Here is a 141,655-nt window from a genome sequence, read left to right as displayed (position 1 = left end):
GACTTTTGATCCTGGAAGCTCCTCCGCTGCAGAGAAGTCCAAAGTCACCTGTGGAAGGATGCGAACAAAACAGGAATGGCCAGTTAGGAAACCTGCGGCGACGAGAGTGGATAACAGGCAGCACCAGGGCAAGAATGTCATGGAGGATGGTGGAGAAAGAGCGAGTATTGTGAACAGCAAAAAGGATCTGAAGATTTGCAGGATGCAAGGCCTCACCCTGCCCCACTTGCTTCCTTACCCACCTTATGTTTGAAGCACTTCTGTATCTCAAACTGATCCACGTCAGCCACCACCTCGCCATCCAGAAACACAGTGTACAGAAGAAGCCTGACTGTGGGTGCCAGGTCAGAGCTCGTAGACAAGGCGAGGGAGAAGGTGCCTTTCAGAGCTGGATCAGGGGAAAGGGAGAATGGAGGGGAAGGAGAGAGAGAGAGAGAGAGAGAGAGAGAGCGCATTCATGGCTTACAACATGAGAAAAAAACATCCCTGTGCATCTCACTTCTGCTAGATGGTGGTAAAGCAAAGAAAATCAAGAAGACCCACCCCAAACGCAGCCAGCCCCCCTGTGCACTGCAGAAGTATTCTAACCCTCGTGTCTTGAACTTAATAACTGATTTATTGCTAATAACAAATTCCATTCTGCACTACACAGCAAGTTCTTTTTTTTAAAAAAAAAAATCCTATTTCCATCTATCAGTCCGCTATGGTAATTCGCCTTACTTGGAAGACACTGATTGTGAATCGTATGCCAACAAGCACTTTAGAATGAGATTCTTTGCCAAGTGAAAAAAACTCAGGAGTCATTCATAAGATTTAAATCTGTTCAGCGTCAGAAAGTTGTGCCCAGGATATGTGTGTGTGAGAGAGAGACACACACATCAGATGTGCATTGACTCCTGACAAATTCTGGATGTTGGGGCTGCCAAAAGCAGGGGAGGAGGGTAGCCAAGCAATCATCTGTTGAATCTGGGCTTTAAACCCTGAGGGTTGTATTCAATTCACTTTTACTCAGAGTACACCCACTGCAATCAAGGGCTATGACTAACTTAGGTCCATTCATTTCAGTGGGTAAAAATTAGTTGCATGCAACCTTCATGAACCACGCGGTTGGCAGGGGAAGCAGATGGTGCACGTGAGAGTCTCCCACTTGTGGTAACTGCATGTTTAATTATGGTTTCACATCTGAATCAAACTTGGAGTCGTGGAAGTTCAGACTGGGCCCGATCTGAGGTGTTGAACCAGATGGGGAGACAGACAGCTGCGTAATGTAAGCTGAGTGGTTAATACATTTGAAAAGTTTCCTCTTTTGAAGTCAAACGTGACTGTGCTAGGATTGCTTGGTGATGGTCCACCAGGCACAGTGGTGTCTCCAATTGGTTCAACACTCTCATCCCATGTCCTGGGTGCTACTAAAGTTCGTGGCCATCTCCTCATTCTTGAAAGACACACCAGACTACACAGATTAGGCCCACCAAACATTATCAGCTTGGCCAAGTGTGGTGCTTCTCCAATGGATCTCTCACTTACTCTCATCCTGGCCAACAGGAACAGTTTTCTGTCCGCTGGAGTCAATCTTCCCTTTGGACACAATCTGCAGGGAGATGGTTTGTTAGGCCAGGGGCAAAAGGAAAAGCCTCCCCACCCTCTTTGGCAGTAGAAATACAGGAAAGGGAGAGAGAAATGTGGGACAGGAAGCACCCTGCAGAGACTGTGCGATGGGTTTTGCTAGGGGAGGCTCATAGATTGATAGAAACCACACTTGCTATTTCAGAACGTGAAATTGGGGGCAATAACCAGGAAAGCCTGCAGCTCCCTGTCTTCTGCGCACTGGGCACAACAGCAACTGTTGTGTGTGAAGCCCTTCACTTTTATCTGAGATCTCAGCAAAGCTTTCCACGCAACAAGCCACGGGTGGAATGAACTACTGAGGCTGATCTATCTCAGCTCAGTTTCTGCTATATCTCTGCTGATGGCTGGACAACCCATACAGGAGCCACAAAAGGCCACTGGAAGGTCCCTGCTGTTTGGATCCAAACAGATTCACAATGAGCAAGAGAAACAGAAATACCGGTACACACTGCAACACAAATACTATTCTCAATTCTGCCCTTTTCCATCTTCTTGTTATTTTATTCCATTTTCATTTCTCCATTTCAACCGTTTCTGTTGTGTTGCCTTCACTAATCATTTAATTTTATTCCCATTTTTTTCTCTCTCTTTTTTCCTTTTGCACTCCCCTTTCCTTTTGCATGTACCCATTATTCCTCCATATATGCCATTCATTCTTTTCTCTCTCACACAGTTCTCCACTGTCCACAAAGAATTAGAAGGGGGTGGCCCAGCTACAGCCCAATCCGTAACCTCAGTCTAATTTCAGCAAGGAGAGGGGCTGGAGAGAAACAGAGAGAAAGAAGGAGAGGTATACCTCACCATCGGCAGAGCATATGCCCATGGTGCTTGAGACATGCAGGCATGGAGGGCACCCTCCCGTGCGCCACAGTCCAGGGGAGGAAAAGAGCAGAGAAGCTGCTGCCCACTCTCCTCTTGCCCTCCGCCGCTAGGCAAGGCCTGACCCGATGGTGGAGCTGCTGCAGCTGGGTGCACCTCGCCATGACCAAGGAGAGCTGATGTAATCCACTGGGAGCAGTCAAGTACAACATTCCTTGTAATGCTAGAGCAGACATGCGAGGGAAGGTTTGGTCCAGCCACTCGAAACTTCCTGTTCCTCCTGGCTGGAACATCCTTCCTTTTGCATTTGACAGAAGGTGGGCGTGACCTAACCTGCCCAGGTAACAAAAGGACGAGTCACGCAGCACCTCTCTCTCTCTTTTCCATCTTCCTTTCATCGTGTGAACTGCCGGACTTCTAGCTTGCAGTCACTGGGATTATTCCCCCATATGGGGTAGATCCACATGTACATATTTGTAACTAAGTCTGCCTTCATGGATCCAACTGTGAACCGGTGTAAGTAAACTTCTTTTATTGACTTTAAATAAGATTGTGGCGTCTTTATTCTTTTAAGAAGGATTCAAGGGAACTTACCAGGAACATACAGTTCAGTCTGAGACAGACTGAACTGTATAATCGTCAGAGACTCACACGAGCCTGCAACCAGCTATCGGCTGTGCTTTGTAAAGGGGAAGGCACTCTGCTAAGTAAAGGAACTTGCTAACACAAGTTAGGAAGGATATAAATAAACAATATATCCTCTCCTGTCACCATTAACATTCCCACACACACACACCCTGGGTCAAGCGTGACCTGGGGACAGAGCTACTGCCAAGCATGAGCGCTGCAGCCTAAGTGCAGTGTCTTCTTACTTGGAGCCAGACTCCAATGAAGGAGCCTGCTGTGGATAGGTGCCTGTTTGCGCCCCCTCACAAAATTGTGCCCAGGGCCACGGCCCCCCTCCACTATGCCCCTGTACCTCACTCACAGACTCCCATGGGAGGTTGTGGACTCTCCGTCCTTGGAGGTTTTTAAGCAGAGGTTGGATGGCCTTCTGTCATGGATGCTTTAGCTGAGATTCCTGCATTCCAGGGGGTTGGATTAGACCCTCGGGTCCCTTCCAGCTCCACAATTCTATGATTCAATTCTGGCTCTGGCCCCCAAATAATATAGTCCTCGACTTTCCCTAGACCAGATGCTCACCAAATAATAGAAATCGACATGGTCAGCATCAGGGCCCAGTTCTTTCCGGTCTATGATGTAATCCACCAGGACTTCCTGGTCTTTTCCACAGGGCAGCTCTTCCTCCACATGCTGGATCTCCAGGAAACTATTGCTCTCTGAGTAGAAGGGCTTCAGCCACATGAAACTTTCAGATTCCGACATCATAAGATTCTCAAAGCCAGTCACATTCTCAAGGGTATATCTACCCTATGGAGCAAAAAGAGAACAGCAAGGATCATAATTAATTTAGGGTGTTTGGGGTGACAATCAACAAGAGACGACTGGGTAGCAATACAAAGCATGTGTACTGGAAGGACAGATTGTGAAGCTGAGGCTCCAGTACTTTGGCCACCTCATGAGAAGCGAAGAGTCCCTGGAGAAGACCCTGATGTTGGGAAAGATGGAGGGCACAAGGAGAAGGGGATGGCAGAGGACGAGATGGTTGGATAGTGTTTTCGAGGTTACCAGCATGAGTTTGACCAAACTGCGGGAGGCAGTGGAGGACAGAGGTGCCTGGCGTTCTCTGGTCCATGGGGTCACGAAGAGTCGGACACGACTAAACGACTAAACAACAACAAAATATACTACACATGTAAACCAGTCTTCACATCTTTGTAACTGTTGTGGCTCCCAGCTAAGAATCATAGAAGAAAGTAACCATCTCTTCAAGGACTTCCTTTTCATTGTAGTGATTTGTGCTTGCAATGGCATTGAGGCAGTTCTGCACGATCCTGCTTCCGATATTGTCTGAGCCTGCCCAGTGTTTTGGGGCAGACATGCTGCTTTGTTTGCAACTACTATATGCTCCTAAGCTTCCTACGGAAATCCTGCAACTATGTAAAAGGTAAAGGTAAAGGAACCCTGGATGGTCAAAGGCGACTATGGGGTTTCAGGCTTTCATCTGGCTTTCAGGCCGAGGGAGCAGGTGTTTGTCCACAGACAGCCTTCCAGATCACGTGGCCAGCATGACTAAACCACTTCTGGCACAACAGGACACCGTGACGGAAACCAGAGTGCATGGAAACGCTGTTTACCTTCCTGCCACAGCAGTACCTATTTATCTACTTGAACTGGCATGCTTTTGAACTGCCAGATTGGCAGGAGCTGGGACAGAGCAACGGGAGCTCACTCCATTGCGGGGATTCGAACTGCCGACCTTCCGTGCTGCAAGCCCAAGAGGCTCAGTGGTTTAAATCACAGCGCCACCCATGTCCCAGTAACTATATATACCACTAATGCTCCCATGCCCAAGAAATTGGCCAATTCCCTACCCTCAATGGTGTTGTACTCTGCCCGAGGGAGCAGATTCACTGTGGTGCTTCTGGATCCAGCTTTGTCACTGAAAGTTCAGGTACCGTGACTAGAACACAGGTGCCCCAAGGCATTTCAGCACCAACTTCAAGATTCTACTTTTGGTAAATGAAACCGTTAAAAGCTTGGATCCAGTTTCCCTGTGAGATCGTCCTGTTTCACATATGTCCACTCAACTGCTGTGATTTGTGGAACTGGCACAGTTACTTATGCCACACGCTAAGAAGACCAGGAGAAAAGAACTGGATAAAATAGTGGTCAATTGCAAAGGTGATTCGGACATTTAAGCTGGCACATTCTATCTGAGAACAACCTGCTATTCTATCGTATGCAACAAATGATTTCTAGGAGACGTGACCGTGGTCTACAACAACAACAACAACAACAACCACCTATAGGAAAAGCAACCCTAAGGAAGGTGGGGGGGGTGCACAGGAAAATGCATCTCTTCGCCCCACCTCTTCCTTAACACATGTCCAAATATTTAACTCACCCTTAAGGAAACCATGTCGTGCCACTTAGTTGTGTCCAGGGAGAAGGAAACTTCTCCATTCTCATCTGTGACATAGGAAGTGGTTGTCTCCACATCATCAACGTCAACTGTGAGATAGACAGTCCTGTTCTTGACAGGCACTTCATTGACTGAAACCATCATCTGCGTGAATAAAAGGGAAATAAGCCAACCGCCTAACTTCTTAACAGCCAACTGTTCTCGCACGCAAAAATATATATATATATGCTGAGGCATTTGTTTACTCCTGTGGGCAAGAGCACAACAACACTATTCAGAAATTGCCCCTCAAGGTCTAATGATAAGGAGAGGGGCTGAGCTATCTTGGGATATGAATGCTCTCCTCCAGGTAGTCAGTCAGTCTGTCTGTCTGTCTGTCTGTCTGTCTGTCTGTCTGTCTGTCATGGACTGTAAGATTTCTGACTGGCATTTCTGCTGCTAGAAGAGGCAGTTCTAGGGCAGTGCAACCAGTGTGGCTGCCGGGGGCACCCCACTAATGCTATAGGGCAGGGGGTGCTGAATTTTAGTGTGGCACAGAGCACCACTGAAATCTGAGAGCCCAAATTCTGCCACTGCTGCTAGCCCTCTTCCCTATTCTGCTTCCCTACCACAACATACAATATGAAGGAAGAAGCATCATGTGTGGCTGATTCACACATTTATTTTGGAAGTTGTAAAGCCTGAGTGTTGTAAAGGCTGACATTACTACCTTGTTTTCATGCAGAGCACTGTTTATATCAAATAGTTCCTCCCCGTGAAGAATTAAAAGCTTACAGTTAGGGCCGAATTTAGGTTTGATGAGGCCCTAAGCTACTGAAGGTAATGGGGCCCTTTATATGTCCAGCTGTCCTTTGTCAACAACAAATTGTCGCTGTTTTTTTGTGTTGAATATAAGCTATATGGTAATTTATGGACCTAACAAGTATCTAAAGCCATTTGCATATAACAAAATATGTATTTTATCAAAGTACATCCAGGTATTTTCCTTTAAAGTTTTTTGGGGGCCCCAAGAGAGTGGTGCCCTAAGCTATAACTTGTTTAGCTTATATGTAAATTTAGCACTGCTTACAGTGGTGAAATAACTCAGTGCGTCTGGCTGTTAACCAAAAGGTTGCTGGCTCGAGTCCACCCCCGGATTCCCACATTGCAGGGGACTGGTTTAGAAAACCCTCAGGGTCCCTTCCCGGGCTTTTTTCAAGCCAGGACTCACCAGAACTCAGTTCTGGCACCTCTCAAGCAGTGGCGAAACTTCATGCTTCAGCACAGGGGGGTGGAGAGCAGGTGGGGGCATGATGTGCATCCTGGGGGCGTGGCATGCCGCCTGTGGGGACATGGCACCCAGCGCGGGCAGGAGGGCAGCTGTGATGGCACCCCACCAGGATCACTCTGCGGGGTCAGTGCGCTCCCCCTGCACTCCTCTTCCTCCGCCAGTGCTCTCAAGTGGGTGCCATTGCCATTAAAGTTGTACCTTGGATCCCAAACACCTTGCGACTCGAACGTTTTGGCTCCCGAAGGCCGCAAACCCAGAAGTGAGTGTTCCGATGAGCAAACTTTTTTTGGAACCCCAACATCTGCCGTGGCATCTGCAGAGTGCAGGAAGCTACCTCAGCCAATCGGAAGCCGCGCCTTGGTGTTCGAACGTTTTGAGAAGTCGAATGGACTTCCAGAATGGATTCTGTTTGAGAACCAAGGTACGACTGTACAAGAAAACAAGGGAAGAATTCATAGTGAGTTCCAGCACCTCTTTTTCTTGAAAAATAGCACTGGTCCCTTCCAACTCTACAGCTCTATGATTCTAAGATACTTCACCAGAGAAAGGCCGCTTTTCAATGTATTTTTTGGGAAGGTAAACTTTCATAGAAGGGCTATGTCACAAAAAGGTATCGTTTCAGTGCCTACTTCAAAAAGTAAGAGCAAATCTATCCTAAAGACTGCTTTATTAAACAGAAAGGATAGGATGTTACCTCTCCTGTGTATGGGAAACCTTGTTTGTAGAATGGATTGAGCTTGCTAAACTCCACCTTGACTTCCTTTGCGGCAATAGGCAAGACACCGTATCCTGTCTGAGTCACTCCTGCATAGAGAACAGACGGGTTGGTTTAGCACAGCAACTGGAATGCTACAAAAAGGACAGCGGTAGGTTTGACATTTCTGCAAAAGTCCTAGACACATTGTTAACTAGACCTTACACAAAACTGCAAGGACGTCACTCTCATGAGCATGTCTACATGGAGGCTTCCAGCACTTCCAGTTCTCTTAAACAAAAAACTGGTGTCACAGCTTACTGAGTCAGATATAACGACTTGTGAGAAATGCCATTTCTCTTGTGGAAACTGTACCACCAGGACAAAATTTGTTGTGTGAGCTGCAGAGGATCCCTAGGTATCTGCAAGGCAGGTCATGTGTGCCTTGAAAAATCAGATGAAATGCAGGAATGAACCCCAGCCCTGTAAATAGCCTGATACAAAAGCAACTTTCAATAGCCTAAGGGTTTGAAAACAGTTGACTGGAAAAAATCAGAAAGGCAAGGCTATCAAGGGGGTGGTGGTGGACTGATTTGCCAAAAATGAAAATTGTATGTTCCCATTTCTTGTTATTTCCTTTGTACCTGTTCCTTTCTCTTCCAGTTCTGCCACAAAGTTGACATACTCATTATAGCCACTTTGAGAAAGATTTAAATCAGACCCATTGATGGTAAAATAAGCAAAGCCGGTCTCATCTGTCTGGAGAGACAAAGAAAAGAAAGTACATTAGAGACTTCCTATTTGTCTGCCATGGCAAACGGCTGCGTCCATTTCATGCAGAGTTCAAGGATAATATGGGAGTAATTATCCTCCCCAACCCCCCCCCCCCGGCTGGGGCGGCAGCTCCACCCACTGATCATCCAACACCTGCTGCCCATCTGGAAGGAAGAAGGGGCAGGGGGCGCTGGGTGCAATGTACCGTACGTTAGTGGCAACTCTCCATAGTGAGGGTCGCCGAAGAGAAATGTTGGATCACAACAAGAAGATAAAGAAAATAAAGAAGAAAAACTAATTTCACACAGAACTACATAGGACTAATCTGCTCCCAAAATGAATTCAGAGGCTGTTAAAAATAAATGAAGGATCAACATCAGGAATGTTTTATTGGGACGACCTGGGTTATTTAAGGAACGCAGCGCAATGTGAGATCATCACTCCCTGAATTCAGAGCATGGGAAGTCACCCAAAGATACAAAAATCGGCATAAAACTTGGTCTTTTTGATTGTATTATAACTGGGAATATTTTTAATGTGGTTTTTATTGGATTGCTAAAATGGAAAATTTAATAAATATTGTTTAAAAAGGAAGTACATTAGCAAAGCTATACATGTAGATTCTGAGATACTGAGCTGCCGCACCAGCTGTCAATCATGTCATCCTATACACTATCTGGATGGGATGGAGCAGAGGAATTGCAAATAAAAGGTGATCTGAAGGCAGAGGAGGCCATTCCCTGGCTGAAGCTGAGCAGGTCTGAGTCTGGTGGTGGGATATAAACGCAACACAAGAAAATAAATAAAGTAGCCCTCCCTGGTTGTCTGCAGCCAGGGTCACATTCCATAAGGCATCATGCGGTAAAACTTGGTTGGTTGGTTGGTTTCCAGATCTGGAGTGCCTTAGCCTTGCACATTATTTTTTCAGAATTGTACTAGCCATGCAAAACAAGAAGCACGAGTCAGGCTCTGTTGTGGCAAATGCTCATTTGCCCCGAAAGCAACAGCTGTGCATCTTGTTCTCCCTCCTCTTGCTGTGACATTAACGTGTTATCGCCACATCCACCTAAGTTATTATTGCTATTATTATTATTACTTATTAAATTAAATTAAATTTCTATACTGCCCTTCATCCGAGGATCACAGGGCAGTTTACAATTTACAATATGTATTAAAGCAGAGACATCACCTTGCCGACAAAGGTCCGTATAATTAAAGCTATGGTTTTCCCAGTAGTGATGTATGGAAGTGAGAGCTGGACCATAAAGAAGGCTGATCGCCGAAGAATTGATGCTTTTGAATTATGGTGCTGGAGGAGACTCTCGAGAGTCCCATGGATTGCAAGAAGATCAAACCTCTCCATTCTGAAGGAAATCAGCCCTGAGTGCTCACTGGAAGGACAGATCCTGAAGCTGAGGCTCCAATACTTTGGCCACCTCATGAGAAGAGAAGACTCCCTGGAAAAGACCCTGATGTTGGGAAAGATTGAGGGCACAAGGAGAAAGGGACGACAGAGGACGAGATGGTTGGACAGTGTTCTCAAAGCTACCAGCATGAGTTTGACCAAACTGCGGGAGACAGTGGAAGGCAGGAGAGCCTGGCGTGCTCTGGTCCATGGGGTCACAAAGAGTCGGACACGACTAAACAACAATATGCAAGGTGCAATAATCATGGTCCTCACCTTTAGAAATAGCATCTTGCATCTGTTACAGAATCACATGATTAGGGGTGTGAACCACACCTAACAAAATAGGGACCGTTTTTGTATGAGGAGCACTGAATGCTCACTACCAAATGGACAAAATAAGATACTGAGGCATTTTCCCTACAGATCAATCTGGCACAAGGCAAATGTTTCTGATCCTCTCCATCCACCTTCTTCGTGGACATAGAGAAATGGAAGGCGAGCGCAACAGGATGAGGCCTCCAGTCTCTGAACCAAAGGGTAGGGGCAGATAACTCATCCCAGCCTCCATTCTGTCCAAAGTCAGCCCCCTCCCATTTATCTCACCTGAGCTGTGTACTCGTGTTCAATGTTCGATAATGTTTCGTTTGTATTACGCATAAGGAAATAATATGATAATCCTCTAGTGAGGTGGAGCTGCACATTTCCTTGAACACGCTTCCCATATGTGTACCTAAGGCACAGGCGACAGAGGAGAGAGGAAGTGGAGGGAGATGGAGAGAGAGAGAGAGAGAACACCGATGAAAGAAATATGTTTTAGTCTAAAGCAATTTGTCTTCAGGAGCTCACTAGAGGTCATTCAATAAGATTATCACCAGTGGCATAGCAGGGGGGGGCAGTTGCCCGGGGCACAAAATTGTTAGGGGAACAAAACATCAACACCCGGTGCTGCCTCAGTACAGCTACACACTTCCGTTGCTGGGCTTCGTTGAAAACAGCTTCTCCATGCAAAGCAGGAAGTGACTTTTCCAGGCAATGGAAGACGCTTCTTTTCTTATCTCTGCGACTGTGATCTCCTGGGTGATGCAGATGCTGTTAGACAGTTGCATGCACATGCATACTCCATCCATTTCCCTCCCACACAGCCCCTCCACGTAGCCCTGGGCGTGAGCAACCCATGCTATGCTACTGATTATCACTACTGGCAGAGAGGTTGTTCTCCATTGTTGATTCCCTTTTTATATGTCCTCACCACAGGAGAGAGCTAGGTATGATCTCAGAGCACTCAGCTCATGTGGAATGATAGCAAGTACATAGAGCACCCAGTATGAATTCAAAGTGGCCGCCCCAGAAAACTTCCCAAGAATTTTCTGCGGCACACAGAAATCCATTTTCAATGTGCAAGGAAGGTTTCCCTGACAGACAATTTGATGTGCGGAAGGGTTCTCTGAATGTAAAAAGCTAGCGGGGGGGGGAGCACAAATGCAAATGAACAGCTGCTTCCATAAACAGAATGAAATGAGCCAAAACAACCGTTTTAATACAGAGGGGGAAATCTTGGAAGTTTGGGCGCCATAGCACATTATTTTATTTTCATTTTTAGAAGTACAAAAATGGGGGTGAGAGGGGACAAGAGCAAACAATATTCTGGTGCTACCTTACAAATTTATATTGATTTGACAGTCATAGTTTTACCCTCTCTTCCAAAAAAAAGTGTCTGAAAATCGTAATTTGGCTCAGGTGCTAAGCATTCTCTAGCAGATTGCTTCTTTCTTGTGGTTCCCTACAGGGAAGGAATAGCAGTTAAACAAGCATGTCCCTGCATTATAAATATGCATTGAGACAGAGAAGGAGAAAAACAAATAGACCCAAAGGTATGAAGAAACACATGTCAACACAGTAAAACTGGGTCTGGAAAGGTCCCATTATAGGAACATTGTTTACCATGAAATTTTACTTACTTGCCACACACTTTGACCTGGAATTCTTCATCTGCTGTGGTGACCAGTTTCGGAAACTCAATCTCAACTTCAAATTTAGGCAGCACTGCAATTAGTCAGGAAGAGAGACGGAGAAAGTGGGTGGATATAAAGTTCCACATGCAGCAGCTGCATCACCAAAACTGAACTCTGCTCCTTCTGCACTTTTAATTATTTTTATTTTTATTATTTTATTTATATACCACTTCTCTGATAAATTGGCTTCTAAGTGATTTGAAAGTAACAAAACATCTTTTTAAAAAATCATACATAAATAAAATGTACAATAAACCAATTCCATCAAAATAGTAAAGCATGCATAGTTAAAACATACAATAAAGCAAGCCCATTAAGAATCATAGCAATTAAAACAGTTAAGAGAGCAATTAAAACAGGCATGTCCAAAGTCTGTTTCGGGGGCCTAATCTGTGGCACTTTATTTCCTGGGATGAAATCCTAAAAAAAAAAGCTCAACAATTTCAATCTGGGGTGGGCATGTTCACTTCTTCAAATCTGGCCCTCTTTGAAAAAAGTTTGGACACCCCTTAATTAAAACAATTAGATGAGAAAGTTCAAATTGAGAGGAATGCTTGTCTATACAGGTGTGTCTCTAAGAACTGGCAGAATACCAATACTGATGTGGTTTCTCGTATTTCAGCAGGGAAGGCAGTCCACAACAGTGGCATCACCAGTGAAAAAGCCCATTCCCATGCTACCGCAAGCCAAAAATATCCAGGCCACGGCAAAGCTATCTGGGTTCTATTTCCCAATCTTAAATGCCCACACTGGGCAGTGGAGGATAAGGGAGTTTTTCTAGTATCCCAATCCAGAGTTGTTTAGGGCTTTATATGTAAACAGTAGGATCTTAAAACTGGTTCAGTAGCTAATAGGCAGCAAGTGCAAATCCCTTAGCACTGGCGTGATATGTGCTAATAATTCACATTTCTGAATTCAAAGTCAGGAATCATTCCTAAACTTTTGAAGCAGCATTTAAACAAACCTCCTTCACCTGTGTCTGATGCTTACTCAACATTGCTCAGGACAAGTAAGTATAGGGCTCTGCATTGGGGTGCTTTCACGTGGTTCATACTAGGGGTTTACTCTGAAATTACTTTTTGTTCACTCACTTTTTTATGCGGCATTTACATGACCTGGTCACCAAATTATTTCACCCTTCGTTTTCCCTATGGCCCTTATGACTCTTTTGAGACTTCACAGAATCTGACTGTTGTTGGAAAGAAAGGAACAGCTATGTAAATTGTGTTTGCACTATTCTTTCATCTGTTGGAAGGGGTGTGGTTTTGCCATGTGTGGTGCCGTGGCACCCTGGGGTGCCTTGAATGATGGTCAGGGGTGCTGTGGGCAACACTGGCCTCTGTCCCTCTTTCCTTCCCTCCCTCTCCTCTGATGCCTTCTTGCGTCTCTGCCTCCCAAAGGCTTGTGCGACTGTTGTGCAGCCCTGGCTACAAGCTCCGCAGGCAAATGGTGCCTCTGGGGCTGGTCAGGGAGTGCTGGTTACTAGGAGCTGAGGAGGCCTCCGAGTGAGTGAGTAAGCAAGCAAGCATGTGAGGAAGCCCAGTCAGGCAGTCCACCTGCCCTTGCTTTTGAGAATGGGCAGACAATTCCCGGGCACCTGTGGGTCAGTGTGAGGAGGCATGTCTCTTTGAGGCGGGTGGGGGGCAGCTCAGAGACCAGGGGCGGCAGCACCAGAGGACTCCCAAGGAGAGGGGAGCGGAAAGGAGGCCGAGGGAACACTCCCCAAGGGAGGGTGTTCAAAAACGGGTGAGAGGCTGCCAGCTCTGCAGGCAAGGGGCGACATAACTGGGCTCCTGAGCCCCACAGGGTGCTGCGGGAAGAATGTGGTTGGTCAAGGGAGCCGTGGACTCAAAAAGGTTGAAAACCTCTGCCCTGGGGCAATTCCTTTGGCAGAATTTCCCAGAGCTTTGGAGAACATCACTAAGGTCAACTGAAGTCTGTCGCAAGTGGTGTGGGAATGGGGGAAAGTCTGCATCTCTGCATCAATAGCTCACATCCTGGGTTCAGATTATAAACAGATGTTGGTGAAGGGAGCTTCTCCCTTCATCTCTCTGCCCACGTGGCAATGAGAGGAGAAACGGCAAGCAATGGCACTGAGTGATTTCAGTTTTACACCGCCATCTTTTGTGTGCCAACTCACATATAAGAATAACAGTTTTTAAGATGGGAGTCTAATTAAGGAGCTTGCCTTTCTTTCACTTTTTATTTAATTTTTTTTAATAATATTTATTAGAAATTTCCAATTACAAAAAAAATAAAAAGAACAAAACATCCCAATTTAAAATCTTATTTTCAATAGCATCTTTCCAGGACTTCCCCTCCCCTCCCCCTCTTGTATTCCAATTCTTACAAATGAATTCAGCAAATTCTTATCCCAGATTTTGAACTTATTATCATTAGCCCAGTTTTAAAAATATTTTCCCATCCCCTAAAATCGACCTGTTCCCTTCCGCACGTTCCCTCCTTTAATATACAATACAGATTAAAATAATCAAATATAATTAATTAAAATAAAATTGTAAAAATATAATTAAGATAATCAAATATAATTTTACACCCTTTGGATTCCAAATTTCCCTCCCCCCTTTCCCGGTTGCGTTCCCAATGTTCATCAACGTCTGATGTCTTCCTGGAGCTCCCACATCTATCTAGGCCATAGTCCTTTACCAGTCATCTTTAATTTCGAATGTCCAATCTTGGAAGGAGTCTATCTCAAAAAGCCCCATTTCTTCCATCCAGATTTTTATATTTAGGAGTAAAAACTCCAATTTTATTTCTTAGACTTTTCAAATCTGGATGTCCCAAATGTTCCCACTTCCAACTTTATCCAATTCTTGTTGTTCTTGTTGTTCTTGTTAATCCCTCTCCTCCTTTTTTTTTTTCCTGCTCTCCTGCACAAATGTTCTAATTCCAAAAGCTGCTAATTCCTCTGCAGAGGCTCTGTTATTCAGGAACAAAACATTATGCCAAGTCCCTTCCATTCTTCAATAGATAAATCTATTGTCTCCTTTAGTGTGTTGACCTCTGTAGACAAAATAGTGTTCCATTCCTGCAGTTTCCCAGGAGATAAAAAGTTCTATTCAAGTTCCAAGCCAACAATACTTGTAATATCCCTCAGCTCCTCTAGGTGGATTGCAATAACCCAGTTCCCTTCCAGATCACGCCCACCAGTCAAAATAACTTGTTATTCCTTGTTTTAAGCAATTTGTATCCAATTTATAACAAATGTAACCGGCAAAGTCCTCATAACAAAGTTCTCATTTTTGTTCTTCCGCTTTGACAGCTCTTTGACAGCTGTCAAAACCTCTCTTTCTCTTCTCCCGGCGCTCTCACAAATCGCTCCCAGGATTCCAGGGGGGGGGGGTTACTTTTTAATTCAATTCCACTTTTCTCCTCCAGCTCAGTCTTATAATTTTCCATCGCGAAGTTAGTAACCTTGTCAAAATAGGGTTGCGCTCGATCTTAGTTGTCAAATCCTTTACTTTAACTCCTCTACGACAGGGGGGGGCTGACTTCCTTTTTGCGCCTCCCCCGCTCGCTCCGAATTTTTTGAAAAATTTATCCCCCTTTTTAGTCCAGGTTCCAATTACTCACGGGTTATTCTTTTAAGTCCAAATTTTCAATAGAAGAAGTCAGCGCTCTCCGTCGAATGGCATGCGGCTTCGCTCGGCAGGGGAAGCGGAGGACTCAAAGCACCACCACCCCCTGTCACCCGTTCCGCAGCCTTTAAAAAGGCTCCTTCGCGGGTCGGGGGGGCGCAAAAGGTGCCAGCCGAGTCACCATGTCCATGGGTTTCAGCGCCCATGGTTTTTGAGGGTCCCCGCGTCGCCGGCGCGGTAGGACCCAGCCCCTGCCGAGCAGGCTCCCTCCGGAGCTCGGAAGGAGTCCGCCATTCGGGGATGGCGCCAACCCGGAAGTCCACTTTTTATTTAATAAAATAAAATTTAAAAATCCAAACATCTAAGGCAACTAGGATTCCTAGCCAGGACAGGTATGCTATAAATTCAATCAATAACAAAAATACTGTATCCCTATCGCTACATATTATACCAAACAGAGTAAAAGGAAGGAATAATAATAATGTAATAGCCTCCATTCCTTTTATTGTTAGCACATGCGTGAGCGCACACACACACAAACTGCAACCAAAGTGGTCTCCCTTTGAAATCTCACCATATTCTGCCACAAAGATCTCTCTTGTTGAATCCTCACGTGCAAAAAGTAAACTTCCAACTGCTATGATGTACCGTCCTTCGACTGCTTCAGAGGCCAGAGGAAAAGACAGGTCCACAAAGCCATTTTGAGGCTTCACATCCACCCACTGGCCTATTCGGTTATCATTAGGATCCTGGGCACAGGGATAAGACCAAAAAGACTGTGATGTTTGTGTGGTTTGTAACATCACAAAAGCAGTCAAATACATTTCCTGTTTGCCCAGAGCGGAAACACAGGGGAATGTTGCTCCAGCCAGGAGGACTTCCTGTCACACCTGGTCTGGAGCATCCTCTCCCTGTATGTGACCAGGTAGATGTGTGTGACCTTCTGAGACCCCATAAAAGGGCTGGTCACACAGCCCTCTTTCCCTTGATGCTCTTCCTCTTGTACTATCTTAATACTTTTTGCTGTGTGCTGGCTCTCGGCCAACAGCACATGGGCTCTTTCCTCACAAGAGGATGAACCCACACTTTTCTCTGTATCTGTAACTACAAGCTATAAAGTCTGCCTTCAGGATCACACTGTGGACTAAATGTGAGTAAACCTTATCATTACTTTAAAAGAAGATAGTAATCGTCGTCGTTGTCGTTTTAAGAGGGAACAAAAGGGGATTTACCAGGAACAAATCCAATCCAGACTAGCCAGACTGGATTGCTTAATTCAAGTGATTCTCACAAATCCAATCCATTAGCTTCCTGCTATATACATGGTAATGCTACAAGCTCACTAGCGTGAGAGAGCAAGGATAATATTAATCAATATATCCTCTTCTATTGTCCTCAACATTCCCACAGTTCATTCACTTGGCTGCAGTCATCAGCAATACTGCCCCAACAGAGCACTGTGCAACTGACCCACAAAAGTCGACATACCGTATTTATCCATGTATAAGACGCCCCCTACTTTGGGGTACCGCAAATTTAGAAAATTGGCATATGCACTATCCGTGTATAAGACGCCCCCACGTTTTAACCTTATTTTAAAGTAAAAAAAACCCTAGTCTTATACACAGAAAAGTACGGTACTTCTTTTTTTTCAGTCAGCATCTTTCTTGATATTCTGCCGCTTGCCGTCTACGCCGGCGGATGGGGCTTGGGGGAAAAATATCCTAGCCGTGGGTTTGCTACCTTGCTTGTTTTTGCATCCGCAATCATTTTCCTTCCATTCCACTACTCTGTTGCTGCGATCTTTATCAGCTCCATTCCTTTACCCACCAGATCCCAATATCCGTAGCTATATGCCGGACTGATAATTATTATTATCTGCTATCGCACCCACTTCTGAGTGTACCCACAACACTCCCTCCTCTGCGAAGGGGCAGAAAGCAAAACTCATGCAAAGGGGTTTTATCTCCTGGGATCTGTGAAGGAGTGAGAAGAGAGCTGTCACAGAGGGAAGATGCTATTTAATATTGTTGCATAATACACTCTGCAAAAAAAAAATATGGAAGGGACAGTATTGCATACCGTATTTCACCGCATAATGGTCACATTTTTTGTGCTGATTTTTCCTTTGCAAACAAAGGGGGGGTGCAACCATTACATGAGGAAAAACCTGGTGACCATGTAGGTTTGCCATATGTCTGGAATTTCCTGGACATAGCCTGGATTTGGCCGTTGAAAACAGTGCTGATGGAATACAAGTTAGGTCCCAATCAAAGAAGAATTTAATCAACTTAAATGAGAGCCAGTGTGGTGTAGTGGTTAAGAGTGGTAGTCTCGTAATCTGGGGAACCGGGTTCGCGTCTCCGCTCCTCCACATGCAGCTGCTGGGTGACCTTGGGCCAGTCACACTTCTTTGAAGTCTCTCAGCCCCACTCACCTCACAGAGTGTTTGTTGTGGGGGAGGAAGGGAAAGGAGAATGTTAGCTGCTTTAAGACTACTGAAGGGGAGTGAAAGGCGGGATATCAAATCCAAACTCTTCTTCTTCTTCTTCTAAATTGATGGAATATGTGCAGCTTGCAGATTTAACATACAGAATAAGAGAAGAAGAAGAATATACGTTTAAAGAAGACTGGAAAGTGTTTACTGATTATTTGGGTGAAAGTTAAGTACATTTAAAAACACTGGTAGCCTTAAGATAAATTCAGCAGTGTAAATATGTTTTGATGGTGTTACAATGGATTACTGAATGGTTTAGTTCATGTTAAAATATGCAGGGATGTATGGTGTGCAAAATGAACCATGGAAAGAGAAGAAGGGAAGTCATTAATTTAAGGTTGTCCAAATGATTATCTTGATATGGAAATTAGAAAAACTTAAGAAAAACTATTTTTTTAAAAAAAAAGGAAACTGTGCTGAAATATCTGGGAAACATATGACAGCCCATGTCAGTAGTGTAGATTTTGGCAAATTTCCTTCAACAACAAAAAGCTTTGCCAAAACCAACTTTTGTGTCTGGATTTTCACCTTTTGAAATATGGCAACCCTACATGATGTGGTGAGGAAACAAGTTGATCCATGCCCAGGGCTGGATTTCGGTTTGATGAGGCCCTAAGCTATTGAAGGTAGTGGGGCCCTTTATATGTCCAGCTGTCCTTTGTGAACAACAAACTGTTGCGGGTTGAATATATGCTATATGGTAATTTATGGACCTAATAGGTATCTAAAGCCATTTGCACATAATAAAATACGTATTTTATCAAAGTACCTCCAGGGGTTTTCTTCCTTCAAATTTTTTTGGAGCCCCCAAGAGAGTGGAGCCCTAAGCTATGGCTTGTTTAGCTTATATGTAAATCCAGCACTGTCCGTGCCTTAATGTATCCACCGTACAGTTTAGATCTCGTGGGAAGAAGCAAGTCTTGTGAGTCTCTTGTGCCTCACTTTCCCTTCTTGCTTGCCTGTTTGCCTGTCTGCCTGCCCACCTCCACCTGTTGCCTTCGGCCAGTAAGAGCATGCGCGGTGAAAGTAGCCCTGCAACTATTATGTGGGGACTATTCTGGGACCATTTTGGGGGTCAGAAAAAGGAGGGAGCGACTATTACGGGGTGGCGACTTGGATGTGATTAAATACTGCACTTCAGCACGGTTTGTTACTATAACAAATAATTCTCAGTTACAGATAGGTAGCAGTGTTGGTCTGCCATAGATCTACAACCTCTCCTGGACAATGACAGTTCTCTTTCTCAAGCTCTGGGAGGAAGACCTTTCATTGCCTACAGACAGCCACCCAGTCTTAAACAACTCCTAACCCACAATAATACTACAACCAGACCTAACACGGACACTGGCACCAGAGCCTGCAATAAACCCAGATGCCAACTTTGCTGCCACATACACCCGGACAACACCATTACTGGCCCCAACAACATCACACATACCATCTCGGGACTATTTAATTGCTCATCGTCTAACATTGTGTATGCCATAAAATGCCAACAGTGTCCTTCAGCTCTCTATATTGGACAAACAGGCCAGACCTTACGCCAAAGAATAAACGGACATAAATTGGACATCAGGAATCACAAGACAGAGAAACCAGTAGGAGAACATTTCAATCTCCCAGGACATTCTATACAAGATCTCAAAGTAGCTGTTTTACTACAGAGGAATTTCAGAAATAGACTGGAAAGAGAAGCTGCTGAATTACAACTTATCACCAAACTCAAAACCATGGAGAAACCTGGTCTGAACAAAGACCTTGGATTCTTATCTCATTATACATGACAAAGCCATTTTTCACCTTTTCACCCCTTGCTTTTTCCTGTAAGACCTATTGCAGTCGTTAAGAGTCGTCAACAGGCTCATCACAGCTATCTGCCAATCACCCATTCCCACCACCCTTCTGAGTAATACCCCTCCCCACCTTCTCACTATATAGAAGGGTCTGGAAACTTCTGTTTCAGTGTATCTGAAGAAGTGTGCATGCACACGAAAGCTCATACCAAGAACTGACTTAGTTGGTCTTTAAGGTGCTACTGGAAGGAAATAATTCTCAGTCTCTCATATAGCTACAATTATTGGGATCTGTGTATAAATTTTGTAATTTATGATTCAACTGCTCTCCCCTCCCCCCCCCCGCCATCTTACATTTTATTGTGTAGACATGCAAAGAGGTCTCAAAAGGCATGGCGGTTGCGTTCTGGGTCAGTGTGCACGTGCGTGAAAGTGAAACGCCCCTTTCCACCCCCACCCCACCCTTTTCGTGACATCTTTTATGACATTTTCAAGTCACTTCTGGATTTGGCACTGTGCGCGTGTGCACGATTGTGCACCAATCGGTCACGCCTAAAACGGCAATTGCCTGTACTTACAGTCAACTGTATCAAAGGGATCTGCAAAGAATGAAGGAGAGAGACAAGAGTCAGAAAGAGCACAAAATCAGCCTCATGAGGAAAATAATAGCCTCCAGTTCCCGCAAAATTCTGCAAAGCCAGCAAAATAATTTAGATCAAGTGAACCTGCCTTGCGTAAACCAGTCGTCTCTGACCTGCTGCCCTCCATACATTTTGGACTACAATTCCCATCATCCCTAGCAAGGCCAGCCTACCCATGAGGCGAGGTGACTGCCTCGGGTGACAGAATCCACCAGGACAGCAGATCCCAATGTGGATCTTTCTTTCCCCCCATTGTTCCTGTTGTAGATCTCCCCTCACGCTTTCTTCCTTGGTAAGGAAGGAGACACCATTTTGGCCTCAGGTGCCATAATGTCTTGGACCAGAGAGGACATGATAAGACCCTTCTGGTATGAATGTTTCTGCACAGACCTTGAATGGAAAGCCTTCGCTCCTTGTGATACCGGGAGTAATACTCACCGTTTCATCAATGACCTTAAATTCTTCATCAAGCCTCACAATGCGAAACCTGACTAAAAAAAGCAAATGCATGCATGTTATTTGCTATTGAAAAGAATTTTTTTAAGAGTGGATGTCCTTCTGTCTTAGGCTTTGTCTTATTTGAGTTTCATTCTTTACTTCATGTTGCTGTATATATTTTTTAAAAAAATAAAAGAAAACAGAAGTAGGTGCTAATCTTTAGTTTCCCCTTCACTTCTGTTTTTCCTGCTATGTTATTTGCAACATAGATTTTGCTTATGCTAATTTAGCTTGTGTGAGCTTATGTTCACCTGCCGATGATTAGGGTCTACTGTGGCTTAGCAGCTTAGCTTTTACAATGCTTATTGTAATAGTTTCACATCACCCCACCCCAAAAGATGAAACAGCTGCTTCAGTCACCTTCCAGGTTCTTCTGGCCACTCATGCAGACCCTCCAAGTGTCCCTCTTTTCCAGGGAAAGTCCCAGATTTACAGAAGCTACCTCCATTTCTGATTTGATCCCAGAATGTTCTACTTTTCCTTAAGGTAAAGGTAAAGGGACCCCTGACCATTAGGACCAGTCGTGACCGACTCTGGGGTTGCGGTGCTCATCTCGCTTTATTGGCCGAGGGAGCTGGTGTACAGCTTCTGGGTCATGTGGCCAGCATGACTAAGCCGCTTCTGGTGAACCAGAGCAGCGCACGGAAACGCCGTTTACCTTCCCGCCAGAGTGGTACCTATTTATCTACTTGCACTTTGAAGTGCTTTTGAACTGCTAGGGTGGCAGGAGCAGGGACCGAGCAACGGGAGCTCATCCCGTCGCGGTGATTCGAACTGCCGACCTTCAGATCGGCAAGTCCTAGGCTCTGTGGTTTAACCCACAGTGCCACCCGTGTCCCTTATTTTTCCTTATGACAGCCTTATTTTCATCAGAGAAATGTTGGAGGGTATGGATTTATGTGACCCCCCGAGCTAAGGAGATAAGTAACTACACAATTTTTAGAAGATATCTGAAGGCAGCCCTGTATAGGGAAGTTTTTTAATGTTTAATGTTTTATTATGTTTTTATATGTGTTGGTAGCTGCCCAGAGTACCTGGGGCAACACCATCAGATGGGTGGGGTATAAATAATAAAATTATTAGTAATATTATTATGGAATAAAGAAAAAGGTAAAGGGACCCCTGACAGTTAAGTCCAGTTGCGAATGACTCTGGGGTTGCGGCACTCATCTCACTTTACAGGCTAAAGGAGCTGGCGTTTGTCCGCTCTGCAGACAATTTTTCCGGGTCATGTGGCCAGGTCATGTGGCGCAACGGGATACCGACACTGCACTTTTTGGCATGCTTTCGAACTGCTAGGTTGACAGGAGCTGGGATCAAGCAACGGGAGCTCACCCCATCACGGGGATTCGAACCGCTGACTTTTTGATCGGCGAGCCCTAGGCTCAGTGGTTTAGACCACAGCGCCACCCGCGTCCCTTTATGATGGAATAGGACACCCCTATTTTCATCAGAGAAATGTTGGGGGGTATAGTCATGCCTACCTGTCTCTCCAGGCTTGTAATAGGGCTTGTCTGGCTTTATAATATGCCTGACATAAGCGTCCTGAACCAGCACCTTCTTCCTTTCGATAAAGATGGTGTCACCCGCTCGTATTAGGACACGCACACTGGCCAATTCTTCCTTAGCAACATAAAGGGGGGGGGGAAACTGTTTCAACAGCAGGAGGACTGAGAAGAGAAGCATATTTTGCAGCTGGAGAAGATACCAGAGCATCCATCCAAAATTGTGACCCTCTTTTCCCCAGGAAATAGGGAAACAAGATCAAAAATTCTTCCCTTTATGATCCACACACAAAAACCTCCTTTGCTTCCCTCTCTGCCCAGACACACTGTGGTTTGCTCCTCCATCCTTGTCTCTGCCACCCCATTTCCTCCCTCCCCCCCGCCTCACTTTCCCCTCTTCCTCCCGAGTTGTTCATACAGTCTCTCCCTCTTCTTTTACGCGAATCCTTCCAGTGATCAGAATGAAGGAATAGTTGGAAGCAGCAGCAAATACTTACGGGTGGTTGTTGTTGTTGTTCCACTGGCCTCTTCTTGGGAACAAAGGCTGGGACCTAAAGAGAAAGAAACTGATTGGTGGACGAAAAAGAAGGGAGAAAAGTAAAATTCACACAGAACTTCACCTGTGCCATAGAATCATAGAATTGTAGAGTTAGCAGAGACCCCGAGGGTCATCTAGTCCAGTTCCCTGCAATGCAGGAATCACAACTATTGAACCTTAATCATATTACCGCAATCTAATTCAAAAATGCACCAAAATAAAATTCTAATACAGTGGTACCTCGGGTTACATATGCTTCAGGTTACAGACTGCGCTAACCCAGAAATAGTGCTTCAGGTTAAGAACTTTGCTTCAGGATAAGAACAGAAATCGTGCTCCGGCAGTGCAGTGGCAGCAGGAGGCCCCATTAGCTAAAATGGTGCTTCAGGTTAAGAACAGTTTCAGGTTAAGTACGGACCTCCGGAACGAATTAAGTACTTAACCCGAGGTACCACTGTACATTACTTGGCAGCGTTGGTTTTATTTTTAAAGGTACGCACAGCTATTTTTGACCTCAGAACACGTTCAGATTGGTCCACAATAAATACATCCACATGAAACAGGCTTGTAAACAGGAACTTGCCTATTTGCCTGGAAGTGGTTCTGAGGATGTGTAACAATTACCATTTACTCTGGCTCCAACGTGCTCTCGCCCCTAGTGTTTGAAACCGAGTAGACATGGCGTGAGCAGCAATCCATCTGAACCCTGTAATTCCTGAGAAATACTGCTGGTTGGTTTGCTTTCCCTCAAACCCACTTCCATCCAATTTAAAAAAACATAAGCAACAGCTAAGCTGAGGGGTGTAGATTTTCAACATCCATTCTGAATGCAGAAATAGATGATGGCTTCACTACACAGGAATTCACAGGTGGCTAGTCAGAGCTTTTTCTGTCCTTTTTCTCTTGGGCTATGGGTGTTTCCCCCAAACAACTTACACTGATATTTCATTTATTGAATTTATATCCGATCCTTCCTCCTGAAACAGCAAACACGTCCACATTTTTTAAAGCATCCTAAAACAGTTGGAACATTCTAACAGCCGTTGCAGTTAAAGATATGTAAAACATATGTGAGGGCAGATGAGCTTATAACAATTGTCATGGGTTCAAAGCATTTGCGAACTTACTTGCAATAATAGCATAATATTCATAATATTCCCAGTACGTTTCTGAGCCCAATTCAAAGTGTTGGTGCCGACCTTTAAAGCCCTAAACAGCCTTGGCCCAGTATACCTGAAGGAGCGTCTCCACCTCCATCGTCCTGCCTGGACACTGAGGTCCAGCTCCAAGGGCCTTCTGGCGGTTCCCTCACTGCGAGAAGTGAGGTTACAGGGAACCAGACAGAGGGCCTTCTCAGTAGTGGCGCCTGCCCTGTGGAACGCCCTCCCATCAGATGTCAAGGAAATAAACAACTATCTGACTTTTAGAAGATACCTGAAAGCAACCCTGTATCGGGAAAATTTTAATGTCTAATGTTTTACAATTTTTTATGTGTTGTAAGCCGCCCAGAGTGGCTGGGGAAACCCCGCCGGATGGACAGGGTATACATAATAAAATTATGATTATTATATTGCTGGACCCTCGACCGGACACTGATATGACTATTTCCACAGATAAACTGTTGCCCCTGCAATATTATCTCTCACCTACCCTGCCCCCACTTCTTGCCATAGGTTTACATGGGTTGGACTGGGGCAACTCGCCATACGATCATGGCACCAACTCACGTGGTGTGTTGTACTAAGCCTTAGGAGGGGTTCACTGCAGGGATGGCAATCTCTACCACAGCTAGTGTGCTGCCTTGTTCCGTCCTTCACTGTGACCCGCTGCCCTTATCTAGCTAAGAAGCGAGAGCATCTTCTACTGAGTGGCTTGCAATGGATGAAACTTGCCTGGAAGCTGATGCATTCGTGGGTCCCTGGCTTCTCCACATCCTTCTCCAGCAGGGTGTGGTTCTTCAGCGTCATCTCTAATGTCACCGCCACGTGGGCCGTCTCTGGCAAGGACATCAGTTGCACACAAAACTTTTCTGTATTGGGATGGCGGATGATAGCTGGGAAGGCCACCAGATAGCGGCTGCGAGAGAAAAGAGAGGGGGGCATCCTATGATCTGTAAGGCCTTTCCTGACAGTTTTGGAGAAATTGTACTTTAGCAGTTGTTGCAAAGATGCTCTGTGGGATCCAGACAATTTTAATTAAGTTATTTTATTTTTTAAAAAAAATATTAGTTTTACATTAATTTATACATAACATGGGTGGCACAGTGGGTAAAACCACAGAGCCTAGGACTTGCCGATCAGAAGATTGGCGGTTCAAATCCCCCCGACAGGGTGAGCTCCCGTTGCTCGGTCCCTGCTCCTGTCAACCTAGCGGTTCGAAAGCACGTCAAAGTGCAAGTAGATAAATAGGTATCGCTGCGGCGGGAAGGTAAATGGCATTTCCGTGCGCTGCTCTGGTTTGGCAGAAGCGGCTTAGTCCTGCTGGCCATATGACCCAGAAGCTGTACACCGGCTCCCTCGGCCAGTAAAGCGAGATGAGCGCCGCAACCCCAGAGTCGGCCACGACTGGACCTAATGGTCAGGGGTCTCTTTACCTTTATACATAATAACTTTAACAATTTCAAATCATAAAAAGAAAAGGTTCTTTCGAACCTTCAGACCTCCTCCCTTCCCTCCATGGGTTCCATTTCCCCCCCAAAAATATTCTTTTTCTTTTACCGTTATCCATCTGTTATATAATCGTGGATACCAAAGTTCATTTCACATTACAAGTGTCATTGTATAACTGGCAAGATTTTAATTAAGTTATAGTCCCTTATCGGGGGGAGGGGGGACATTTCTCAGTAATTGCTAAGGCCTGTTGGCCGAACAATAAACTGAAGCAAACAAACAAAACAACCTAAAATAAAAAACTTTTTTTGTCATTGTGTGAGGGATGCAATTCTCCTGGGCAGCTGCAGGGTGTGGCAGATAAATTAGAATTATAGAATTGGAATTAGAGTTGGAAGAATTAAGAGTTCGAAGGGACCCTGATGATCATCTAGACCAGGAGTAGTCAACCTTTTTATACCTACTGCCTACTAATGCATCTTTCCTGATGGTAAAATTTCCTTACTGCCCACCAGCCTCAATGGAAGGAGGATTCAGCTTGTGCCGTAGAGAACCACCTACCGCCCACCTAGAATCCTGAAACACCCACTAGTGGGCAGTAGGGACCGGGTGGACAACCCCTGATCTAGACTAGCTCCCCTTTATTTCTTGGAGTTAAGAATAAGACTGGGATAAACTGTGTTTGCTGAGCCTGTATTTTATACAGTCTGTATATGATGCTTGTTAGTTAATGTGTGGTGTGTTATGCCTAATAAAGGATTTTGAATTGAATTGACTAGCTCCCCAAAATGCAGGAATACGCAGCTGTCCCATACAGGGATCAAACCTGCAACCCTGGTGTTATCAGCATCATGCCCTAACCACCTGAGCTATCCAGGCTCAGCTTAAAGGTTAGGCATGAGGGAAAGTCACAAAATTGGGGCAGGAGATTAGTTTAGATTATGTATGGTGTGGGGAAAGTTTTCTCCTAGAACCCAACGGAGCTGAATGTTGCAAGAAATAACTCCCCACAGCATACAGTTAAGCTACAGAATTAGCTCCAGCAACAAGCAGACTTCTATGTCATTCAGTGGAAATTGTTTCTGCATAAAACAGAGCTGCGTGCCTGGGAGCAGAATACCTGGAGGTTCTCCATTCAAAGCAATTCAACAAGTCAATTTAAACCCGGTGCCTGAAAGTGCTCTAAAATCTGCCTCCGTGCAGAAGATAACCTGAGCCAATGCGACCCACATATGCAAAGGGAGCTCAGAATTGTCACTCTCTGCCCCATGCGCCCATCTGCATTCTTTTTTAAAAGTTTTTTTTATACTTTCCAAATTTATACATCTCATTAACTTTACAATCCATTTCACATTTCAAAATTTGACTTCCCTCCCCCCCCCTTTCTGCGGTTCCTTAAATTTATTTTTTCATATCTTCTGCATATCCAAATTCATTTAAGTTACTCATTTAATTATCTACTATAAATAGATACTCTCATGAAACTGCAGGTTATTACAATAACCCTGCTAATGTTTTTATCTGTTTACAATTTATCTGCAAATATTCAATAAACCATTTCCATTCATTTATAAAGAGTTAGTTATCTTGATTTCTTATTCTTCAGGTATGTTTTGCCATTTCCTCATATTCCTTAAGTTTTTGTGCCTGTCTGCACTCCTATTCCACTATGAAACTGGCTGAGCAAAGAGAAATGGAAAATTAAAATCTTACGGGTCCGATATGACTGGAGCTGTGAGTGAGAGTACAGTCAAGGCACAGAGGAGTGGGGCTGCCCCCATGGCTGAGCTGTGATGGGCAGAACAGGCTGGTTCTCCAGACACCCAGCACTGGAGATGCAGAGATCTAAATACCCTCCTAGTGATCCCTTCGTGGGTCCACCCCTGTATTTACTGTATTTACTTTGCTAAGTAATCAACGTCCTCTCCAATATCTCCTGCCCCCGCTGTGACTACGTGACGACAGGGCAGCATAATGCAGCTAATACAGCCGATAATTTCTTGTCAATAGGGCATTGCGAAAAATTCGGTGCACTTTGACCTTGAGATGCATCTGAATTGAGCCATGCAAAGGGCAGCATGCAGAGAGACTCATGGAATATCTGTGACACGGATACGCCATTTACCTTCCTGCTGCAGCAGTACCTATTTATCTACTCGCACTAGCGTGCTTTCGAACTGCTAGGTTGGCAGGAGCTGGGACAGAGCAACGGGAGCTCACCCCGTAGCGGGGATTTGAAACGCTGACCTTCCAACTGGCAAGCCCAAGAGGCTCAGTGGTTTAGACCACAGCGCCACCCACTTGCTAGAATACGGCAAAAATAGTGTTGGAGCAGAACAAACAATGTACAGTATTTGACGAGAAGAGAAGAAGAGTTTGGACTTGATATCCCGCTCTATCACTACCCGAAGGAGTATCAAAGTGGCTAACATTCTCCTTTCCCTTCCTCCCCCACAACAAACACTCTGTGAGATGAGTGGGGCTGAGAGACTTCAGAGATGTGTGACCAGCCCAAGATCACCCAGCAGCTGCATGTGGAGGAGCGGAGACACGAACTCAGTTCACCAGATTAGGAGACTGCCACTCTTAACCACCACACCACCCTGGCAAGGAGCAGCCCCTCCACCACCAAGCCCTTACTTAGAACCAAGAGAGAGGGTGTCTGTACAGTTAAACTGGGCTGTTGTAGTTCAAGGGACATAGAGATTTGTTTTTCCCTGTGTTACATGCTTTCCTGAGAACTACCAGTCTCAGAGTTCCTTATGCAAAGGAGGAGGGAGGGGGAAAGAGTCACGAATGCAGATCCCAGGGACAATGGAAGCCAGTGCTGCTGGAAGGACTTACAGGATAGATGGATAGATGGATAGATGGATAGATAGATGATAGATAGATAGATAGATAGATAGATAGATAGATAGATAGATAGATAGATGATAGATAGATAGATGATAGATAGATAGATGATAGATAGATAGATAGATAGATAGATAGATAGATAGATAGATAGATAGATAGATAGATAGATAGATAGATGATAGAGATAGAGAGACTCTATTTTCAGTTATGTGTACATAAGGATGTGCTGTTTTGAGGAACAACAGAAAAGCCACCAGTAGTTATTTCAGATATAGCATATTTACTTGAGTCTAATGCACACCTTTTTTGCCAAATTAGGCTGCGAAAAATTGGGTGAACATTAGATTTGATGGTGCATTAGACTTGAGTAAATATAGGACTTGCATCTGAATAAACATGACTGGGATTGCGCATTGCTGTCCTTCTGGAAATATGGTATGTCCTTTCAACTCCAGAATGTAAGGGAACATCTGCCTGAAAACTACCTACCGGACTTTTCCGTGTATAAGACTAGGTTTTTTCCAGTAAAGATCATGCTAAAAAGTGGGGGTCATCTTATACATGGGTAGTGCATAGCATAGACGTTTGATTGGTTGCTGCCATGGCTGTCAATGGCTTTTGTGCATGTTATTGGTTGCTGTGTGGGTGGTGCTGACTGGGCGACGCTGTGGCAATTTGCAGTCTCTGCTGGCCTGGGGACAGATAAGAGACGGATTTAGCGGTGCATGCTGGTGAGCGATTGTCAGCATAAAAAGCTCAACAACTCTGGGCAATTCTCTGCAAAAAAGATCCACAAGTTTGTGCCATCTCACCCCATTTTCTAAATTTGAGTCCCCCAAAACAGGGGGCGTCTTATACATGGGGCGTATTATACATGGAAAAGTATGGTACATTTCAGGTTTGGGAATCAAAATGAAAGGATAAAAATGTTGGGGTGAGGGAAATCCAGCACTTGACATAACTTCCTGAGCTGTGCATTTCATCCCACAAAAATCAGCAGTAACATCAGGCACGTTTACTCTCAGCCTGCTGTTTATGGAAGTTTGAGTAAGAATCCTGGACCTATGTGACTGTATGTCTTGGAACAGATTTAGAAATGTGAACTTTATACTTTCTGAGAAGTTTAGTTAAACATAGTTGGTAAGTACAATGGGTCAGTGACCCCCAGTCACTATATCAAGATTGGCATCAAGGTGAGCCCTTCAGGTTCAATCCCCCATAGATGTTTCAAAAAGCTTTGATAAAGTCCCTCACAGCAGGCTCCTATAGAAACATTAGCATTTATAGACTGAGGGCCAGTCTTCTGACAGACAGGAAGCTGGTTGGGGATCCAGAAACAGATGGTCAGAAGAGTTAAAATGGAACAAACAGCAGTGTTCCAAGTAGGGGTACCAACTTGAATAAAATATTCAGTGGAGCCAGGAAAGCTTTGCCCTGCATAATCAATCACAGGTGCACACCACTTGAATGGCAATGCCCATCAACTTGGGGGGGGGGCAGCCCCTTCAAATATTTTATTGGGTGGGAGCAAAGGGACCTTGGCCCCCTAGGAGTCAGCTCCTATGGTTCCAAGGAAATAAAGATAGTTGGAAGGCAGAACAGGGAATAGGGATTGAGCCTGGGCTGGATGGGTCACACTGCAGACACAGGTTTGCAGTTTAGGTGTGCTCCTAGATGCCCAGGTCTCTGTGGTGGCCAGGAGGGCATTTGCACAGTTATAAAGCTAGTGTGGCAACTGTGCCCCTTCCTTGAGATGTCTGATTTGGCTGCAGTAAAACACACTTTAATTGCATCCCATTTGGTGTACAGCAGTACCTCAGTTTTCAAATGTCTCAGAAGCCGAGAGCTTTGGTTTCTGAATGCCGAAACCTGGAAGTACATGCTTCGGTTTTCAAACATTTTGGAAGTCGAACAGTCTTTTGGAATGGATTACAGTGGTACCTTGGTTTACAACCATAATAAGTTCCGGAGGTCCGGTTGTAAACCCAAACAGGTTATAACCCAAGGCGCACTTTCGCTAGTGGGGCCTCCAAAAAAAAAAAAATTGGTTGTAATCCAAAAAAAGGGACACACACTTCCGGGTTTGACGTGGTTGTAATCCACAACAGTTGTAATCCAAAACGGTTGCAAACCAAGATACCACTGTGCGAGATTCCAGGTGCATACCCGGGATTCTTGTTTCCTTTTGAAAATGAGGCACAACAGAGACTGTGGTGTCTTTATGGCATATGGTTTATTTACACATATAGACAACCTGAGCCTATGAAGGAGGGGCTCCAAGAGGGTCTTTTTTCTCTCATAGTTGCAGCCTTGGATTCAAACAGGAATCAAATATTGTGCTCCACTTCTCTGGCTTTCCAGCTTGCAGGGTTTTTTGTTGTCGCATCCAGCTGCTAGCTCACATAATCCATAACCCTCTAAGCCCTAGTTCTTCACATTGCTCCCTGACTCTCTCTGTGTGTGTGTGGTCACATCAGTGATTCCCTAAACTCTGGCTTTATCTGTTGATCCCTTGACCCTTTGTTCTCTTAATGGCTCCATCTCCCAGGTGATTACCATAACATAGGAAGGTTGTTGTTTATTGTTGTTGTTTAGTCCTGTCCAACTCTTCATGACCCCATGGACCAGAGCACACCAGGCACTTCTATCTTCCACTGCCTCCCGCAGTTTGGTCAAACTCAGATTAGTAGCTTCAGGAACACTGTCCAACCATCTCGTCCTCTGTCATCCCCTTCTCCTTGTGCCCTCCATCTTTCCCAACATCAGGGTCTTTTCCAGGGAGTCTTCTCTTCTCATGAGGTGGCCAAAGTATTGGAGCCTCAGCTTCAGGATTTCTCCTTCCAAATAGGAAGGTAGCCTGGCTTACATAGCTTTGTTTAGATTTTAGCACCTGCTGGATCCAGGGATCCACAAACTCATAACATTCTGGTAGGGTGAAACAAGCCACAATCTTGAGTTCAGACTAAGGCTGTGTACACATGTCTGTTTACTCCAGCTAGCCCTGGTGTCTGAAGCCGATGTCAGCTACAATCCATCGCTATCCTGCAGTTCCTTGAGAACTACCGTTGTCTGATGTGTTTCCCTCAAACCAGCTTCCATCTGATTTGAAAACATAAGCCACATGCATTTCAGAAAAGCTGAGGTGTGTTCATTGGAGACTGCCGTTGCATAGGAGCTGGTGGGTTTGGAAGTATGGGGAAAACAAAAAAGTAAGGTAAATTGGATGAAGACATCTGTACATGCAAATTTGACTTGAAGGTGAGGGAAAACGATCTCACTGTGTTCTAAGCTGGTAATGTGTACAGAGCCTTGGGTTGGCCCTTCATGGTTTGTTTACCACAGGTCATCTACCTTTCTGGGTAAATTTGCAAACCAGAGAAACTGTCTTGGGCCCCACACAACACTGCAGCCAACAACACACCACAAACTGTTATTCTGGCCACAACAAAATGCTTCTTTCAAGCCTTGTTTCAGTGAGGGGAATTGTGTGAGGGGAAATGCAGCCATGCACCTGCAGAAATTCCCTCTTCTACACAACTGTCAAAGGTGCAGGGGGAGGGGCCTGTCCTGTTCTGCACCTGAGCACCCTACTTTTGATCCCCAAATTGATTAATTTTTATACCCTGCCTTTTCCCCTGACAGGGACTCTGGGCAGCTTACAGATAAAAATAAGAACTGCTTTAAAAACCGTTTAAGCATAATTGAAACTATCTATCTATATGTAAAACCTATGAAAAAACCATACAATAGTTACAATAAAAACAGCATGGTACCAGCCCTTTCATTAAAAGCAATCAGTTCCCCAAAACCTGCTGGAGAAAGGAAGTCTTCATCTGTCAGTGGAAGGACCTCAAGGAAGGAGCCAGTCTAGTTTCTCTAGGGAGGGAGTTTCTCAGCCTGGGAGCAGCCACTGAGGAGGCCCTCTCTCACATCCCCACCAAGTGTACCTGTGAGGGTGGCAGGACTGAGAGAAAGGCCTCCCCTGAGGATCCCCTGGGCAGGTTTGTGTGAGGGAATACGGCCTGAGAGCTTGGATGGCTACATAGGTCATAACCTTTGAATTGAGCCTGAAAACAAACCTGTAGCCAGTGGAGCTATTGTAACAAGAGAGCTGTCTGCTCCCTACAACTAGCCATGGTCAAAACTTTGGCTGCAGCTCTTTTCAAACTTTTCAAAATTCAGCCCCACACAGAGTGCAATTCAGTACAGTGGTACTTCGGTTTTCGAACGTACATTGGTACCTTGGTTTGCAACCGTTTTGGATTACAACTGTTTTGGAGTACAACCACGTCAAACCCGGAAGTGCATGTCCCTTTTTTTTTATTACAACCCATTTTTTTTAATTACAACCCATTTTGGGGGGGAGGGTTATGGTTGTAAACCAAGGTACCACTGTAATCCATTCCGAAAGACCGTTCAGCTTCCAAAAATGTTTGAAAACCGAAGCATTTACTTCTGGAAACATTTACTTCCGGAAAACTCAATACGGAAGCTGCATGGCACGTTTGACTTCCGCAAAGTGTTTGAAAACCGAAGCAGGTACTTCCACAAACCAAAACTACTTCCACAAACCGGAGCTCTCAGCTTCCGAGACGTTTGAAAACCGAGGTACCCCTGTACTCCAAATGGGATGCCATGAAAGTGTGTTTTACTGCGGCCAAATCAGACATCTCAAGGAAGGGGCGCAGTTGCCACACTAGCTTTATAACTGTGCAAATGCCCTCCTGGCCACCACAGAGACCTGGGCATCTAGGAGCACACCTAAACTGCAAACCTGTGTCTGCAGTGTGACCCCCCCATCCAGCCCAGGCTCAATCCCTATTCCCTGTTCTGCCTTCTGACTATCTTTATTTCCTTGGAACCATAGGAGCTGACTCTAGGGAGCCAAGGTCCCTTTGCTCCCACCCAATAAAATATTTGAAGGGGCTGCCCCCCCCAAAGTTGATGGGCATTGCCATTCAAGTGGTGTGCACCTGTGATTGATTATGCAGAGCAGGGCTTTCCTGGCTCCACTGAATATTTTATTCAAGTTGGTACCCTTGCTACCGTTTGTTCCATTTTAACTCTTCCGACTATCTGTTTCTGGATCCCCAACCAGCTTCCTGTCTGTCAGAAGACTGGCCCTCAGTCTATAAATGCTAATGGTTCTATAGGAGCCTGCTGTGAGGGACTTTATCAAAGCTTTTTGAAACATCTATGGGGGATTGAACCTGAAGGTCTCACCTTGATGCCAATCTTGATATAGTGACTGGGGGTCACTGACCCATTGTACTTACCAACTATGTTTAACTAAACTTCTCAGAAAGTATAAAGTTCACATTTCTAAATCTGTTCCAAGACACAGTTACATAGGTCCAGGATCCTTACTCAAACTTCCATAAACAGCAGGCTGAGAGTAAACGTGCCTGATGTTACTGCTGATTTTTGTGGGATGAAATGCACAGCTATGTCAAGTGCTGGATTTTCCTGCACCTCAACATTTTTATCCCTTGATTTTGACGAACACACTTCCTGCCATGTTTATCTCCTACCCCTCTTTCCTGTCTTCAGCTGGATAGCAAAGTTCAAAACTCAATTACATTCAGTAATCCTTCATTGAGATCCTTCTATGTCTGTTTTCATGCCAAGCGTCTGCATGTGTGAAGTCATGCTAGTTGGACTTCTCCACACTTACCTTTGCCAAGGGTGGTGGTGGTGGGTTCTGCCAGGGCGATTGCCCTGGGTGCATCGGGGTAGGGGAGAGCGCTACTCACACTGCCATCCCTGAGCCATCCCTGCACTGCGTTGTGATGCTGCGATCTGAATGGATCCCAGCCTCGCAACACAGCTTGGGGAGGGCGGCGTGAGAAGGATTTCAGCAGCCGTACACCCTTCGATCCCAGCTGTCAGGCATGGTGAGTCCTCCCCTCCCTTTGATAACTTCACAGATCAGAACTAACGAGCAGTTGATAGATTTATAGTCCTTTTATTACAGCGTCATGTTGCCAGCACAAATACACAGCTCTCCGCAAGGAGAACGGTTGCCTAGTCTAATCACCCTTCTGGCTTCCACGGCATTTTGGGCACCAATGAGAAGTTCCTCCCTCCCTGTGACTCCTTTGATCTCTGATACGTTCAGACCTCCAAGTCCATGGGGAGGGGAGCCCTCCACCCTCTCAAGAGATGTCTCAGCTAGCTGCCCCCTCCTTTCTGGTTCTGTCGTCATTATCTCGTAACTGGGTAACTCCCCCCCCCCCAAGCTGTTCAGCTCCTGTCTCTCTCTCTCTCTCTGAACATGCTGTGGGCAAGAGGGCGAGCGCACAATTCTTCCCCCTCCAGCTCTCCATCAGAGAGAAGCTGGTCTGCCATGGAATGCATTCCCCAGTCCTCATCTTCAGACCATTCCCTGACACCAGCCCCTTGAGGGCGAGGCTGGGGTGGAAGGGTGCATTGTATCCTTCTCACACTGCCCTCCCTGAGTGGGATTCCACAACAGGGATGAGGAACTTGTGGACACAGAATCATAGAATTGTAAAGTTGGAAAGGACCCCGAGTGTCATCTAAACCAACCCTCTGCAATGCCGGAATCTCTTGGCCAACGTGAGGCTCAAAGCCATGACCCTGGGATTAGAAGTCTCATGTTATCCTTCAGCTATCCTTCAGGTCCTCCAGATGCCATGGGACTCCAACTCCCATGTGCTCTCGCCAGCACGGCCAATTGTCAGGGATGATGGGAGTTGTAGTTCAGAAACTTTTGGAGGACCCTGACGTCCTGCTGATGGGGGTGGGAGAGAGGTTTGCTCTGGGGCTCGATCTCTGTCTCATGAATTGTTCTCTCTCATACACAGAAGACAGTGCAGAGGTTGAATATAACGCTCCCTGCAGCACAGGTAAGGATGGAACGAGGCTTGGGCACATGTCAGAAAGGAGTCACAGCAGCTCATAATGGCCGCTGGTGAGCTTTAGGTGGAATCGTGCAGGCATCCACTGTGCAAGGAGAACTCCCCTCCCTCCACATCAAGATGGGTGGCTGGCCTGGACCCACAATGCTTAATATATTATGCCTTATATTCTTCGTATTTCTTCCCACAGAGAGCACAAAGAAAGACCACCACTAGCTCTGCATCCGAGACGTGAAGCAAACCCAGATGAACAGCACAATTGCTGCAGGAGATCTCCCATCTTAGGTCATTGTTTTGAGTCTGCTTTGTTAGGTCATGTACAGATGATGTCTTGGCTCCAAAGATCACTGTGTGCAAGCACAAAAGCACTGTTTCTTCTTTTTCTATTTTTTTATTATTTTATTCACATAATATACATTCTTTACATCAGACAACTCCAAAATAAAATCATATATAGCAAAACCATAAGTCTCATGTTTTCATTTACGCTGATCTCCTTTCCAATACCTTTACTTGATATTTCTTGCTGCTTTCTGCTTTCCTTATAGAATCTTTATGGAAATTTAAATCTCTTAAATCCTATACCAATCTTTAACAATTTCAATTAATCCCTTCACCTCCCTCCCCCACAACCCAGTACTTCACCCGTGTGTGATCTTCTTTGCCTACTATTATTTTTGTTATTGTTGCGTTACTAATTTTATTTGTTATTCCATCCTTAATATAATATTATCCTATCTCCTTGCGCCTTTTAAACTTTTAAAGAATAGTGCTTCTGTTAAGTTATGGGTGACCATATCAGACAACACAGCGATTCTTCAAACAGCTCTTGTTTATTCACAGGCCAGAACAGAACTGAACTGAAGGGTTCAGCCAGCCTGCTTATATAGAGCTCCACTACAAAGCAACAGTAACCACTTTCTGTAACTATCCAAGCACTGAACATCACTTTCAATCCCTTATTTGCATATGTGGACCTGAGTGAAAACTATCTACAGTATTTTTTTTTTTTTGGGTGAGTACAAGCCGCTGCAGTTAAGGGAGGAAACAGGCAGCTTTCCACACATGTACAGAGGTGCTATTGCCATAATTGACTACAGTATACAAGTTCTTTTTTTTTCTTTTTTCTTTTTCTTTTTTTGGACCCCAGATTGTTCTCTGATCAGACAAGTTTTGCAGAAAGTCCCAGGGCAGGTTACAAAAGCACCACAATTAAGGAGAAATACAAATTACATTCACACCATAAACAGTGGAAAACAACAGCAATTCCTAATAATTCTCACATTTTTTGCAATGCATTCCCCCCCCCAATAAATATTGCATCTGTGTACGTTGTTTTTGCAGATATCTGCATTTTTGTGTGAAATATTTGTATTCCCCAAATATACCCATTGTGGGGTTGGATTGCTGCACTTCAAAAACCATATGTTTCAAAGGACAAGCTGTGTTTTGGTCACCCAAGGGAGAACTAAATAGATTTGCATTAAGATAGGAACTGAATTCTCCCTGCCATGCAATAATCCCTTTCCAACTCCTCAACCCTTTACTGTCTCTACTAAAGGGGCCAGGGCAGGATCCACACAGGAGAAATCATAGCTCTTCTCATACGTGACCAAAGGAGTTTATCTGCGTGACTTGCCAAAAAGCACATAGGCCGTTCTTGCCACAAGCCTTTGGACAAATAATTTATTCCACTCTCCTCTATAACCTCCCACAGGTGACTGTTGCTTCCTCTTTCCCTCCCCTGTCCACCTAGTGAACTTTGTGAAAACAGAAAACTAAACTGAATTTCCTACTAAAGTTGGGATAGGCCTGATCTCTGTTCTATACTATTCCAGCGCATGCAGAGGTTGTGGAGGGAGAAATGCCAGCCAGGCCTGCAACATCCTCATCAGCTCAAACGCCAGCTTTTTCTGCACTGAGCACAAAGGTCTGGAGGAATCAGTACGTTTCCGAGCACAATTCAAAGTGTTGGTGCTGACCTTTAAAGCCCTAAACGGCCTCGGTCCAGTATACCTGAAGGAGTGTCTCCACCCCCATCATTCAGCCCGGACACTGAGGTCCAGCTCCGAGGGCCTTCTGGTGGTTCCCTCGCTGCGAGAAGTGAGGTTACAGGGAACCATGCAGGGGGCCTTCTCGGTAGTGGCGCCTGCCCTGTGGAACGTCCTCCCAGCAGATGTCAAGGCAATAAACAACTATTTTACTTTTAAAAGACAACTCAAGGCGGCCCTATTTAGGGAAGTTTTTAATGTCTGACGCTGTATTGTTTTTAATAGTCAGTTGGAAGCTGCCCAGAGTGGCTGGGGAAACCCAGCCAGATGGGCAGAGTATAAATAAATTATTATTATTATTATTATTATTATTATTATTATTATTATTATGCGGGCAGCCTATGTGCAGCAAAACAGAGACCTGACGAGGTTCCCTCCAAGCAGTCTGTTGCACCAGGAGGGGGATGCACTTGGTGGCAAGGGCTCAGAAGAGGAAGGGTGAGGTGAGACTCTGCAACAGAGCCTTCTTAGTGTGCCCCCACCTTACCACCGCTAGGGGCTGCCCCTTCCCCACTTGTGGAGGGTGAGAAGGGCTCAGGAAATTACAGATAGAGAGAGAGGGGAAATTACAGATAGGTAGCCATGTTGGTCTGCCATAGTCAAGACAAAATAAAAAAAATCCTTCCAGTAGCACCTTAAAGACCAACTAAGAGAGGGGAAGTTTAGAGAGTTGTGTGATTCCAGTGCTGTTTCCCAGGAGAGGAAGAAAAAAAAAAGAGGCGATTCAGGCCCCCAGGTGGAGCATAAGCCTGCTGGAATTTCTGCAGAGACAAGGATTCTCAAGAGTTGCTGAGTGTCCTCTGCTTCTGAGCTTGGCAGGCAGATGGTGAAACACAACGGAATAACTTTGCAGGCCCCAAGCCGTCTTGGAACTCTGGCCATGAATTTTAGACTCCTGAAGCTTCGTCCTTGTTCTCAAACCCGACTTCCTTACACCTTTGCCTTGCAAGAACAAGTGGACTAGATCAGTGTTTCCCAACCGGTGTTCCGCGGCACACTAGTGTGCCGCGAGACGTTGCCTGGTGTGCCGTGGGAGTCACTAAGGCTTGTGCGGGCAGACGCGTCTCTGGCCGCGGGCGTGTTTTGTGTGTGCGCTCGTGGGGACGCCGGAGCCGCCTTGCTTGTGGGTCGGGAGCTCCGTCGGAAGAGCGCACTCCTCGGTGTCTCTCTCTCTCTCTCTGCCTCCGCCCCGCGGAAAGCCTCTGACTAACTTGGGTCTCCTCGCTGGCGCTGGCCACACACACTCACTCCGAAGTAGGACACGGCGCCATCTCCCCCCCCCCCCCCGTCGAACTGCAAAGGAGAGAAGAGGCTGGGCTGGGAAGCGGAGGAGCCCTCTGGCTCCGTGCGAGGAGGAGGAGGAGGAGAACGCAATCTGCACGGACGCCTAGAAAACAAAACAAAAAAATATGGGGGGGGACATGCTCGTTCTTAAGCTGGGCGGGGGAGTGTCTGTGGATCGCGGCGCCCGCCCGCAGGAATCTCTGCGCGCGGTGCATAATTCCTTCCCGGGCGGCGGGAGCAGCAGAGCGAGCGAGAGAGAGAGAGAGAGAAGTAGGGAAGCGCCTCCACCCACCCCGCGCCCTCCTTCCCCCCCGTGCGCACGCTTGGGCTCCGATCACGGGAACGGACGGGGTGGGGGGGTGGACGGTGGCGCTTAGCCGCCTCGGAGCCAAAGGGGGCAGCCGCCCGCCCGCCTGCCTCCCTCCGCCATGCGTGCGTGCGAGCGAGCCGAACATGACTGCCAGCTTCCAGGGGCTGCCTTTTTGTCACTGGTGTCACTGACGCGGGAGGGGGAGAGGCGCGCCGTTTAGACGGGCAAAACGGCCAGGAAAAGGAGGTTTGCACAAGCATTACGGAAGTTGCACCCAAGGTGATTGCGGGGCGGGGTGTAGTTTGAAGGACGATCTTGCTTTCGGGGGCCCAGGAATTTCCCATCTGCTTGCTGTTGGTGGGAAGGGGGGGGGGGCTTTTTGGAATCAGCCAGTCATTTTAAAGTGCTTCCCAACAGAGACAATATTTGGGTCGGGAGGAAGGGGGGGCTGTGGCCCAGGTTGCGCACTGAATAAAGTATTTTATAATTTTTCATATTTCTGTTTACTTACTATTTCATAATAAAGTAATTATAAAATACTTTCTTTGTGTTTATTTGATTCCTATTAAAGAGAGTTACTTTATATATAGTCAATATAGGCACAGAGTTAATTTTTTAAACATTTTCTAATGGTGGTGTGCCTCGAGATTTTTTTCATGAAACAAGTGTGCCTTTGCCCAAAAAAGGTTGGGAAACACTGGACTAGATTCTGCTCTTCCCTAGCTGCTGAGTTGGTACCATTATTATTATTTTTTATTATTTTCCCCCCATTCTTTATAATCACTGTTTCATCCAGGGATGTCAAATAACTTACAAAAAATAATTAAGTTGAAAATCTAACAATAACATGCATCAAAAATCATCCTCCTATTAGTTATACATAACAGTATATACTTTTGTCCCTACTCATTTATCCTAATTTTCCCCCTTCCTCCCTCCCCTTTAACCCCTCCCCCCAAAAACTTGTTCTCTCTTCAGATCTTTAACCATGTGCGCAGATTATTTATTCAAATTTGGATGCTTGGGTTGGCTTCCCCCCATGCTATCCAATTCCTATAACTTGTCCATTTATTCAAAATCTTTTGACATTTGTTTTCCCATGTATCTTCCGTCATTACCTGTTCAAATATATCAGATTGTATGTATTCAAAAACATAGTCATTCCATTTTTCCATTGTCCATTTATCCTTTTCTTTCCATCCTAATGCAATAACAAGCATACCAGCTAAGATCATAATTTTATACCATTAGACCAACTATAGTAAAAGTTCCGTGCTTTACTTGCAAGTAAGCGCATCCATTGTTGGTCATGGACAGGAGATAGGGCACTATCACACAAAACACCCCTCAAATTGTAGCAAAGATTACCCACTCAAATCTCCCCTGGGTTCCGGATTATGTGAGAAGCCTCCTCAAATTCACAAAGGAAAGGAGACCAGGGTTACTCAATCCTATGGCTGTTTCCTTGGATGTTAATCCTGCTGGATTCAATGGGGCTCATTTCAAAGTTAATTGTGCTTGAAATTGAGTCCTAAGAGAGAGATCCAAACCCCATTCTGATGCTCTGGACTGGGGGAAGTATGGATAAGGCAAGAACCCTCTGGCAGTGGACAACTTATAGAAATTTAATAAACAAGAGGGTTAAATGGCAGCAAATGTCAATCTGATTAAATTGCCCTTCCAACCACGAATCCAGGGCTCAACTGCACGCAGAAGTGAATTGTGCTCCTTTTACTGGCATTCGGGTGCATTGCACATTTTTCCCTTTTTTTGCAGATACAAAGGTAAAGGTAAAGGGACCCCTGACCATTAGGTCCAGTCGTGACCAACTCTGGGGTTGCGGCACTCATCTCACTTTATTGGCCGAGGGAGCCAGCGTACAGCTTCCAGGTCATGTGGCCAGCATGACTAAGCTGCTTCTGGCGAAACAGAGCAGCGCACGGAAACGCCGTTTACCTTTCCACCGGAGTGGTACCTATTTATCTACTTGCACTTTGATGTGCTTTCAAACTGCTGGGTTGGCAGGAGCAGGGACCGAGCAACGGGAGCTCACCCCATCGCAGGGATTTGAACCGCCAACCTTCCGATCGGCAAGTCCTAGGCTCTGTGGTTTAACCCACGGCGCCACCCACGTCCCATAAGCAAGAGGGAGGAGAGTATAAATTAAAAGAATTTAAGGAATTATGTGGAAATTAACAACATGCTTACAATATCATCATTTAAATGAAGTATTTAAGAAAGATAGGGCACTAGGGTTTAGGGAACAAATATCACAACTGGAGAGAGACCTGTTGTAATGTAATGTAAAAGTGTTGTCTAAAATGTATAAACTATTATTGGAAAGGGGGACAAAGGATGAGCAAGTAAAATCTTCAATGATACACTGGGCAATAGATATTGGTCATAATATAGATGTGGAAGCATGGGAACGTTTGTGGAATATGGATATAAAATTTTCAGCATGTTGTGTTTTAAGAGAAAATTAAATGACAGTGATATATCATTGGTATCTAACACAGAGTAAACTGGCAAAAATGTATAAACATAAATCAAACAAGTGTTGGAAATTTGAAGAGCAAGAAGGTTTTTTATCATATGTGGTGGTCTTGTAGTAAGGTTAAAGCTTACTTGGAAATGATATTTAACGAATTGAAAAGGATGTTCAAAACAACTTTTGTAAAAAAAAAAAAGCAACAAAATACAGAAGCTTTACTTTTGGGAATTATAGGGACAGAGCTACCTAACTTGTACAGAAATTTTGAAAAATAGCAAGAATGCTACTTGCCCCAAAGTGGAAAGGAACAGAAGTCCCCTCAAAGGAAGAATGGATACAAGAACTTAGGGAATATGCAGAAATGGCAAAACTTACCGGAAGAATAAGAAATAATTTTTTGTAATAAAAGAATGGAAATGGTTTATTGAATATTTACAGATAAATTGGAAACAGATAAAAACATTGGCAGGATAATTGTAACAACCTGCAGTTTCATGAGTATATATTTATAGATAATTAAATGAGCAAATTAAATGAATTTGAATATGCAGAAAATATTTAAAAATGAATTGAAGGAACCACAGAAAGAGGGGGAAAGAGGTCAGACTCTGAAATGTTAAATTGATTGTAAAACTAATGAAATGTATAAATTTGAAAAATATAAATTAAAACTTTTTTTTAAAAAAAGAACCCTCTGGCAGAGAGGACCTGGCAGGTGCTCCTTAAGAGCAAGAACTCATCCTCCTGCCCATGGACAGGCCAGCAGGCAGCTGAGGCATCCTCCAGCAATTGGGCCAGGGAAAGGCCACAAAAAAGGGCATCCCAAGGACATGGAAGTGCCATGGCAAGGGGTGGGTGCAGTTCTGCCACATCCAAACCCCTGTCAGATGCTGGCCACTCCCTTGCAACCTGGCAGATCCTCTGCTATTGTCAGAGCTGGCCGAAGGAGAATAGACCTTGCGAGAAGGCCCAGCAAGGTGTGTGAGGGCTCCTCTTTGCTGGCGCTGTCTGCTTCTGGGTCTGTTTGGGCTGCGGTAAGCATTTCCGCGATTCCAACCAAGGCCATTTTGCCATCTTAAATGGCAGCAAATGTCAATCTGATTAAATTGCCCTTCCAACCACGAATCCAGGGCTCAACTGCACGCAGAAGTGAATTGTGCTCCTTTTACTGGCATTCGGGTGCATTGCACATTTTTCCCTTTTTTTGCAGATACAAAGGTAAAGGTAAAGGACCTCTGACAGTTAAGTCCAGTCGTGAACCACTCTGGGGTTGCGGCACTCATCTCACTTTACTGGCCAAGGGAGCTGGCGTTAGTCCGCAGACAGTTTTTCTGGGTCATGACTAAGCCGCTCCTGGCGAACCAGAGCAGCACATGGAAATGCTGTTTACCTTCCCGCCAGAGTGGTACCTATTTATCTACTTGCACTTTGACGTGCTTTTGATCTGCTAGGTTGGCAGGAGCAGGGACCGAGCAACGGGAGCTCATTCCATCACGAGGATTAGAACCGCCGACCTTCCGATCGGCAAACCCAAGGCTCAGTGGTTTAAACCACAGCGCCACCCGCAGATAGCAGTTGTCAAAAGTGAAACGGAGCCATGTCCCACCTATGGGTTCCTCAGAGGCAGATACAGGTTTTTGATACAGGTTTTGTTTCCCCCCATTATTTCCTTCAAGGAAACTGCTTGGAGCACTGGCTAAGCAAAGTAACTTCAGACACAAACAACTCACAGGGCCAAGTCATGGATGCTTTAGCCAAGTTTCCTACATTGCAGGGGGTTGGACTAGATGATTTGGGGTCCCTTCCAACTCTACAGTTCTATGATTTCCACTACCAGAGAATTTTATATATTATTATTTATTGACCATTCATTTCTGGCCACAGAGGGCAGCAGTTCATTGGCTTGGTGGGATTGATTGATTGATTGATTGATTGATTGATTGATTTTTACATACCCGGCCCATCTGGCTAGGTTTCCCCAGCCACTCTGGGTGGCTTCCAACAAAATATTAAAAATACAATAAAACATCAGACATTAAAAACTTCCCTAAACAGGGCTGCCTTCAGGTGTCTTCTGAAAGTCAGATTGTGGTTAATTTCCTTGACATCTGATGGGAGGATTATTTTCAAATTTCCTACCTTCCTTCAACTAGTTTAACTTTGGACACTTGCAATTGCTATACAAGTCTTATAGCATGCACACGAAAGCTCATACCTAGAACTAACTCAGTTGGTCTTTAAGGTGCTACTGGAAGGAATTTTTTTATTTTGTTTTGACCATGGCAGACCAACACGGCTACCTATCTGTAGCTGCTTTAGGGAAGAATGGCTGTCAGACTACTTAAAGAAATATTATACTACGATGAACTCATGAGCAGGATTTGAGCTATGAGCAACAGAAGTAATGAGATTATTGTATTGTGGTTATGATTTAACAGATAGGAGATAAGGTGCAGCAGAAACTACAACTCCATGGAAAACGGGGTGGGAAGTCCACAAAAATAAGAGAAAAAAACATAATTGTGCATTGGATTGTATATGTCAAAAATGGTGCAACTTAATAAAATATATTCATTTTTTTAAAGTGTTATTACTATTGTTATTATTTCTACTACAATCAAAACATAACGCAAGGAAAACAGATGACACCTTAAGGAACAGTGTAACAAAATATACAAGTTACAATAAAAAAAAATGTCTACACTATGAACACAAAGGAGCAGCAGCAGCAGCAGCCCATAAACATGCAGAAAATAAGCATGAGGAAAACTGCTCTCCAGATGAACTTCTACCTGCCTTGCAGCTGTTAAAGAAACATACAGTAAGCAAGGTCAATACAAAAACAAAACAAAACAAAAACACACAACAGAAAGCCAAGGAGCAGCCTTCTCTCCGTGGCTTCCCCTCCCTTTATCCTTTTATCTCCTCCAACAAAAGCAGGTAAACTGCCTTCTTCCTTCAGTCCCAGACATTCCCCCACCACTTCCATTCCACAGCGGAGAACTTTTCCAAACCTCCATTCAAATGGAGAGGAGCTATTTGGCCAAGGAGCCTGAGGCTCAAGTACTTGCTAATCGGCTATGAATGATGCTTGGGTCAGAAGAACCCAGGCTGGGATGTGGGGTTCCACCAAACACAGGGGGGCTGCATAATACTGGGAATCTTTATTTTATTATCTGCTTGAGTAAGAAGCCCAAAGGCACCTGGTGAAAGGGACAGCAGGTTGAAGTCTGAATCCTTGTTTATTTGTAGCCACTGAATTTGTTGGAGAAAAGGAATGCAGCATGAAGGCACCATCCTATGCACATTTACTCAAAAGTAAGCCCTCTTTATTTCAAAGGGACTTATCAAGTAAGTGTGCAGAGGCATGCAGCCTGATCTCTTTCAAACACGTTGCAACGTATTGAATAATAATAATAATAATAAAATAATAATAATAATATAATATTTGTTCCCCAGCCACTCTGGGCGGCTTTCCAACAAAGTTTAAAAATACATTAAAATGTCACACATTAAAAACTTCCCTAAACAGGGCTGCCTTCAGATGTCTTCTAAATCAAAATTAGAGGCAAAATAAAGCAAGTAATCATATTTTAACTTAAACGTAGGGAAAGTGCTATATAAATGCTATGCTTTATAAGATAAATACTAAGCTTTATAGTAACTATTGTCAAAATAAAGCACATCTGAGGGATGCAAAGCAAAAGACCAATTCACTGCCAAGCAGTGCTCTAAAATTAATAATGTAACATAATAGTTCATAATTTCTTTAAAAATCATCTCAGTAGGGTTTGTATTATACAATCTACTGCTATGCACCATTGGGAAGTTAGGTGCTAATTTATAAAAACAATTTGCAGTGCAGCCCCCTATATATACTTACCAATGGGTACATTCCATTGAACATTGCAAGATGTAAACTTATCACAGAATTACACTGTTTTAAAAAAAAAAAACCAAAAGGTTTAAGTGGTTTTTAAACAAATACAAATACAATAACCATTCTGGGATGTAGAAACTACATTGTTAGAAGCTAAATTAACCCTACTGTCACATCATACAATTCAACCACTTTGCCCATTTCAGATGCTTGGAAACATGGTAAAAACATATAACAGATTCCTATTTCTTCCTCATTATGATTTCTTAACATTTTCAGTTTAAGTTAAAATATTGTACTTGGTTACTTTAATTTTGATTTAATTTCATATGCTACAGTGAATTTGAAAGAGATCCTCCACACACTTACTTTGATAAGTCCCTTTGAAATCAGCAGGACTTATCTTTGAGGAAATGTTCTCGAAACAGGAGTGAGCAAGGAGGCAGCAATACTTGATTACAAATCCTTCAAGGGGGTAGGCACTTTGTCAAAAGCTTTTTGAAACTCTAAGTTTCTACAATATTCATAGGATCACCTCTATATATTTACTGACAATCTCAAGTAAAGATTAGTGAGACAGAATTTAGCCTTGTAGAAGCCGTATCTGAACTTTGTGAAATGTTCTCCGATTCCATTACAGAAACTGTACTGAACTGTCCTCCTTTGGCAAAAGAGAACAGAAGGTCCCTGACAGGTTTGAGGTTGGAATAATGATCATGGAGCCTGTTATTGCTGCAAAGCACTAGGCTCTTGTGAACTGCTTTCAGGAGCTGGGAGTCAGGAGCAGGTCAACAATAAAACACCGTGTCAGCCAAGTTAATTCTTTATTCAAAGGAACCAAAACAGCTCAGGCCTAGTGGTCACAGAACCCTTCCCAGTAGATCTTGCCCCAATGGGGCAGCTGCGAGGACTGAAGATCCCCACATTTCCACCATTTTCTAAGACTCCTCACCTGGGTCCTTCCCCGGCAACCTGTAGAAGCCATGCTCATTCTCCTTGGGCAAGACTTGTTCTTCTACAGTAGTACCTTGGGTTAAGTACTTAATTCACTCCAGAGGTACGTACTTAACCTAAAACTGTTCTTAACCTGAAGCACCACTTTAGCTAATGGGGCCTCCTGCTGCTGCCATGCCGCCAGAGCACGATTTCTGTTCTCATCCTGAAGCAAAGTTCTTAACCTGAAGCACTATTTCTGGGTTAGCGGAGTCTGTAACCTGAAGCGTATGTAACCTGAAGCGTATGTAACCTGAGGTACCACTGTATATACTTCTATATATAGTTAAGTATTTGCATGAGTTTTCCCAGGAAAAAAACCCTTAAACTAATGGACTTCTGGTTTCCAGGATGCCCTCTGGATCCCTTTTTAAAGATTGGTGTTAATCTTGCCTAATAATAACAATAATAATAATATTTATACCAAGAAGGCCCTCTGCCTGGTTCCCTGTAACCTTGCAGTGAAGGAACTCCAGAAGGCCCTCAGAGCTGGACCTCAGTGTCTGGGATGAATGATGGGGGTGGAGACGCTCCTTCAGATATCCTGGGCCGAGGGCTTTAAAGGTCAGCACCAACACTTTGAATTGTGCTCAGAAACATACTGGAAGTCAATGTAGGTCTTCAGGACCGGTGCTATGTGGTCTCGGCAACCACTCCCAGTCACCAGTCTAGCTGCCGCATTCTGGATTTGTTGTAGTTTCTGGGTCACCTTCAAAGGTAGCCCCACGTAGAAAGCATTGCAATAGTCCAAATAATGTAACATTAACATCAGATCCAGTTACAGATAGGTAGCCGTGTTGGTCTGCCATAGTCAAAACAAAACAAATTCCTTCCAGTAGCACCTTAAAGACCAACTAAGTCAGTTCTTGGTATGAGCTTTCGTGTGCATGCACACTTCTTCAGATGTGTGCATGCACACGAAAGCTCATACCAAGAACTGACTTAGTTGGTCTTTAAGGTGCTACTGGAAGGAATTTGTTTTGTATTAACATCAGATGACATTGTAACATAAGAGGGAACAATTTTAACTATTCTCACGAATGTGTGAGTTATTTCAGGCTCAATATTTGGGCAGCAAGTTAGAAAAAAAGGAAAGCGGCAAGACAAAGGAAGGAAGGGCAAAGAAAACTAAGATTGGTGCCTTCATTATACTACCTATAGTTACCAGGCAAATGAGAGTAAGCTCTCCAGATGCAGGTGAGGGCCTCCTCCTCCTCCTTGCAGACTGTGTCCATCAGCCACACATTTTGAGGCAATTTTGGCATTTCTCAGTCAGAAAGCCTCTCTTACCTATGTGTCAAGTCACCACTTGACTTTTTTAAACAGACAAAGGTCACAGCCGGTTACAGTAGTACTCGGGTTAAGAACTTAATTCGTTCCAGAGGTCCGTTCTTAACCTGAAACTGTTCTTAACCTGAGGTACCACTTTAGCTAATGGGACCTCCCGCGGCCACCGCACCGCCGCCGCACGATTTCTGTTCTCATCCTGAAGCAAAGTTCTTAACTTGAGGTACTATTTCTGTGTTAGTGGAGTCTGTAACCTGAAGCGTCTGTAAACTGAAGCGTCTGTAACCCGAGGTACCACTGTACTTCTCTTTGCACACAGTGACACAATTTTTCATTTTGAGTGCAGAACTGATCCCAGGGTCCTCTCTCCTAAAAAGGTCCTTTGCTCCACTTTCCACACTAGACAGTGAGTGGCTAGTTCTGGCCATTCGCAATCAGGGTCAGGACAAACTCCTGACTAGTTACCCAATGTTATGATGATAAATCACCTTGTTTTATGTGTCCAAACCCTCCAGATGTTGCTGCTAGATTCCAACTGCCTGGATCTGACACCCTGGATCTGCTGTCTAGGGCTGATAGTAGTAGTAGTAATAATAATAATAATAATAATAATAATAATAATAATAATTTTTATTTATACCCCGCCCTTCCCAACCAAGGCCGGGCTCAGGGCGGCTAACAAGCAATAATAAAAACAAGTTGAATGAATACAACTTAAAAACAAGATTAAAATACAATTAAAATATTGAAACATTAAAATATTAAAATACAGCCTCATCACAGGAGGAGAAAGGAAAAAGGAAAAAGAAAGAGGGGGAGGGAATCAAATTGGCTCCAAGCCAAAGGGCAGGCAAAACAACTCTGTCTTACAGGCCCTGCCGAAAGAAATCAGACCGTGCAGGGCCCTGGTCTCATGAGGCAGAGCGTTCCACCAGTCCGGAGCCAATGTTGAAAAGGCCCTGCCTCTGGTTGAGGCTAATCTAACTTCCGTAGGGCCCGGGACCACTAGGGTGTTGCTATTTATAGACCTTAAGGTCCTCCGTGAGCAAACTGGGAGATAGTGTGGGAAGGTTTACTTTAGCAGAGTTAAACAATCCCCTTTATAAGTTTATGCAGCCACCAGCTTGTTGCTGACTCATCTGAGTTCTACTAGTAAAGATGCCTTCCTGGTTAAAAATCCCTTTGAATACTTTTTAAAGAATACACACACAAATCTGATTCATGTTAATATAAAACTATTTTACTCTTTGATTCATTCAGGTTTACAGAACTGCACCTCAAGGCAGGCTTAGGTTACATAACAAGCACATAAACTATACCAGAGGGAAGCTGGTCCTGAGGTTACTGCAACTGAGCAGTTATTTTTCAAAGCTACCAGCAACTGAGAAACTGGTTGTCACAGCAACCGGTTAGAACATGGAGGCCGTTAGTCCTCTGTCAGAATGTTGTACTTGACTGCACCTTTACATCCCCCAGATAGGAATTGGGAGTTGAGAAACTAATTCAAGATGCTGGAAATGCACCCAAGGGAGGGAATACTTAAGGGTGCGGTGTTATGTACTGAAGTTCTCACCCTGGGCCAGCAGGGGGATACTGTAGATAGTTATGCAAATGAAGGATCGAAAGTGACGTTCAGTTTTAGAAAATGGCAACAGTTACATTGTTCTGGAGCTCTATATAAGCAGGCTGACTGAGCTCCTCAGTCAGTTCTGTTCCAGCTTACATATAAAGAGCTGCTTTGGAAGAATTACTGTGTTGTCTGATATGTTCGCCCACAACTTAACATGCGGGTGTGAGCCCTGCAGAGGTGCGGTGTGCATTTTAGGGCTGAGTAAGCTCCTAAAAATTCCTATTCGTGGGTGGTGCAATTGGGGGCAGGGGGAGGATTTTACTGATTTGGGGGGGGGGTAATTCTCCTGCCATTTGGATGGAGACATATGGAAAAAATCAGAAAATTAACCAGAACACTCCATAGGAGCATGGGATTTATGAAGGTCAAAAAACCAAGGAGCATCTTTAAAAACTGCCCATGGGGGGGGGTGTGGGAATGTTCTGGGGTGCAGGAGAGGATATATTGACTAATTATATCCTTATCCAACTTGTACTAACAAGTTCCCAAAATATCAGCAGAGTTTATAGACATTCCCCTTTTAAGTTCGCAACGGTAACGCTTGCACAGATTCGCTAGAACCTCTATAATAATTACTCTGGTAATTTCCCCTTTGTTCCCTCTTAAAATACAAGACACGACACAGTCTTTATAAAAGTATAAAAGAGTTTACTCACGTTCTGTTCACAATATGATCCCAGAAGGTAGGCAGGCTTAAAAAGGTTACATGCAGTTAGAATCTATCTTGTAGCAAGATAGTACTGTCCTCTCTTGGCTGGGAGCCAAGAGGGCATGTTGCTCCTTCAGAAGATGAAGATGGCAGAGAGGCAAGAGGCAAGAGGCAAGAGAGAGAGTGGCTGCCTGCCCTGTGCTTTTATCATTACCTGCACAGGTGAGGCCACACCCACCTCTGGTCACATGCGGAGGAAGTCCGCCCCCAGGAAGTTTACCTGCTTGCTGGACAGACATCCCTCCCCATGTTCTAACATGTACACTCTAGGAATGTTGTCATTGACTGCTCCTGTGTTTACATCCCACATACCCCTTCTCAGGCAATACAACATACACAAAACATAAACAACTTTATTCAACCACCCAGAGTCCCAGCTTGACACGTAGATTCTGGAAACTCTCTCTTGGTAGGGGTTTCGTCAGGATGTCAGCAGTCATCTCTTGGGTGCTGCAGTAGGATAGTTCCACAAGTCCATCCTGGATCATCTGGCGTATGTAGTGGTATTTAACCCCAATGTGTTTTGTTCTGGCCAGGAACTTCTCACTCTGCGTCAGCTTCAGGCAACTTTGATTGTCCTCTAGCAAGCTGACAGGCCCTTTTCTCACCAACCCAAAGTCCTTTATGAGTTGATCAAGCCAGGCGATCTCTCTGCAGGCTTCTGTTGCTGCAACGTATTCTGATTCTGTGGAAGATAATGCTACACAGCTCTGTTTATAACTGCCCCATGAAACAGGTCCATCACCAAACATGAAAACATGACCACTTGTTGATTTATAATCAGCATTATCCCCAGCCCAATCCGCATCAGTATACCCAACCAACTTAGGGTCTCTGACGGCTGGTAACCTTAATTTACAATTCATGGTACCCTTCAAATATCGCACCACCCTCTTTACACCTGCCCAATCATGCTCAGTGGGAGAATTCACTTTTCTGCTAAGAATCCCCACAGCATTTGCTAAGTCAGGTCTACATGTGGTAACTAAATACAAAAGTTTACCAATCGCCGACCTGTAGTCATTGTTGTCTGGCAACTGCTTCGAATCCTGCTGATTCTTCAGGAAGTCAGTAGCCATCGGTGTAGCAACTGGATGTGCGTCTTGCATCTGCATGTGCTCAATCAGCTCGTGGATCTTCTGTCTTTGGCTGAGAAGAAATGAGCCGTCCTCTTCTCTTTCCACCTGGATCCCGAGGTAGTACTGGACATCTCCTAGCTCCTTGACCTCCACCTCTTTGCTAAGGTGTTTTACTATCTGTGTATAGTCTTTCTCACTTGCTGTGGCAATAATCAGGTCATCAACAAATGCTAAGATATATGAGAATTGTCCATTATTTGACTTACTGTACAAGCACTTGTCAGCGTCGCCTTGCTTGTACCCAAGTTGCGTCAGCATTTTATGCAACTTCTGGTTCCAGGCTCTAGCAGCCTGTTTAAGTCCATAAAGTCCTTTCTGCAGTTTGCACACTAAATGTGCCTCATGTGGTTTCACAAAACCTTTAGGCTGCTTCATGTAAATTTCTTCAGAAATCTGCCCATGTAGAAAAGCGGTAGCAATGTCTATGTGTTTCACTCTCATTTTCTTGGAGGCTGCAATGCTTAAAAGCATTCTTACGCTGCTGTACCTCACAGTTGGTGCAAAAACTTCATCGTAATCTTCACCAAAACGCTGTGAAAATCCCTGTGCTACAAGTCTAGCTTTGTAGCGCTGCACTTCTCCTTCTGACCCCTTCTTAACCTTGAAAACCCATTTACTGCCAATGGCCTTCTTACTGGGAGGCAGCTCAGTGAGTGTCCAGGTCTTGTTCTGATGCAGTGCATCCATCTCCTCCTGCGCGGCCTTCCTCCAGAGACTGGCTTCTGCAGCTGGCATCTCCTGTATCTCTTCCCAAGTGGAAGGTTCCTGTGGAAACGCCGACCCTGCAAAGTAGGACAACCGTAATGGTGGGACACCTTTGTTGGTTCTGGACGAGCGCCTGACCTCTGGTTCTGCGACCGCATCAGCTTCCTCATCCTCCTCCAACGCAGGCATGTCCCCATCTGAGTCCTCATCTTCGTCTCTGGTGCCGCCAGGGTTCTGGTCCTCTGCGTCTTCTGGTGCGTCGCCTGTAGGGGGCGCTGTAACACTTGAAGGCAGATTATTACTTTGTGGGGTCTCAAAAGGGAAATATACAAATTCTTGAGTCCTTTCTGACTCATCTGAAGAATCCACAACAGTGTTCTTAGTGTCTACCTTTCCATATTCATCAACATAAACCGCATGGTATGCATTTGTCTTACCAGTTTGTAAGTCCATAATTCTATATCCTTTGCCTCCAGAGGCGTATCCCACCAGGATACCTGCTTTTGCCCTGGAGTCAAGCTTGTGTCTGTGTTCCTTGGGCACGTGGAAGTAACACGGACTTCCAAACACACGTATGTGCGACAGATTGGGAGCTTTCCCATGCCAAAGTTCAAATGGTGTGCGCTCTGCACCTTTAGTTGGCAGTCTATTCTGCAAATAGACCGATGTGTACACTCCTTCGGCCCACAGCTTCTGTGGCAAACATGCATCCTTTAGCATGCACCTTGTCATGTCCATAATGGACCTAAACTTTCTCTCAGCTATGGCATTCTGCTGTGGTGTGTAAGGAATTGTGGTTACGTGTGCAATTCCTTCCTTGGCCAGGAGAGCCTGCATTTCATTTGAGCAGTACTCACCTCCATTGTCGCTCATTAACACAGCTGGAGCTCTCTGGAATTTGTTCTTGACCATGGCAATGTATTCCTGGAGCTTGTCCACTGTCTCACTCTTCTCTTTGAGGAAATACACAACACAAAATCTTGAAAAGTCATCCAGAAATATTAAAATATATCTATTCTTTCCCAGTGAGGGAACACTCATGGGTCCACATATGTCAGTGTGCACTATGTCAAGCACTTTGTTGCTTCTTTGTTCTGCACAACGTGGAAATGAAGGTTTTACAGCCTTCTCAGTAATACAGCTTATGCACTTTGCTGGAGCTTTGTTGCTCTGCTTTACCTGCAAACCTCTTACAAGATCTCTTTTCTGTAGATCCAGAATGACGTTGGTGTCTCTATGTCCAAGCCTTCTGTGCCATAGGTCCAGATCTGCTTCATCCTTCTGGCTGGAATGTGCCACTTTTGCAGACTGATTCTCTGAAAGATCAAGCTCATATACACCATTGATTAGCTTTGCTTGAGCAAACACTTTGCCATTTCTAGTCACTTTACATTCTCCATTTCCAAATGTGATCTGGAAACCTTTCTTGTCCAAAGTGGACACGCTGATTAAATTGCAGCTCAGCTCTGGAACATACAAAACTCTAGAGATTGTATTCTCAATGCATTCATTGTTTATATTGCATTTCAGACTCATGGAACCTGCACCTTTTGCTTTAACAATGTTGCCATCTGCAATTTCAATTTCAGATCCTTCTTCATCATTTATCTCATTAAAATAGTCCTTTTTATATGAAAAATGCGAACTGGCACCTGAATCTAAAATCCATTTATTACGTTTATTCTCACGATTCTGGACAGTTAAATTCCTTTCTTGCAGTAGCCATGTGCATTCACATTTCCCCTTCTTTTCTCCTTTTGGCTCAAAGGGGTGGGGTTTCTTGGCTTTAGGAGCCCTGCAATTCTTTGCAATGTGTCCTTCTTTGTTACAATTGAAACAAATCACTTTCTTAGGCATCTCTTTGGACTTTGTAAATTGCCTAGATGCATAACTACTGTCTTTGCTTCTAGCATTTCTCACTGGAGATTCAGCTCTATCTCTGCATTCTTCTTTTAAATAACCAATCAAGTCTTTAAAAGTCAGACCTTGTCTATGATCCATCAAACTTACAAATGCGCTAAAGCGTGGTCCAAGTGATGACAACAAAAATGCTATCTTTGTATCTTCATCAAAAGCTTTGGGAGTCAAATCAATTCTCTGAATAATCTCAGTGAACTTGTTGATGTGCTCTGTGAATTCCTCTTTTGAATTCATTCTCACTCTGGTTAATTTACACACCAAGTTTCTGAAGCAGTTTATGCTAGATTCTCCATACACGCGCTCAATATCTCTTAAGATTTGAGATGCATCATCTGTACTATTTATTAATGATAGCTGCTCATCACGAAGTCCACTCAAAATTATGTGTCTAGCTTCGCTGTTCATGCGTTTCCAAGCACTTATCTTGGCTAAAGCTTCCTCAGACGATCCCGTAGGTTGAGGGTTTAAAGCTTCCAAAATGTGCTTATAATCTAAACATGCTATCAAGCGCTGCTTCCAGTGTATGAAATTGTGTTCATTCAGCACAGGCATTCCTAGCTTTGCATCACTATCAAAAGCTGCTCTAGCCATCTTAAAATCCAAAAATTTGAAAAATTCTTCAAAATTTCAAAATTTCTCAAAATTTTAAAATCAAAATCTCAAAAATCTCAAAATACAAAACAATTCTTCACTGCCTTGGGTCACTGTGAACTCTGAGGGAAGGGGGGGGTTGCTTAATCCCCACTGCACAATGGAACAAAGGACCATGTGCTTACCAGGAAGTTAACTCAGAAAAATACTACTCAACTCAAAATCACAATCCAACGCAATCCTTCAAAAATACGCAGAAATATGCAATACTGGGCCCCATAACCCTTTGTGGGAATGTTCTGGGGTGCAGGAGAGGATATATTGACTAATTATATCCTTATCCAACTTGTACTAACAAGTTGGATAAGGATATAATTAGTCAATATATCCTCTCCTGCACCCCAGAACATTCCCACAGGGGGGGGACAAGGCTTCAGAATGTCTCCCCTCTTCCCCACTTACCTTACCTTCTGTGGCAGCAGAGGAGGCAGAAGACCATTGTCTGGGCTTTCAACTGAGCCAAAGGTAGTTGTCGGAAGGAGACAGATGTTTCCAACGTCAACTGATCCAAAAAAGACAGTTCTCTGAAGCAGACAGACATCTGCAGTGTCAACTGATCTGAAGAAGACAGTTGAATGAGCTTTTAACTGATCTCAGGATCCTTTCAAACAACTCACCTGGTTTCCTGGGAAACAAAACATTCTGCAGCCCATTGTGAATTCAGATCTTGGCCAAGACCTCGCCCAATGGACTGTGGGCTCTCTCTCTCTGTCTCTCTCTCCATCTCAGGCCCATATCAACACTTGGTATCTTCATCCAGCTTCCAAGCACCTGCCTTGCCCCTTAATTTGCCCTTCACCAGGAGGGCCAGGGCAGCTGAATCTGGGCTTCCCTTACAGTTTCGCACCCCCAGCCTTGCATCGCTGTGGGAATCAAAGGGAATAAAATGGGCCCTGACTGTGATCCGGTTTCCACCACCTCATGAAAACTCACCTGCCTGCCCAAGGTGTTGGCTGGCCAGCTGTTCCACCTTTAGTCATTGTGTATTATCTGTTCCAGTGGTTTGAAAGTTCTTGCCTTTTCATTTTAGGGTGGGGGCTTCTCTCTCCACCTGGCTACTCACCACCTCTAGGCACTTTCAAAAACACATTTGTACTCTCAGGGGGTCTTCCGTGGTGCTTTATTTTTACTTGAACACCCCACCTTTCCTCCAAGGAACTCGAGGTGGTATACATGATGTGCTTTCCCTGTCCAAATTATCCTCGCAATAACCCTCTGAGGTAAGCTAGGCTGCCTCCAATACTGGAAGGAGTATGAGACTATGGTGGCTTTGAAGGATGCCCCCGATACCCTGGGGTTGGGCATGAGAGCTGGAACGTGGGGTATTCACCCTGAGGGACCCCAATCTCAGATTTTGTTCAAAATTTTTGTGTGTGTACATACCAATGAGATAACCTCAAATTATTTTTTAAAGAGTTTTTGGTCCAAAATTAGGTGCAGGATAATTTTTTAAAAATTTTGTTTTTTTAAAAAAATAATATTTATTACTTTTCCAACAATTTAAACACTACAAAAAAGAACAATACAATACAACACAATACAAAGACACTACATAACACTAACATTAAACTAACAAAACAAAACAAAAACAGTTTAAAACACATCAAATAATTTCAATATCTTATCTTTCATTCACTTATTTCCGCGACCTCCTCACACCTCCCTTTTTGTATTCCACTTCTGTTAATTGTTTCAGCAATTCCTTTCCATCTTCCTCTGTTTTCTATCCTATAATTATCTTAGCACATTCTAACCTTATTTTTTCCTTTAATACTCTATTAATCTAATTTATTTATTTTTTAAAAAATTGATTTTCGCGCAATTTAGGCAAATGAAATTTCTGTGTCAGTTTAGAAAAAAACCTGTTCTGCTTATTTTTCAACCAAATGGGCTTATTTGGGTATCAAAATAAAGCTATTTTTGGTCTCTTTCAAAATAAGGTATAAAAATGGTATTAAGTGCCACAGAAAAGGGTCACCAACTATTCAAAGTGAATGTTAGTCATTTTCTACCTTGGTTGGTTTGATTAGCCATAGCACACAAACCAAAACTAACACATGTATCATACTTTTTTAGTAGTAGTAGGATCCGTCTGTGTGTGGTGGCTCTTGATGCACTAACTCCAGCCTCAGTCCACTCCTTGTGAAAGTCCCCAACACGTTTGAATGGTCTTTTCCTGACAATCCTCTCCAGGCTGCAGTCATCCCCGCTGCTTGTGCACCTTTTTCTTCCACACTTTCCCCTTCTGCATAACTTTCCATTAATGTGCTTCAATACAGCACTTTGGGAACATCAAATTTCTTCTGCAATTACCTTTTGAGGCTTTCCCTCCTTGTGGAGGGTCTCAGTGATGGCTTTCTGCACAACTGTCAGGTCAGCAGCCTTCCCCATGATTGTGCTTCCTACTGAACCAGATTGAGAGACCATTTAAAGGCTCAGGAAACCACTGAAGGTGTTATGGATTGACTAGCTATTGAACCTTTTCACAATATTCTAATTTTCTTAAATTGTTAATTTGGGGTTTTCATCAGCTGTACGCCATAATCATCACAATTATAACAAATAAAGGCTTGACATATCTCGCTTTGCATGTCATGAGTCTATCTCATGTATTAGTTTCACCTTTTAAGTTGAATTACTGAAATAAATGAACTTTTCCATGATATTCTAATTTTTTGAGTTTCACCTGTATATCTTTTCATACCATAAAGTCTCTCTGCACTGAAGCACAGGGCAGGAGGTGGCAGGGAAGAGCAGGGTGCTCCATCCTTTGCCCATTAGCTGCTCTGCCAACCCGTGCTTTCCGCTTTCACTCTCTTTTCACACTTGCCCAGCCAAAGTCTTGTGCCCCAGGCTAGATTTTGACCCTGCATCTCCAATGCCAACATAAGCCTTAATGGTTCTGTGATGTTCAGATAATCAGGAGTCTGAGGCTTTAATGGCAGGGGAAGCTTGTCCTCTCAGTGACCTGACAGCCCCAAGGACAAATGGGAAGCAACTGTTCATATGCATAAAAATTCCTTTTACAGGAAAGCTGCTGCAGGGGAGAGCAATGGGAGAACTGCCAGGACTGGTTTGGCCTGATAGTTGTATTCATCCAGGGAAAGGATTACCTGGTTTCCGTAAAATTTTAAAATTAAGGGGGGATTAAGAAAAATTAAGGGGGGATTAAGAAAAACGAGGGACGCGGGTGGCGCTGTGGGTAAAAGCCTCAGCGCCTAGGGCTTGCCGATCGAAAGGTCGGCGGTTCGAATCCCCGCAATGGAGTGAGCTCCCGCTGCTCGGTCCCAGCGCCTGCCAACCTAGCAGTTCGAAAGCACCCCCGGGTGCAAGTAGAGAAATAGGGACCGCTTACTGGCGGGAAGGTAAACGGCGTTTCCGTGTGCTGCACTGGCTCGCCAGATGCAGCTTGTCACGCTGGCCACGTGACCCGGAAGTGTCTCTGGACAGCGCTGGCCCCCGGCCTCTTGAGTCAGATGGGCGCACCAACCCCAGAGTCTGTCAAGACTGGCCCGTACAGGCAGGCGTACCTTTACCTTTACCTTTAAGAAAAACAACACCTTTTTATTTTGATCTGATGCCTTAAAAATGCAAATGAAGGAACTTACTTGGCTCCTCCCATAAGCTGCAGAAATGATCAATAAAGCTACAGTATTTTGAAGGTTGTCCATCAGACCAGGTAAGAAGTATCCATGCCATTGTCATGACTATCTCCACCACAGATACCTGGGACTTCCAAGTGTTCTAGACAACAATGTGAGGTGGGGAAGGGGGGAAATCCATCAGAGTATTTCTCCACTTAAATGCTTCCACTTTTACCAATGCACCGAAGGAGCATCTCTACCCCAATTGTTCAGCTGAGGTCCAGCTCCGAGGGCCTTCTGGTGGTTCCCTCACTGCGAGAAGTGAGGTTACAGGGAACCAGGCAGAGGGCCTTCTCGGTAGTGGCGCCCACCCTGTGGAACGCCCTCCCACCAGATGTCAAGGAAATAAACAATGATCTGACTTTTAGAAGACATCTGAAAGCAGCCCTGTTTAGGGAAGTTTTTAATGTTTGGTGTTTTATCGTGTTTTTAATATTCTGTTGGGAGCCGCCCAGAGTGTCTGGGGAAACCCAGCCAGATGGGTGGGGTATAAATATATTATATTATTATTATTATTATTATTATTATTATTATTATTATTCCATGAAATGAATTTGTCATGTTGTTTTGATACCCCACCTATAGGGCTAGGTTTCCCCAGCAACTCTGGGTGACTCCAAGCACATATAAGCACATAACAAAACGTCAAACATTAAAAACCCTGCTTTCAGATGTCTTCTAAAAGTTGTATAGTTCTTTATCTCCTTGACATCTGATGGCAGGGTGTTCCACAGGAAGGGGAAGGCCCTCTGCCTTGATCTCTGTAACTTCACCTATAACATGAAATAATAATAGGAAACCAGTGATATTTTAAGGAGTAGGCTAGCAGGCGAGGCCAATGACTTACCTCACAGGAGCCTACACAACACAAAACTCTGTTGCTGTATGTAGGCTTTATTTTATTTGTTTTTTATGTTATATTTTGGAAATGTACATCCAGGTGTGTTTTTTCTTTAAATTTTTTTTTGGGGGGGGGCAAGAGAGTGGGGCCCTAAGCTATAGCTTGTTTAGCTTATACGTAAATCCAGCACTGGGGTTGTGGGTGGTTTTTCTTCTTTGTGTCAAATGTTTCTCCAGCATGCTGCAGCCTCCCCACCTGCCGGTGCTTCCTGATCTCAATATCATAGAATCTTAGAGTTGGAAGGGACCCCAAGGGTCATCTAGTCCACCCCCCCCTGCAATGCAGGAATCTCAGCTAAAGCATCCAAGACAGATGGCCAGCCAACCTCTGCTTAAAAACCTCCAAGGAAGGAGAGGCCACCATCTTTCGTGGGAGTCTGTTCCACTGCTGAACAGCTCTTAATGTCAGAACGTTACTCCAAGTGATTACTTGGAATCTCCTTTCTTGCCACTTGAAACCAGGAGATTCTTCAGTTGAGATTCCTGCATTGCAGAGGGTTGGACTAGATGACCTTTGGGTTCCGTTCCAACTCTACAGTTTTATGATTCTATATGCAGTTTTACTTATTTGGTATTTATCTATCAATCGTCTCTCTATCTATCCATCTATACAGAGGAGCATAGGGGACAAAATAGTAAAAGGTGGGGTTAAATGGCAATGAAAGTGGAAACAATGTGATAAGTAAATTAAAACCCATGAGTAAGTAGTGGCGATACTATCATCATCATCATCATCACTAACAGTGCAATTCTTCGTATGTCTACTCAGAAGTAAGGGGTGGTATTCAACTAAATTCTAGCCAAAGTAGACCCATTGGCATTAAATTAGCCATGTCCATTCATTTCAATAGGTCTACTCTAAGTGTAACTTAAGTAGGCTACAACACACTAATTTCATCATGCTGTTGCATGTGTTTGCTTGGAACAGTAATACACAAAAAGCTGATTCCATTAGATTTGGCTAATGTTGCCTCTATTCAACTTCCCTCATTTGAGTTCTGATTGGTGTCCATTAATTACCTGAAAGAGCATCTCCACCTCCATCATCCAGCCCGGACACTAAGGACCTCCTCTGAGGGTTTTCTGGCGGTTCCCTCACTGGAGAACAAGTTTCTAGAGACTAGATTATGAGTCTTTGTAAACTGTGTTTCTAAAGGAACTTTTGTTATTGCCAAATGCCAATGTGTTTGCATTATTAAGTTTGTTATGAATAAAAAATCATTTTAAGTTAGAGCATGATAATTATTTCACTATTAATATACTTCTTCTTAATTGTATTTCAGTTCAACAATTACTTTGATAAAATACATATTTTGTTGTGTGCAAATGGCTTTAGATACCTATTAGGTCCAAAAATTACCATGTAGCATATATTCAACACACACACAAAAACAGCAACAATTTGTTGTTGACAAAGGACAGCTGGATATATAAAGGGCCTCATTACCTTCAATAGCTTAGGGCCTCATCAAACCTAAATCCGGCCCTGAACAACCCATTTGCAAGTATAATACAAGATCAATCTCAAATTCTGAAGCAGCCTGTGAAACACTCAGAAAAATTGGATACTCTTCCACAGGTGGAGAAAACTCTGGAGAAAGTGGAGAGCAGCCTTTGGTGGACACTAGATCAGACCAAAGGTCCTACATTCTTACAGTGACCAGCTAGATGCCAATGGGGAACTCTTTAAGTTTGCTGCAGTAAAACAAACCACAAACCCTGGTTTGGAAGCCATACAAGGTTTGCCTGAATTGTTTCTTCCATCCAAGGAGCAAGTAGCCCAGATAAGCAAGTTCATGGGAAACTATTAGCAGATTGAGGTTGAATCCTGACAAGACAGAAGTACTGTTTTGGGGGGACAGGGGGCGGGTGGGTGTGGAGGACTCCCTGGTCCTGAATGGGGTAACTGTGCCCCTGAAGGACCAGGTGCGCAGCCTGGGAGTCATTTTGGACTCACAGCTGTCCATGCAGGTGAAGGTCAACACTGTGTCCAGGGCAGCAGTCTCCCAGCTCCATCTGGTACACAGGATGAGACCCTCCCTGCCCAAAGACTGTCTCGCCAGAGTGGTGCATGCTCTAGTTATCTCCCGCTTGGACTACTACAATGTGCTCTACTTGGGGCTACCTTTGAAGGTGACCCAGAAACTACAACTAATCCAGAATGCGGCAGCTAGACTGGTGACTGGGGGCGGCCGCCGGGACCACATAACACCGGTCCTGTGAGATCTGCATTGGCACCCAGTACGTTTCCGAGCACAATTCAAAGTGTTGGTGCTGACCTTTAAAGCCCTAAACGGCCTCGGTCCCGTATACCTGAAGGAGCGTCTCCACCCCCATCCTTCAGCCCGGACACTGAGATCCAGCGCTGAGGGCCTTCTGGTGGTTCCCTCATTGCGAGAAGTTTAGCCCTGTTTAAGGAAGTTTTTAATATTTAGTGCTGTATTGTTTGTAACATTTTATTAGAAGCCGTCCAGAATGGCTGGGGAAACTCAGCCAGATGGGCGGGGTATAAATAATAAATTATTATTATTATTATTATTATTATTATTATTATTATTATTAAAGACAGGTCACTGTTATGATCCCTAGATTGCCATTGAGAATGTACTGTGGCTGAGCCTTGAATGAACGACTAACGCATTCATCCATTGACCATAGCAGAAAGTGACTGATCAGAATCAGATTCAGTGCAGCCTGGCTCTGGGTGCCGAACCAAGGGGGCGCTGTAGGGCTCTGCAGTGATGACACAGTACATGTCCAGACCACAAGGCAAAACGTCTGGGGTAGGGGGCAAAATATGGCCTCGCACAGGGCGCCGCTGAAATCTGGAAGACCGAAGTCCGCCTCTGGGATGAGCCTTTCACAAACTTGCTCTTCCATCCACCCTTCTTCTGCCCTCCAGGAAAACCCAGTTCAGCCCCCTACATTCCACTCCACATGGAAATTACAGGGGGTTGGACTAGATGACCCTTGGGTCCCAACTCTACAATTCTATGGTTCTAACACACATGGGCAACCTTGCATTTGTGTTGCCCATAAGGAAACACACCAGAGCTCAAGGGTCAACTGAAGGTGGTGGGAGGCAGATTTTCGCCTTCTCCCTGGAGCTCCTCCCCTGTGCCTTGACTCTTTTAATTGGAAGCAGGTGGTGGCAGTGAGGTGGTGAGGACTCAAATCTTCATGTTGCATTTAGAAGTTCCTTGTTTGGAGAGAGAGAGAAAATTCCAATAAAATGTGTGTGTTAAAAATCCTCTCTCCCCATGGAACTTTGCCCAGTCCCCACACACCACTAGGAACTGCCGCATTAAAATACCTATCCAGATATAATAACTTTATAGCTTTATGCATCTTTTGGTCTTATTGGCCCCTCTGAGAGGCAATTCCCATTTTAGAGACAAGGAGCTGTGGCTGGGAAAGCAAGGGCTTCTTCAAGAAGTCCTTCCTCAGGGTCACAGCTGAGGTGAGGATTTAATCAGCTCTTCTACAGCCTAAGCTCCACCTCTGGGTATCAGAAGGTCTCACAGGCATGCTGCAGATCCTCTGCTTGGCCTCCTCTGAATTCAGCGGGCTTACTTCTGAGTAAACACATGGAAGATAAAGGAGCCTAGATACCAAGCCTGTCACCACATCCTTTTAGCACTTTTCCACCATCCCGGTTTCTGTGCCATCCCAATCTTAGCAACAAACTACAATGGCTGTTTGGCAATGACTTGGCCTTTGCTTTGCATCCCTCAAATGTGCTTTATTTTGACAATAGCTACTATAAAGCTTAGTATTTATCTTATAAAGCATAGTATTTATATAGCACTTTCTTTGGTGACTTGCGTTCAAAGAAATAAGAACTGGCCTGCCAGCCATATGCCTCTGGAAAACTAAAGGAAAGGTGTGAAACTAATGGCATTTCCCCGGTTGATTGTTCCCAGCACCCGATCCTTAGAAATATACTGCCCCTATACATGGAGGCTCCCTTCAGCTCTCTTGGCTTAGGTTCCTAGCTGTTGATCGACTGATCTTCCCTGGATTAATCTGCCCCCAGTATATCTGAATTAATATAAGAATAACAAACTGCTTTGAGGGTTAAAAACAAACAAGTTACTGGTTTGTTTTAGTTCTTGTTTTTTATTATGTATTTTTATGTTGTGAACTGCCCTGAGATCTACAGATGAAGGACTATTTAATAATAATAAGGATTTTTTAATTTTGTTTCGACTACAGCAGACCAATGCAGCTACCTACCTGTAACTAAATATAATAATATATCTATATGATGCCCATCGACATACAAATTTAATAAATAAAATACTGAATAAATTGACATTCAATGCCCTTTTTTAAATGTGTTGGGGAGGGAGGGGGTTTATTGGGTTGTTTTTGCTTTTATTTATCTCATATATTTCCTGTTTTTACGGTGTGCTTTTATGTTACTGCGGGTCTAGGGCAGCACACAAATTTTATAAATAATAATAATAATAAATATTTAAAAGTTAGGAAATAAATTGCGAACGAGGGTCTCCATCCTCCGATCTCCCGCCCCTCCCTCCCGCCCCGCCCAGCAAATTGGACCCCCTTTTAACATGATAATGACTGGGGAAGTCCTGCCTGCAGCCCATAAAAGATCCCCCAGGGGATCGCGGTCGCTTCGGTGATCCAGCCACGCTTCCGAAGGGTCCCGCCGGCTCCTCCATTCATGAGCATCCCACTGGCCCTCAATGCCTCTTACCGGGTCTACCCTGCAGGGGTGGTGGCCCCCGCTGACATGGGCTACGACGGTTACTACTGGCCCTCGGTGAAGGAGGAGATGGAGCCGGGGAGCTGCTCCGGGGGGTTCCCGGCCCCCGAGGCTGTTAACGGCCCGGAAGGGAAGGGCCCCAGCAATAACCCAGGTAAGCGGATCTCCTAGGAAAACGCGCAAAGGAGGTTGCAGCCTCTTTGCTTAAGTCTCTTAAAGTCACTTCACCCGGGAAAGCTGACTCCATTCCACCAGGGTTCCCCCAAACATGGGTCTCTAGCTGTTCTTGGGGTACAGTTCCCATCATCCCTGACCACTGGTCCTGCTAGCTAGGGAGGATGGGACTTGTAGTCCCCAAAACAGCTGGAGACTCAAGTTTGGGGAGCCCTGCATTTACTGTACAGAATTCCCTTTCTCAGTTAAGCAAGCATTGGGAGCTTCTTGCAGCGAATGCAAAGCTTGGAATTCGCAAACTGTGAAGCAGAATACAGAACCCTTTTCCATGATAGGCTTGGGTGATGTGCACGGCAGTAGGGCGTAGTGGGTAGAGGGGGTTGAACCCGGAGACCGGGGTTCAACCCCCGGTTAGCCATGAAACTCTGGGTTTCACCATCGGACTCTGCCTACCTCACAGGGTTGTTTTGAAGGATAAAATGGGGAGGGGGAGCCATGTGCACCACCCAGAACGCTTTGGAGGAAAGCCAGAATAGAAACGCAGTAGATAAAGAAATAGAAATGTTTCCTAGGGAGCCCATTTTGCTGACTGCGCAGGGAGCAGGTTGCAGGGGCGCAGCCGGATCCTATGCAAAGCTAGGTGCGCGGCGCCTAATTGGGCTAAAAAAGTTATGGATCTGGATTCCCACGCCAGCGCAAAAGCCCAGCCCCTGGTGGAGAGGAGGTATTCAAGGAACAATTGCCTGGGTTTGAAACTGCCCCTTAACTAGGCAGCAAAACAGGATCAGTGCTAGGAGTTGCTGCCTAGCCAAAGAAACCGCTTTCTGGCCGGAGAAGGCGGCACCACATTTAAAACACATGGCTTTTTCCTCCTCCCCCAAGGCTACCCTTATCTCTTAACCTGGATTATTACTGGGCACAAATTGCTCAGTTCCCAACATTTTGCGGACTCGAAATGTGAGCGCGATCTGGGTGTCAACTCGTTAATCCTGCCCTTCCCTCTTGTCATGAACGTGAATTTTGCCGAAGCACTTTGCAAGCCAGTGACATACCAAACAGTGTTTTGCAGAGTCATTTAAGGATTGTCTTAAGCAAGAATTAAAGCATTGCTTACATTTAGTTCATTAGTGTTCTGCAGTCTAGTGATGCTAATGATAACTGTTAATTGGTGGGCGTGGTCTGTTGGTCCTGGAGATGAGAAATGCAATCCTAGCAATGTTTACTCAGATGTAAGTGCTAGTTAATTTACCTGGGCTTAGTCCCATATTGGTGGAGTTAGGATTTGCAGCCTATTGAAGGTTTCCTTTTATGTTTCTATGTTCAGAGTGTGCAAACTTTCAAATATCACAGGAGGTCTGAGAAGTAGATACAGTTTGATCTTGCCTGATGCAAGGGTTCTGTATAGAAAGTTTGTGTACTGTTTTATAAAACTTATTTATCAAACACTTTTTGCATTCTGGCTTTTTAAGCCCCTTTCTGCCCTATTTATCCTTTGCATACTGTCTCTGCTTGATTCCTAGATCTCTCCCCGAGGTCTTCCAGTTCTGGGATATTCACATATTATACACCAGATTCTGCAACCAGCCCCAACAAGCCGCCCCCCTCCCCAGATCTGACTTCTACTCCCCAGCAGTGCAAGGAGGAAAGTAAAGGAGGCAAGAAGAGCAAGAACCGCACGGCTTTCTCTCAAAAGCAGCTGCAGGTCTTGCACCACAGATTCCAGATGCAGAAATATCTCAGTCCACAACAGATCCGAGAACTGGCCTCTGCCTTGGGACTCACCTATAAACAAGTAAGTGTTTTGCTGAAGCAGGGCAGGGTCAGGCCCGGAGACCTTTGGCCTGAATTTTTAAAGATTTGCTCTTGTTGCACTTGACTTTTCAGAGTCAGAATTCCAGTTGTTCTAACTTGCATAAGCTGTCCTGCAGAACTGTCTTGAGATCCACCTTTTCTGTCTTGAGATCCACCTTTAATATTTGTCTGCCACACTTCTGATTGTGTATGCCTCAATTGTTTGAGCCTTCTCTCCTTCTACAGCTTCCTTTCGTACATAGTTTGCTTTGTTCCTTCTTGGTGGCGTGCAGAATTGTATTTGTTTCCTTGTGCTTTAACTGCCATGGCTTCTCTGAGCTTCCCTGGGAGTTCTAGTTTGGTGCTGAACTGCAACAAAATGCTGCAGTTTAGAGTTATCTTGATTAGTCATTTAATCTTTTGCTTCCCCACCGCAACAGACTAGTCAAAATTCCATGGCACACTTTGAGTTCTCTATAGGATGTTTTTGAGGTCCTTCCTATTTTATGCACTGTGACTGCTGTTTGTTTTCTGATATTTAATTTTATTGGGTACTATTATATTCTAATAGGTTATTGAATATTACCGGTACATCTGATGCAAGTTGTTTATTTTAAAGTTACGTTTTTGTTACTATGACATTTTTGTATTGGGTCAAATTGTTATAAGGTGTGCAATCTTTGTTTCTTCTGCTTGTATACCGTCTTGTGTATAGTAATACAGAAAAGCAGTATACAAATTAAAAATGAAATGAAATTGCATGCAAGTAGTGCCAGTTTGGTAACAAATCTCCACCTGCACATTGAAATGGAGGGAATGGCCGACTCTCTACTCACCTGCACAGAACTCCCAGAGATCTCTTGAGAAGAAGGAATGCCAAGTTCATTCTAAGCCTGTTGTATAAACATGCTCACTGGATGAGCTTTTTTGCCTTCATGGCTGACAACGTAAAGATCTGAGTGTGTGTGTTGTGAGTGGTGCAAATGCACCTTTGCATGGATTGACTATGGATGAAGGAAGTTGCTTATCTTGTACTGTGCATTTCAGATAAAAACCTGGTTTCAGAATCAGCGGATGAAATTTAAACGAACCCAGAAGGAAGCTGTGTGGATGAGAAGAGGAATATGCCAACCTCAGGTAATAAGGCGGCCCATCTGATGGAGCAGAACTTCTCCAGCTTCTGACTCATTAAGATGCTCCTGGCCCACAATGTGAGCAAAGGGTTCTAGATTCAATCCTTGGCATCTCTAGTAAGTAGGGCTGGGAAATATCCCTGTGAAATCCTGAAAGTGCTGCTACCAAGTAGTCTAGACGATGACTGATGCTGAGATCCTTAGCTCATCCATCTGTATAAGGCAGCTCCTTATGGTTTTGTCCCCAAATAAACAGGGCTTTCTAAATCCAACCTAGAACCATAGAATTGTAGAGTTGAAAGGGACCACAAGAGTCATCCAGCCTCACCCCCTGCAAGTCAACCTTTTGCCAAACTTGGGGCTTCAACCCACAACCCTGAGATTAAGAGTCCCAAGATGTACAGACTGAACTATCCCAGCTTGAGCTAAGCCTCCATTTCTAAGCATGGGGAGAGAGGACACAGGCACTTTTTCCCCCTTTCATGTATTGGGTTCTTCACTGACATGGGTGTCGACATCAACAAACAAGTATAATGTCCCATATATGTATCTCACAAAAAAATACAAAGCAGGCCTCAGTATGACAATGGAGCTTTGAAATATTAGTAGAGGGAGCGGGTCCGTTACATAGGGAGGGGCGGTGGAAGATATCCTGACATGGATATGTGATAAAAATAGGGCCCCTCAGTAGCTGTCATGGATGCTTTAGTTGAGTTTCCTGCATTCCAGGGGTTTGGACCAGATGACTCGGGGGGGGGGGCTTCAAACTCTTAAGATTCTATGATTCCAGGGCCAGATTGAGGTTTGATGAGGCCCTAATCTACTGAAGGTAATGGGGCCCTTTATATGTCCAGCTGTCCTTTGTCAACAACAAATTGTCGCTGTTTTTTGGTGTTGAATATATGCTATATGGTAATTTATGGACCTAATAGGTATCTAAAGCCATTTGCCCATAACAAAATATGTATTTTTTCAAAGTAATTGTTGAACTGAAATCCAGAACAGATTAAGTTTGAGAACCAGGGTACCACTGTACAGTGGTAGCTCGGTTTACAAACAGCCTTGTTAACGAACTATTCGGTTTACGAACTCTGCAAAACTGGTAGTTTACCTCAGTCTACAAATGGAAAGCGCGCCTCTGTTTAAGAACGGATTTGGTTTAAGAACGGACTTCAGGAACAGATTAAGTTTGTAAACCGAGGTACAACTGTATATAGAAATGAGCAAACCAGTGATATTTTAGGGAGCAGGCTAGTAGGCGGGGCCCATGACTTACATCATAGGAGCCTATGCAACACACAAAAGGCCTGTTCCTAAAAGTCCAGGAGAGTGAGTCTCGCACACCCATCTATTCCTGGGTCACTTCTGGGGGCATGAAAATATCTAAACAAACTGGGAGATTTTAAACCTTAGGCTATCTGTTGGGACTACACCCGCAGTGGCCTCAGACAGACCTAACACACAGTAAAGGCATCTGTCTAGACACACCATTTTTTAATCATTATTTTAATGTGGAGTGTATATAAGTTTGAGAACAAACACCCTATTCCTTCAGAGACGGGATAGATGGTCTTATGGAGCGTTTACAGTTCAGGACAAAATTTTAGTAGAAAATTTATACAATTTAATATAAAAAGGTGGGAGTTCAGTTAGGGCAGAAGGCCCTGTCTTACACTGAAACATCTTCTGCCATGAACACACAGGGTGGCATCGGGCACACCAATACTGGTCTCCACCCTCAATCTCCAGATGGGAATGATTTTTGCCTAACTTCTAAAGTTGCCTGAAGGACAGCTGAGATAATGGATAATAATAATAATAAATTATTATTTATAGCCCGCCCATCGGGCTGGGTTTCCCTAGCCACTCTGGACAGCTCCAACAGAAAATTAAAAACATCCTTGACATCTGATGGGAGGGCATTCCACGGGGCAGGTGCCACTACCAAGAAGGCCCTCTGTCTGCTTCCGTGTAACCTCACTTCTCCCAGTGAGGGAACCACCAGAAGGCCCTCAAAGCTGGATCTCTGTGTCCCGGGCTGAACGCTGGGGGTGGAGATGCTCCTTCAGGTATACTGGGCCGAGGCTGTTTAGGGCTTTAAAGGTCTGCACCAACACTTTGAATTGTGCTTGGAAACGTACTGGGATGCAATGTGTTTCTGTAGACAGGTGATGTTTCAATGCTAAGCGTTGCTATTTGGGTGTGTGTTGAAACATCACTACTTTTCTCTTTACAGAACGGTTACCTGGACATAAACCCCAGCTATCACCAAGGATACGCCATCAACGATGCTAGGAATATCCATTCATTGGCCAATGCCCACGAGAACTACGCCAGCAATCCCGTTGGCGTCAACAATCAGAACTATAGCAGTGATCACAGCCAGATCTACGGCAGCCCCCAGGGTCTGTGTCCGGTTGTGGGAGAAGGAGAGGATGGAGGCTTTTTTGGGAAGGCTGCTGGGCCCTGTTATGGCCAACAGGCACTCGGGTACCTCAGCCAGCAAAGGATGAACTTCTGTCACAGTTTCTCTGCAAGCCTGGACTATGCTGCTGTGAAGATGGAGGGTGGATATCCTTTTCCCAGTGTATCTGCCACTGCACCAGGCACCTCTGTCCTGCAACATTATCAGACAGACCCTGTTGCAAACCCAAGGACACCAGAGCAGCTCTAATTCCCAGACTTTAGGTTCTCTCCCTGCCACCCACGGCTCTCATTCTTTTACTGCTTTCTCTTCAGATTCTCTTGCTGCAAATAGGAGTCCCACTCCTATCTTCCCACCTCCTTCACTGGCATCTGTGAGGGATCTTGGCACTTGGAAAAACAACAACAGAAAATGGGCAGTTTTATTGTTGTCTTCTGACTCGGGGGCTGTGTGTGTGTGTGTGTGTGTGTGTGTGTGTGTGTGTGTGTTGCATGTGTGGCTCTGAACTTGGCTTTCATCAGTTCATCCTGGCTGGCTCCAGGAAAAGGCACTCGATGTGTATGGAAAACCATGTTCACGAAGAGGAATCTGCAAATGTTAGAATTAACCGTGCTCCCGTCTCCCCTTGGTTGTCTGCTGTGTGAGTCACTTCCTCAAGAGCTCAAAATTTGGCTGCCCCTCCCCAACCCAGTATGAAGGCAGCTTCTACTCTTAAAAAAATGGACTCTTTGTTTCTTTCCCCATTATTCTTATTCTTTCATGAAAGATATTGTTTCTTTCCTAACAAGAGAGTATTTACTCTTGCTTCAACTGCCTATCTGTTAAGAGTAGGATGACTTGGGGGCAGAGGACAGAACTTCTGGTTTAAGGTACATCCACTACATGGAAGCAAAGGGGTTGCCTTTCTGACCTATATGACAACCTGCTGCTATTGAACCTGTCCTCTACTGCATCTCTTCACTTGAGGAGACCTCCAAAACCATAATGGACAGAGCCAGATATAATCAAGGTGAAAAGTGAGGTTTTCTTTATTTTGGCAGGAAACACTGTAGGGGGCTCTTTATTTCCCCTTGCACCACAAATCTTCAGGCAATAGCGAGGGATGACCTCTGCAGGTTCTCTTTGATCAGTCCTGGAAGGACTGCATAAACAATCCCACAGTAACCCTCTAGCCAAAGGCTCTCTTAGGCAGGGCTTGGTTGCTGATGGCCAACTTGGAACTTAGTATTACATGCCCCCCAGTTTTATTATAAAATATTTCATTCACCAATATGACAAGACCTATCGTCATAGGGGATCTACTGTAGCTGCCAGAAAAGATGGCGGCTTGTGTGCTTTTTTAATATGACACTACAGGACACTGTTGATTTTTCCTCCGGCTAGCCTTGCTTTTTAAGTCTTACTATGTAGTGATTACTGGAAGGGGGAGGAAACTTCTGCCTCCTATCCGGCCGTACTGTGGACCTACCTGCTTAGCAGCTGCCTAACTGCCTAGATTAGATTTTCTTTTGGAATGAGGGGAGAGTTAATGGACTTGCCAAATGTTTTTAGTGTTTCATATTCTCGTGGTTCATGTCTTTGCATACAGAACACACCTGCTTTCTAGTTAACAGTGTTTACTATATTGCTGTCTCATTTTTAATCTGCATAAGGCATTGGTGTTATGATTGGTTAGTAAAAGTGCATCCTGATAACCGTGTTTCTGTTTAGCTTTTTTTGTTTTGTTTAAATAAGCCACTGGCAAGTATTTGCAGCTGTTATCGTACAAGAACCTTGTGATAAGTACATAACTTTGTTGCCCTAGGAGAAATGTTGCTAGCCAACCGATATTAGTTTTGTTGAGGTTCAGGAAACCCATTTAAGACTCCCAATTAGCCATGATGCCCATAGACTTTCTTTAACTGAAACAGGCTCTGACTTACATTTCCCGATGATTTCATATATTGCAATGTGCAGCTTGGATTAAGGTTACCTGAGGCTGAAAACTAGTTATCTTCATGCTAATAATAATAATAATAATAATAATAATAATAATAATAATAATGCAGCCTTCACTCACTCATAGAGAAGCCTATTGCATCCTTCCCAGTACTGGAGCATTTTGTCTATTGTAAACCACAGAGCCTAGGGTTTGTTGATCAGAAGTTCGGCGGTTCAAATCCCCGCAAGCTCCCATTGCTTGGTCCCTGCTCCTGCCAACCTAGCAGTTTGAAAGCACACAGTGCAAGTAGATAAATAGGTACTGCTCAGTCATGCTGGCCACATGACCCAGAAGCTGTACGCTGGCTCCCTGTCAGTAAAGCAAGATGAGTGCCGCAACCCCAGAGTCATCCACGCCTGGAACTAACTGTCAGGGTTCCCTTTACCTTTACTCCGCTACATTTTCCCAAATATTTATGAATGAAAGGGCAAGATATCCCTGCCATGCTGCTTAATTATTTGCAATAGTCTGAAAGGTGAATTATACTCTCTCCTTTAAAATTACACCTTTGTGTCTATAAACTGTGGTCTAAGCTACTTTTTGAATCCATCTCTGCCAAAAGAAGGGAACTCACTTTGAAACTTATAGATGGTTCCTAACACCATGGAAGCTGGCAATGCTAAACCCAGGAAACTCAACTAAATGCTGGAGAGGTTGCACCAGTACAGGCACATATATCTACATGTGGTGGGAATGTCTCAAAATTCAACACTTTTGGACATCAGTCCTACCAGAAATCTTCAAAACAACAAAAAGAGGTATTAGAAGCAACTCCAGAACTGGCCCTATTAAATATAGACAACAACATGCACTCAAACTACAAAGAACTCCTAAGCCACCTACTCTCAGTAGTTAGGAGCATCATAACTAGACACTGGAGAGGGACCTGTCAGGAGTGAACATGGGCCACTGGTACCAAACCATATGGGAAACAGCTACTAGAAAAGCTAAGCAACTAATTGAAATGAGTACAGGGACGAACAAAGGGGATGCCTTCACCCTGTGTGGCTCCCGTTCATTACACACACAGCCCAACAAGACAACAGCATAAAAACCCCTCCCTCTCAGACAAAACTCACTGCAAACAACCGAACGCTGCACATGCACTATGCAAAAGAAGGAAAAATCATTGCCTCTCCTCTTTCTCCCACCCCTCCCCACATCTTTCTCCCCACCCCCAACCTCACAATGCCTATGATATCAACGTCTCACACCAAATATAACTGACCTGTAGATAGGACTCTTGTAAACTGAAAACAAGAGGTGTTATATGTACCTTTGTTATCCATGAAAATCTTTCAATAAGAACAATAAAAAATACACCTTGTTTTGGGTGTGGTACACAATGCTGGGGCTGAAATTGTACCTAGATGCAAATAGAGCCATTAAAGAAAACATACATGGGGACACACATAATGACAACTAACCTAACATGAGGCAGGTGTCTTGGGATGTTGTTTAGTCGTGTCTGACTCTTCGTGACCCCATGGACCAGAGCACGCTAGGCACTCCTGTCTTCCACTACCTCCCACAGTTTGGTCAGACTCATGTTCAAAGCTTTGAGAACACTGTCCAACCATCTTGTCCTCTGTCGTCCCCTTCTCCTTGTGCCCTCCATCTTTCCCAACATCAGGGTCCTTTCCAGGGAGTCTTCTCTTCTCAAGAGGTGGCCAAAATATTGGAGCCCCAGCTTCAGATAGGCAACAGCAACTAAGGAAGGTTTATTTAGGAGTCAGCAACTTGGGTGATGGAGGGAAGGCAAGGTGGTGTGAGAGCAACCCTAATATTCAGCTTATGACCTTCTGGAGGCCAAGAAGGGATTTTTAAATAATAATAGTGTTCTGCTTTTTGCCTGGGGTAACTTCTATAGGCTGGGAGTGGATCAGGCCAAAGGCTCATCTAGTCTAGCATCTTTTCCTCATGGTGCCCAACCAGAAGCATTGCTGCACTAAAACCCAGGGCAATCAATGTTTTTAGGAGTGGCGTCAAAGGAAATACAGCAATGTCCTGTACAATTAAGTGTTAGTATTAAGCACCTTAATATGGGTGTCAGGACAGCAGTGGGGGAAACTTGTTGGAAGCAAAGCAGGTTTCAGAAAAGCCAGTCTCACTGAATGCTTTCCCTAAACAGGAGGGCCTTCTGGGACAAATAGATGGAAAAGGAAAGGCAGAGCTGTATACTGTCTACATGTCACATTAACCCTCATTCTAGATAGGACCACAGCCACTAGGATGGCAACTGACATCATAGCCAAGAAAAGAGGAAATATATCACAGCAAGGCCGAGAGAGGGATCTTGTTGTTTGGGCAGCCCAGGACCTCCATGCAATCTGCCCAGACTTGCCCCTTTGGGAGGTCAATTTGGTGCTTTTAACACAGCGGTTTGGCTTCACCCCTGGGGGCACACTCCATTGTCTCTCGAGACAGATGGATGCCAACAATACCAATCAGGTTTCACTTCAGGTAGCAGTGATGGCCCCTCATCCACCTCCACAGGCCTCACAAGCTGTATCCTCAGTAACACGGCTGGGCAATCTTGCCATACGTTCATACGCGAGAAGGAACAGAAATAGGTTCAAGAATCTATTCCCTCCCAAGCAGCGCTATAGGGGCCTCAGTTGGATGAGGCTCAATAGAAGATCCTTGGATACGTTAGTCCTGCACAGAAGCAAGAAGCCCGGTTGCTCTGTGGTGATACTACAGCTGCCATCAGAAGTTACTTTATCCAATCAACCATCTTTGGAGAAGGGCAGGAGAACATGACCATTGCAAAAGGTCAGGAAGGCAATATTTCCCCATACTTGCCAATCTCCCACATCCTGCTGGGATAGCTCAGTCAACAGAGCATAGAATTAGAGTTGGAAGGGGTCACGGGTCATCTAGTCCAATCCCCTGCAATGCATGAGACTCTTAATTTCAGGGTTGTGGGTTCAAGCCCCACGTTGGGCAAAATATTCCTGCATTGCAGGGGGTTGGACTAGGTGAGCCTTGTGGCCCCTTCTACAAATATATGATTCTATCCCATTGTTCTACGCAATGCCTCCTCCCCCCTCTTGCTGCTGCGTTGCTGCATGTCACAGAACCACAATGGTTGACTCCAGAATTGGCCAAGCTGTAAATGCGGAATTTGGCAGGCCTCTTAAATCTGAACATGATTTATTTTTTATTATCTATTACGATGTTTACTGTAGTGACTTTATCTCACTTAGAGCGCTACTTGTGCAGAGAACACAACTTGTTTCCCCTGATAATTTTATGGTGGGGTTTTTTTGTAAACCCATTTGAGGTTTTAGTACAGCCAAGTGGTATATAAATATTGTACAATAAATAAAATAGAATAGTTTAACCTCTTAGTCTAATGATGCTCCTTTTGCTTGCCCACCTGCTCCACAAATTGCCACAGTTTTGCAGGTAACGTTGCCCCACCCTACAATATGCAAGAGGAAAATTAACTGCGAACCCCCAAAACCAAACCAGAACCAAACTGTGTGCAACGAAATTCACCTCCCAGTGCAAATTGTTTCACTGCAGGGGAAGAAAATTTTGCATTTCTTCTCTCAGTGCTCAGGAGGGGGCATTGCCCCCTCTGGCTATGTCTGCTCTTTCAGGAAACCTTGGACCAAAGATGTTGATTGAATGAATCGCCAGTCATCTTGCTTGCCTTGTTGTCAACAAGAGGGCAGCCTATGCTAATTCTTTGGCACTTTTCTGCTCTCCTGCATTAGGGGATGAAATTTTGCATGATAAATGGCAAAATCCCTGACTTAAATTTAGGAGATATCACTTCAGGGCTTCAGCTCCAGTAAGCTCCCCTCCTTCCTTGGCATCTAGATAACCTTACCTATCAACTCTATAGGGGGTGCCTTAGACCTTGCTCTTTTCTGTCTCGCCCTCAACCCCCAAAATATGGGGATAATACTATATAGCTTCTTATAAGAGCCAACATGATGATGTATGTAGGGAACATCGGACACTATATAAATGCCAAGTATGATTTTTAAAAATCTGAGCAGTGTACTTTACAAAAGTGACAAGAAACACCATTCTAGGGTAGCTCTAAGAGCAAACACCTGCAAATTATACAGCCACCTTTGTGTAGAAACCACACTTTTTTATATATGCATTTTCACTGAAAGTTTTCAACACACAATTGAAACCAAACTAATACAAATAAAAATAGAGAAGAAAGGGAAAAGGAAATAAAAAAGAAAGAAAGAGAAAAAACAAAGAGAGAAAATAGGAGGAAGTAGAAAGGGAAATAAAATACAGAGCCCTCTATCAGGGGTGAATATTAATCCTTATCTCACACAGAAGAGGGAAAAGCCTCCCAGCTTTCACCAGGGAGCTTCTAAGATATCACAGTTTTAACACCTGTGTGTGTTGTTGTTGTTGTTTAAAAAAAGGATTCTTTGTAAGGTAAGACAGAACTTGGTTGCAATCAAATGTGTGCTAAAAATTAAATTCCAGAGAGGTTCGCACACTAACTTCACCACAGAGACACCCTGGGAAATATGCAGTCTTCTGAATTTCATAGAAATCGATCTGACAGAATAAAAAGGCAACATTTTGTTATATATGAAATCTGGGTTTCTTCAGATTCATAAATTTTAGCCGTGTGTGTGTTTGTGTGTGTGTAACAGAAAGGAATTACTTTCACTTGATTTCTACAACTATAGCTGTCTGTTGCAGTAAATACACACACATACACACAATTCTTCTTCCTCTTCTTCTTCTTCTTCTTCTTCATAATACATATTTGAGAGCAACCTTTCCTTCCAGTAAACCTGCATAGGAATTCTTATCTGACAGAGCCCTAGTTGAAACTGAAGGATGGTCTTTATTGCAGATTAGTCAAATCAGAAGACTTCTGTCTCTGGTTCTACTATCATGCCAATCATCAGCAGGTTACTCATGAGGGAATTCAGCCTTTGGTAAAAATAAAACATAAAATAAAAAAAAATATGATGAGCTTCCTCTTTTCGTTCCTACTGACCCCTCCCACTGTGTCATGTCTGGGAAACAGTAGCAATACCAAAGGTGGTCTTGTGGTTAAGATTCCAAATGCATGCATTTGCAATGCAACATAGTTTGCAGCTGCAATTTGGAATCCGAACGCAAGACAACCTTCCGTGGTACGGTAATTCACTGGTAATCCGCTCTGCTTTCAATGCAGTGCAGGACACATCATTGCCAGTGAATTGATATAGTATATTACTACAGCAGAGAGAGAGACACACAAAGAGAGAGCAAGCACGTTATAACTGCTTGAGTCTGTTAGGGTAGGATTCGAGAGATGCACACCCTACAGTATTTCACATACGCAAGAGTGTAACTTGTAAAATTTTCTTTTATAAAAAACTATTATCCTGAAACAGAAAAAAAAACCTGTTTCCAAATCCAAATAATTAGGACTTCCTTTTGTTTTCTACATTATCAATGGCTCTCATTATCTATTATTTTCCCAACTAAAACGCTTACCTTGACCTGGTGACAAAATCCTGAAATTACAGCTTCTTTCTTCCCACTCCCTGTTTGCTGCCATCTGGTGAATGGAGCTATATCATCAGGTACACAAATATGTTCACCCCTTGCCCCGGTCAGGACCTCCAGGTTTACTTAGATGAATGCTCTCTCTTTTTTGGTCTTCTCACTGTGCAGAAGTGAGAGTTGCTCACAGAACGTAATAGAGAAATGCAGAAATATAGCCCAACTGTGTAAGGGCAAAAGTGCCCCCAACCCATCAAAAACGAAGAGGACAGGATCTATCGCATTTCTCTAAGCCAGATCATGACTACTGGTCCCATCACCTCCTGGCAAATAGAAGGGGAAGAAATGGAGGCAGTGAGAGATTTTACTTTCTTGGGCTCCATGATCACTGCAGATGGTGACAGCAGCCACGAAATTAAAAGATGCCTACTTCTTGGGAGAAAAGCGATGCTTTTGAATTATGGTGCTGGAGGAGACTCTTGAGAGTCCCATGGACTGCAAGAAGATCAAACCGATCCATTCTGAAGGAAATCAGCCCTGAGTGCTCACTGGAAGGACAGATCCTGAAGCTGAGGCTCTAATACTTTGGCCACCTCATGAGAAGACTCGACTCCCTGGAAAAGACCCTGATGTTGGGAAAGATGGAGGGCACAAGGAGAAGGGGATGACAGAGGACAAGATGGTTGGACAGTGTTCTTGAAGCTACCAGCATGAGTTTGACCAAACTGCGGGAGGCAGTGGAAGACAGGAGGGCCTGGCGTGCTCTGGTCCATGGGGTCACGAAGAGTCAGACACGACTAAATGACTAAACAACAAGAAGAAGAAGCCAGTATTATTTTTTGTCAACAATAGAGCAACATGTGTGCACTTCTGAGGAACAGAAGACTTCTACATTAAGCTGAGCACTGAATTTGGGCTGTGAGATCCAAAGGGGCAATTTACAAGTAACTTGACCTTTGCTGCTTCTCAAGAGTATTTTGGGCTAGAAATCCTAACTAGCCTCAGTGCATGGAGTTAGTTTTGCAGTAAAAGCATGACTTCATTAGTCATTACTTCCTTGCAGTAAAAGCAACCCCACTCTTCTAACCACAGGGACCCTCATTGAAATAAGGAACAGTTGTGTGTGAATAGTGCATTACAAATAGGAATAGAAATTGAGGTGGGAAAAATCCATCACATCTTTTACAAAAATTAGACCCGCCTTAGAAAGGTGCACAATTTAGAAGAGGAAAAGGCCTTTTTATTGTTGCTTTTATTAAACAATGGAGAGTCTGGATCCCCCTTGACAACTGAGCCTTGCTTTAAACTCCCTACTCCCTTGCCTGCCACTCCGCTTCTGCCACCTGGTGACAAAATCCTGTAATTACTGCCTCTTTCTTCCCACTCCCTGTTCGCTGCCGTCTGGTGAATGGAACCAAACAGCCACTCCAATGTGAACCTTCTCAAGACTCCCATGAGAGGTGGTGGACTCTCCTTCCTTGGAGGTTTCTAAGCAGAGGTTGGATAACCATCTGTCATGGATACTTTAGCTGAGATTCCTGCATTCTAAGACTTTTCTCTCCACTGGACTTAATAATGCAATTGCACCAGCTCTTTTGTTCTTTGCTGCTGTCAATGGACTGCCCTGCTTACAGGAGCTCATGAAAATGCAAAGATGAACACAAATTTTAAAAACCATCCTAACACATCTGACTAGTAGTGGAACACACTGGACATAAATTGGGCTGTTCCAGGGCTGTGCTAGTGGCACCACTGTGGCTTGTAAAAAAACCCAAACATTTAAAAGTCAGAGAAAGCAAAGGACAAGGTGACTGAGGGTTCTCCCATTCTGCTTCTGATAAGTTTTCCGTTTGACTCTCTGCCCCCCAAATCCCACAGCAAAATTGAAGACTGTAACCCTATACAAAGGTAAAGGTAAAGGGACCCCTGACCATTAGGTCCAGTCGCAGACAACTCTGGGGTTGCGGCACTCGTCTCGGTGGGGCTTACTTCTGAACAGACACACATGGGAAGATGCCATGAGCTATTTTTCTCCTCAGATGGAAGATTTGCACAAGATATTAAACTAGGCAGCACTGTAATAACTCAAGATCTCCCAGCTTCTCACTAACAGTATTACCAAATACTTATTCAAGCACACATACTGTAGGAAAGGGGAGGCTTGGGGAAAAGTCAAGAGAATAACAAACCCTATACAGTGGTACCTTGGGTTACATACACTTCAGGTTACATATGCTTCAGGTTACACACTCCACTAAGCCAGAAATAGTGCTTCAGGTTAATAACTTTGCTTCAGGATAAGAACAGAAATTGGGCTCTGGCGGCACAGCAGCAGCAGGAGGCCCCATTAGCTAAAGTGGTGCTTCAGGTTAAGAACAGTTTCAGGTTAAGTACAGACCTTCAGAACGGATTAAGTACTTAGCCTGAGGTACCACTTTACATCTTCAGAATAAGTTTTGGACAGAGCTCCTGAAAAATTAAATGTGAAGAACTGAAAGGGAGAGGGAATCAAAGAAAATTTCATGACAAGGGGTGCTTCTTCTTTTTACTCATTTATTCACCAAACCTGGCTGAGTCTACATGAACAATACAGGGAAAATCAGGATCCTAGAAGAAAACAGACCATGTTCCTAACAGCAGATCTTTTTCTTTGTTCCACCATCTCCAAAGGGAGATGATAAACTACAGCCACTAAGGTACATCAATGATGTCGATTTCCCTGACTCTCCCTTTCTGTTTGCTGGATCTGCTCCTCTGTCAGGACAACAGGCTTGTATTTCTCGTCAAAAAGTTTCTCGTTGGCTTCCGAATGGAGGTTATGGAAAGAAATTGTCCTGAGATGCTCTGGCAGGTGTTGAAACTCCTCCTCGTTAATGTCCGGATCCCGCATTTTGGAGTGCAGAACCCACCAGCGCCCCCAGAAGCCCACATCGAGGACTTGGCTGGGAACCTCCATCCAGCGTGGCTTCAGGTACTTGCAGTGCGCCTGGTAGAGATCTGCTCCCGCGTCAAAAGGAGCCTCGTAGACGAGAGAGAAGAAAAGCAGGCTCTGGAACCGCAACTGGCCCCGGTTCCGCAGCTTCGTCAGTCGCTGGACGTGCCCTTCCGAGCTGCTGCTGCGGGTCCAGGGCGAGAGCAGGAGGAGGGTGCCCGAGGCTTCCAGGAGGCTGGCCTCGAAGGACTCCTCACAGGGGCTGCGGAGGCTGCAGCCCACTGCTCCAGCCAGCAGTGAGAGGTAGAGCCCAGCTTTCCCCGGCCGCTGCTTGACACCCAGGGCAACCTCTTTGCAGGCTTCGGCATAGTCGTGCAGGAGGCTCTTGCACCACAAAGCTGGGGGGGGGGGAGGCGGGAAAGAAGAAAATAGGGATGGTAAGAACAGAAGAAGAGCCTGCTGGATCAGGCCAATGGCTCTGTCTCACAGTGGCTAAACCAGATGCCTCTTGTGGGAAACCAGTGACTAGGATTTGAGCACAAGAACAACTATCCCCATGCCAAGTTTTCCAGCTGTGGAGGTACAGCACAGCAATCATTGGTAGTACCTGGCCTATGCAAAGGGGTGCAATCAGGTGCACTTGCCTCGGGACTCGGTGGGCTAAGCTGGCCAGAGGAGCCCATCAGGGGCCTGCTGGTCTCATGCTGTCATGGCAAGAATGCCCCATGCCTCCCAGCCAACTGGGGGCTCCCACTCCAGGCCTCTGAAACACTCTGCATGGGCATGGCTAGTAGCCTTGGCTGATAGCCTTGTGGTTGTTTTATTTATGTATTTATTTCGTAAAGTTTATACACCTCTTGATTGTAAAAACCCTCACTTTGTGAAAAGACAAAACAGTAAAATTGAGACAAATTCACAACCCTACTTTAAAACACGCAAAAACGGAAGTACAGCGATACCTCTGGTTACAGACACCTGGGGGGTAAGGCGATCTGGCGGGTAAAGCAGCCCCAATTTGTTTTGGATTTTATATGCTAATAGCAACACCTTGAACCCAGCCAGGCAACCGATCAGCAACCAGCGCAAACCTCCTGAGCACTGATGCTCCTCCATGCCATGCAGGTCATATAGTAAACCATGAACCAGGCCAAAATTTGGCACCCTTCAGGACTTTGAATTGGTACCTATATGAATATAGGTTTTATTATGATTACTCGATTATTGTGGTCATTTTGTGTCTCCCTCGTCCAGGGATGGATTTAGGTTTGATGAGGCCCTAAGCTACTGAAGGTAATGGGGTCCGTTATATGCCCAGCTGTCCTTTGTCAACAACAAATTATTGATGTTTTGTGTTACATATATGCTATATGGTAATTTATGGACATAATAGGTATCTAAAGCCATTTGCACATAACAAAATATGTATTTTATCAAAGTAATTGATATAGAAATGAGCAAACCAGTGATATTTTAGGGAGCAGGTGGAGCCCATGACTTACATCATAGGAGCCTACACAACACAAAACACTGTTGCTGTATGTAGGTTTTATTTTATTTGTTTTTTATCTTATATTTTGGAAATGTACATTCAGGTGTTTTTTTCTTTAATCTTTTGGGGGGCCCCCAAGAGAGTGGGGCCCTAAGCTAGAGCTTGTTTAGCTTAAACGTAAATCCAGCACTGCCCTCGTCTCAACAGTCCGCACCCCCTTTAATCCGGCGCTGCTCCTTGATTGTCTCTAATCCTTTTTGGGAGAGAGTTCCATAAACCTGACTCTGGTTAAGACTCTGTAACTGCGTGAGCTCCGCGCCGGGAGGAAGGTAAAGGCGACGGCCCCGGGCCGAGGGCAAAGCGCGCCCAGAAGGGCGCCCGCCACCAGGGAAGCATGCAGGGAGGCGGCGGCGAACTTCTCCCTCCCTCCCCCCCCCCGCCCGTCCCTCGGGGCGAGGTCTGAAGAAGCGGGCGGCGCTCAGGGCTCGAGCCCGGGCCTCCCCTCCAGCCCCCCGCCCGCCTCACCTAGGCGGCCCGTGCGGAGCCGCCCCCAAAGGCGCCTCTTCTCCGGGCTCGGAGGATCCGACATCGCCGGCCTTTTCTGGGAGGACCGCGAAGCCGGACGCTAAAGCGCGACGGACCAGCTCAGCGGAGACCGGAAGAAGGAAGAGAAGGCGAGAAGCAGGAGCTCATAGAGATAGGAAACCGCTAGACTAGCTTTTTAAAAGTATTGTTTTGTTCTCTGTGTAGTTTATACAGTAAAGCGCCGTGTAATCCTAGGACAAAAGGGCGGTGTATATATTAAATTACTGGTTTATTTCATAATATCTAGACACCGATTGGTTGTTTAAAAAAGCAAACAAAACACCTCGAAGCGGCTAATAAAAAAAAGAGGCGAGAATTAGTGGAAATTTCTGCATTGCCGAGGGTTGGGCTAGATGACCCTCGGGGATCCCTTCCAACTTCCCAGTTCTGGGATTCTTCGGACATTTCACAAGCCTGCCCTGCTTTCTTGCTTCTGCCTTGGAGCAGAAAACCACGCGCAGCTTGAAGTCCCGCCGGGTCGCTTTCCCTTCACCGGCTCCCTCCATCGCAGGCGAAATGACAAGCGCAGCCCCGAAGCCTCCGTGTCCGTGTGGAAATCCCGTCACGTGACGCACGGGGCTGCCAGTCTCGGCGTTTCCGAGTCTGGGAGCGCCAGGGGCACTTTGGACGCGCGCCGGAAGCCGGGAAGGGGCGGCGGCGGCGCCTCGCTGGAAGCTGCGCCCTCGTCGCCGTCCGAGGCTCCTCCGAGCTCCTGGTGAGGCTGGCCGAGCTTCTCCGCCGCTGAGGGACCCCCGTGGGGCGGGCTCTGCCTGCTAAGCCCCTCCGCTGGCTGACGAGAGCCTCGCCCGGGTAAGGGGCTTTTGGCTGCCAAGGGGGGGCTAAGGTGGCGGGGCGGGTGTCGCAAGCTACGCGTGGCAAGAGGCCGACCTGTGCTCTCTCTCAGGCCTGGAAAGCACGTCCGGTCTCTGAGCATGTGCAGAGTGCCTCTTCTCCCCCCCCCCCCATTGGACAAGGGACTGTGATGCTCAGGGTCCAGGGCTGTTCCCTTCCGTTTTGTTTTTTTTTAAAATAATTTTTATTAATTTTACAACATAAACAAAAAACAGACAAACATAACACGACTTCCCCAAACCTCCCCTTCACTGCATCCTTATTTTAAAATTTTTTAGCAGTCCTTCATCCCTTTTTATATTTAATTCTCTTTAAAGTTTTTTTTTAAATTTCAATTTTTACAGCTGTAATTCTTTATATCCAATCCCTCGACATCTTAACATTCCGAAATTTTACAACAATTTTTAAGATAGATTTTGAATTTTTTCCAGTCTTCTTCCACTGTCTCTCTCCTCTGGTCACGGATTCTGCCGGTCATCTCTGCCAGTCCCATAAATTCAGTCACCTTGGTCTGCCATTCTTCCAGAGTAGGTAATTCTTTAGTCTTCCAATACTTCGCCAAAAGAATTCTTGCTGCTGTTGTTGCGTACATAAAGAATGTTCTATCTTTCTTTGGAACCATTTGGCCTACCATGCCCAAGAGAAAAGCCTCTGGTTTCTTTACAAATGTCCACTTAAGGATTTTCTTAATTTCATTATAGATCATTTCCCAGTAGGCCTTAATCTTCGGGCAGGTCCACCAAAGATGATAAAAAGTTCCTTCGCATTCATTACACTTCCAGCAATTGTTATTGGGCAGATGATATATCTTTGCAAGCTTGACTGGGGTCACAGGGCTGTTCCCTTCCGTGGCGCAGGCTTGTCATGGCAGAGGGAGGAGAGGGGCTTCCTGGAATATCCTAGAGTTGGAGGGGGACACCCAGAGGGTCATCTAGCCCAACCCCCTGCGAGGCAGGATTCTCCCACCCCAAGCCAGACCCTGCTTAGCTTTGCAAAATGTTGCGGATGTTTTTATCTACACCACTAGAAGGCTTTACCGAGGGCATTTGAGCAGCAGCAGCTGGGAACCGTTTCACGGCCAGTGCCAGTGCCGAATTTACATATAAACTAAACAAGCTGTAGCTTTCGGTCCCTACTCTCTTGGGGGGGGGGGCAAAAAAATTAAAGAGAAAAAAACCTGGATGTTCCAAAATATAAGATAAAAAACAAATAAAATAAAACCTACATGTTGTGTAGGCTCACAATGGGCCCTGCCTGCTAGCCTGCTCCCTAAAATATCACTGGTTTGCTCATTTCTGTATCAATTACTTTGATAAAATACATATTTTGTTATGTGCAAATGGCTTTAGATACCTATTAGGTCCATAAATTACTATATAGCATATATGCAACACAAAAAGCAGCAACAATTTGTTGTTGACAAAGGACAGCTGGACATATAAAGGGCCCCATTACCTTCAGTAGCTTAGGGCCTCATCAAACCTAAATCCAGCCCTGTGAATGTTAGAATGATGTCAGATAGAAATTAAGTGGTTTCCAGCTGTAATGCTTTAAGAGAATATGGGGGGGGTAGAAATAGGCTAAAATTTATTAATAAGGATTGCTGAACTAATAATTCGAATTGGAATACAAAAAAGGGAGGTATGAGGAGGTCTGGGAAATAAGTTAATGAAAAATAAGCCATGGAAATTTTATGTGTTTTTAATTAATTTTATTTTTGTTTTTGTATTTTTGTTATTTTTTTTCTTTGTCTTTTTACTTTTTGATCTTTATTGTATTATTATTGAAAACCTTAATAAATATTCTTAAAAAAAAAACTAAATCCAGCCCTGGTTTCGCCCCAGCCATTTTTAAGTCAGAGGCCTAGCGGTGTCTCTGCCCCCCACCCCAGATGTTGTCATACTACAACTAGGAGCTGTTCAACGGTGAAAAGGACTCCCTCAGAGGGCAGTGGACTCTCCTTCCTTGGAGGATTTTAAACAGCGGTTGGGTGGCCATCTGCTGTGGATGATCTAGTTGAGATTCCTGCATTGCAGGGGGTTGGGTTCGATGACTCTCAGGATCCCTTCCAACTCTACAGTTCTATGATTCTAACTGCCAACGTCCCTGACTGTTGGTTGTGCAGACCTGGGTCTGATAAGCGTCCAGCAACAAACGGAAAGCCACAGGTTACCCCCACGTCTGTTTTGAAGCTGCCTTTAACTGCCTCCTGTCCATACATCCCAACCCAACCCAACCATCTAAATGTACACATCTGTATGTCTATAATATATGCACCTGCCAGTTTATGATTATGCTTCATGCATCTGAAGAAGTGGGCTGCGGTACATGAAGACTGATGCCATAATACAGTTTCAGCCTTTAAGGTGCTTCAAAGCTCTTTGATGTTTCTGCCAACGCAGTTTGTTATCTTTTCCAGGATAATCCAGTTGCATCATGGCTGCTCCAGATGAGCTCAAGTTTCATGGTGAGTATTTTAATTCTCCTGAGTGAGTTATGGATTGTGGCAAGCTTTGGGCACTAGGCTGTGCAGTGTTCTTTCTCTACCCACCTCAAAACTTCCCTGTTCATACGTGCCCCACTTACAAGAGCATAACCTTTTGTTGGATTATCTACCTTTCCTATCTCATTAGTCTTCTATACCAGGAATAATCAGTCTACAGCTCTTGGCAGTGTTAGAAACTGGGATAGAAAAGCTAGGAGCCAAATGGCTTCTGGGACTTGGGTTGTGGGCGCCAAAATCGGCTGTCTAGTTGCCACTGGGTGTGTGTGTGTGGTTTGACAATACTTTTTATTTATCATTTTGATAAGCATGAACTAAGTGATAAGCAATTCACATAAGTGACAGATTGTTAATGTCACATTTTTTAGCAAAAATTATTAATACGTGTTTCATTTGGTGTTTACAATAAAAATATTGCTACCGTACTTCGGTTTTCAAAACATTCTACTCTTTATTGTTAAACTCCTTAATATATTGTCTATCCTCAAGGCTTCAGAGCACATACATTTCAGTAATCCTCAGATGTCAGCCAGGCGCAGAAAACAGCACCCAGACTTGCAGAGGTGTTCGCAAATGCAGAAACTTTAGGTGCAAAATATGCCTGGCGCCCTGCTAATTTCGAACTCTGGCTCTTGGAGAGTACCCACCTCATAAGATAACTTTTGTCCAGCTGCTGAGAACTTGCCTGCTGTTAAAAGAGGGTTGAAGGAGCAAAGATTGAACCTTGTCATGGGAGCAGAATCCATTGAAGGCAACGGGTTTTACAGTGGAAGACTATGCATGTCTGTTCAGTAGTAATCCTAAACACACAGTAGGAAGTAATCCCCATGGAACACAATGGGATTATTTCTGAGTAATCATGCATAGGAATAGCTGTGGTGGGACTTGAATTGGGGCTTTCCCGGCCCACAAAGCATCATATACAGCATCTCTCTCTTAGGTTCAGGAGAATATAATGAACAGTTTTTATACCTGTGGAGAATTTTTGCTTGGTGCAAAAAACAACAACAACACGTGTTGTGAGCAGGCTGGGTTTTGGGGAGGGGTATGTGTGTGCTGATTTTTCTTTGGTGTAGATTGCTCCGGCTGCCTCTGAAGGTAGGTAAGCCTACCTTGATTTCTTAAGGAAACACAAGTTCTTTGGAAGTCTCTAAGTTTTGTTTCTACCTTAAGCTAGGGTTGCCATATTTCAAAAAGTAAAAACCAGGACACCCTGAAAGTTGTTGAGCTTTTCTTGGTGAAAACCTCCCAAAAACACAGGTTGAAGCTAGGAGGGAGAAATGCAGATGTTCTACTTGCCAAACAGTGGGGTCCTATACCTGTTCTTTCAGAATTTCAAACATTGCCTCTGGTACCACATACACATGAAATTGTACCTGAAACGCCAGTGTGGTGTGATGGTTAGAGTGCCAGCCTAGGACCTGGGAGACCAGGGTTCAAATCCCCACTTAGCCACAAATCTCCCTGGCTCACCCTGGGCCAGTCGCTCACTCGCAGCCTGACTTACATCATAGGGTAGTTTTGAAAATAAAATGAGGGTGAGGGAGAACTGTGTACACTGGAATATAAATGTAATAAAGCAAAGCGAACTGCTAGAGGAAAAAGCCGTCCAGGTTTTTCGCCTACTCTGTTGGTGACATCCTGGGATTTTAAGCACCAGATGAGAAAATGGTGCAGAGACTGGCTTGGCTAACAATTTCTTCCAGACAACTAACTTGGCAGCTCTGGAATAGGCAGAGCAAAAATCTACTTCTGCTCACCTGCAAAACTGCTTTCATTGAGTGTCACTCTATGGAAGTGCTGTCCTAGCTTTGAGCTACAGGGGCTCTAGAGTGAAATCTGGTTTGTGCTAGTATTTCTGTCCTGACTGCCTGGCGTGTTTTATTTTATTTTTTGCAGAATTTGATGAAGCCATAGATTTGCTGGCTGAGAATGCGGATGCCACCACTCCTAGCATCAGTGAGCGGCAAAGCCACACAACCGTAAACATGTCTTCAGGCTACAATGAGGAGCCTGAGGCAGAAGAGGAGGATGATAAAACAGAGGTGCTGCTGTTTCAAATTCTGTCCTGCATGTTGATTTAGAGCTAGCTGGAGAAGTAGCTGCTTTTCATTTTTTTTAAAAGATTTTTTATTAAGAGTTTTGTTAATACCATAGAGAAAAGACAGAATAAACAAAGAATAAACAAAAAAGAAACAAACATAAAATTTAACATCTTGTGATACCCATCTTTTCTTCATCTTTGGACTTCTTCACATCTCGCGCTCCTGCGTTCCAAATTTATAAAACTTTGGCCAGCAACTTATCACCTTATTTCCATTCTTATTGTACATATTTCCAATATTTTGTCCCTAACTTTGAATATTTTTTATCTAGGTCTTGGATATCTAATTTTAACACAATATTTATTCAAAATTTATTTTTCTCATAAAATTCACTCCTTCTCATAATCTTTTCAACTAACTTTATGGCGCCCTGTTGTTTTCAAATCTCTCATCCTTCTTAGCACTCATATAGTTTACAGTGTTTTTGTAGATAGTCCTTAAATTTCTTCCAGTCCTCTTCCACTGCTTCCTCTCCCAGGTCTCGGATTCTGCCGGTCATTTCTGCTAGCTCCATGTAGTCCATCAGTTGCATCTGCCATTCTTCCAGCGTGGGCAAATCTTGAGATTTCCAGTATTTGGCGACGAGTATCCTTGCTGCTGTTGTTGCATACATAAATAACGTTCGATCATTCTTTAACACCCTCTGGCCAACAATGCCCAAAAGGAAGGCCTCTGGTTTCTTAGGAAAGGTATACTTAAATACCTTTTTCAGCTCGTTATATATCATTTCCCAGAAGGCCTTAACCCTGGGGCAAGTCCACCAGAGGTGAAAGAACGTTCCTTCAGTTTCCTTACATTTCCAACACTTATTATCTGACAGGTGATATATTTTTGCTAGCTTGACTGGGGTCATGTACCACCTATATATCATTTTCATAATATTTTCTTTCAAGGCATTACATGCCGTAAACTTCATACCGGTGGTCCATAACTTTTCCCAGTCAGCAAACATGATATTGTACCCAATGTCCTGTGCCCACTTTATCATAGCTGATTTAACCGTTTCATCCTGTGTATTCCACCTCAGCAGCAAGTTATACATTCTTGAAAGTAATTTAGTCTTAGGTTCTAACAGTTCTGTTTCCAATTTCGATTTTTTCACCTGGAATCCTAACTTTTTATCCAATTTAAAAGCCTCTTTAATCTGAGCATAATGTAACCAATCTCGCATTTTATCTTTTAGTTTCTCCAAACTCTGCAATCTCCAATTGTCTCCATCTCTTTCTAATATTTCCCAATACTTTGGCCATTCGACCTCCATACTGGGTCTTTTCACAGCCTTAGCTTCCATAGGTGATAACCACCTTGGGGTCTTATTTTCTAATAAGTCTTTATATTTTGTCCAGACATTAAACACTGCTTTCCTTACAATATGGTTCTTGAAATTCTTGTGAATCTTAACCTTGTCATACCACAGATATGCATGCCATCCAAAAGCATTGTTAAATCCTTCCAAATCTAAAACATCAGTGTTTTCAAGAAGCAGCCAATCTTTCAGCCAGCAAAAAGCTGCTGATTCATAGTACAACCTTAAGTCTGGCAGGGCAAACCCCCTCTTTCTTTAGCATCAGTTAATATTTTAAACTTAATTCTGGGCTTTTTGCCCTGCCAGACAAATTTAGAGATATCTCTTTGCCACCTCCCGAAACACTCCATTTTATCCACAATCTGTAAAGTCTGAAAAAGAAACAGCATCCTTGGCAATACATTCATTTTTATAGCAGCAATTCGGCCCAACAAGGAAAGTTTCAGTCTTGACCAACTTTCTAAATCTCTCTTGATTTCTGACCAGCACTTTTCATAATTGTCCTTAAATAGATTCAGATTTTTTCCTGTTATGTTCACCCCTAGATATTTTACTTTTTTAGCCACGTTTAACTCTGTCTCTTTCTGAAACCTTTCTGACTCTGAAACTGTCAATTTTTTTTCCAATACCATAGTTTTTTGTTTGTTTAATTTGAAACCCGCCACCCGACCAAAGTCTTGAATCAATTGTAATGCCCTTTTCGTACTAGATTCTGGCTCCTGTAAGGTCAAAACTAGGTCATCTGCGAAAGCCTTAAGTTTGTACTGTTTCGCTCCGACCTGAATTCCTTCCACCAACCGGTCCCCTCTAATCATATTCAAGAGCACCTCCAGGACCGAAATAAATAACAGAGGGGAAATAGGGCAACCTTGTCATGTTCCTTTTTCAATTTTAAACTCTTCTGTCACCACATTGTTAACTATCAGTTTAGCCTTTTGTTCTGAATAGATTGCATCTATCCCATTTTCAAATCCCCGTCCCACTCCCATCCCTTCCAAGTTTCTCTTCATAAACTTCCAGGAAATGTTGTCAAAGGCCTTCTCCGCATCTATAAATATTAACACTGCTCTTGTATTAATATTTGTTTGCAGAAGTTCCAAAATGTCAATAATATTCCTTGTGTTAGCAAACAAATGTCTTCCTGGGAGAAAGCCTGCCTGATCTTTGTGGAGTAGCTGCTTTTCGGCAGGAAGGAAACATAAGCCTAGCCAAGGGGCTACTTCTATGGACCTGGAAGAGAGTGGGAAGGAGATAACAGGTCAAATGGGAGTTTTGATGTAAAGCACAGTGATTTACATAGATAAGGAGGATAGGAGGCATAGAATGCATATTACACCTGATTTGTAGCAGTTGCACTGGTTCCCTCATAGCTTCCCAGCCCAATTTAAGGTGCTCTCTCACATTTGTGTTGAAAGCCTAGATAACGGGGCTCCAAACAGCTGAAATAATGCCTCATTCCCTGTATAGACTAGCTTGGGGCTTAAGATCAGCAGAAGAGGCCCTTCTGGTAGTTCTTCCACTCTTACAGGTTGGGGGGAGCTTGTGAGATTACCTTCTTGGTGGTAGCTCCAAGAATGTGTACCTCCCTTTCCACAGAGGTTTGTCTGGCTTCCATTGTTTGCTTTCAAAAGGGCATAATTTAGTTTTGTGTCCTGTCTGTAACGTGTTGTATGGAATTACTCTCTGTGTATTTAATGTGCTTTAACCCACCCTGAAACCTTATTGTGAAGGGTGGGTAAGAAAGACAATAAATAACAACACAATGCATATATATATATATATATATATATATATATATATATATATATATTTGCTTTCGTAGATTTTCACGGGTACAGGAATGCAGGTTTTGGTGTCCTCGGGTGTCTTCCCGTGTAAAAGTTGGGGTGTCTAGGCGACGTTTCGACGAGGTCTCACTCGTCATCTTCAGGCTGGTGCTTTCGGCTTCTTGTTACTGGAACAGAGCAGGATCTCAGTGTTTGAGTTCCTATAAATACTGTAGAGGGGGTGTGGTGTATAGCCTCCAATGTTCTGGGCAGAGAGGAAGTTCCCAGGCTAGTGTGCCTTTTCTTCTTTTGTTCCTTAATTACTTGAGAGATATCTTGAGTGATTTCTTGAGTGATATCCTGAGTACCACTTAGGTGGGTCATTAGGTGTGGATTAGTTGTTAAAGTCTTTGTGTCTTGACCTCTTGAACTTTGTGAAGAGTTTTCCTGAGAAGATGGCTGTACTGTACTTAGTTGTGCTCTGGCTTGGCTTCGTGTATAGGGGCGAGCTGTGGTTTTGTGGCTTGTGTCAGCCAGATCTGTGTAGGGATTGCAGGGGGGTGCAGCATCCGGAGGTGCCACCATGGATTGGCTACTGGATGGTGTCTGTAATTCATCTGTGGAGAGGGTCTGGGTTTGGGTCTGGTGTGGTTGATTGGTGTTGGCGTTCTGTGTGCCTCTGGATCTGGTGTCAGTTTTTGTGGGGAGGGCTAATTTCCAGATGTCTGGCAAGCGGGATGTGTCGTCACGCTTGTTCATGTTGTGAGGGAAGCCATCGAGATAGAGAAACACCCTCACAACATGAACAAGCGTGACGACACATCCCGCTTGCCAGACATCTGGAAATTAGCCCTCCCCACAAAAACTGACACCAGATCCAGAGGCACACAGAACGCCAACACCAATCAACCACACCAGACCCAAACCCAGACCCTCTCCACAGATGAATTACAGACACCATCCAGTAGCCAATCCATGGTGGCACCTCCGGATGCTGCACCCCCCTGCAATCCCTACACAGATCTGGCTGACACAAGCCACAAAACCACAGCTCGCCCCTATACACGAAGCCAAGCCAGAGCACAACTAAGTACAGTACAGCCATCTTCTCAGGAAAACTCTTCACAAAGTTCAAGAGGTCAAGACACAAAGACTTTAACAACTAATCCACACCTAATGACCCACCTAAGTGGTACTCAGGATATCACTCAAGAAATCACTCAAGATATCTCTCAAGTAATTAAGGAACAAAAGAAGAAAAGGCACACTAGCCTGGGAACTTCCTCTCTGCCCAGAACATTGGAGGCTATACACCACACCCCCTCTACAGTATTTATAGGAACTCAAACACTGAGATCCTGCTCTGTTCCAGTAACAAGAAGCCGAAAGCACCAGCCTGAAGATGACGAGTGAGACCTCGTCGAAACGTCGCCTAGACACCCCAACTTTTACACGGGAAGACACCCGAGGACACCAAAACCTGCATATATATATATATATACACACACAGGGAGGGGGGGGAGCACTTTGTTGTGTCACCCTACCTAATTCACTCTTGAGCAGCCAAAATTCCTATTGTTCCATGTGTGAAGAGTAACTGGAAGAATTTCCATAAAAATAATGTTCCCTAGTAATTATAGTCCCTCCCATAAGTTTCACGCCCCACCTCTTAACACACACAACTGCAGCCTATGGAGTTTCCTCAAAGCTTGCTGAAAGGAGTTCCTGGGAGGAGAAGCGTCCATGAAAGAAAGACGTCTTCTTGGATCATTATTTGGAATGAAGCACTCTGCCTCTTTTTCTTTTCTTTTTTAAAGTAAGAATGCTTAGGGCACGAGATCAGGAGTTCTATCTTCACAAGAGGCCCAGGGGTTGGTTTGTCTCACCCAAAATATGTTTCCTGGCCAAGGGCAAAGCAGTAATCTGAATTCTCATCCCTGCAGCTCTTGAGTTCCCAGAAGAAGCAATCCAGTTTCTGGACCTTTGAATATTACCAGGCTTTCTTCGATGTTGACACATACCAGGTAAGGGAATTCATGTAGTTCTAGCTTCATAGGCGCAGCCAAGAATCAGCCACAGTTGACAAGATGAGGGAGTGTAGTAACTCAGCTTGCAAGTAACAAGCACAAGACCTGCCATACAGTTTGCAGTTGGCCCTCCAGCTGTTTTTGGACTACAACTCCCATCATCCCTAGCTAACAGGACCAGTGTTCAGGGATGATGGGAATTGTAGTCCCCAAACAGCTGGAGGGCCAAGTTTGGCCACTACTGGGCTAAACCACCCATAGGGTCCAGTTCTGTTTCATGGATGGAGCCACAACCTCATGGCTGGCACATTTTTATTGTCCTTTGAGCCTAATTTGGCTCCAGGATTCTGCTATAATAATTACCACCATTATTTTGTTGGGTACAAGTTGAAGATCTTCCTGATCGACTGATATTTTCAGGAGCTGAAATTCACAGCGGTGATGTTTTGACTGTGGGGGTGGAGATTTCCTAACCATGAAGTTAGAATAGCGAATTGAGTTCAATCTTCCCTCCACCACAAGCTTGCTTGCATGGCTTTGGGCAACCATATTATCCGTCTTCTCTCCATACCCTGACAATGGGGTCTAGTGCAAGGCATAGAAATGCCTGTACAATATTTCTAGTAGTTCCTGCACCTCCTGAGATGGGAAGCAAAAAGCCCTGCATCCTTGCACGTCCCCATGGGGTCCATTTTGCTGAGGCCTATTTCTTGTTTATCAGGTGTTGGACAGGATAAAGGGGTCGCTGTTTCCGCTGCCAGGGAAAAACTTTGTATGGCACCATCTACGGAATAACCCTGACCTGTATGGTGAGTACAGAGAAGCTCAGACTAATGTAGAGTACTGCCTCCTGCTTTGCAAAGTCTGGATTGAACTGTAAACTGTGATGTAGCATACTATGCCCAGGACAGAGAATGCAGCTTGCTCAGCATCCTGAGAAACAAGTCTTGATTAAGTGGGGAGGGGGGGTGAAGCTTGCTAGTCATCTTCCAGAAGTGCAGTCTTCATTTCCTTGCTCTGTCATTCCTAAATACATACCTTGCAAGTGGAAGGTCCCAGCTCATCAGTCAATGGATGTCTGACACCGGGAAAAGCCATGGGGAATTAGGACTAGATCAGACTTCCCCATCTTGGTGCCCTACAGATTCTGCTTCTTCTTCTTTGGCAATCACTCGTAGCCGAGTAAGATAGTATTCCATGAACACGGTTTTAACAGTGAATCCATAAGTGACTGTGGAGGTCAATTCTGGATCCACACGTGCTTCCACAGTAGGGACATAGATTTCTGGGCAGAAGTTGATCATGGTGAGGGTTTGCCAAGCGTGCCTTCCTCCTAGCACGTTTCTCCCTTTCGTCTTGAGTTTGAGCGTCTTCAAAGGCCATGACACCTTTGGTAAAAGCTGTTCTCCAATTGGAGGCGCTCGCAGGCCAGTGTTTCCCAGCTGTTGGTGTTTATAGTACATTTTTTTTATTTGCCTTGAGAGAGCCTTTAAACCTTTTTTGTTGACCACCAGCGTTATGCTTTCCATTTTTAAGTTCGGAATAGAGTAGTTGCTTTGGGAGACGATAATTGGGCATCCGAACAACATGACCAGTCCAAACGAAGTTGATGTCGAAGAAGAATCTTCATTGATTCTGATTCTTTCTTACAGATTATTTGGACTATAGCTCCTATCACCCTTGACCCTTGGGCCAAGCTTGCTGGGATGATGGGAGTTAAGCCCCAAACATCTGGAGAACAGCAGGTTGGGGGGGAGGCTGCACTAGATCAACTGGTAGCCTAACAATGTGTTACACTTTTGTGTGTCCAAGGTTTGTGCTTGGGGAATGTAGATTTCCCTCTAAGGCCTGCTCTACCAGGTGGCCTCCAGTGTTGTGCTGAGATACCTCCCCTGAGCCCCGGCTCTTTAGTTGCTTCTTTGTTCTGTATTTGGTAAATGAGTTCACAGTTGGCTCCATTCTTTGCCCCGTGCCGAGACAAGAAGTCTGCCCGTCTTTTTTGGTCTTCTAATGTTGTATTTCTGCCTCTCACAGGACCGTTCTGGATCTGTGCCACGTTGGTCTTCACGCTGGCTATCAGCGGCAACTTGTCCAGCTTCCAGGAGAGAAAGGGCAGCCCCCAGTTCCACAAAGGTGAGCAATCGATGAGGGAGTGTCTCTTGCAATTTAAGCTTTATGCAATCATAACCCTTTTATATATTGGGTATTGTTGAAGGCACACAAAGAATGGGCAAAATAGAGATTGGGGGGGGGGAGGTAAAAAATACAGTAACTTGCACGTCACCTGCAAAAGCTTTTGAGCAAGGTGGCGTGCGGCCTACAAAAAAAGCAGGACGCAAGAGTTGTAGTAATGACTCCTTTCTTTCCTACTGGGGATGTGTGAGATGGGTAAATGGACAGTATTCAGAATGTCTAAATTTTGGCTCCCAGATATCCTTAACTTCTCGCAGAGGAGCAGAAGCTCCTTAGCATAACTTAGTCATAAAATGAATGGAAACTTTAAAAGTAGTTCTCAGTTATGATAAGTAAACACAAGAGGGAGGAAGGGAAGGAAGGAAGTTTTGTGCATGTGTGTACACACACACACACACACACACACACACACACACACTTCCCTCCCTCCCTCCCTCTTGTGTTTACTAGCATAACTGAGAACTACTTTTAAATCTTCCATTCATTTTATGACTAAGTTATGCTAAGGAGCTTCTGCTCCTCTTAGCGCCTGCCAGAGAAGGGCAGGCAGAAGGCAAGTATGTTGAGGTTTGTTCCTGGTAGGGTAAGCCCTGGTTACTGACCCTGCCAGTGCTTTTGCCTTGGAGCGAATGCTGATCTTAATATCGTTTTCCTTTTCCATAGTGTCCATTGCCGGAATAATTATCTACTGCTATGCCTGGCTAGTACCCCTTGCCCTGTGGGGCTATTTGCAGTGGCGAAAGGGGGTCCAGGTCCATGTGGACTCCTACACCTTCCTGGAGATGGTGTGCGTCTATGGTTATTCCCTATTTGTGTACATCCCCACTGCGGTGAGTAAGGAAAATGGGGTTGCAGGGAAAAGACTGATTCATATGTTGTTTCTTTTCAGTTTGTAGAGCATAACGTTCCAGTAGAAAGTACTCAAAAGTCCTGCTCCATTGTGCTTTCCATTATTATTATTCATTCATTCCCTGCCCATCTGGCTGGGTTTCCCCAGCTACTCTGGGCGGCTCCCAACAGAATATTAAAAACACGATAAAACATCAAACATTAAAAACTTCCCTAAACAGGGTTGCCTTCAGATGTCTTCTAAAAGTCAGATAGTTGTTTATTTCCTTGACATCTGATGGGAGGGTGTTCCACAGGGCTGGTGCCACTACCGAGAAGGCCCTCTGCATGGTTTCCTGTAACCACACTTTTCACAGGCAACTGCCAAAAGGTCCTTGGAGCTGGACCTCAGTCTGGGCCGAACGTTGGGGGTGGAGATGCTCCTTCAAGTATACTGGGCCGAGGCTGTTTAGGACTTTAAAAGTCAGCACAAACACTTTGAATTGTGCTCAGAAATATACTGGAAGCCAATGTAGGTCTTTCAGAACCGGTGTTAGGTGGTCTTGGCGGCCACTCCCAGTCATCAGTCTAGCTGCCACATTCTGGATTAATTGTAGTTTCCATGTCACCTTCACTGCAGTAGTCCCAAGTGGGAGATAACTAGAGCATACACCACTCTGGCGAGACAGTCTGCGGACAGGTAGGGTCTCAGCCTGTGTACCAGATGGAGCTGGTACGGCAGTGTACCAGCTGCCCTGGACACAAAATTGACCTGCGCCTCCATGGACAGCTGCGAGTCCAAAATGACTCCCAGGCTGCGCATCTGGTCTTTCAGGGGCACAGTTACCCCATTCAGGACCAGGGAGTCCCCCACACCCACCCTCCCTATTTCCCCCAAAACTTTACTTCTGGCTTGTCAGGATTCAGCCTCAATCTGTTAGCCGCCATCCATTCTCCAGCCACCTCCAGACATTCACACATTCCTCAAGCACTGCTAGTTTTGTGCAGTGGGATTGCAGCAAAAAGGACCTGAATTAAAACTCAGAGCTGCCACTGGATGTTTCTCATGAAGAGTGTATGAGATCTTACTCAACTTCCACTTCCTTCATTCACAGATGCTGTGGCTGATTCCTATATCCTGGCTGCAGTGGCTGCTGCTTATCTTTGCAGTGGGTCTCTCTGGCTCAGTTCTGGTTCTTACCTTCTGGCCAGTTATCCGCTCAGACACCAGGCTGGCAGCTTGTGCCCTGTTGGCTGTCATTGTTTCTCTCCATGTCCTTCTGGCTATTGGTTGCAAGGTATGTGTTCTTCTCTTCCCACTAAGCTAGGGCAAGGTTTGGAGAGCAAAATGCTACTTGTGCCGAGAGGGGAAGGAAAAGTAGAGGGAAATAAGCTGTGTACGATGCAGCCGCAAGAAAGTCAGATATTTCAAATGAGTTTTTAGCCTCGGAAGTTGCAGAGATTTTACAGCAGCAAAAGTACTCAGGTTTGGAAACATGATGATGTCATTGCATGATTTTACTATATAATTCTGGGTACCCTGTGGCAATTTAGTATTATGAACATCTCTAAACCAGCCTTTGCCTACCTGGTCATGCAGGCAGGGAGTTGTCTGGAGGGCAACAGGTTGACAAAATCTGCTCTGAACTTACAGTATTTGAGGTAGCTTTATACTGGACCCCTGAAAATATTGTTAGTATATGATGTAAACATTGCATAGTGGAAGTACAATGGGAGTACCTTGGAAGTCAAACGAAATCCATTCTAGAAGTCCGTTCAACTTCCAAAATGTTTGACTTCCAAGGCGCGGCTTCCAGTTGGCTACAGGAGCATCCTGCAGTCAATCGGAAGCCGTACCGGACATTCAGCTTCCGAAAATCATTCAAAAACCAGAACAATCACTTCCGGTTTTTGATCGCTCGGGAGCAGAAAGGTTCGAGATTACAGGTGTTCGGCTTCTCAGGTTCCACTGCATAGATAAAGTAATGCTAATTATATCATAGTGCTCATTGTGCCCAAAATTATGAGGAACAGAACAGGCATTTGATTAAGTAAGAAATAACAGGCTGTGATTTACCGTTGAAACCTTTCTAGTAACTGTTCCAGTACAGGCCCAACAAAATGTTGGTCAGGAGCAAGACTTTGAGCTCATCAGAACTTTTCTTCAGACTGGTTGGACCACCAGGGGTGGGGGAAATGCTGCCAGATATAATGGGAAGGACATTTCTGGTGCAAAAAGACCTCGGCTTGTGACGACATCCTGGGGTGAATGGAGGAGTAACGATTGCTCTCGCTTTGAAGATAGCAGCCTTTTGGTTTTTCCGCTGGTGTATCTGCAAACCAGAGCTGGGGGGCGACTGGGCTTTCTCTGTATGAAGGCTGCATGCTGGTAGTGGGTGCGACTTGCCATAGCACAACATAAATCAGATTTATGCAACACATCGCTATCCAGGCAGGCTAGAAGCATCAACCCAGTTAAATCCAGACAGGAATATGCACGGAGATTATGCAGCAAGATTGGTGAGGGTCGTGATCCGGGGAGGGAAATGGTCAAGGAAGGAGGCAGCAAGGAGAAGCCTGGAAGGTCCCTGAACCCTGGGGTGTAAGCTACACCTTTGATGTGGATTTTAATGTAATTAATGCATATATTGGCGCTGCTCGCAAATTTGCAGCACAGTGGGAAATGTATATGCTGTGTCAGCAGAAGCTGAATTTGTAAATGACGGAATATGGCTGGAACAGTGAAGTTGATGAAGTCTGTAAGATCCCAGAGTGTTACTTGTATGCATCTAGACCAGACTACTGCAATGCTGTTTATGTGGGGCTGCCTCTGAATAGGGTTCAGACCAGGGGTCGGCAAGGTTTACCTCGCCTGGGCCAGTTCACTCCAGCAGAGATCCCTCCGTGGGCCAGATCGCGCACACAAGGTCGCGATTTCCGGCGCCTGTGCAGATGCGATTTTTGGCATCTGAGCATGCGCAGATGCGATTTTTGGCATCTGAGCATGCGCAGATGCGATTTTCAGCACCACGGAAGTGAGTCCCTGTGCCAGTTCAGCACGGCACAGAGGGACTTGCTGAGCGGGCGGCTCCGTTCGGGGGCAGCTCATGGGCCGGTTAAACAACCCCCATGGGCCTTAGGTTGCCTACCCCTGGCTCAGACCCTTGCCCTTGTGCAAAATGCAGCAGACTGGGTACCTGCAGGGGCTGGGCTCTTATATCAGAGTAATAGGTTCCATGAATTGCACTGGCTGCTTGTTGGCTTCCAAACCCAATTCAAAGTATGGATCATAACTTCTAAAGCCCGGAACAGTTTGGGACCAAGTTTGGGCCATTTTACCCGTATGGGGCTGCTGGGCCTTGAAATCAGCTACAGAGCCTGTGCCTGCAGATTCACCACAAGGTAGTCAGGCTGGAAGGTGCAAAAGATGGTTTTCTTCAGCGACAGCCTTTCAACTATGGAACTCCCTTCCTCAAGAGATAGGTTTTTCTCCCTCCTCCTCTTAAGCGGGCCCTAAAGATATTTTCAGTCCACCCGAGAAAACTGGGGGTAGTTTTTAATTGAATATTACACTCAGTGTAGTATTGGGATGTCTGTGATGATTTGTTTTTTGCTAGTTTCATATTTTTAGTTTTAATTTGTAGGATTTTAATGGGTTTTTAAACATTTTATACTCCCTTGATTGTGAGCTGCTTTGAGAATACTTAGGGTTTCGAAGAGAGGCAAATGTTAATAGATATTAGTATTAATAGTCTAACATTCCTTAAAAGCTTGGTTTATCCGCTTTTTGCTGTCTTTTCGTTTTATATTTTTAAACCTCAAAGCCTATTAAGTACAACGTAAGAAAAATAAATGAGCTGTTTTGCAGCTAGCCCCCCCATCCATTTTTTCCTTTGTTAAACTCCCTTCACTTTTGTCTTGTGTTTTCATATAGTTTTAGGCATGTTATAAAAAATACAGTTGGCGTTACAGTGTGGACTTTTCACATGCATGCATTTCAAGGTTCGGAAATGACACTGTAGGCTAAGACAGGAGTGCAATGTGCTCAGGATTAGTCACATTCTGCCTGCAACACTGAACTTAAATGAGAACTCTTAAGCAAACTCTTTGGCCCCACCTTGGTAGTGTCAATACAAACTCCACAGCCAAGATCCAACAAGGATGTGGATTATTGTTCTTACGCACATGCCTTGGGGCTGGCTTGGACATCCTGTACAAAGCTCTTGTCTAATAAACGGGGAAACAGTTATAGCTGGATATCCAGCCTAACGTGGGATGGGGTGGATTAAATTACCCAGCTAAAGTGAATCCAGTTTTCCCACGTACATTTCAAGTATTAGTATGTGCCAATTGCAAATGTACAGATTTACGGTCTCACTATGCTACCCTAGGAAACTTCAGTTTCTTAAAGAAAACTTTGTGCTCTAGAAAATGGAGTATTATTTATACTTCTTCTGCCATCTGCCAAACTGGATTAGGATGGTAACAAGAAAAACAGTTACACAATGTTTCCAAACCTGATTCCCCCGGCCCCGGCATACTGAGAAATCTATGTATTTTTGGCACGTGCAGCTAAGCCTTGAGGAAACAGGTACTGAACAGTTTCTTTGTGAAATAGGAAATAAATGGTAATGCTTGCTCCCTCAGCAACTTGCAGAACAGGGACGCGCAGGCACATCCAGTGGGCTACTCTAGAGAATATAAGGCATCTCCAGCCCTTAATATAGGACCTTGTTTTACCCTTAACTTGGTAGCCCAAAAGTAGCCCAAAAACAATTTGACATGGGTCATGTATTCAGTTTGAGACACGCAGGTTTTGCTTTTGCTTGTTTGCGTTCAGGTTTTGATTAAACCAGAGTATTCTTAAAAGTGCAGTCACTGAGTTTTCAAATTAACTTACTGATTCTAGGTGGAGGAAGGCAAGCCTGCTTGATTTCTACAACTGATTAATTTTCTTCTCTTTGAAGCTGTATTTCTTCCAGAATGCAACCGGCACACCTTCTCATCCCACGCCAGCTGCTCATTTCGGCAGAAGCACACCGCCTCACCCGGCCAACCACTCCAATCCACATATGTGAAAGGCAGCTGGTAAGAACTTCTGGCCATCCCGTATGGCATGAAACAGATGCTAAAAATGCCGCCGGGTGTCAAATATTCTTTGTCAAAGCGCCCACTGCTCCCCAATCCCCACCCCTACCAATGGAAGCATAGGAACTAATGTGCTTCTGGGAGAGGTAACAAGGGGTTGGCATCTCTCATCTTTCTCCCTTAGTGCATGCCCTACTTACAAGACCTAAAATCTCTGTTGCAGACACTTTCATCATGAATGTCTGGCCTCAGGGAAAGCCCACGGGCGAAGGAAAGTGCACACTTATTCTTTCAAGAGGCAAGGAGACACCTGAGCTGGAAAAGGGAGCAAGCTGCATGACTTTTGTTGTCCTACTTCAGCCAGCCATGTCACTAAGGTGCCCGATTTGCAAAGAACCCGACTTTTGGAAACAAATTTAAAGGCCTGGCTGTTAACATCACAAAGCGTTACTTGGGGTGGATACAGCTGCCTTTTGCTCCTTCATCACAGGATGGGCCTGCAGTCCTGACGAAAGCGACTGCATGGAGTGATTATTGTTCCCCTTCCAGTTAAATCTTTGGTAACGGCGGGATGTAGCAAAGTCAGCTGATGGCTGAGACTTTTTAGATCCTCGGTGAGTAAGGGTAGATGATCAGGAATAGAAGTAAGAGCTTCTTGGGAGGGAAGCTTGAATGATAGGGAGGTTGAGCACTTCAGATTACTTTGATTTAGTTTAGCTACTTGATTTTGTTTTCTATGGAAAGCTAATTTAAATAAAACTGCATTTTAAGAGGAGTGTGGCTCTTTCCCAGCTTCTTTTCCAGCCAACACTGTCGTCCTCTCTAGCCACATTGTATAACACAGGATCAGCGAAAGTAGCCATGTAACATGCTGTCTTTGTCTGTGAAAGAGGGTGACCGAAAATCTGGTAGAAAGAAGCACCTAATGGCATGGGTGGAAAACTACTGGGTTTCCTCCTTGAGAATTTTGTACCCAAGTCTGAGGTACTAAAGGCAGCCATTGCACAGAGTGAGAGTCTCTTAACTGTATGTCAAAAATAGAGGCTTGTCTTTTGAAGATGTGAGCGAAAGGGAAATGAGGTTTGTGGAGTCACATCAAAACCTGAGGTGGGGGAAACCAGCCACTGTAAACAAGTCTTCAAAACCCTCCCAGTTTTATTCAATAGTCACAAAATCATTGATCAGCCAGACCTAACAATTGACTGTGTAGACCCCACAATTCAGCCACTATGGAGCTTCTGCACAAGACCCCTCCTCCCTCCCCCCCCCCAAAATTCAGCCCACCAAGCCCCTGTTGGGAGCCAAAGGAAACTGCCTAAGTAAAACACACTCCCCCCCCCTCCATAAAACGGGTCCCTGCCAATTCCTTTCAAACATGCCAACTGATGGCTCTGAAAGGAACAAAAGAAAGAAAATACCATAAATGGTTACAGGTTACACATACAAAGACTACAAAGGGGCTTCCATAACAGATGCCAGAACCATCTACTCTAAGAGTCCCTGGTGGCTACTGCAGGGAGCAGGCAAGTCTATATACTAAGCCACTTGGCACCCAGTCCCCACTGCCTGCCCAGCTGAAGAGAAAAATGGACTAGAGACAGCAGCTGCAACAGCCTAGAAAACAGGGTGGAAATGGAGCCAGAACTGGGCATAGCCGTCAAGATGAGCTGAGCAACAGGAAACCGATACACAAACTGTTCACTTTCAGCCAGCAACCTTTTTTTTCTTTTTGGTACATTCATGTTTTAAAATTTTTTAACCCTTTGATGCTACATCGAGATTCCCCCCCGAGACAGGCAATCATCAGACCGGCTGATAAGATACTCGTGGCACAACAGTCCATCTCATTTCAGATGTTCTTCCGGAAGCCCAAGATCTACAGCAGTAAGTTGCCAGAACTCCTCACAAAGCCAGCCAGGAGGGCTGGTCGGCCTTTTCTTTTCCCTCGCAGCAGGAAACACTTCCTCCTCCTAAGTCTTAGCAAAGCAATGAACCCAGAGGTTGGGTTAGGTGGAAGAAACCAACGCACAGATGGAAGGATGAGCAGCTGGATTTTCACCTGTGCCCACTCTACAGCCAGCTGCAGCCCCTTCGTTCAAAACACTGGGAGCAAGGATGAAGGCTCAGGTTACTAGCACTGCTGCTGGGCTGTCCACAGTACTGCTGAGAAGCCCTGTTGCAGCTTTGCTCTACAACCTGTGCCTAATGCTGATCAGTCATGGAAGATTTGAAGAATGATACCACTAGCAACATGATTGGTTGTAACACAGTGTGAGTGCAGGAACTCAGTCATGGTTGAGCAAGTTGAAGTTTCCAACATTTCATAAAAAAGTGTACAAGTCTGCTATCAAAGAACGAGTGGGGGCGTGTCTTCTATTGTACAAGGGTCAGAACATCTCTGGCAAGCCTAATTTTTTTTGGGGGGGGGGAGGCAGGGGGTGGAAGAAATCCAGAGAAGCAATTGCCAAACTGAGGTGCAGAAGGCAGGTGGGCAGGGCGGAATTTTTTCTTCTTCATTTGGTTTCCTGGTGCTGTCAGTTCAGAGGATCAGGGGTGAGGGTCTCTTAGCTCCCATAATGCATTGTGTTGGTTGTGATGGACATGGGAGATGCCATGGAAATGGCCGGGCCTCCCATAGTGAACTGACTGTTGACAGGATAGTGAGCACTTGATGTTCCTCCACTCTGACCACTAGATGAACCTGCAGGAAAAAAAGAAAAAAGTTCAGAAGTCTCATATGTAAGGAATCAAGTCAGGTTTCTAACAGAAATAGAAATCCTGAGCACTAGACCACTAGCTTTATACAGTGGTACCTCTGGTTGTGAACGGGATCCGTTCCGGAGCCCCGTTCGCAACATGAACAGAACGCAACCCGCGTCTGCGCCTGTGCAGGTCGTGATTCGCTGCTTCTGCGCATGTGCATGACGTCATTTTGAGTGTATGCACATGTGCGAGCAGCGAAACCCGGAAGTAACCCTTTCCGGTACTTCCATGTCGTCACAGGACGCAACCCGAAAAGATTTAACCTGAAGCAAATGTTACAAGAGGTATGACTGTGTGTGTGTGTGTGTGTGTACACGCGCGCGCACACACACACACAGGGAACCTCTGTGAGGGAGCTAAAGCAACTCTGAACTGACAAGTTTCAATATAAATTCAGATTCTTACTTTTGGGCGTTACATGGTCTGCATACATGGTTGAAAAATGAAATTCAACCAGCTTGGGCCACCACACTCTGCAGAAACAAGAGGCAACGTGATATGGCATGAAATTCTGTAGGCACTAGCTTGCTGAAGTTGATAGGAGACTGAAGCTGTCATGATATAGCCCACTAGCTCCTCGGTCCATGCATCTGAGACGGTGAATGTGTGTTTAGGGAAGCCTCTGTCACAATAAGCCAAGTCAATCTTTTCACCTACCCAATTCAGCTATTAATTCACCCATCACGACTAAAGTAATTTGATGTCAACATGGGATGCTATAAATGTTCAGTGTTCACATTACTGGCATTTTGGGGGTATCTAGTTTAAGCTTCAGGGGTGTTATAGTACAGTCAAACCTCAGTTCTCTAACAGCACAGCTCTGTTCCCGAATGCCGAAAACCCGGAAGTAAATGCTCTGGTTTTCAAACATTTTTCAGAACCCAAACACCTAACATGGCTTCTGCTTGAGTGCAAGAAGCGCTTGCGACCGATGGGAAGCCGTGCCTCAGTTGTCGAATATTTTGGAAGTCGAACCGTCTTCCTGAACAGATTACATTCGACAACTGAGGTTTGACTGCATTCTGCAATTAACATGGCAGCCTTTGACCTTTCTCGTTCCCAATGAAGTACCTGATCCCTTTGTGGCCATACAGCTCAAACCCCCAAAGAGGAGAAAGCTCAACAGAGGCGCACACATCCTTTCCCCTCAACTCCAAGAAAGCCCAGACCAGGTTTACCTTGAACAATCCCTGTACTCATGATGGATCCCATCCGGGAATGGGTGTGATTGACAATCCCAGTGTTGGCTGCTCAGGAAGAAATAAAAGGAGGAGGAAAAACACAGACAGGTTCAATCTGCACTAGGCTACCTCACTTTACCTTAACCCCCACCTCCCAAGCTGTAAGCATGCACCACAGATGGACCATTCCCAACATCATCTGAAAAACAGGCTGTACACATAGTGAATCCCACTCTCTGACTGCTTCTCCCACTCTGCCTCTGGCTGCTAACTACTAAGCAGAGATAAAACACCTGGACCTCCAAACAAGTATGATCTCAAATTCAGAGGCATTTTGATTCGTGACGCCAGAACTACCCGAGCCTAAGATGCCTTGGACTCAATTTGAGCCACCCCAAACCATAACCAGTTCAAAATGAGTATCTCAGTTATTGAGGTCTGAGAGAAGTAGCTTAACTAGGTACAAAATAAATGCAGATGTGCCAATCCCAGAATCCTGCTTCCTGTCTCTCTTGGCCAACTTCTCTAGGGCTCAAGTGGTGAAAAAACCTATGATTCACCCACTTCAGGTCTAGAAAAGTAGGCCAAGAGAGACAGGAAGGGAGATTCTAAGATTGGTTGTTCTGCATTTACTTTGACCCCAAACCACTTCTCTCAGGGCAAAGAAACAGCAAATTTAAATAAAGTGTGCATGGCTAAATTTCTAAAGTTTCATATTCCAATGATGATCCGGCTGTGACTGACATTTATTCTCATTCATTCTCCCCCTTCCATCAGCATTTAGTGTGTGAGCTTCCTGGGGCAGGTACATGCCTATTGCTTAAGTATAATGCTAGCACTTGTTTAGCTAAGCCAGCTCACATCTTCTCATAACTTCCTTAGTTCCTTCATATTCAGGGTGACCAAGAAACAAGCCAGGATGGGGTTACAGATGGGAGTAGACACGTTTGCCACAAGGGGCATGGAGTAGTTTTTATCTGTCCAGAATATGCCAATTGGTGTGTTTGCCCTTAAAGGTAATCGTTTGCCATTCATTCCTATAAGAAAACAAAGTACAATACTCGGAGCCAAGACTGCAGGGAGGGTAAAGCCTACTATCTACTGATAATGGGTCTCCTGATGCTCAAAAGCAAGGGATCCCACAGAGGACTACATCATGACCATCCCATCAATGACCCCAGGAGTCAACTGTGGCAAGGCTGTTCTGCATTCTGTTTTTATAAGAACATTGACATGTCAGCTTGTCAGTTATGCATGTGTGAATGCACAGAGATCACAACTGGTGGTGCAGGTTACTTAACTATAACAACTGCTATCAGTGCAGTCACACAATCTGCCTTCCTTCCCCATGGCAGGCGCCTTTTCTTTGTGATTTACACTTGACATCTATGTGGCAGTTGCAAAGTTCCCACCTCACCCTCTGCTGCACATCCCTTGTTAGCTTCTTTTCAAGGGGACAAGGAGCAGGCCCCAATCCTCAAGCTAGTTCTGTAACTTGTTCCTGAAACTGGCTCTGCACAGACCCCCAAACCCATGTGTATGCACGACAGCACAGACTAGGCCTATATCGGGTATGGACCCTACTTAATCTCTCTTGTTGCTTCTGCTTTTGGAATCTGGCACAGTTCAAACTATTTGAGCATATAACCCAACACAGAGAGGCCACCTTTCTGTTCCATCAGGAATCAAACATGACTGCACAGCTCTGAGGGATAGCAGTGCAGGCAACAGTTTTAAGAACAATTAATAATATTAAATGTCAAGCGTACTCTTCAAAGGAATTACACTGTAAGCAAATGAGTTATGATAGTCTTATGAGTTCTATTTAAAACCATTTTGTAAAACTTAAGTGTTTGAACCAGAGAAATACAAATGAACTGGAACTGAACCCAAAATTCTAATTATTCAACCCAACTTCTTAGAACCTGCAGAGACACTCTTCTCCCACAATTGGACTTAGTGCACATGGTAAACTCAAGGACAATGAGCAGGAAGATAATTCTGTGGCCAAAGGCATGTATACCCTGTTGAACATTCACAAGCCCAGTACTTGGATGAAGTAGGGCAAAGGATCTCCTCACGACCTCTGAGCCAGGAGTAAAACCCCAAAGATCAGATGCTCAGGAGATCTGAGACCTGGGGCCTTCATCTCAGCCACTGACTCTCATGTTTCCTAGGATCCTCCCATTTAGATATAATCTGCTCCACATTGCAGATAAACTCACCTAGAGGAATAAGGTTGTTGTGGCCAACATTGGTGCCACCAGCAATCACGCTGCTGAGATCATAGGCTGTGGGCATCCCTGCAGCACGGGGTAGAAGGGAAGAGGGTGAGAAATGAGGAAGGCACTAACCAAGACACACACACCTAGACCTTCAAGCATCCTGCCCAGCACCGTTGTGGCAGGAGAGGCCATTACATGGTAAGTGTTACAGAGGCATGAGCCTCTCCAAGCCACACACACTGCACCACCCCTCCTCCCATAAGCTGATTTTCAAAAGGGGGCAGGCTGTTCCAGGCAGGGATAGGGTTTTTCATGCAGAAGCTCTCCTGGGCAAACGCTGCAGTGAAGCTGGGCCGTAATCTGGTTCTTACAGAAAGATAAGAGAGGGGCTTCCTTACTCCACTCCACAGTACTTGGAAGTTCTCTCTTCCCTTCTATATGTCTGGCTGGGTTGCCTGAGAAAGAGATGCATTGCCAAAATTGCCTTTGGAGGAGGAAGAAGTTGCTGCTTGAGAACTAGCTGAACAAAGGTGGATGGAATCTGGATTTTCTCTGTCGAGGAAGGCTGGCAGCCTTGTTGGAACCATCTCAGCAACTGATGGTGGCTACAGCATTTGCTGTGCCTGGGAGAGGGGACATAGGTGTTGGCCAACTCAACTCAGACAGGTACAAAGGGGGTGAACAGCAGTGGCCAGCGGAGAGAACCCAATAGGAGGATGGTCGGGGGAAAGGGAAATTTTCTCCCAACAGAAGCATACACCAGGCTGCTGTACCCCCTGGGACAATAGGAGATTTATATTAATCACACTCCAAGTCCACTCTTCCTTGAAAAAAGCAGCTGATACGGGGCTCCCAGCAATCTCTCATCCACATCTGCTTAGCTTTACCAGTGCTAAAAGGTTACGACATTAGGTACTCAGCAGAATGAGACACAACATTGAGCAAGCTGCTGAAGCTGTCTGCAGGTGACAGCAAGAAACACAAACAGAAAAATGTCGACAGCACCAGTGCAACAGGTACTCCTCAGTCTCAGTGCTCCAGTCAGCAAATGGGAATAGTAGTCAACATCAAAATGGTCAACTGGAGAAGGAAAATTCATGTCTGCTGTGTAAGTACGAGCATCTTCATGTGTGAGCTCGGGGCAAGAAAGCCAGCTTCTTTCTGCTCTGATATAATCTCCAACAGACTGAGGGTGTACATGCCACACAATGATCTACTACATAACCACCAGCAGCGGCACGAACACCCCAAGGTTCTTGTAAGGATAGTGAATATATAGAAGTATGATATTCTGCATCACACATGTGCCAACTCTACAGAGAAAGAGAAAGGCAGTTGCCACATCCCAAGAATACTGTTTTAGTTGCAAATGATTTGCTTGATTAATGCTATGGACACAGTGTCAAGAAAGCTTGCCCGTGGAGGAGAAAATTTGCTCTTCATCACCCCATAGCTACTCAGCATCAAAACTCTGTGACATTAGCTAGAAAACCCTCCCACTTGTTATGCTTGCCTCTGCAGACTGCTCAATTTTGATTACATGGGTCTAAGATGTTCCTATGCTCCGCTGCAGAAAGGACTTTGAACCACCAGGATTGGATGAGATACGGCTGCAAACAAAACCAGATTGCTTGCCGCAGGCCCTCACGTTACTGTATGAGAAAGCTTTATGGCCAAAACCATTCAGTGAACCTTCAAATTGAAGGCAAAGCTCGAGCCCTGTGGCATCCAGCACTCCTGGCTGATGTCCTGACTGTCCAGACCCAAAATGACTGAGGAACATAGATGACCCATCAGCTTTGCCCAGGAGTGACAGTGAAGAAGGTACAGTACCAGCAACAGCCATCCCTGTGCTCATGTTGTAGGCGCCACCTGTGTTCCACATGTTCTCTGAAGGAGAGGTGTAGTGCGAGCCTGGCGGGGGTGAAGGAGTTGTACCTGTGTACCTGGAAGGCAGACACACACACCCTCACTCACACACACAAACACCAGCGCCAACGTCAATAGTCTGGAGATCAAACGCCCTAGTGGCTCATCATTCTAGACATAGTGGGCCATTTCCAACCATCATCCAGAGGAGCAGGAGAGTCTTGTGGCAACTTAAAAGCACAATAAATTTATTGTGGCATAAGCTTTTGTGGAATCCATGAAGTGGGTTACACAAACTGGCATAGAGAGAGAAGCTAATACTGTGGGGCCAAGAGACCACTGAATGAAAGTATATGACATTTCCATATGCATTCAAATGCATTCTAGGATTTTATAAAAACATCCACCTTAGGTTTAAGAGAACACACAACAAAGCAAAATTCTGCTTTTATCTTTAAAAAGAGGAGACGGGGGATAGCTTACCTGATTGTTTATGCAGATAAAGAACTGATGTTTCAAGTAGTAAAATACAGAATGTCTCTATCACTCACTCACACACTCACACAGATGTATTGAGCACTGCCCAATAGATAGCCCTGACAATCATGCCAAAATGCTCAGTTGCCTATTGCAGCAGTGCTGTTCCTGCTACTTTCACTTTCTTGCAGGGTAGAGCTCGAAGCACTTTGAAAATTTGAACACACACATGGCAGGACACATAAAAAAACCCCAAACCCTCTCTACAATACTGTGTCTCCAAAAAGCTATTGTCGGTAAGAAGTTGGTGCCAGAATTCCTCTGCCACACTTTAATCCAAGGACAGCCCACGAAGTGCCATCCCATCACCCCAAAGCAGTGTGGGTCAGTGATCAGGGATTATAGGAGTTGTAGTTCGACACCATCTGGAAGGCCACAGCTTAGCCACCCTCTCAAACTAAACCAAGTATTCGAGAAGTGGTGGCGATGCATGTTGTACAACACAGAGACTTTGCCATCACATCCCACCAGTAGAAAGCAAGAGCAACTATTCTGCTTGCCACCGTTTTAAGGGCTCCTCTGTCCAAAACGCAAGATGCAGAGAGGCAACTATGCCACTGGATTTCTAGGGCTCCAGCAGTCACTGGCCAGGAGCAAATGTCTTTAAATATCTGCACACTAACCCACTCAAGGTAGATCACAACATAAATTAGCAAGATGTAGTTGGAAATAAAAACAAGGACTAACTAGATGTGAATATTTTAAGGCAATAGAATCTGATTTACAACAAACCAGGACCCAAATGAGGAGATGTCTCCCTTCTTCTCATCAAAGAAATTGACTCATGCTTAGATTCCCGAAGTGTGAGCAGTGAAGTAGCCTGGTTTGTGGAAGATGGCAAGTTATTCAAAATCTGGCTGGCCACTGAGGGAAACCCAGATACTGGGTGAGATGATTATGTGGGGTAATCCAGAGGGGCTTCTTATACTCTTAGCCTTGCTGAAAGGGCCCACATTCTAGTGGTTCACATTTATTGGGGGGCTCACCTCAGAAGATAAAGGAGGAATAGGAAGGAATATGCATCTTTCTGTCCCCTTGCTTTCCTCTCACCAGCAAAAAGCTATCTGACTATACTAGTAAGAAAGGAATGCATTTCTGCTCCTTACCTACCCCCTTTGCCTGAAATCGCTGTGTGTCTTTCTAACCCAGCCCCCGATCCCTCCCAACACAGGTCATGAAAGCAAAACGATTCAATCAGGAAGAGTTAGCTTGCTTCCCCTGCCAGTCTGCCCAGTGAAGACTTGCTTTTGAGTTACGCAGAAGTAGTTCCCCGAAAAGCGGTTCCTCAAACACACTGCATCCTCACTCACACAAGCACACATTTAAAAAAGCAACAACTTTATTATAGAGGTGGGAAAAAACCCTTGTAAGATTCACCGTGACATACCTGAAAAATGGGTTTTTCAGGTCAAGGAGGTTGCTGGACTTGGAGCCTGTCTGATCAACTTGAGCAACAATACTGATGTCGTAACTTTGCCTGAAAGAGAAGGGGAAGAGATACTGGTAAAGGACTCCCCAGTCCCTTCTGACAATTCGGCAGGGCCATTTCTAATGGAGACCAGGACTTTGCAGGAGGGTGAGAGAATCTTGTTTATTGGGAAAGGAGATGGAGAAGTCCGGCAACATACAGTTCCCAAGTGTTGCAGAAAGCTTCAAAGCTCAAACAAAGCCAGCTCCCCTTCTGTGCTACCAGTTCTACCTGGACGGGGGATATCTTAATTTATTGATCTTTAGCCTACTTTTCAACAGTTGTTCCTTAAGCGGGTTAGAGCTAAAGTATAACAGAGTAAATAAAATTAGAGTGACAATGATAAAACATTAAAAACAACATCTTAGCAGCAGTTTGCCTCAAGAGAAATGTTTTAATAGCTCATTTAAGAGGGCCTGTTTCCTGGATATATCACACGGAAGTGATTTCAGAACTTGGGGGACCATCACAAAAAAGGATAATTTGGGGATAGCCACCAGCATGATTGGATTCATAAGTCTCTTAATCTTAACTGCAGGCCTCCCTAATTCTATACTTTCAGAAGTCTTCGCAATGGCAATAAGCCGGCAGGCACAAAGGAGTGTAACCGGACTCCGATAAGGCCTAAAACTCAGGCTCTTTCATAGTGAGAGTCACAGGAGAAGTTGGGGCAAATCCCAAAATGTCAGGAGTGCAATGGGCTTGCTCATACTGCTGGGTTCTACGAAGCAGAGTGAAACACCAAAATGACAGCTGTGACCAAAGCAAGCTGTGCAAAGGGAAGACAGGCAACTATTGCTCACAAGACCTTTCTGAAGTGCAAAAAAACTGCTAGCAGCCAAGAAGGCTAAGCTTGGATTCAAGTTACACAAGCCCAGAAGTAAGTTGCATCTTCCTGTTGGGAAAGTAACTATTATCCCTATTTATTGATGAAAAGTTAACAACCAGGGTGAATTTGATTTAAATCAAATCGATTTAAATAACTATTTAAATCACTAGTCAGTAAGACTTGATTTAAATCATTTTTTTACAGAAAGACTCATTCTTGATGGTAAATCTTAATATTTACAACCAGAAGAAGGTTTCATTTTTGGAATAAAAAATTTTCAGAGTAGTTCCTCCAAATTACTGATTTGGTTATACTAGTATAAATACATAGACAGATAATTATGAAATTATTGTGAGGTTTAATAAGTTAACTTTATATTTGGACACTTTTCTGCTGTACTTTATTGGAAGGAGAAAAATAATAATTTCCTTAATAACAATTTATTTAACTAAAACAGTAACATTATCGCATACGTATCCCTGTTTGTTAACTGATGTAGTTAAACAAAAAAAAATTTAAAAATCGAGACTGAGTTTTAGCACACATGAAAAACTTAAAATAAATCCTTATTTCCTGATGAAGAGCCTTTGGACTATAATGTAACTTAAAAAGAAAACTAGCTTTAGAAATATTTTCCCTCCAAAATCATTTTATTTTAAAAATCCCGATTTAAATAAAAAAATCCAATTTATATCCAAAAAAATCTGATTTTTAAAATTTATTTTTTAAATCATCAATTTTTATCCCACCCTGGTAACAACTTAATCAGCCTGGCATATAGCTTTGAACTCATCTTTCTCTGGTTCAAGTCCAGCACACAACACCCTAGACGACACTGCCGCTGCAAAATCTGACCTGGCTGCAAGAGGGCTTGTTTTTCCATGTGGCTGAGCTGGCCCCTCTCAGCTTACCTCTTGTTTGCGATGAGCAGGCATGTCCCTGAGAGGGTGTCACCAGCCTTAGCAAAAAGTGGAGACTGAAAGAGGCACCGAACTTGGTACCAGTGGGTTAGAGGCTCTGTTGGAGCGGTTGAAAGCCAAACGGTCATTCTAGCGGAAGGAGAGAGGCAAGGGAGTCAGTCATGTTTAGACACAAGGACTTGAGTTGTCACAAATCCACATCCTACCCCTCTCAGATTGCTCTGTTTCCCAACTGTCAGCATATCTCCAGCTGCAAAGTAGCTGCACTCAGGTCTGGCTTGTCATATACCAATCTGTTTTCACTCTCCACAGAGAAACCAAGGCTCCTGTTTTTCCTCTTCAAGTCAGTCCCTCTTGAAAGTTCAGTTTGGTGGCAGGTGTGCATTTTGGACGCACCTGTCAATACTTTCCTGCTTGATCTTGCTTTTAATGGTTAGTGTTACAGTACAGTCATTTTAGTCAACTTTTATTAGTGCTTAAATCAATTTTAAATTGATTAAATTTTAACCAGCTGAAGCTTCACTTGATTAATGAGTGAGAGCCAACTTTAATTAGAAAGGCCACAATTAATAGTAGACGTTACTTTTTGAGGATATTTTGGTTCTGTTATGTTAGCAGTAACAGGAAACTGAAGATATGCTTTCCTTCTAATCATTATAGTCACTTTTGTGGACTAGTGGTTGTTGAAAACAACAATTCTCAAAACACTATTAAATTCAATCACAAAACACACAAAGTAAACACAGCTAAAATACTATAAAAACAGTGTAATAAGAGAGTATCTCCTCCAAAACACCCAACAGAACAGAGCCACCTTAGTCTGCTTGCAAAACAGTGACACAGCAAGACAAGCAGATATCCCAAGGGAGTTCTTTCTAGTGCTTTGAGACAATTACAGAAACAATTTAGCTATGTTTTGAAACTAATATGGCATCCATAAAAGGTAGTCGCTGCAATAGGACCTCATTAGATATTCTCAAAATCTCCCATGGGAGGCAGCATTCTCCCAAGATAGCCAGGGTTTTAAAAATTAAGAGCTTTAAAACCAACCAGTACCTTAATTGGACTTGGAATTAAATAAAGAAACAAAATGAGAATTGGCAAGCAAGCGTTCGCTCTATCAAACTGTGCAGCCAAGAGCAAATCTAGCATTGTGAAGAAATGCAAGCTTCCATTTACTATCCCGAGGGCTGTTTTTTTCTAAATATGTTTCCCTGCTGCCAAGTTAAACAAACATATTTACATTCATCTACCGAAGGACACAAGTCAAAAGATAATTTAATTTGAACTTGCCAGTTTACTGCAGTGTAGGAGTGATAATCAGTTATCTGTTTTATAAAATCCAAGTTCTGATGGGAGGAAAGAGCACTTTTGCCACCACTTACATTGAACCGATGAAGGCTACATCAAACCAGAATGCCAACCCATGGACTAGACCTGAATGCAGCATGTGGAATTTGAACGGGATTTCTATCCTGGAAAAGAAGAGGAGAAGCCACATGAATTCACCCTCTCCCTCACAGTCACATGGTTTCTTCTTAGTCAGCACAAAGTAAAAGGTAAAGGTAAAGGACCCCTGGACGGTTAAGTCCAGTCAAAGGTGACTATGGAGTTGCGTTGTTCATCTCGCTTTTCAGGCAGAGGGAGCCGCCATTTGTCCACAGACAGCTTTCCAAGTCATGTGGTCAGCATGACTAAACTGCTTCTGATGCAACGGAACACTGTGATGGAAGCCAGAGCGCATGGAAACGCCATTTACCTTCCCACCACAGTGGTACCTATTTATCTACTTGCACTGGCGTGCTTTCGAACTGCTAGGTTGGCAGGAATTGGGACAGAGCAACAGGAGCTCACCCTGTCACAGGGATTCAAACTGCCGATCTTCTGATTGGCAAGCCCAAGAGGCTCAGTGGTTTAGACCACAGCGCCACCCACGTGCATGTATGTGCATGTATGTATGTAGCTGGAGATTTGAGACTGCCTCTGTCTCATATAGAGGCCATCTAAGATCTTCCTTTAAGTTGGGTCTTATCAGGCTGTGGCTCCCACTTTCTCCAGCTGCACTAATCAATAGTGTGTGGCTGCTTTCTTTAGGGTACTGTTTTTTTGCTTTTTTCATTCTAACCTGAATATAAATTTTGGACGTTCACATTTTCAGAAGGTCAAAAGATAAGAGCCACCTCGCTGATACAGACTTGAGACATGCAAGAACTATGCATAGTCATTCTACACTAGACGATTGTATCTTGTCATTGCTCAACAGCCTTCTTGTGGAAACAAGCCCAACCTGGATGTGGGTGGGAAATAGTTAAGACAAGACTCCATTGGCTTGAGGAAGGTTTTTTGACTTTGTATTTTTGTATAGGAAGTGGCAAAACAAGAGACTCCCCATGAGACAGTACCAGAATTAAGACCAGAGGCCCTGCTCTCCAACCAACTTGTAAGACTGGTTAGACTGTTGGAAACCAGAGACTGAGTGTTCTCCATGTTTGAAACTCCCAGAGAAATATGGCTTTGTCACTGCTGATTTTTAGGAAAACTCTGAAGAGATTTTTATTCTAATCTGTGTCTGATCTATTTACTATGCTAGAAGAATTTTAGCTGCTGGTGCTTTTAAATTAATGATTAAACTGTTGTTATTTTGATTTATTCTAAAACCTTACTTAAAATTCCCTTCGCTGGACAGTGTGCCCTCAAAAACAGGTTGTAATTTTTTGAATGAACCATAAATAGCCTCAGCAGACATGGCCTGAAACCTCAACAAGCAGAGTGATGGATGGCAGAAAACACAAAGAACAGGAAGTCAACACGAACAGTTCTTAAACGTTGGCCCTCCGTAGTTTGGAACTCTCTTATACCAACTCAGCCCATTTTTGTTTATCCTGACACCTGAGTCTGAGGTCTCCTGCAAGCCACTAGACTGTTTTCTAAAGGTAAAGGTAAAGGGACCCCTGACCATTAGGTCCAGTCGTGACCAACTCTGGGATTGTGGCGCTCATCTCGCTTTATTGGCCAAGGGAGCCGGTGTTTGTCCGCAGACAGCTTTCGGGTCATGTGGCCAGCATGACTAAGCCGCTCCTGGCGAACCAGAGCAGCGCACGGAAACACCGTTTACCTTTCCGCCGGAGCAGTACCTATTTATCTACATGCACTTTAACGTGCTTTCGAACTGCTAGGTTGGCAGGAGCAGGGACCGAGCAATGGGAGCTCACCCCGTTGTGGGGATTCGAACCACCGGGCTTCTGATCAACAAGGCCTAGGCTCTGTGGTTTAACCCACAGCGCCACCCGTGTCCCTTAGACTGTTTCTAGCGAACCTTAATTGGTTAAAGGGTCAAGGGAAGAAGACTGGGCCAAAATATGTTTCAGAAAAGACTGCCAGGCTACTTTCCTCTGGCTCTGCCACACAACAGTAACAATACAATCATGAAGACTCATACACTGGCATGTACTGCAATGACAATTTCTTTTTATCTTTTCTTTTTTAAGGACAGAAACAGTATAACTTTGGCTTCTCCCACCCCTGTGTAACAGACAGTTGGGAGCCAGACTGGATTATCTCTCTGTCTCCTATAAAGGGGATAACATACCTGTGCAAATCCGCTTCTTTGGCGTCTAAGAAGTTCACTGTGTATTTAACAGATTTGGCCATTAGAATCCTGATATCAAAGGTGTCCTTGGGAAGAGAAGCACATAAATGAAAACCTCTGGTTGGGTCAGGAAGTGGAAAACTACAAGTCTGAGCTGCTCTTCACCCACTTCCACTCCCAGACAAATGTAAAGAAGACAGACAACAGACTACTAACCTACTCGGAGGGCCAGAAGATGCTTGTGAATATTATGCCATACAACAGAACAATGCCTTTCTTCCCTGCCACCCTAAGAGGGAAGCGGAGATGAGCATCATGGTTGCCAGCCTTGCTCTGTTCCATGCAAAACAGTGGCATGAACCAAGATACTCTACTCCCCCAGTGCTCAGTGCTTCCTTCAGATGGCAATACCAGTTCCCTGGTGTTTACTTGCTCCATTTGAAGAAGTCAGACCTGGGAGAAGTTACCGGCCACCCAAACTCACCTTTGTTTAAATGTGTCTAACAGCAAAGGCATAAAACTGATGGTTCTCTATATAAGAAAAATGCTCATGTCAGGTGCACTATGGTTTTCAAAATTAAAGTATAACAGGTGTTCAAGCCATCAAGAGGAGGCTGGAAGCTTGTGGGTTCTCATTACTTGTAAGAAAGTAACCAAGCTAGCCCATGGTATCAGACCCTAATGAACACACACAGGCTTTAGTGATTAGACTCCAAAAGCTGGAAAATCCACACACACCCCAAATTCTTCTGACAGAAGCTCCCTTAGGAAAGCTCCAAGGACTAGAGGCAGCTTTCAATCACATTTCATCCTTCCCCCTCACCATGCCCCCACCATCAGAAAGAATGTCAACTTTTGCCACAACATGTCGGTCCTGTATACCTGAAGGAGCGTCTCCACCCCCATCGTTCAGCCCAGACACTGAGATCCAGCGCCAAGGGCCTTCTGGCGGTTCCCTCATTGTGAGAAGTGAGGTTACAGAGAACCAGACAGAGGGCCTTCTCGGTAGCGGCGCCTGCCCTGTGGAACACCCTCCCGTCAGATGTGAAGGAAATAAGCAGCTATCTTATCTTTAAAAGAAATCTGAAGGCAGCCCTGTTTAGGGAAGTTTTTAATATTTAATGCTGTATTGTTTTTAACACTCGATTGGGAGCTGCCCAGAGTGCCTGGGGAAACTCAGCCAGATGGGCGGGATATCAATAATAATAATAATAAAAACTACTACTACTACTACTGTTATGATGTCAGCATTATAGGACAGACTTACCACAACAGGCTGCCTGAAATATTCATCTACTGCTGCACCCCGAAGTGCTGACAAGTCTACCCCATGGAAGGATGGCTGATACCTGCAAGACAAACACAGCAGGCTAGGTGACATGGGAGGGTCCGTGTATCCAAGGATGCACCAATGTGAGGTTTCAAATACCAGTCTGCTCCCAAAGAACCAATACTGGAAAGATAACAGTTACACTGCAGAGGACCATGGAGGTTCTTCACTGCTATCTAGAAGACTAGGAAAGATGGGACTGCTAAGGTTTACCCAAACCTGAGTCTGTCTGGCACAGATCAACACTGCAGTTTGTTACATGAGCAGCTAGTTTTCTGTCAAGTAAACTGCAGCAGTTGTGGAACTGGGCTGAGAGCATTGCTTCCTAGGAAAAGTGGCTTACCAAAAGTTAGCTTTTGTGAATTGTTCCATGTAGAGCTGCTCATCTGTGAATGGTGCTAAGTGGACATCCCCAATGGTTGGAAACATATTTCCTGAAATTGAATGGAAGATGGACATAGTTTATTTATTTACAGAAATATACTTATGGTCCCCTTCCAATTCTAACAAAGAAAAACCCCAAGGTGGATAACTTCAGGATATGGAGTGGGGGGGGGGAATCTGGAAAAAAAATTAATGAACAGGTTAAAAATCAGACAGAATGGCAGCTAGGATTGATCAGGTTAAAAAGAAAAAGAAATTGGGAAGACAGAAAAATATAAACAAGTTAAAAGAGATAGGAGCAGCAGGTAAAAGCAGAGTGAGATTTACAAAACAAAACTGTCATCAATAATAAATCTGTTCTTGATTTATTTAATCAAATCTTGATTTATTTAAAGTGGCACCATGAATGCCTTCAAACCACTAATTTCCTTAACACTGCTGCACCTTGAGTCACTGCCACAAGCATTTGAAGAAAATCAACAGCACCTCAGCCAAAACCTTCCCACAGAATTGACTGAGTTCAATCCTAACCACTGCCCCACTGTATCACCTCACCAGGAGCCCACTGAAGAAGTGTCTGTTTCAAATGATGGCGGTTGTTCCTCGCGGTGCATTTATTATTCACTTTCCGCATAGCTTCTTCTCTTTAAAACTGGTTTCTATTTGATCTACTGTTTTTATGGGGAATGCTTCCATTGTCAGCATCATCCTTCAGCCTCTACCAAGCTTCTGATGAACACCAGCAATGATGCCTTGCTAATTATAGAACCAATAGAGGGAGCGTCTCTATAAATTAAGGCGTGACCACTTTTAATTGTTCTACTATTATAAAGCATGACAATTTTGCAATTCTTTCCAGTAGCAAAATTGGCTGGTTGAGTGCAGATCAGTCTGGAAGCAAAATGGGGTAATCCAAGAAAAAGGCAGTGGATACAATACACCTGAGTGACTTAATTTGTAAATTTAACCAAAAAAAAATTTTTTTTAAGTCAAAGTGCACAACAAGCAACTGTGAGCCTCTGGGACCAATGGCTTAGAGGTAAGAAAATAGTAACTCGTTATCTGAAGAGTGAACTTCCAGATTTGCACTGCACAGCAATAAGACCTCCTGTCTTTGTTGCTTTTTAGGGAGCAGGGTGGAAGGACCATGACTATGTAAATAACCTGGATTTTACCATTTTGAACTAGAAATGGGGCAGGCTGAGTGCTTATCAATGCAGTCTATGACCGAGAGCAGTTATGGTGCCCACCACAAAAAAAGAGAGGAGAAAATGGCTGGTGGATTGGAAACATCTGAAACACAGAATGTTAGGATGTCAGCTGAGTAAAATGGGAGGAAAATGGAAGGCAGAGGAAAGAGAGAGGAAACTGGCCTGCTGAAGCTCACTGGACAGAGGTAGCATTGGGAGCAGGGGGCACCCATTGATGCTATACGGTTAATGGAACTCCTCTCCCTGTCTATACGGGGACATTTCAGAAGGAAGGAATGGAGAAAGCCTTTTCCCTTTCACTCTCTCCAGAGCCACTGCCACCCCAGCTAATACAACTCAGATGCTCAGGTTTAGAACAGGAAGCAAGCCATGAACCTAACCCCTCTATAGTGCTACAGAGAACAATAGGAGGCTCCTACTTAAGGCTGGCTGGACCCTGAACTGCAGTGTTTGAGGGCAGGGGTGGGCAGAAGATCGCTGGGTGATTTGCAATAGATTAGCAAGCATTCCTGACTCCCAGCTGTTTTACCTTACCAGTGGCCAAAATGAAGAACACTAAACTGGAGTAACTTTTGTGCTAAATTACCGAGAGGTCAGTTTAGTTCAGGTATTGGAGAGGGGGGTGGTATTGTTTTTGTTTGTTACTAGGTTACGTACTTTTGTGTTTTTATATTCTAAGCCTCCCTGTGATCCTCAGATGAAGGGTAGTATAGAAATTTAAATAATAATAATAATTAATAAAAATACTGAAAACGAATTCCCAGGATCTGAATGTGCTCAGATGAATCTTGTTGTTCAATTCTAACAACGTGTCTTTTGTATCTAGCTCAAATGGACAAACTTCGGGAATCAAGTAAAAAAACCCACAAAGTAGATCTGTCAAACCCGAAGTCTGCCCACACTTGATCTAGGGCAGTGGTTCTCAATTGTGGATTCCCCGTTTTTCAAAAACCATTTTTTTGAAAATTCTCCTATCTCTATGGTAGTTTTTGTTTTGTGAATGGTGCCACAGACTCCCTGGGTGGGTTACACGGACCCCCTGGGATCCACAGCAAGGACCACCAATTGGGAACAACTGCTCTAGGGTACATATGGGAAACGAATGCAGCCTGCAGCCCAGAGGCTCCCTCTTCACTGCCCAGCAGTTGACTGGTGCCAAAGAGCACTTTGCTCAGCACGCTGCTTTGCTGCTTCAAGTGTAAGTCAGTGGGGGGGGGGCACATAGGAATGCTGAGATCGCCTTGCAGACTGCACTCCTGCTCCACTGGCCAGCTGCTTGAGGAAGCACACCAAATGGAAAACTCCTCAAACAATGGGATCTCAACAAGCTGGGAGGAAAGGTTTAAACCTCTCTCCTCCCACCCTGATGCTCTGAGAATAGGGGGAGGGAAAGGGGAGAGAGAGTGCACAAGAGAAGGGAAAGCTGTGCTTGCTTTAGGGAAGATTGGATCCAAGCCCCACTTATCACTGGCTCCAGCCCCGCATTCCACATGGCCCTCAGGATCAAAAAAGGGAAGAGTAATAGACTGCAACACCTTCTTGCAGGTCCCACGAGTTCCTTGTAGGATTGATTTATGATATGTCTTTTTTAGGGGGGGGGGTTTCTTTTTTTAGCTCAGGTGTACAAGTTAGTTGAATGTTAAAAACACCAGATGTAAAAGGGTGAGTTTGAGCAGTTTAGGAATTTACGAAGGCCCTTTGCTTCTGGCTACTTAGATGTTATCATTTTTGGAAGTTGAAAGAATTCCCAAAATGCATGTTTATGTTGCTAGGGGGTGCCTTTGCTGGTTTCGAAAAATCCATTGTGTAGGATCAAACTTGCTAAGTTAAAACGTTTCCATTTTACTCAATGAAGAGAGAATTGTGGGCGACTTACCTAGTGAACGCTCCGTTGTGCTACTGAGGCCTGCTTGGAGAGGGAAGAGCTGCATCGGCATAGTGGAGCCTGCCGCTTGCTTCCCTTTAGTCTGGTGGGGCAAAGTGGAGGAAATTGGGCTTGGCGGATGTGTGCCGTTAGGCATCATCCAAACCAAATTCCTCTTCCTCAAGATGGATTGGGGTTGGGGGGGGAACTCCCTCCCCCCACAAGCAGACATTCCCTCCCATATGCACACACACTGTAGAGAAGTTTCAGGTCTCAATGTGCACCTCGCTGTACTCCTGCAGTCCACTAAAGCCAATCCACTACATTACAGGAAGGGTAGGGCTTCAACATCCCTCCACCCTGCAATGCATGGGACTGGATGCACACTATGATGTCGGAACTTTAAAAAGCTTAGAAATTACAACAAAGGAGGATAAAGGATCAAGTTTTCGTAAGATAAGCTTTGCAAGGGACCGGTTGTGAAAATGAAGGGATTTGAGGCTTTGCATGCAAATTTTATTTTTGCTGATTTCTGTCCTGCCCTTAAACAACTACGGTATGCATCTTATTAAATACTGACTTAACACCACTGACGCCAGATTCACCGCTGCCCCAGCCTGCAAAACAAGTGAATCAGGGCTGAAAGATTAACAGAAAAGACTTGAGTGCATGAAGCCTATGCTGTAAGTGAGCACCACATGCAAGATGACAGAACATGTTTAGGGCTTACAAACCGCAGAAAGGTGCATTAACCTGCCAGTTTTTTGAGGCAGGTGCATTAACCTGCCAGTTTTCATGCTTTCTGCTGCATGGGTGAATTTGGAACAGCTTTCTCTTAAACCAAAGGCTTTTTGATCAGAGCCCCTACTATAAACACTGGCATACAGAAGCTTCACATGGCTTCCTAATCCTTCACTCTTTGGCCCACCTCTACTTTATACTAGCATCAAAAGGTGAGTGAACCCCTGTTTAAAACCATGAACAGGAAACCAGGTCGTCCCCAACTCTTCCTTCACCAGCATCTAAGGCAGACAGAGGAGAGTCACATTGATCAAAACAGAGCAGGGTCACCTCCTGCAGCCTGCAAGATTATTGCCGTATTAAAATGCACTCCCCTCATATTAAAATATTATTCTGCAGGTACTTGAAGCACCACTTACTTATTGAGTAACCCAGTGCCATTTTGGCTTAGTGTGCCAGAAGAAGCCTTGACAAAAGCTCTTCTGCCCACCCAAGCCCCATCACTGCACCACTGGCGCAAGAGGAAGTCACTTACCACTGGGTTTTAAATACTTCTTGGCATGCAGATAGCTCTCCAGCATACGTTCATTGAACAGCATGTACCCCATTGGCTCAGAGATAATGATGTCCACCTGTTCTGGAAGGGAGACCTCCTCTACCTTCCCAGGAATGACCACGATCCGGTCAGTGAGGTTATTACTCTTTACTAAAACCTGTTCAGGAGGAAATCATGGGAGGAAATCAGAAAGAGACTAGTCACTCACAGAAATTTCCCACCTGTTTGGTCCTTAGTTATCTTTTGTGAGAAAGGGGTGGATACTTTTAAGGGCTTCTCTAACAGTACAGTCATACCTCAGGTTGCGCGATTTCGGGTTGTGCACTGCGCCGAACCCGAAAATACCGAAACAGTTACTTTGGGGTTTCGGCACATGTGCAGAAGTGCTGAATCGCGACCCACATGTGCACAGACGCACGGGTCGCAGGTTGCGAAAGCTGCGGGTTCCGAATGTGCCTCCCCCACGGATCACGTTCATAACCCAAGTGTCCGCTGTATACCAAAAACAATATTGTCCCAGACAGGTAGATAAGATACTCAGGGTTGCTGCTTATGTCACTGTCAGGACTGGGGACATGGAAACAAGTTCAGCAGGTGGCTAAGCAGTTCATCTTGACCTTAAGCAATGAATTCCTCACACTAAGATGTCAGGCCAGAATCAGATGCTTTGTTGACTCTTTTTGTCATCTGCTCTCTGCTGGACTGGTAGCAGCTGCAGTACAATCTTTTGGACAAGCAGCGGAGGTGGTGCTGCAGTTCCAGACAACTGCCACAGCGTGCAGTGTTAAAAACTGAGATATGAAAGCTAGGAGCTAAATGGCACCTTAAACCTAGGTTATGGGTGCAGCAACAGAATGTCTAGGCACACTTTTTAATAACAAGAATACAAAGCTGAAAATGAATGAACTGCAGCTAAAATATTATGTTCACTTTTCATATGCTCTAGTGCCCATCCCCCTAATATTCTTAGGAGGGTCTCTTCTCTAGTCTACAGGGAGTAGCTGGAAGTGGGGAGGCAGGAAAAGGTCCTCTTTTCCTTCCACTCTGCAGTTTTACTCTGAAATCTTAGGCAAGGTACTGCAACCAGAGCTCAGAAACTGCTCGCGCTAATGAAATTCCCTGTCGCAAAATGCGCCTAGAACAATCGGAGTTTAAAACACTGACAGCATGTGTCTTACAGATATGTTTTATACTTGGGTAGAGATATCCCGATACAAAAAACATATAACAACAACAACAACAACAACAACAACAATTTATTTATACCCCGCCCATCTGGCTGGGCTTCCCCAGCCACTCTGGGCGGCTTCCAAAAAAATATTAAAATACTATAATACATCAAACATTAAAAGCTTCCCTAAACAGGGCTGCCTTCAGATGTCTTCTAAAAGTCTGGTAGTTGCTGTTCTCTTTGACATCTGGTGGGAGGGCGTTCCACAGGGCGGGCGCCACTACCGAGAAGGCCCTCTGCCTGGTTCCCTGTAACTTGGCTTCTCGCAGTGAGGGAACCGCCAGAAGGCCCTCGGTGCTGGACCTCAGTGTAGAACGATGGGGATGGAGACGCTCCTTCAGATATACTGGGCCAAGGCCGTTTAGGGCTTTAAAGGTCAACACCAACACTTTGAATTGTGCTCGGAAACGTACCAGGAGCCAATGTAGGTCTTTCAAGACTGGTGTTATGTGGTCTCTGCGGCCACTCCCAGTCACCAGTCTAGCTGCCGCGTTCTGGATTAGTTGTAGTTTCCAGGTCACCTTCAAAGGTAGCCCCATGTATGTAGTATCTGTGGGCTCATCCACACTTTCTTTTGTCCAGGATTTAAAGCTCTGTATCCAAGCATGTGCTCTTTGGTCCCAGTACTTTCCCTGGGAAAACCCATGTTTTACTGCTGCATCGGAGCAAATGGCAATCGGATTTTTCGTTTCAGACAAAATGAAGGCTTTCCTAGGCAAAGTGCCAGGACAAAAAAACAACAACACACCAATGCTCGGATATGGAGCTTTATAGCGCCACCTGTGCCTGGAGCAAAAGGAAGTCTGAATCAGCCCTCAGTTGAAGGATGCGCATATGAACAATTTGCCATTTTCTCTTTTAAATAAAAGCAAAAAGTAGAACCATATAACTGTAGATTTAAGGGACCCTGAGGGTCATTTAGTCCAACCCCCTATGATGCAGGAATCTTTTGCCCAACGTTGGGCTTCAATCTCGTGGAATTAAGAGCCTCATGCTCTACCAACTGAGCTATCCCTTCAGTGCATCAGAAGGGATGCAGGTTCCTGCCATGTGTGCAAAATACAAGGAGCACTGAACACTGGTTTCTTCTCAATGCCTAAATCAACACCACTTTCTCTTTATAAGAATAGAGCAGCACAAGGAAGAGAAGGGAAACTGTCCTGTCAGCTGCAAAATGTCAGCGTTTGTGACCTAAGTAAAGGTGGATCCCCAGAGGCTTTTCCATAAGCCTTGAAACATCACTGACCTCTGCGTGTTGAGCCATTGTACTGGCTTCCACTGCATAGATTTTTCTTGCTCCGGCCTGTGCTGCAAAAAACGACAGGATGCCAGAACCACAGCCAACATCTAATACAATCTGGTGGGGAAAGTGAATAGACAACACGTATAGTCAAGTCACTAAGCATAAGCAAATTCTCCCTCCTCCCAAATGACTTTGTAAATTCATTAAATATTTGTATAACAAGAAGTTAGTATGTAACACAAATTCTAACCAAACCAACTGCAAAATTCTAAAGTGTGGAATATTTCCATCTTTGAAGGAGGCAATTCCAGCGCCCAGAGATTTTATGTCGCAGTGTCCTCATATTAGAGAACAAGCCAGCCAGCTAGAAGCATTTAAGCATAAGATTTCACTCTATGACCTGTCCTGACCTAGTCAACATTTCTTCACTGACCCTGGAATTCCGCTGCCCAGCGGTGGTGTACAGACAGAATTTCTTAGGATTCAGTTTAGGACCCTTGCCATGGGCGTCAGGCCACATCTATTTTTAAATTTAATGTTATAAACTGCTTTTCAAATGCTCACATGTTATACCACTTTTCAAATATGCGAAATAGATAACATTTATTTTGAACACAGAAGAAATGCAGCCTGGGTGTGGAACTTGCAGACATTTGGTCTTGCCTTTCACGAACTCTGGATTATTAGGAGGTGCCTGGACTGCTTGCATCACAAATACAGGATGCACTCAAAAAGTGCCAATAGACTCCACCCCCTTACCTTGTCTTTAAAGTCACTGTGGTTCTGCAGGATTGCTCGCTGGTACGTGCCTGTTCTGACATAATCCTGCATCATATTTTGCTGCTGAGATAAGTATCCATAAAACTAAAGGGAAACAAAAAGCCTCTGCTAAAGCCGGTAAACATTTAACTCAAAGAAAGAAGCACCTCACTCAATATAAGCATTCAGTATCCAAAATGACAGCAATGCTTACGAGTAATTGCTACCAGAAGAACTCACTTCTTGCACTCACTCTCTCTCCATGCGACAGTGCTGTGGAAGCCACTTGGAAATATTAAATGCACAGATATTGCCAGTGTACAAGCCCTGGTAATTTTAGTTTGCAGAACTACTCTTGACACTACACTGTCCCAGTTTCTGACAACGACCAGCACATGCATCCAGCAATCTGCACAGTTGCAATTAAGGCCCATGACCTCATGATTTTGAAGAAAGCTGTGCCCACAATTTGGCCAGTTCTTTGAATGCTTTACAGCACACCGAGAATCTATGGAGGATTCCAGTAGACAAAGTTCTGCTCATCCTCCTATCATTCAGCCCTTAACATACAACTTTTGCTTTGCTTCCCAGAATTCCAAGCCTCCTCCCCAAATCCCTACCTCAACAGCTGAAAAAGTTAATGAGTGAGTAGCAAACAAGCAGACACACTCAATTAGCAGAAGTCCCTTGTTTACCAATAAGGAGCTTTAAAAATCCAACTTGCAAGAGACATACATTTGGAAATGAACACAAGGAACACACCAGAAAAAAGCATCAGCTGATGAACTCACCCACCTACCTGAAAGTACTGCACAGCAGAAGACTCTTCTGTACGCTCACTGAACACAGACTGCTCAATGTTGTGGCCCCGACAGTTTTTCAAGATATTATAAAATGAGCAGAAGTCTAAAAGAAAAGTCAAACACGGCCTGTTTAGCATTCAAATGTCACTGTTCAGACCCAACACAGAACTTGGAGAACTAACAGGCAATACACTTTCTGGGGGATAGAGACTAGGATGGCAGCAAAAGGAGAGGGGCAATCGTCTCATATGCTGTGTTGAACCTATGTGGGCTATTAACATAGCATCTAGCCCTCTGACTGTATAAAGCTTCACAGCCTCAGCAACGAGCAAGTCAGAGACCACATAGCACCCTACAGTCAAGGCACTAGCATTGCAGACCAGACGGCTGCCCATATAAAGTGTATCTGGTGCCATCTTGAACCCAGCAAGGTTATTTTCTTCTGAAGTTGTTTTTAAGGAAGCAATCTGGAGTTTCACAGCCCCTTGAGCAGCAGACGTACATAAATCAAACACAAATCTGGTGGTACGTACCACTTGGCGTTGCGAACTGTATAAGAACGCTATTACACCCCAGTGTAATAATGAAAGACTGCTTGCCCACTCGACTGCATTCCGTCTCCTTCGACACAGAACACTTGAACACGCAAACATCATCTTCTGTGGAGAGAAAGGAAGGAAAGAAGAAAATAGAATCAGTGACTCCATCAAATGCTGAAACATTTGTCTCCTAAAAGATGGGACACAAGGGCAAATATCCAAATAGAGTGGTACCTCAGGTTACATACGCTTCAGGTTACATACGCTTCAGGTTAAAGACTCCGCTAACCCAGAAATATTGCTTCAGGTTAAGAACTTTGCTTCAGGATGAGAACAGAAATGGGGCTCCGGCGGCGCAGCAGCAGGAGGAGGCCCCATTAGCTAAAGTGGTGCTTCAGGTTAAGAACAGTTTCAGGTTAAGTACAGACCTCCAGAACGAATTAAGTACTTAACCTGATGTACCACTGTATCTCATTCCTCCACCACACACACCCTAAATCTGTTGCGGGGTTTCCTCTAGTCCTCTGGAGCAGATCTGTGACTTCCGCAGAACAGTGACTTCTGCAGAAGCAAGAACCTGAATTTCAAGAACTTCCTAATCTTCATTACAGCAAAGAAATGCCTCACTACCTGTAGCCATTCCCTACTGATATTCAGTAAGGTGAGTAGGCACCTGTTAGTTCACATCAACCATATTTCTAGTAGTTATTGTTCCACAGTCCCCTTTGGTGGGTGATTTTGAAGAAAGTTCATATGCAGTCAAGATTTTTTTGGTTTGGATTATAGGAAAGCTGAACCCTAACCAGTGACAGGCTTTTGCTTCATTTACCTTTCATGCACTCAGTGCCTGGCATATGCAAGGTTTGCAATAGCGTTATTCGGTTTTCTTTGTTTTGCACATATGCTACAGTGAGGGAATTCCTCCAACCTATTCTTTTTTATCTCTTATGCTTGCATATGTCCATTCATGAGAAACTTTTCCCACATGGTAAATCATATTATCTCCCTGGCAGATGTATTGCTTAATTCTCAAGTTGTGGTTTGTCAGCAATCTTCTCTCATATTCAGCCCTCCTTAAGGTGCCAGTTAGGCAGCTAGTTAGTATTTGTGAAAGCTGTTTGAATGGAAACTGAAAGTTTAAGGTATTTGTCACATTTAGTTTTCAAATGATAATGTATAAGGATGCTTGCAAAAGTATATGTTGTCCCAACTACCTATATTCATGATTTGCTTTTTTACATATGTTTAGCACAATGGATTCAAAGGTTATATACCCTATACAGCAACATCACAGTGGGCTCCTCTAAAAGTAGGTAGTTCTTACTCTTGCACTCTTAAAGGTAAACTTTTGAGGCTGTAAAATGTGTTCTCAATATTAATTCAGGGAAAAGATGTGCATCAGCTATGAGAAATTTTGGAGAACAGTGCCTAGCCCCCAATACTAATTAATCTTATATAAACAAGATAAAATGAATAACCCACTGTAGATTCCAAGTCAATCCAAACTCTTCCTAAGCATCTTAACAATCCATCCAGGATGCACTGTGGGCTGAACAAGTTAATCACATGCTGGCAAAGGTTAACAAGCAGAATAATTTATTCTGTCAACAGTTTAAGTTTAACAGTTTTGGCAATACTCTGTTCAGACGCTAGTCCACTTAATCATGGCCTGAGGAAAAGCAGCCCTGAGCATCTTCTGAGTCAGGATGGCTTGTCAAAAGGAAAGGGGGGAAATGAAGGAAGAGGGCTCACCTCTGTCTTGCAGCATCTATTCAGCAGTGTTTGCATCTGCTGTGGATCATAATGTCTGAGTGTCTAAGAAATTATTTTGATGTCAAAGTGCCTTCTACAGTAGGGCTCTCTCCAAACCCTTAAAACATATGGAGAACCTCTGTCCCAGGTAACTATCGGAAGGCTACGTCCATAACCACCAAGCATGTTGCAGAACCACAACTGAATTCACGAGGCAGCAGGAGAAAACTCAACTGTTTCAGCAAATGTTGATGTTGGTTTTAGCTAAATGTCCTGTTATTTTTATGACAGCACTCTTGTGGCAGAGCAAGCTGTCTTATATGCAGTATTCAAAGAAACCTGACTAAGATTTCATAAATATATTTCAGGAACCAGTGAGAATAAATGCAATAGCTCAGCAATGTCATATAACACAAGCCCGGAATGCAGTTGAAAGCCAGTAGTCAAGGCCTACATGTCTTTTTGTGCTACTGAATCGTTGCCAATTTAGGTGCGCAACTGTGAAATTTCTATTTTGTTCTATATTCACACGTAAAACTTGAAAAGTATCAGAATTTTCCAGAAACAAGGGCTGGTAATTACTGGAAAGAACAACGTTTTTCCATGACCTGGAAAGTTCACTTGACAGGGTCTAAATATACGTTGAAACATATCATGATGCAATGCATCTTGCATTCCCTTCCTTTTGAAGACAGGTGCTTGGTTAATCTGGGGTTCACATTCAAAATGCTCAATAGTGTTCAGAACACTCCAGAATAAAAAGTGGCGTGCCTGAGTCATCAGAGACAGCACACGGCTTTCTGTCTCGCATCTTTTGACAAGGAAATGGGTGCAGGGATCAAGATGGGTTCGTTCTTTTAAACTGGGTCTTGAGCAATGTACCAAATCCCATTCTAATATTTCAAGGCTCATCTTGAATTCAAGAGCTCAACATACTACATCATAGAAGGCCCAGAATCCTACCCTGAGTGGTTCAGAAAAGAAGGCCCTCTCCTTTTAATATGAGGTTGAATATAAGTGGTTACTCAAGTGACTAGATCAAACATAGCACACTTTCCTTAAAGAACAAGATTCCGAATGCTGGGGCTTCTAAATAATATAATTCTGGGACCACATCAATCTCTGTTATTCCTATAGTACAAAAAAAGAGTGCTTCCTGGAAATGAACATTCATTTCCTCCGTTGGAAAGGAGCACCAGGCTGTGGGCACCACACACATTCACCCTCACAACCTCAGATTGCCCCACAGGCAAGCATTCAGAATACAAGCACAGAATGTCACAGAATACAAACACAGCATCCTTTTGGTAACACCAGTGGGCACTCTTGTAATTTATTTTAGTTTATCCCAAGCATCAAACTGCCCTCTTGGCTCCCGTATAATAAATGAATGAAACAACCAGTGCAAAACTGTCTGAAATTGAAGTGTAAAGACATTGTGCAATTTTTATACTAAGAGTTCGGAGAGGGACCTGACAATTTTGAGGGGTTTTTTCCTTTTGTTTGTTTGTTTTTTATTCTAAAGCTCTGCTCATTCCCCTGGATAGATTATGGCATGTTGTCCTAGGACAAAAAACTGAGAGGACAGGATGGAGGTGAAGAGGAAAAAAATCAAGAGTTCCACCAAGCAATCTCCCTGCAACACCAAGAGCTGCCAATTCAATGACAGGTCAGAGACAAGGCCATGAGCTCAGTTGGAGTCATTTTACTGCACAATGTAGTAAAATTAACACAATGAGGCTTGGTCTCCCTGAAGACATAAGCAGCCAGGATAGGATATGAACAATGCCTCAGACTGAAATTGACTGGAAAGGCAAGGGTTAGCCCAAGACAGGGAGGGGATAAAAATCCCAGAGCAGTTGTGTGCCTTGCAAAGAACACAATTCAGATCCTAGAAAAGAGAGCCCTGCCTTTTCAAGATTCTGCTTTTGAAAGCTATTCAATGTAAATGTCTCTCATGCACATTAATTAAGCTGTCAAGCTGGGCCTCCAAGTTCTTTGTGAGTGATAAAAGGGGCACAGCAGATGTGCCCTGGGCTTCCATACACTGAGCACAAAAGGGCTGAATGCTTGGTGAATTCAAAAAGGCCGCCAGAGTTTGTCACATCAGAGTTGGATTCATGAGATGAGATGCTTGCCTTGCTTCCACTCCAGAGTCCAGCTTTCTTCTTCCAATAGCAGGCTTATTCCAAGGGTGCAGCTTGTGTCTCACGCACCTCCCAAGATTTTATCTATGCTAAGCTCCAATGCTAGTACTGCAAAGCCAGAAAAAGTTGCTGCATTGGAAGACATTTCTCCTTAGGTACTTTCTCTGTGTACTCCCAGCAAGTGCCAGGCTTAAATACAGAAGAGGAAAAATCAAGACTGTTTATGTGATTATGTGATTGTTGTTCACAAAACAGGAGAAGCATCTGGAATAAGCATAAGCAATCCAAATACGGCCAATTTAGATTTTACATTTCCCAACGTTTAGGCTCATCTCCCTTACTGCTGTGAAACAAAATAAAATACTTTCAACTTGTATTACAATGGTAGTGGTATGCCTCAGACACATTATATTGTGGTGTGCCTCAGGCACCATTTTCCCAAGCAATCCAGAGAGTTGCAAGCAGAATAGTCCATGAAACCAAAGGCTCATCCTCACCCGCTCTGTTACATCCCAATAATCCTTTCCCTAAATAAAGATTAGTGGCTAGGTGCCTCACTACACCAATTCCAGCAACCAGGAATGTGTGGATGTCACCACAGAACCAACATTGTTGTACTTAGTTCAAAAACAATCTGTAATCATGTTCTGAATATGATTTAAGTAGGGCATATATGGAGCAAGCAAGAGAGTAAGCATGTCTCTTAAGGTGGCTACTTGTCCTGGGAAAGTGGGGGGGGGACCTCCTTTTTGTACGACCCACAGTTTGAGAAGCACCAAGGAATTTTAGTCCTCAAAAAAGCAGATGGTAACAGCAGTCACAAAATTAAAAGATGCCTGCTTCTTGGGAGAAAAGCGATGACAAACCTAGACAGCATCTTAAAAAGCAGAGACATCACCTTGCCAACAAAGGTCCGTATAGTTAAAGCTATGGTTTTTCCAGTAGTGATGTATGGAAGTGAGAGCTGGACCATAAAGAAGGCTGATCGCTGAAGAATTGATGCTTTTGAATTACGGTGCTGGAGGAGACTCTTGAGAGTCCCATGGACTGCAGTAAGATCAAACATCAATTCTTAAGAAAATCAGCCCTGAGTGCTCACTGGAAGGACAGATTGTGAAGTTGAGGCTTCCAATACTTTGGCCACCACATGAGAAGAGAAGACTCCCTGGAAAAGACCCTGATGTTGGGAAAGATTGAGGGCACAAGGAGAAGGGGACGACAGAGGACGAGATGGTTGGACAATGTTCTCAAAGCTACTAACATGAGTCTGCCCAAACTGCGGGAGGTAGTGGAAGACAGGAGTGCCTGGCGTGCTCTGGTCCATGGAGTCACAAAGAGTCGGAAACGACAAAACAACAACAACAATAAAATACAATAGCCCTTTTAGGTGCCACAAGGCTCTTTGTGGATCTTGCTGTAAAGGTACAAAGAATACTAAATACAGTAAGGAGAAAGGGTATGTTAGTGCACACAACACTACTCTAGCCAGTGCTTTTTACATAACCTATGACTTTTACTTAAAACACTTGCAGACAGTGTATTTATCCTAGATGTACAGAGGGCAGAGCCCAATCAAGGTTGTCTGTCACTAGCATATCCAACCCACCACAAATGTCAGTCACACATTCATCCCTTTCCCCATGTCACTACTCTGTACAAATGAAAAAAGGCTACGCAGAAACTTCAGCTAATATTTTGAGTGTATGCAAAATATGTAGATTTACACATGTAGAGACTTCAATCATGAAATCATTACTCTGCTACAAAACACCCATGACTTACACGCCAATGTACTGGGTTGATTCCAGTGCTGCTCGCTCTGCTCACACAACAGACTTCTGCTTGCACAACAGGATGTCTCCCTTGACCCATCTCCCTGGCAGCACCCCCTGCCCCACAGTGCACTGCCAAAATATGTTCCAGAGGGTTGGGGGACAGGCTGGAGCAGATGGTGGGGGTATCATACTGCACAAGCATGACGTCACTCACAGGGAATTGGATATAACACACTGCATTTAAAATGCTTTGTTTAAAAGTTAAAAGCATTAGTATTCAGTAGTTTCATTTCACAGAACAGAATTATGGGGATTTTCTACAAAGGATACTTTGCTAATGTTAATGAGTAATAGGATCAGTGCTGGGGTACTGGACAGCTGTGGTCAATTACTGCATGAAACCAAGAAAGCCCTTCTGCAGATTGGCAGGCTGCCTTTCTTTGCATCATGGTGTCGTCTGAATTTGAAAAAGCCAGAGAGGTAACTCCTTGCTCCCTAGCCATCTTAGATTATGGCTACACAGACCTTGTCTGAGCTCCCCCAGGGTTCTAAATAAATGCCAAAAACTATGCAATCCTTTGATCAATGACATACATTCGAACACTGTTAATAGCTTAGAATTTAATTTAATATGCATAAATCCAACAAAAAGTGAGGCATGCTTAAGCCAACTGAAAGAAATGGAATTAAGCATACCTATTTCTCCACTGGATTTCGGTCACAACTTAACTTGGGTTTTGTAGTAATACAATTCTACTAAAATAATTAACTGCATTACCTAAAGACGTAAAAAAAATCAACTGACAAGGTTTTTTTATGGCCAACCATATTGCTTTCACTCTTGCTTATAGACCCTGAGACCACTACAATGAGTTAAATGGGTAGAATTCAATTATAACAGGGATTCTAACTATGAATGTATCACAACAAAAATTCCCTTACTGATAGCAGTTATGCAGTGATTACTCCACCTGACAGCGTGGTGTAGTGGATCCATGTTGTATATGGATCAAAGAGACTCAGCTTCAATTTTCTACTAGGCCAAGTCATTATCTTTCAAGAGGAATAGCGAAGCAAATGTATGGTGAACTGAATACAAAGGAGATACCTTGAAAACTAGAAGGAAACAGAAAAGATTGATGCCTGTCTGAACATCTTCAGACATATGAGTTTAATGTGTTAGCCAAGTAAAGGAAGCAATATCCAGAGCCCAGATAGTAGGCCACAGAAGTTGTGGCCTACTATCTGTATCTCATTCGATAACTGAATAGTGGATAAGGTACTTGATTTCTTCCCAGGTTTGGCTCCACCACTACAGGCTGAGCTGGATTCTGGCTATTGCTCCATTTACTTGGCTAACAAATATAAACACATAATACTTCAGGTTTGTGGGCTCAGAGAAGGCATTGTTTTTTAGCCTTTAGGCCAAGTCCCAATACCAAGCAGAGTGTGCTCAGGGTACGCACCAATCTTTTCTGTTTCCCTCTAATATCCATGTATATCCTCCTCTTTAGCAGAAACAACATCCTCACCAATACTTAGCATTTATATGATGCTTTGGAGGAGTCAAAGGATTTCACATGTTTTACCTTGCAACCCATGACGGAAACAAGATTTGCACAAGGTCTCCCATCTTCACAGTCCAGTCTGGACTCTACACTACACTAGCTCTCTAGCTCTTCCAGGTCTGCATTCTCCAACTTTGTATACTACAGCGACACATACACAAGTTCTACAACCCAGCTACATAAGATGCAAATGTGTAAGAAGTATACAGTCCCTAAAATTCCCTTCTCCTCTGAAGAACTGGTTAAGTCCTTAGTTGTGCTAGGCAACAGTGGGCCTTTATAATGCATAACATTACTTAAACAGTCCCAGTAAAGAACAACAGAATTTAGCTAAAATCTGCAGAAGCATTAAAATTGTACAGGAGTCATTACTGTAATTCTTAAATACTAAATAGTGCACAGGCGGAGAACACACATTAGTCTAATGTCTACCCAGTCATTTAGAGCTAAACTCCAAACCAATAACGTTCACAAGGAACAATCAAGCAACCTTATGTCCCTGTCTAGTTGAAGTTCATTAGCTACATATGTGGCAAGTTATTTGGAAGGGAGTCCCTGCTGGATGTCTGCCAGGGTTTCTATTACACTTGCTTGCTGCTGTGCTGAATTTCTACTGGGGAACTCGCTATCTTTACTTTTCTTGTAAAACTGATACAATCTGTCTTCTCAGTGTAAAATTTACATAGAGTATCTCTTGGGTGAGGGATAGAAAAGTTCAAAATTTCAGAAAAATCAGGTGGAAAATGCATGTTTAAATCATGAAGGCAGAAATCCCCCTCCCTCTATATATCAGAAAACTAACAAATCTGAGTTCCAGTTTATGTTTGAAAGCAATCGTATGTGAAGTTCTCATCATCTTGCATGCATATTGTAATATTCAACTACCATATTGCTGAAAGAGAAATTCAGGGCTGCACCTTCATTTTTTGAAACTCTCTGGTAGATGAATGAAAAAATATCAATTTTTATCTGATTTCTGTGAAATTTAAATAGCTTATTATTCACTAATAGAAAGCTCAGCTAACAGAATACTAAAAATATGGTCACACCTTAGTTAGACAAACGCTCCCTCAGCTATATGATCAATGGATACTAAGGATCTGAGTGCTGCTGGATTTCCAAGTAGCACTTAGCTGAAATAGTGAAGCAGACTATCATCTGCATACGGTTGTAACGTACAGTGGTGCCTCGCAAGACGAAATTAATCCGTTCCGCGAGTCTCTTCGTCTAGCGGTTTTTTCGTCTTTCGTCTGATAACTGTCAGGCATTAGAAGAAACTTTCCAGTGATCAGACCATTCCTTCCTTTTCTGAAACTACCAGGAACATGTTAAACAGACCTCTAGCCAGCTCTCACATTCCTAACTTTGCCCCATCCAACCAGAAGGGATGTGTCAAATCAATCAGCTGTCACTTTCATTCAACCCCAAACAACCAAGGAAATATGGCTGACCGGACTGAGATTCCAAAGCAATTTTTTCAGTCCTGGCTGGCCTTACCATATTTTAATCAAGGTATTGTAAGAAGCTGACCCAGTATTTTACTCATAAGGGAAATGTTTTCAAGGCATAAGAGGTGCCCCACACTTCACTATTATCACGAGCCCTGTTACTTGCCTGAATAAGGGCCACTTACTTACAAGTAAGAGCCTCTGTTTACATATTTTGGGTGGCAGTCAGGACAGTGACATCTCTTTTAGATTTAACATGCAGTTGCCATGGCTGTGATGGGTCGTAGGTGCCCAATCCCTGTCAAGCCCTTTCTACTAGGTGATGCCAACGTATTATGTTTGTGCTTAGCACATCTGTAAGGGGATCAGTTTGTGTATAAAATATACACTTCTAGTCCCTGAACTACTGTCAGCAGAGTGGCCCTGAGAAGAGACATTGGGAACCCCTGTTTTACAGCATTATTTTGGATAAAACCCATAATTTAGTAGGAAATAACGTTTAAATAAGATCCAACAGTTCACCTGGTATTTTTCCTTTTGGTAATTAGAAAAAAGAAACGTAAGTGGTAGAAGGAAAACAAGAAACTTGTTAGGGCTTAGAAAGAAACCTGGAAAAAAAAGAGTTGTCAATTTCCCTTCAAATCATCTACTGAGCATCCCTTGAAATCAAAATCACAAGAGAAAGCTTAGGACGACAACATAGCAAAAACTGTTGCTTGATAAACAAGCTATAATATCCCTCAAGATGTGGGGTTAATAGTTTGCCCACATGCCCTCCAATACACTATGGACGGAGGTCTTTCTTGGCTTGAAGGTTTCCTTCACAACAGATTAAACCTGAGAAACTACAGGCCCAAGCATCAGGTCACTTACCCTAGAAGGGTGGTTCCCAATTAGTGGTCTGCAGACCCAATGGATCCGCATAACCTTAAAGGGAACCACTGCTCTAGAAGAATGTTCTGAAAGCTGCTGCTTGAGAAGTGAATTTTGTCTCCTGGTAACCTGGAGCAGCAGCAAAGCTTAAAGAATTCACTTTTGTGACATGGTTCAAAGGTTTATATTCCATGCTCTTTCCAGTTTTTTATATTTTCTTGAGTTGTTGATGTAATTCAGATTTTTGTCATCTTTTATTCTTTTACATATTTTAATGTGTTTTTTTATATCTGACTGCAGCCATTCTGGAGATCTTCTTGTTGAGGAAAAGAAATAACTTGTATTTATTCATTAAGTCACCAAAAGTCCAGTCTGAGGTTTAAAAGGTGTCTCTAAATGTCAGCTAGCAATTAACTTCTACAAGAGGTGAGATGGGGAAAGTATACAAGGTATACTTTCAAGAATGCTGGTAATGGGTCTGGAGGGATAATATCAAACTCTCTTCTTTTTTATGTGATACCAGAATTTGCTGGTGGACACCAAGCGCGTGTTTGTTTTGGTTAATGCAAAATGACTGTTGCTGTTTGTTTTGCATTAGTTTGCATACTTCACAGAAAAAAAATCAGTAAAGCTGTATTATTGAAAAGAAAATACTGGTAATGGAGGTTGCAGATTGCACAGTGTGTTTCAGCATACTAAAGCCAAGCACTAGAGTATAGCACATTATCTTATTTCTTTGTGCTCTCTCCTGTTAGAAGACAACACCAAATCTCAGAGTTATCTGAAGCAAAGTATTGTGAGGCTTGGGACGCGGGTGGCGCTGTGGGTAAAACCGCAGTGCCTAGGACTTGCCGATCGTATGGCTGGCGGTTCGAATCTCCGCGGTGGGGTGAGCTCCCGTCCTTCAGTCCCAGCTCCTGTCCACCTAGCAGTTCGAAAGCACTCCTAAGTGCAAGTAGATAAATAGGTACCGCTTTATAGCGGGAAGGTAAACGGTGTTTCCGTGTGCTGCGCTGGTGCTGGCTCGCCAGAGCAGCTTCATCACGCTGTCCACGTGACCCAGAAGTGTCTCTGGACAGCGCTGGCCCCCGGCCTCTTAAGTGAGATGGGCGCACAACCCTAGAGTCGGACACGACTGGCCCGTACGGGCAGGGGTACCTTTATTGTGAGGCTTGTGTCCAATACAATGTAGGCACTAAAAATGCCTAGTTAAGAGGTCAAAAACAGCGATCAAAACAGTGGCACTTGCCAAGAGACAGCACCTCTCGTAGCAGAAATCACTCGTTTTAGGCTGAACCCCTTGAGCCAGCTGCTTCTAAAATGGCTGTCACACTGCTCAGTGCTAGTAGTAGATATACCAACCAGTATACAAATTTAATTAATAATAATAACAACAACAACCTTCTCTGGAGTTTTAGATTCCCTTCAAACTGGATTTTGAGAAGCTGAAAAGGTTTCAGAAGACAGCTGGAAAGACCTATGTGTAGCCTAAAGAGAGGATTAAGGAGGACCCATGTTGAGTTCTCAAATGTTTTAAACAAAAGCAACAAACAATTGCTCTGCAAATTCACATCTACCAAAGAGTTTGTTACACTAGTGCATGAAAGCAGATGTCAAAATATTTTCCTTATATTTAACCTAAACTAGCAACAATTCAGTAAAGCTGATGAACACCTCAACCACCACACTGGATTCTCAACCACCACACTGGATTTGTCAGAATTATACAATTCCTTCAAGATGGTGAGAGTAATCTACTGAAAAAGCAATTTTGTATCTTTGGCTGATGGGTTTTATCAGTGGTGTAAGTTTTCAAGAGGGGGAAACCCTATTCAATCTAGGGTAACTTCCCTATGCCAATGCAAAAGAAAGTTTTGATACCCTAGAGAGCAGCCTATTTATTGCAATTTATTTTACTTGCATTTAATAAATAAATCTAAAAACTGAAATGGCCATGCCTGCCTAATACTGTATTTGCAATTGCATCCATTCATTGTTACTAATGAACTTATGACGAAATCATTCTTCTGCAGAGAAATAAAAGCACTAGAAAAATGCCCACCCATTGTTGGGTCTCGCAGACAGGCAGGCCCCATTCCCCTGGACAGTCTTGCAATGAGTGAATCTTCCATAGTCAAGCAAAAAAGAAACCAGGCCTTTTGAAAGACAAAAACCTATTCACTTGGCAGCATTTGCACTCCTGAGTCCCACAACCTACCCTAGAGAAACCTTTCTCGTATATTAGCTTGGTGGTTTCTTGCTGTTCCCTGCTACACAAGAAAAGTATGTGGCCAGCTTCACGGGGGCTTTTGTTTCAATTTCAACCAGTTAACAGGTCGATTGTCATGGAGGCCATAAACTCATAAGCCAGCACTAAAGAGTCATCATGTATGGTGAAGTTTACGAAAATTTCCACATCACTTGTCAGACCAACTAAGCCTGAACAGGGTGCCTGTTGGGCAACAGAGTGGTCAGTTCTACTGCAGCCCCAAACACCAAGAGCTCACTTGGTATGCAAGCTAGAAAGGATTAGAAATCATGTATACGAAATAGTCTGAACCTGTCAAGTCCAGCGCTGAGTTGTAGTCACCCTACTGAGGAGTCATGATGCATTGTGTTGCAACACACAGGATTGCTGTGCTTTCATTCTAATAAAGTCAGTGGCTTCTTTCCACAGCTTCAAGTCTTTCAAGTCTCCCTGCAGTTGTCTCCATAAGAGGCATCATCATCAAGCAAGAATGACAGCTAAAAGCACACACAGTCCATTCTGTGAGGCACTTACTGGCTAAACCTAGTAAGTGACTATGTTCTCTGCAGGTCTAAATGCAGACACTTTACTAGGGCACCCAATTCAAGGCTGATTCTGTTGTAAATATATGCACACCCATTGGCTGCAGCCTGCTCCTTCCTTCATTGATGTGAGCACATTAAAAGCCCTTAGAATGACAGCATCTTTGGATAACTTCCATAGTAACAATTTGGTCCCCTCTTGAACCACATACTCCAGTTTCATTGCACTTTCCCATTTTCTTCCTGATACTAGGAATCCTTTCCACCAATCATTCAGAGAATGATGCACTTGATAGAAGTGTTTCTGTCCCAGAAGCTAAAAGCCGGTTGCACTACTCTGCTATGTATGACTGACTTGGGCTGCAATCTTAACTCCACTTACCTAGAAGCCCCACTGAATTGAATAGTACTTACTTCTGAGTAGACTTGGTTCAACATTGCATTGTTACTTGGGAACCTGGAACTACAATCCTGTACATATTAGCAGGTCCCTTTGAAGGACCTAGCTAACTAAACATACACAAAGCACAGCATTAGGGTGTCACAACTGCAGCGGAATTTGCCAGTGGTGTTGCAGAGTAGCTTATACTGGGAGCTGCGAACTAGGAAGATCCAATTCAGATCTTATGCAGACATAAGCTCATTAGGCAACCTTTGACAACCCCAGCCTCAACCTGGGATGATAAAACTGGTCTATTTTACTGAACTGGATTACTAAGATAATGAACAAAAACTTTAAAGTACTATACAGTCACTAAGTATTGTTACTACAATGGTGTAGCCATTCCAGCAGTATATGAAAACACTCTTAAAATGCCATTTGTATCCAGGACAAATGAACCTCACTACATATGCTTCTATAGTTTGATGACTGACTTGACAGTTCTTTCTTCTGATACTCAAAACAACCTCTTAACCCAGTTTCAAAAAAACCTGTCAGATTTTGGACCTGTTTGGCTTCCAGGCCAAAAATAAACTTAAGGATCTTCTCTACATTAGCCAAATTTTAAAATGCCCTATTCCAGTTTTAATCTCGGTATGACCGAAAAAAATCTTTTAAAATCTTTACTTACCTGGCCTTTCAACCCATTTACTTTTTTGTCTTCTAGAATCACAAAAGACATTTCACATTCAGCTTTAACCACTATGTGTCTCCCTCAAAAAAACTTTTTTGAAATCAGCTATTGATGTGATAATTTGAGAGATGGCTTGGGGGAGGGGGGAATCAACTTCTACTAGTTTAGTTAAGGTACTTCAGATGCTAGACAGACAGCTGCATCTCTTTTTGAAGAACCAACTGGACTCCCTGCAAGTTTTCCATAAGACTATGAAAGCCTTTCAAGGCAACACAGAACTAGTCATCCAGCAGGTGAAGTATTCCAAGAAACCTGTCAGTTTGTGTTTAAGAGCAAGAAGCAGAGACAGCCACTCAGCACGGACCAGGCAGGAATCTGGATAGGCATGGGATAGCCTCCCACTCCACATGCTTGCAAAGGAGGAGTAAAGATTACCACTGTCCTCACTTGGCCACAAAATTCAATGGGTGACCTTGGGCCAGCCACTGCCTCTCAACCTAACAGGGTTGTTGCAAGCAAAAAATGTGGAGGAGCAGAATTTCTGTATTCCGTCTTGAGCTCTCTGAAGGAAAGGCGGAATACAGATGCAATTGATGGCAAGAATAATGAGCAGTCACCCCGCCCCATTCCTTCAAAGGACGATACCTGCCTGCCCCATCTTACAAACTTAAGGATAACCCCTGATGTATTGGGACAATTCAAGCCTGTCTACCTGGCCCAGCACCAGTGCTTTTTTTTTCCCTAAAAAGATGTTTAGGGGTACAGTGGTACCTCGAGTTACATACGCTTCAGGTTACATACACTTCAGGTTACAGACTTCGCTAACCCAGAAATAATACCTCGGGTTAAGAACTTTGCTTCAGGATGAGAACAGAAATTGTGCTTCGGCGGTGCGGCAGCAGCGGGAGGCCCCATTAGCTAAAGTGGTGCTTCAGGTTAAGAACAGTTTCAGGTTAAGTACGGACCTCCGGAACAAATTAAGTACTTAACCTGAGGTACCACTGTACTCTCATTTTGACTCAAGGAAATCACCATTTTAGAGTTCAAATCCTGCTAAATTAATATAGTAAATGGACAAAAGTACAAAGACTCACAAAATGTTTAGGGGTATGCATACCCCTGCGTCCCCCCAATAAAAAAATCACTGCCTGGCACCTCAGGAGATGCCCATCGTGGCACAAAACATGCAAACTATCCCTGGGATGCAGAGCCGGCTCACCCACGAGGCAAGGCGACTGCCTCGGGCGGCAGGATCCCCAGGTCGGCATTTCATCCCAACCCGGTTCCTGAGGCGCCTCTTCCCTGACCGCCTTCCTCCTCGGTACGGGGAGAGTTGGAGGCAGAGTGAGGCGGCGCCATTCCGGGGGGACCGAAGTGCCGGCCCCGTCCCTGGAAGCGTGGCGGAGGTGCGGCACTCTCCACATGCCCCGAGGCGCCGGCGCCGGCCCTTCCGCGCCCGAGCCATCCATTCACCCACCCGTCCCTCCGCCCGAGCAGGCCCCTTCCCCGCGCCCGGCCACCTGCCCCGTCTCTCGCCTCCACTCACGGCTATAGAGGGCGAGGCAGGCGGCGTCGGGCCCGGTGCGGGCCTCGAGGCGGAGCGCCTGCTGCTCCTGGTGCCGCTGGATCTCGCCGTTGGCGTCGCCGATGGTCAGGAGCCGCACGCCGGGGAAGACCGACACCGACACCGACGCCGCCGACGCCATCTTGGCATCCCAGGCCCGACCCGCGGCCGCCGCTGCTGCTGCTGCTGCTGCTGCTGTGAGGGGCGCCGAGGAGGAGGCGCAGCAGCAGGAGGAGAGGCCGGAAGCCGCGCCTCCTGAGCGTTGCCGCTCAGTGAGGGGGACAGCGCCCCGTGCGGGCGGCGGTGGAAGGAGCCAGTGGGCGGGCGGGCGGGCGGGCGGGCCGGGGAGCGACAAGGGCGGAGGAGGGCGACCCCTGCCGGCCGACAGCGGGGACAAGCGCCCGAGGGGAAAAAGCGGGCGAAGGGGGAAAAGGAGAGGTTAAAGGGCCGATGCGATCGTGCGCCGCGTGTCCGGATCCCAAGCGCGGCGGCAAATTCCTGCATTGTACGGGGCAAAGATGCATTGCATTGCAATTCATGAGCAAACTAGTACTTATTAC

The 141,655-nt window shown here is 44.4% G+C and overlaps 7 protein-coding genes and 1 long non-coding RNA gene across 14 annotated transcripts in view; 3 read left to right on the top strand and 5 right to left on the bottom strand.

Annotated features, from left to right (window-relative positions):
* The window catches only part of LOC309332078 (alpha-2-macroglobulin-like protein 1), a 42,221-nt gene extending 19,840 nt beyond the window's left edge, over positions 1-22,381 (bottom strand). The window contains exons 1-13 of the mRNA XM_081844813.1: positions 22,165-22,381; positions 20,621-20,673; positions 20,120-20,140; positions 15,826-16,000; positions 11,599-11,683; positions 10,244-10,370; positions 8,103-8,217; positions 7,459-7,568; positions 5,477-5,638; positions 3,652-3,879; positions 1,528-1,591; positions 243-388; positions 1-48 (exon numbers count right to left, since the gene is read on the bottom strand). The exon at positions 1-48 is cut by the window's left edge and continues 99 nt beyond it. Coding sequence (XP_081700939.1) covers positions 1-48; positions 243-388; positions 1,528-1,591; positions 3,652-3,879; positions 5,477-5,638; positions 7,459-7,568; positions 8,103-8,217; positions 10,244-10,370; positions 11,599-11,683; positions 15,826-16,000; positions 20,120-20,140; positions 20,621-20,673; positions 22,165-22,366 — 1,536 coding nt within the window. The 5' untranslated portion in view covers positions 22,367-22,381. The remainder of the gene's footprint in view (positions 49-242; positions 389-1,527; positions 1,592-3,651; positions 3,880-5,476; positions 5,639-7,458; positions 7,569-8,102; positions 8,218-10,243; positions 10,371-11,598; positions 11,684-15,825; positions 16,001-20,119; positions 20,141-20,620; positions 20,674-22,164) is intronic.
* The window catches only part of LOC309332070 (alpha-2-macroglobulin-like protein 1), a 124,766-nt gene extending 89,235 nt beyond the window's left edge, over positions 1-35,531 (top strand). The window contains exons 36-37 of the mRNA XM_081844791.1: positions 35,016-35,057; positions 35,260-35,531. Of these exons, the coding sequence (XP_081700917.1) occupies positions 35,016-35,057; positions 35,260-35,285 (68 nt within the window). The 3' untranslated portion in view covers positions 35,286-35,531. The remainder of the gene's footprint in view (positions 1-35,015; positions 35,058-35,259) is intronic.
* Positions 18,149-19,999, bottom strand: LOC309332609. The gene is made up of 2 exons (XR_014152238.1): positions 19,785-19,999; positions 18,149-18,901 (listed from the first exon to the last, which is right to left on the bottom strand). It is a non-coding gene; the product is annotated as an uncharacterized lncRNA (long non-coding RNA).
* LOC309332422 (uncharacterized protein) lies at positions 22,446-57,759 on the bottom strand. 3 transcript variants are annotated; one of them, XM_081845623.1, is made up of 4 exons: positions 57,731-57,759; positions 54,525-54,680; positions 24,616-24,799; positions 22,446-22,736 (listed from the first exon to the last, which is right to left on the bottom strand). In XM_081845623.1, the coding sequence occupies exons 1-4, from the start codon at positions 57,742-57,744 to the stop codon at positions 22,461-22,463; spliced, it is 630 nt and encodes a 209-aa protein (XP_081701749.1). In that variant the 5' UTR covers positions 57,745-57,759; the 3' UTR covers positions 22,446-22,460. The 3 variants fall into 3 exon arrangements, with proteins under 3 accessions (XP_081701749.1, XP_081701748.1, XP_081701747.1); XM_081845622.1 differs by lacking the exon at positions 57,731-57,759 and adding an exon at positions 55,056-55,117; XM_081845621.1 differs by lacking the exon at positions 57,731-57,759 and adding an exon at positions 54,740-54,890.
* A 5,544-nt stretch (positions 57,760-63,303) lies between these two features.
* On the top strand, positions 63,304-70,825 carry LOC309332344 (homeobox protein NANOG-like). The gene is made up of 4 exons (XM_081845496.1): positions 63,304-63,549; positions 65,090-65,361; positions 66,408-66,497; positions 68,730-70,825. Exons 1-4 carry the CDS (start codon positions 63,354-63,356, stop codon positions 69,165-69,167), a joined length of 996 nt encoding a protein of 331 aa, XP_081701622.1. The 5' UTR covers positions 63,304-63,353; the 3' UTR covers positions 69,168-70,825.
* An 8,097-nt stretch (positions 70,826-78,922) lies between these two features.
* Positions 78,923-81,478, bottom strand: TIMM29 (translocase of inner mitochondrial membrane 29). The gene is made up of 2 exons (XM_081845633.1): positions 81,333-81,478; positions 78,923-79,716 (listed from the first exon to the last, which is right to left on the bottom strand). Exons 1-2 carry the CDS (start codon positions 81,394-81,396, stop codon positions 79,088-79,090), a joined length of 693 nt encoding a protein of 230 aa, XP_081701759.1. The 5' UTR covers positions 81,397-81,478; the 3' UTR covers positions 78,923-79,087.
* A 289-nt stretch (positions 81,479-81,767) lies between these two features.
* Positions 81,768-100,835, top strand: YIPF2 (Yip1 domain family member 2). Of its 2 annotated transcripts, none has more exons than XM_081845540.1 (10): positions 81,768-82,107; positions 84,664-84,711; positions 86,647-86,792; positions 91,868-91,948; positions 92,673-92,760; positions 93,986-94,084; positions 94,808-94,974; positions 96,088-96,270; positions 99,940-100,060; positions 100,284-100,835. In XM_081845540.1, exons 2-9 carry the CDS (start codon positions 84,681-84,683, stop codon positions 100,048-100,050), a joined length of 906 nt encoding a protein of 301 aa, XP_081701666.1. In that variant the 5' UTR covers positions 81,768-82,107; positions 84,664-84,680; the 3' UTR covers positions 100,051-100,060; positions 100,284-100,835. The 2 variants fall into 2 exon arrangements, with proteins under 2 accessions (XP_081701666.1, XP_081701665.1); XM_081845539.1 differs by having other exon boundaries at positions 82,059-82,202.
* A 922-nt stretch (positions 100,836-101,757) lies between these two features.
* CARM1 (coactivator associated arginine methyltransferase 1) lies at positions 101,758-141,281 on the bottom strand. Of its 4 annotated transcripts, XM_081845201.1 has the most exons (17): positions 141,078-141,279; positions 126,097-126,222; positions 125,560-125,666; positions 124,761-124,865; positions 124,005-124,115; positions 121,507-121,684; positions 117,115-117,205; positions 116,709-116,790; positions 115,442-115,527; positions 113,238-113,327; positions 111,844-111,981; positions 110,023-110,112; positions 108,063-108,175; positions 106,230-106,307; positions 104,002-104,070; positions 103,229-103,296; positions 102,620-102,761 (listed from the first exon to the last, which is right to left on the bottom strand). In XM_081845201.1, exons 1-16 carry the CDS (start codon positions 141,235-141,237, stop codon positions 103,238-103,240), a joined length of 1,683 nt encoding a protein of 560 aa, XP_081701327.1. In that variant the 5' UTR covers positions 141,238-141,279; the 3' UTR covers positions 102,620-102,761; positions 103,229-103,237. The 4 variants fall into 4 exon arrangements, with proteins under 4 accessions (XP_081701326.1, XP_081701328.1, XP_081701329.1 ...); XM_081845200.1 differs by lacking the exon at positions 103,229-103,296 and having other exon boundaries at positions 101,758-102,761; positions 141,078-141,276; XM_081845202.1 differs by lacking the exons at positions 106,230-106,307; positions 108,063-108,175 and having other exon boundaries at positions 101,758-102,761; positions 141,078-141,281.
* Between the last annotated feature and the right edge of the window lie 374 nt (positions 141,282-141,655).

This window comes from Podarcis erhardii, assembly GCF_964252035.2.
Source record: "Podarcis erhardii genome assembly, chromosome: 17".
NCBI classification, from domain to species: domain Eukaryota; kingdom Metazoa; phylum Chordata; class Lepidosauria; order Squamata; family Lacertidae; genus Podarcis; species Podarcis erhardii.
The sequence above is the reverse complement of the archived record's forward strand: the minus strand, read 5'-3'. Positions and strand labels throughout refer to the sequence as shown.

Excerpts from the sequence above, each read along its gene's own strand:
- LOC309332422 (XM_081845621.1), bottom strand. The coding sequence starts at position 54,846 with ATGGAGAGAGAGACAGAGAGAGAGAGCCCACAGTCCATTGGGCGAGGT. Across the intron at positions 24,800-54,524 it reads CTGCTGCCACAGAAGGTAAG|CCGCTATCTGGTGGCCTTCC; the intron begins GTAAGTGGGGAA and ends TTTCTCTCGCAG. Across the intron at positions 22,737-24,615 it reads ACGAATGCATCAGCTTCCAG|GTCCCAGCCTTTGTTCCCAA; the intron begins GCAAGTTTCATC and ends CTTTCTCTTTAG.
- LOC309332344 (XM_081845496.1), top strand. The coding sequence starts at position 63,354 with ATGAGCATCCCACTGGCCCTCAATGCCTCTTACCGGGTCTACCCTGCA. Across the intron at positions 63,550-65,089 it reads GGGCCCCAGCAATAACCCAG|ATCTCTCCCCGAGGTCTTCC; the intron begins GTAAGCGGATCT and ends CTTGATTCCTAG. Across the intron at positions 65,362-66,407 it reads TGGGACTCACCTATAAACAA|ATAAAAACCTGGTTTCAGAA; the intron begins GTAAGTGTTTTG and ends TGTGCATTTCAG.
- TIMM29 (XM_081845633.1), bottom strand. The coding sequence starts at position 81,396 with ATGTCGGATCCTCCGAGCCCGGAGAAGAGGCGCCTTTGGGGGCGGCTC. Across the intron at positions 79,717-81,332 it reads GCTCCGCACGGGCCGCCTAG|CTTTGTGGTGCAAGAGCCTC; the intron begins GTGAGGCGGGCG and ends CCCCCCCCCCAG.
- YIPF2 (XM_081845540.1), top strand. The coding sequence starts at position 84,681 with ATGGCTGCTCCAGATGAGCTCAAGTTTCATG. Across the intron at positions 91,949-92,672 it reads TCGATGTTGACACATACCAG|GTGTTGGACAGGATAAAGGG; the intron begins GTAAGGGAATTC and ends CTTGTTTATCAG. Across the intron at positions 94,975-96,087 it reads TTGTGTACATCCCCACTGCG|ATGCTGTGGCTGATTCCTAT; the intron begins GTGAGTAAGGAA and ends CTTCATTCACAG.
- CARM1 (XM_081845200.1), bottom strand. The coding sequence starts at position 141,237 with ATGGCGTCGGCGGCGTCGGTGTCGGTGTCGGTCTTCCCCGGCGTGCGG. Across the intron at positions 121,685-124,004 it reads CAATGGCTCAACACGCAGAG|GTTTTAGTAAAGAGTAATAA; the intron begins GTCAGTGATGTT and ends CCTCCTGAACAG. Across the intron at positions 106,308-108,062 it reads CACAGGGATGGCTGTTGCTG|GGATGCCCACAGCCTATGAT; the intron begins GTACTGTACCTT and ends CCCGTGCTGCAG.